The 144179-nt window shown below is 34.8% G+C and overlaps 10 protein-coding genes across 19 annotated transcripts in view; 6 read left to right on the forward strand and 4 right to left on the reverse strand.

Annotated features, from left to right (window-relative positions):
- Positions 1-4647: 4647 nt before the first annotated feature.
- On the forward strand, positions 4648-6517 carry LOC128190128 (transcription factor HES-1-B-like). Its single transcript, XM_052862041.1, has 3 exons — positions 4648-4838; positions 4954-5049; positions 5510-6517. Exons 1-3 carry the CDS (start codon positions 4776-4778, stop codon positions 6314-6316), a joined length of 966 nt encoding a protein of 321 aa, XP_052718001.1. The 5' UTR covers positions 4648-4775; the 3' UTR covers positions 6317-6517.
- Positions 6518-16103: 9586 nt separating this feature from the next.
- On the forward strand, positions 16104-18274 carry LOC128190806 (uncharacterized). Its single transcript, XM_052863006.1, has 3 exons — positions 16104-17438; positions 17595-17837; positions 17993-18274. Exons 1-3 carry the CDS (start codon positions 17151-17153, stop codon positions 18254-18256), a joined length of 795 nt encoding a protein of 264 aa, XP_052718966.1. The 5' UTR covers positions 16104-17150; the 3' UTR covers positions 18257-18274.
- Positions 18275-18350: 76 nt separating this feature from the next.
- Positions 18351-23840, reverse strand: LOC128190805 (uncharacterized). Its single transcript, XM_052863005.1, has 12 exons — positions 23411-23840; positions 22668-22871; positions 22428-22520; positions 22189-22281; positions 21656-21926; positions 21039-21321; positions 20655-20891; positions 20365-20441; positions 20119-20223; positions 19700-19917; positions 19182-19346; positions 18351-18880 (listed from the first exon to the last, which is right to left on the reverse strand). The coding sequence occupies exons 1-12, from the start codon at positions 23608-23610 to the stop codon at positions 18589-18591; spliced, it is 2238 nt and encodes a 745-aa protein (XP_052718965.1). The 5' UTR covers positions 23611-23840; the 3' UTR covers positions 18351-18588.
- A 966-nt stretch (positions 23841-24806) lies between these two features.
- LOC128190850 (uncharacterized) lies at positions 24807-26063 on the forward strand. Its single transcript, XM_052863063.1, has 3 exons — positions 24807-25227; positions 25384-25626; positions 25782-26063. Exons 1-3 carry the CDS (start codon positions 24940-24942, stop codon positions 26043-26045), a joined length of 795 nt encoding a protein of 264 aa, XP_052719023.1. The 5' UTR covers positions 24807-24939; the 3' UTR covers positions 26046-26063.
- A 76-nt stretch (positions 26064-26139) lies between these two features.
- Positions 26140-31629, reverse strand: LOC128190849 (uncharacterized). The gene is made up of 12 exons (XM_052863062.1): positions 31200-31629; positions 30457-30660; positions 30217-30309; positions 29978-30070; positions 29445-29715; positions 28828-29110; positions 28444-28680; positions 28154-28230; positions 27908-28012; positions 27489-27706; positions 26971-27135; positions 26140-26669 (listed from the first exon to the last, which is right to left on the reverse strand). The coding sequence occupies exons 1-12, from the start codon at positions 31397-31399 to the stop codon at positions 26378-26380; spliced, it is 2238 nt and encodes a 745-aa protein (XP_052719022.1). The 5' UTR covers positions 31400-31629; the 3' UTR covers positions 26140-26377.
- Positions 31630-46793: 15164 nt separating this feature from the next.
- On the forward strand, positions 46794-51838 carry LOC128190428 (transcription factor HES-2-like). Its single transcript, XM_052862471.1, has 4 exons — positions 46794-47419; positions 48305-48406; positions 50525-50615; positions 50708-51838. Exons 1-4 carry the CDS (start codon positions 47345-47347, stop codon positions 51433-51435), a joined length of 996 nt encoding a protein of 331 aa, XP_052718431.1. The 5' UTR covers positions 46794-47344; the 3' UTR covers positions 51436-51838.
- A 4172-nt stretch (positions 51839-56010) lies between these two features.
- Positions 56011-89337, forward strand: LOC128187028 (CAD protein-like). Of its 5 annotated transcripts, none has more exons than XM_052857095.1 (42): positions 56012-56354; positions 56617-56886; positions 56998-57056; positions 57405-57488; positions 57996-58137; positions 58533-58704; positions 59018-59203; positions 59429-59530; positions 59666-59948; positions 60277-60510; positions 60659-60880; positions 61101-61289; positions 61497-61742; positions 61938-62075; positions 62328-62578; positions 62768-63014; positions 63137-63235; positions 63341-63442; positions 63527-63649; positions 63939-64121; positions 64292-64510; positions 64667-64834; positions 64953-65135; positions 65325-65429; positions 65521-65848; positions 77159-77325; positions 77509-77673; positions 77856-77987; positions 78141-78342; positions 78535-78650; positions 78945-79160; positions 79612-79825; positions 79935-79973; positions 80482-80645; positions 80808-80885; positions 81053-81194; positions 81306-81376; positions 81613-81738; positions 82798-82953; positions 83465-83566; positions 87180-87274; positions 87796-89337. In XM_052857095.1, the coding sequence occupies exons 2-42, from the start codon at positions 56631-56633 to the stop codon at positions 87896-87898; spliced, it is 6609 nt and encodes a 2202-aa protein (XP_052713055.1). In that variant the 5' UTR covers positions 56012-56354; positions 56617-56630; the 3' UTR covers positions 87899-89337. The 5 variants fall into 5 exon arrangements, with proteins under 5 accessions (XP_052713057.1, XP_052713055.1, XP_052713053.1 ...); XM_052857093.1 differs by having other exon boundaries at positions 56012-56350; XM_052857094.1 differs by lacking the exon at positions 79935-79973 and having other exon boundaries at positions 56012-56350.
- Positions 89338-93970: 4633 nt separating this feature from the next.
- Positions 93971-114924, reverse strand: LOC128187608 (monocarboxylate transporter 4-like). Its single transcript, XM_052858018.1, has 13 exons — positions 114759-114924; positions 113453-113643; positions 112380-112523; positions 109950-110306; positions 109714-109855; positions 109373-109629; positions 109201-109237; positions 100321-100508; positions 99727-99870; positions 99265-99624; positions 99041-99182; positions 98232-98488; positions 93971-94146 (listed from the first exon to the last, which is right to left on the reverse strand). The coding sequence occupies exons 1-13, from the start codon at positions 114794-114796 to the stop codon at positions 93971-93973; spliced, it is 2433 nt and encodes an 810-aa protein (XP_052713978.1). The 5' UTR covers positions 114797-114924.
- A 9846-nt stretch (positions 114925-124770) lies between these two features.
- LOC128189527 (uncharacterized) lies at positions 124771-137334 on the reverse strand. 3 transcript variants are annotated; one of them, XM_052861173.1, is made up of 13 exons: positions 136957-137334; positions 135871-136129; positions 135326-135382; positions 134788-134870; positions 134292-134443; positions 133829-133951; positions 133219-133378; positions 132030-132374; positions 131351-131457; positions 129909-130027; positions 129433-129506; positions 129070-129234; positions 124771-128541 (listed from the first exon to the last, which is right to left on the reverse strand). In XM_052861173.1, exons 2-13 carry the CDS (start codon positions 136102-136104, stop codon positions 128364-128366), a joined length of 1797 nt encoding a protein of 598 aa, XP_052717133.1. In that variant the 5' UTR covers positions 136105-136129; positions 136957-137334; the 3' UTR covers positions 124771-128363. The 3 variants fall into 3 exon arrangements, with proteins under 3 accessions (XP_052717133.1, XP_052717132.1, XP_052717134.1); XM_052861172.1 differs by having other exon boundaries at positions 136893-137334; XM_052861174.1 differs by having other exon boundaries at positions 136877-137334.
- A 3744-nt stretch (positions 137335-141078) lies between these two features.
- LOC128187079 (beta-adrenergic receptor kinase 2-like) overlaps positions 141079-144179 on the forward strand; it is a 31812-nt gene continuing 28711 nt past the window's right edge. For all 4 annotated transcript variants that reach the window (XM_052857178.1, XM_052857180.1, XM_052857179.1 and 1 more), the window contains exons 1-3: positions 141079-141426; positions 141585-141661; positions 143776-143849. In XM_052857178.1, coding sequence (XP_052713138.1) covers positions 141314-141426; positions 141585-141661; positions 143776-143849 — 264 coding nt within the window. In that variant the 5' untranslated portion in view covers positions 141079-141313. The remainder of the gene's footprint in view (positions 141427-141584; positions 141662-143775; positions 143850-144179) is intronic.

Here is a 144179-nt window from a genome sequence, read left to right on the forward strand (position 1 = left end):
TGCCACGACAGAGAATCGTTAAATCACAGATGTCATAGACGTTATTAACTTACACAAGCATGCACTTAATTCTTCTGTGTAGTTTAACAGATCGATTTGTATCTGGCATTAATATTTATTAGTCTAAATGGCAGCCAAGCGGAATCCATTAAACTGATGATATGTCGGTGACACGTTGCGGCACGTGCGTGCGATCCATCGCTTTCAATACACACAGTAGATACCGGGGTCGCCCCGTGACTCTAACGGAACGCTTGACAGCGCACATGAACCGTGTCATAAAGATGACACGTTAGAGGCATTCCGATAGAGAGCCCTCTTCCAACAAAGAAGCCCGAGGCTGCCACACTTATTTCAGCACATTCAAACAATAGGAAGATATGGCGTCTATCTATTATTTCATTCTTTAGTGTCTATTTCCGCCACCCTATTGACTGTTTACCTATATTTCGCTACAGGTAATCTACCTGTTTTGGAATGTCTCTCCGCAGGTATCCAGTCACTAGGTACCCCTTCTCGGCCCCCTCACCCACCACCTGCCGCTGACACTGGTGATCCGATCTTAAAAATAGAGTAGTGTGGGAACGCAGCTAGTCCTTACCTCTCAGGTAAACTCAGGTAGAGATCAGGTGGAGCGCGTGCCAGGCGTCACGGAACAGGAACTTCAATGAAATAGACAACTATTTGGCATGTGACAACAGTCAACTCTAAATCATAAAATGCAAATATTGACAGATTTAAATGCATCGGAATCTGGAAGGAATCAACTGTAGCGGGGACTGATTTAATTAGACAAACACTGAAGAGTTGACACTAGCGTCCGTTACTTCAGCCAGTTGACACATTCTTAAAAGACAATTATTTTCTTTACAAAGATATTAACTCGAGTCGTTATTCATTTTTCAAAGATTTTGGTTGTTGGTTTTTTTTTGACATTTGAAAGGTGACAAGTCATAAATTTCATATGGTAGCCTTTTGACTTAAACCAAAGTGGTTCTCAAAGACTGCAATAAATGGTAAAATAGAAAATACATTCTTGAATCTAGATAAAAGAGAATTTTGAAAAATTCACCTTATATTGTATATTAAAAACTTATTATAAACTGTTCAATCAAACGGGAATGTCTCCATGAATTTCGTGATTTTTACATGAATTTTGTAACTTATCTATCGTATTTTAATGAAAACGCATTTATTTTTGTTGTTATTTTATCCAATTTCTATACATGTATATTAAATCAAATTATATTTATTCTGAACTAAATCTTTTGTCGGGTGATCCATTTTTATGTTTGTGATAATTGTAGTAATATAAAACAAAAAAAAACGTTTTTTTTTCGTTCAAACTCTGAATACTCATTATCAGTAGCATAACATTAGAATACATCCAACGAAAGAGTAAAATATGATTTTCATATAACATTTTGTCTTGATTTAATATGCTGTGAAATAAGTTTAAATTGGATTTCAGTTAAATGAAGTTTTAGAAATTGTTTCATTTGGAATAGTCAAGCAATTAATTTTTCTTATTTTCATAATTGTTTTGTAATTTAAAGTCTTATCGAGATTATTTCTTTCGTACATTAAGTCCATTTGTCTACAGCGAGTATTTAGTATTTGAAATTACTTATAGCATTGCACATCGTTTTGCTACATTATGCGAAATAAAAATATCTGAAAAAGTAACCTCGTGGATAATATAAAAATGTGATCAAAGTAATTAATTACATAAATGTATGTGTTACAAATCTTAATTCTTATATTCTGAAATTGTCTATTGGCTAATGATACTGTTTTAAAAATTTACAGTCATATCAATATAACCTACCTTTTTTAAACTTTGTTAATGATAGAGTTGGAGATAATTAATCAGAGAAAAACATTTAATTTACGTACATATTGGACCTCAGAGAAGTTATTCGAAGTGGTTTTAAAAGAGGAATTCCCCTTTCTTAATACTAAGAAAAATTTGCATTCACCATTTCCAAGTAATTTCAGCATTTAAAATTTCGTCAAACTCGCCTTGCATTAGAATACTATTTTTCCTTTCAATTTTAACATTGTGTAAGTAATTGGATAATTATCTGGCACTGATTTATTTCATAACTCCTACAGTCGGCCAATAACACATGTAATAATGATATTAATAATAATTCGTAAAAGAGAGAGAAAGTGAAATCTTATTTCCTGTTGTAAAATAATGTAACTACGACATAAACTGAATTGCTTTTTTTTTACCGTACAGAAACACAATGTCACAAATTTACTTACAAGACATCTGCATGCACCTGAAACTATATCTTATGCATATACATGCATGTACTAAGCTTACTTAATATACGCTTCATTATCCTGTTTACTTTTATCATGTACATTTTGTACACTGCTATGTGCACACGCATTCTAATACAAGATTGTGATGTTTTTAAAATAATTCTAATTTTAACAATCTTCACCCACAAAGATGTATTCTCTTATTCGTCTTCAATCGAATTCAAATAATGTCCACAGAAAAATGTACAACATTATAACCCCCTACCCCCATTTGCCCTCCCAAAGCTAATTTATTATTGAGCATACATGTTCTTGATAAATAAGATAAATTTGTTTCATCTCAAAGTTACAAAAATTTGTAAAAATAAAATTGTGAAGATACGTGTTTATGTGCACTTATTATATGCAAGAAAATATTGTTCATTTAAATATTTGCCATTCTTAAATAATTTTGTTTCAATTTTGGAAGGTATGGGCGGGAGGAGTGTACCGTCTTCATATTTTTCTATCACAATCTTTTACCTGCAGCTACAATATGTACCTTTTAAAATCATTTTAATTATCATTTGAGGAGTATACTTTGTTTTTGTTTTTTTAAATGTAAGAAATAAAAAGATTTATGGTTTAACTTTGCATAATAATTTTTAATTCGAAGAAAAGTATTTCTTTTAAAAACCAGTAAACTGGGACAAAGAAAGCTACCACTGTCAAAGGACTCTAGTTTGATGCGTATTTAGCAGAACTCTGTTAATGAAGCCGATACGTGTTAAAGTACCCGAGACTGCGCCGGCACATTGTGGGGACCAACTTTCCCACCACTCTAACCATGGGTAAAATATACCAAACGTATTATTTTACCCCAAAAAATGAAGCAGGCATCACGAAGCGTGACCCTCTAAGTGTTATTTTCTTTACCGCAAGGTGGCCGCTTAGAAAGGATGAAAAGGGAGAATTCGTGAGAAAGTGTGGTAGAAACCGCTGACTCGAAAAATATGCCCATTTATCTGATTTTCACCGTGAGAAACCCCCGTGTCAATCCAGATCTCCCAATTTATTAAGAAAATGAAATAGGAAGATTGGGGACGATTGGTGATTATGAAACTTGACCTTGGGGTTAGCATTGGTTTTTAATTCATCTCTTAATTTGAATAAATCTTTCCAATATCGATGGAAGAAAAACTACCAAAACAAGGAAAAGCTTTGAGGCTTTGACACCGTACATGAAAGATTTGACCGCTGTCCGTATGTCCGTAATATAAGCCTACAGGTGCGCGTCCGAAGGATTACGAGATCACCGATGTCGGTGAGCATAAACTTCGGACCTGTGATAATTATTTTCTGCTAATCCAGGCCCTAATCTCCCAGAGTAAACACCATAAACTTGTTTCTAATTGAGGGACACCCGTCAGACCGTGCCGTCCCATGCCTGTTGCGGATTTCGGACGCGGTCGACACTAATCTTGTTTGATAGCAGTTTGATTAAATATGTAAATTCATCACAGACTGCACCAACGGAATGTAAATATGGGCTCAACAAAAAAGAGGAAATGAATTCACACGTGCAGATTTAATCGATTGATTTTAATTTGCATTGAATCATCGAATAATTTGCGAAGCAACTATCTTGAATTATTCATTGCTAGTCATCTCCGATATTGGTCGGTTCTTTCTTTTTAAAGAATTGACGAAAATCGCATCTCATTACCAACTGATGTTTGTTGACAATTACCTACAACTTTTTTCACCTTTACTTTCAATTTCCTGTCTCAGAAATCAGTTCAATCTGAACGTGCTTTTGAAGGTGCAGGTAATTCGGGGGATGATTTGTATAATTTGTATGCAAATTGTTCCTAAATGTTTGTTTTCATTATTTGATTGTGCCTGACAAGATATCGAACCAGGAGCAGCTGGCCTTCCACTTATGGAGCGATAGTTTTTAAAAAGTTTAAATTCTAATCACATACTTTTTCTATTGACTTGAGGCATTTTCCCACGACTTGATAACAATGGTTTAAATTCCTATGCTCGCAAGACAGTCCCAAACTGATAAGGGAGTCGCGAGACGGGCTTTAAAACGTCTTCCGTTTATCGTGGATCATGTTTGCATAGTTGCTCAAGCGTTCCAAACTCTCAGAAGAGGCGGAGTTTTCCCACACTTTGAAATTTATTCGAGGTAATCGTCACGGCACGTGGCTGGCTGTCCCGCACAAACGAAACAACTTTGATTGACATAACGATACACCTTGAACGGCAACCACCTGCAACCAATAAAATTCCGATAGGCACGAGACCGTAACCTTTGACCTAGCCGCGACGCGTTCTGATTGGTCAGGTGTAATGGATTTTTCACCGTGGGAAAGGTCCGATACATTCCGCCAGAGATGACACCAGACACATGCCCCGAAGTATAAAAAGCTTGTGTCAACCGCAATTCCGATACACTTTTAAATCAGAGCCACAGAGAGAACAGTACATTAGAACTCAGATAGAAAATAGCATCCATGATGTCTGTTGATACGCTGGATAACGTGATGTCCAAGGAACACAAAACTTCGTTAAGAAAGGTAAAGAGAGCTTTAATTTGTTTTAAACACTTGCTATTGAAAAGTTTTGTCTTTAAAGATGTCATAATTGATTTATGTTGCAATCGTACTTACGTATAAAATGTTGATTTTACAGAGCAATAAGCCCATCATGGAAAAGAGGAGAAGAGCAAGAATCAATAATTGTTTAACTCAGCTGAAATCATTGGTCTTGGAGTCAATGCGAAAAGACGTAAGTTGAATTCTAGAATCTAAATGTTAATCGTTACGAAGCAGAAATTTAAGCGGCAAATCATAATTAGTCAGCTTAATTTCTGTTATCAGATGCATCGATGACAATACCCTTTAGTCGATACAATGAAATATTTGGCTTATCATTATAAATTTGAACGAACCGCCTCTGTTTATCGTACATTGTTTATATATCCCACCCTTGTATTGATACCAGCCCATACACGAGCCCATCTCATTGTAACGCTAATTGTGTCTTTGTTTGAACATCTTATCTCATCTAAACCTGTCAATATCTTGTCATTTGTAACCTGTAGTCGATACTTAGCATGCGTCCGCATTGTATTTTCTATGGATCATACACATACTTCTTTCTTGTGCTTGTCGTCGAGTTAAAATATGCCAGTCACGTTGAATGATAAAGCAAAGTACTTAATCAAGTTTTTATTTGTGTTTTACAGAGTTCTCAGTACTCAAAGTTGGAGAAAGCTGACATATTGGAGATGACTGTGAAACATCTTCGCAATCTCCAGAGGAACCAACTAGCATCAGCAATGGCATCAGATCCTACAGTTGTCACAAAGTTCCGAGCCGGATTCCACGAGTGTGCTAATGAAGTTATTCGTTACCTAGGAACCGTGCAGAACGTCGGGTCCGATGTGAAGTCACGTCTCGTGTCCCATCTCTCCACGTGTCTCCAGACACAGAACAACACAGCGTCCACAGAAAACATGCACACGCCATGTCAACCCCAGCAACAGGTGCCCGTGACGTCACCACAACAACAAGTTAACATTTTACAGCCACTCAGTGTTCATATTCCGCACAACGCCAATGTCGCCTCCCGTCCCCAGTCTTCCGAGTTCGCATTCAGTCGCCAGACCTCGCCACAGTCTTTGTCCCAGTCCCCCCAGTTACTGAACATTGCTACCCCCGTGTCCTCAGACTCTAACAGTAACTCTCCTATCAAATCCACTCCGATATCGGGACAATTTCAAATCATTCCCAGCAATCTATACAATGGTCCGGTGGCTGTGTATGTGGGGCAGATTAACCAGAGACAGTGTATGACCACCCCAGACTCCATGCCAGTGTTCACGTTACAAGTTCCCGCCAATAACACCTCCCCGTCTTACCAATGCAGGTCCCCTCAAGAATTCCCTCAGCAACAGAAATCCAAACCATTAGCTCAGCAACTTAGAAGTGCCTTTGTTGAATGTAAGCAAGGCGTTCCCGAGTCTCCTGAGAGTCTCTGGAGACCCTGGTGATACCCTAATGCTGACCAAATTTTTCTCAGGACTTATAGACATACGCACTTTGTGATAGAACACGCATGCTTCCAGAATATTGTTTTGTACCATTTGATGGTGACTTAAATCAGTGCTAATCATGTTTTTATGATGTTGTTATTGATTCGATTTTTACTTGAATCTTTTTATATGACCATTAAAATTTGTTATGAATATAAATCATGTTTTAGTTGTCTTTATTTATGAATCCTAGAACGTGTGGGTCAAAGGGGGATAACTTCTTTTAACTATGTGTACGATCACGATGGCATGGGTATAAAATTATGTTGAGTGATATTAAAGAATTTGAGGGGAAAGGTGAAAATCAATATACAACACAACTATAGAAGAGAAAGGGTTTTTGATAAATCTGGTTAATCCCTTCGTTAAATTTGGGTGAAATGAGGTTAATCTTGGCACGTCCTCAGGTGTGTTTAATCGCCGACCAACAACCGAGGGGAGCTGTAAATTTGATACAAAATCTTCGATCGGGAGATTTACGACTGATACCCGTACAAGTTGTCCCGTATCAAATAACATCCTTATCAGGCGCGCCCCCCGTCGACAATTGGACTCGCGGGCCTGCGGCCCAAAGATTATCCCCCGGTCTTTGTTTAATATAAACAGTTTATTTATGCTAGAGACATTAACGTGTGCTTTGGATAATTTACGAATTTTGGAAGGAAGAATAAATACTGAAAACAATGGGAAGCATCGAAGCTTGCTAGTAACTAATAGCCTGATCAAATAGGGGAGGTAACCAATACCTTGATCAAATATGGAGGGCACTTGCTGCGCTGGCTAATATTTGGTCAATGAAAGTGTGATTTCTTAACTCAACAACGCCAGTGGAAGTTCAAACTATCAAATTCCATTAAATTATTTATTTTGAATCGCCTACAAACATAGGAACAAACACGTCGAAGAACTGTATCAGAGGGTAAAGGTACTTGATCTGTCCGTATCCCGTACCCGAACCAATTAAGGGTAATGGATTAGAAATCAAGAGTGTTTTAGGGTGCAACGTTATCGTCCGCGCAGTCAGAACGCTCGTTGGACAGGAACAGAGGAGTAAAGTGTCCGTTAAATTGCTGACTACAGGGAAAAGATGAGCAAACACTGAAACATAACCAATGAACTTAATTGTGCGACAACCTAACTTCATAAAAAGGTTCAAAGCAATTATCAGGGTACATAATAAGTTGAAAAATTGTTAAATTAAGCAATTTCAAGTTGCGTGTGGGAAAAACCCATTACGGGTTTAATGTACGATTATTTATTTCTTTTTTGCACTGATATTTTCTATGCTGGTTTTGATTTGTAGTCGTTATTTCGTGTTCAACAATAAAAGGGAAATGATTTATCTTTTATTGTAATATTCAGGGGGTTAAGATGGCAACGTAATGATCTCGCGAGATTTCATCGAATCGTTTGAAAAACGATCTTCAGGGAGCGCACTGGTTCGGCTTAATTAAAACATGAAGATTTACGGATTCTCCTTGCATGTTCACCACCCTAGGGCCCGCTTCTTGTTTCAAGCTTAAAATTTCTTTTAAATGAAAAGTAAACATACACTTGTTACAGTTAAAAAGCAATGAGTGTTTTTAAGAGGGGCTGCAAAGAAAGGCGAAAGAACACGGAAAAAGAAAACAATTTCAAAGACCGAGCTCTAACCCGGTGATTGTCCTAAACCTTTGACAATATGCTTTTTAAAAAAACATTGTAATTTCCACGTGCAGCGCACCTGTGAAGTAGCTTGGCACGGGGGTTTTCATGAAAAGAAAACGCGGACCTGAAGAGTTACTTTCATCTACTTATGACCGGATGTATTTGATGCCGTGGTATTGTGGTCCGGGCTATACGAGGTCTTATAGCCACCAATAAGAACATGATTTGGCACACTTTAGACAGAAGATGAACACGTGCAGCGATTCCCGGGGGATATTGTAAATCCATGACCGCGCTTGTCGGTCCATGTACTGCACGCCAGATAGATCTGATAAAGATTATGCACTGCACTTTGCTTGAACAATGGTCGGCCTTCGGCGAGGATTAGTAACTTATGGGAAGATTATTGTGACTAGAAGCTGGAACCATACGGTTTTTGTAGAGTAAACACAGCGTCCCCCGACGGCCGGATTAGACGTTGAATTGCTGTCTAGTATCTCTTGGATAATCGGATCATACTATCCCCGGGTCTCCATATTGTCATCAAGGAGCGTCTTGGTATTCGTGACATCAAGATGAATCTTGCTTAACAATCGACAAAATCACTGTCATGATATGAACTAAAGATAGAAATATTCAAGCACGCCATTAAGGGCATTTAAGGTCTTGATATAAGTAATGCTTGTGTGTTATAATCCCTCTGGAAAATAAACTTACACCTTAAAAATATTATTATTTGCACCAAATCAATGTCACAACTGTTTTCCTAATATTTTTTGGAATTTGAATTTTTATATTCAAGCGCAGTGTAAAAAAAAACTGCATTTACTTTACATGTACATCACATTTGTACACTTTCATTTTATTCACTTATATTTGAATGCATAATTCTAATATCTGGATCACAGAAACTTTTCTTTTTTTCTTTTTTTTTGTTGTTGGTATAAACAGGTGTTTGATCTATTCAAATACAGTTTACGCTGGGCAAATAATTTCATTTACTGTGATGCAATAGTTGTATTACGAGAGTATTTGATTGTTAGATAAAGAAACAACTTCATATCTCAGATAACGGTATCTGATAAAATGTTGTCGCATTCCTTTGAGGAGTTATGTAAATCTGTCGGCACATCTCAAAGTCCAACAGGGTAATTAGCAGGTCGATATCGATTAAGTACAGCGGGTTCCCTTTAGAAACAAAGGTGACATCTTTTTGTTTGAAGTCTTAATCTCTTTAACGCTCGGCGTGCGTCTCGCGCCGATACTTAGGTCCGTTATTGCCTCAAGGGATTCCTCTCGCCACCTTCATTTGTCAATTTTGGCAACTAGTGACCATTTTCTGTGAACCGTTAAATAGCGTTCTCTTGAAAGTGTGAAGATGAGGAAAGTGTTGGTCCGATCTTCAAAGACTTTCCGAAGAAGGCTACAAAGACCTGGTCACACTTCACGATGTGCTAATGTGAAATGAAAGAGCGCGAGGTCGTCCGAAAAGAAAATAACACATAATCGCTAATAATGAAAAATCAGCCAGGTTTAATCAGAGGACGAGGACATAGGAAGACATTGATGGCGCGTTTACTACCCGCTGTAAAACTGGCTTTGTGTCGAGAGTCGTTTGTTACTTATGAATAAAATGTGGCATTTAGGTATCAAGATGTAGAAAAAGATGTAATTATCACAGGAAAAACTAGTTCTTTTATTCCCCAGTCTTAATGCATCTTGACAACGAAAAGATTAAAGTAGGGGCGCTAAATCCCATTGAAGTCCGGAATAAAGGGGTGGGTACCCTAATTACAGGGCGCAGGGCTACCTTGTTGTCAAAATATGAATTTTGCCGTCTTAATTACCTTTCGAAAAGACTTTCGGATGTTTCGAATTATGAGGGTTGTCTTTTATTGCAACAAAATTATTCCAAAAGATTTGAGAGTATTGTCATTCCGTTTAATTGGAGACTAGCCATATGTTTCTTGATCTAGCTTGTCGCTTAGTTAGAGGGGAGCCATTTTGGAGTTCTATAATTGAATTATAATTACAATCATTGTCAACATAGAATAATTGAGTGGGTATCAAAAGTCTACATACTTTGGAGGGGGAGTTCGGCCCCCAAGAATTCACTGTTGATCTCGAGGGCTCACTCAGACAATGAACATCCGGGGCCTTTCTGATCATGCTTACGCTCGGCTCCTCTTGGATACAGCTAAATCACTCCTTTGCTCAATTATCCATTCTCATAATGGAAAGTAGTCGAATCTGTACCAAGTCAACCCATGGGACCTCGTCTCTTAATTTACCTTTATTAAATTTTTGGTGTTGGGGAAAATAATACTTTTTAAAAAGAATATTAATTTTCGTGAATACACTGTATGAAAGCGCCTTTTGAATAAAAAATTGTTAAAACAACCACAAAGTATGTGAAAAATGCTTTGAAATTTTTTAAAACTAACTTGTTTAGAATTTTTCATTGTTTACGAGACGTTAATTGTGTTTAATGAATTTATATTTGTTTTAGCGTGTTTTTTCCTCATAAACAGGAAATCAATTTATGCAAAAACATTTATATTTTGATTTGAGAAAACTAAAGGATGTAATATCATTCGATTTCCGTAATTTCGATAGTAACTAGATTAACCTTGTAATCGCAATGTTATTATATTTAAACAAAGTTTTAAATGCTTATTGTATAAAAATAAACTGTAACCGAGCTTTTTACTCAGATAAATAGAATTCCATGTCCATAAACTAGTAAATCACTTAGATATCACCTTTTAAAAACTATTCTTAGTGTTTTTGAGAATATGCATCAGACATCATGATATTATCCTTAATTTATCTTAATTTTGTATCATAAAAGTTCCATGAACTCAGAACCTCACACTCAAAATCAATTCATTTGGTTTATGCAGCTGTTGAATGAATCTTTCGACTGGTACGTATTAAATTTTTGTCTATTTCTGGTTTTGTGGTTGTATTTTTTTTTTTTTGGGGGGGGGGGCAGATTTTCACTGCTCCGAATTAAATAACTAGTATAAAGTTTTTTCATCTACTAAAATTACACACTGTTTAAGTCTCATTTATTATAAAGGTTTAATTACCTTAATAGGATGGGTTGGTTTTGGGTTTTTTAAACAGAAAAATAAAGTGTTAAAGATGCAGTTTCATAATGCTATAAGTCCGAATTTTTAAAGTTGAGTAAAAGAAAGATATTCGATTGCTTGAGAAGTCTGTTGAGATCGTGTGAAGTGTAGTTATGATGTTACGGTACTACAAACTGGAGTGCTAATGAACATAAGACTCAGTGACCGGAAATTGACCAGAGGCCACAGGACGACCCCTGAACAATTACTGGATAAAACATATTTTTCTGCTTCTCGCCAGCAACATGGGTTTCTCTATTATAAACATTGAAATTGGTTGTCCAAAACGTTAGAAAAATGCAATTGGAGCTAATAAGCCAATGATTCTGTTTCGATCGAGTTGACCCAGTGTCAGCTTGGTCAGTGCAGCAACAATGGGCAAATAAGTCCTAATTGCCGACAAAAATCGTAAATTTCAGCGGTTTTGTATTCATACTCCGATAAAAGTTATTTGCGATTGGTTTCCTAAACTTTCTCATCGTTTCAGCGGTCAACCGGTGGCGGCCATACAATATGTCCAAGTTGACCTCTGGCCTTTGGAGCGCGCGACTCTATGGGTGGGAGGTCAAAGATCATATGCACCGTGACAGCTGCTCCGATCTGAGAGAATCACTTTTGACAGGTACGGTCCCGCCACGCCGCGTGGACCCTGGTCACTCTGAAAACTTTTTATTAGGTCTTTTTTCTTTTCTTAATCCGCAATTTTAAGTTTGCTTTTGAAACTACCAGTACAAAAGATTTTGATTTCTGTGAAAAATAATAAAGCAAATATTTATGCTAATGAATCCTCGGAGAATTTATGCAGCATTTGCAATATTTTTGAAAAAGAATATTTTTAAAGATTATTTTTGGAATTACGGTGAAATGTGTTGCAATTTTATTAATTTTTATTGTGACTGATGAAAAGCTTATATTATATCAATACATCATCATCACTAAAAACTATGTATAAGAAGCCCAAGATACTGAATGAAGCTACTATTGAAACTATTTCAAGTTTTTAATTACAAGTATAGACAAGCAACAGTCCTTCCAGATTACGGCATATAAATGATTGAATTTATTTCAATATTCAAATAGCAAAAGTTCTGACGACCAGATAAGTTTGTGATAGTTTAATTTACAAAGTGGATCATCTAAAGATGATAGATTACTTTTTTAAGAAAATGAACAGGGGGCAATAGTTGTGTCTGATGCATCAAATTTCTTGCACACTGCTAGACGAAATTGAAATTAATGTTTAATGGGACGCACAGACAGGCTGTGCTAGTAAAGATATTTGTTTGGTGTTAAATTTCATTTAATTTGTTTTATAACAGTTTTCAACGAAATTAAATCTCGGACAAAAAAATACAAGGTTGCATGTTTGGTTAAGTTATTAATGAATTATATTATTTTGTTTTAATATCAACTGAAAAAATCATAATGTGATAGAAAAATGTGAAGTAATAATCTAAACTGTTACAAGATACAATTGGAAAAATAAAATAAAAAACGATGAAACATGATAAAAATCTCGTGGTGAAAAAAGATATACAAGTATCTTTTTACAAAATATCGCTTTTTGGATTGTTATTACATATATATAAGTATTTGCAACTTATCAAATGACCTACAAACATTGTATGTATTGTTACATATGACTTGGAATTCATATTGCAACATTTGACAAATATGGTATTAATAATTATCATAAAATTTGACATGGTATTTATTATGCAACATTTAATATGGTATTAATATTGTAACATTTAACATGGTATTAATATTGTAACATTTGACTTGGTATTTATATTGCAACATTTGATATGGTATTCATATTGCAACAGTTGACACGGTATTTATATTGGAAATTTTTACATGCTATTTATATTGCAAAATTTGACATGGTATTTATATTGAAAAATTTGACATGGTATTTATATTGCAACAGTTGGCATGGTATTTATTTTGTTACATTTGACATGTTATTCATATTGCAATATTTGACATGGTATTTATATTGTAATATTTGATGTGATATTTTAGTATTTGACATAATATTTATAGTGTTACATTTGACACAATATTTGTATTTCAACATTTGACATAAATAGATAAATAATGAAATATTTGACATGATAACAAATTATTACCTTAGACATGATATTTCTATTGAAACATTACTCGGACATGAATATATATTGCAACATTTACCATGATATTAAAATTGTAACATTTGACTCGGTATTCATATTGCAACAGTTGACATGGTATTTATATTGCAACATTTGACATGGTACTTTTATTGCAATTTTTGAAATGGATTTAATATTGTGACATTGGACATTGTATTAATATTGTAACATTTGACACGATATTTAGATCATTACATTTGACATGGTATTCATATTGTAACATTAGACATGGTATCTCTATTGTAACATTACTCAGACATGAATATATATTGCAACATTTGACATGGTATTCATATTGTAACATTTAACTTGGTATTCATATTACAACAGTTGACACGGTATTTATATTGTAACGTTTAACACTGGATTCATATTGCAACATTTGACATGGTATTAATATCATAACATTTAAAATGGTATATATTATGCAACATTTAACATTGTATTGATATTGTACCATTTGACATGGTATTCATATTGCAACAGTTGACATTGTTAATATTGTAACATTTGACATGGTATTCATATTGTAACATTTAAAATGAAATATATTATGCAACATTTCACATGGTATTAATATTGTAACATTTGACATGGTATTCATATTTCAATATTTGACATGGTATTTATATTGCAACAGTTAAACGGTATTTATATTTCAACATTTGACATGGTATTTACATTGTAACATTTGACACGATATTTATTTTACATTCTACATACGAGTATACGAAGCTTTAGGATTGGGTTTGGAATATACATAAATGGTTATCACATACATTTACTTATCACATACATAAATAGACCATATTAAAACATGATAATAATGGATTCACATTTTTAAAAAAATCTTTTCACAAGCGAGGAAGGAAAAAATAGGGAAAAAACTAGAAAGGAGTGAAATGAAGAGCTAATATTTTACCAAGAAAACATAACCTTTTCCAGAAGAAAAGAGCGGATATTGCAGTTATCAAATCTCTTCAGATGAATGAGAAATATCAAAATTCAAACTCGGAAAATTTTATTTGTCAATATAAAAAGTGAAACGAAAATTGGATTTCAAGAAAAAAAAATTGAAATTGAAGGAAACCCGACACTGTGTGAAATTTCGTGTTGGTTTCTGGACCGTTTTCACAACATAATTGTTATCAAGAAGCTTAATAAACTTGCAAACTGAGCGAGCAGTAGATACAGTCAGTGAGTAACATGACTAATCGTATAATTATAGGGGTGTTTCGTCCCCAATCCGCCGGAGAAAGTATGAGCAAATAACCCAAACGTAACTTGATGGCGATTATTGTGGGTAGCTGGGGGATGTCCTGTCAATATCTTAACCTTTTAACTATCGGGAACAAACAAATTCGCCATTGTCATCCCTGCCAAGCAAAACAAACAAGGAAGACAGTTGCAGGTTTGGTTTAAGCAAACACAATGTAAGACCGTGCCACCGAATTGACACGGGAAGATTTCACTTTCTTTGGAAATCATGTATCAATGCTTCAGCAAACAACGTACAAAAGAAGCAGCCAAACTCCAGGCAGGTCCATGGGAACCAGTTAACGGGAAGACGGAAGGGGCGTGTCTCGGAGATGCAGGCAATAATGGGAATCGGAAGCCAAGACAAGCACTTGTTCCCTGTCAGTTTAATTGCTGACGGATTCGGTGTGTTGTAACTAATTCTAACGACACACAAGATGGTCAATCTGTCTGTTGTGTGTGTCCCGTATTTGTCTGTTTTCCTCGCCGGATATTGAGATCGAATTGTAAACAAGACAGATGACATTTTTACACATTCAGTTTGTTTTCTGTACACAACCATTGACAAAAACACTTTCGTCAACGTGTGATTTTCTCAAGGGTTCATTCTTGATATGATTTTTAAAAAAAAGAGTATAGTGAATCCCTTAATCTTACTAAACAAGTACATTTTTGTCAGGTTTGAAAAGAAAACCATGACAAGATTAAGGTTTAAAAAATTAATATTTTTTTTATATCCAATGGTTTTGTTGCTTTAATATATTTAGGCTTATGACATGTCAAGAGAGAAAGATAATGTGTTTTTGATGGAGACACAAACAGGTGAAGACCTCTTCGTCATTCTGCAATGAGTGTCGTGTAAGATAATGAATTTGTCTTTATTTTATCGTAGGTGGAAATTAATCAAACATCTTTCGTATTTTCAGAGTTTTTGGTAAGCGAAATTTTAGAAGTGCTATGGAGAGAGAGAGAGAGAGAGAGAGAGAGAGAGAGAGAGAGAGAGAGAGAGAGAGAGAGAGAGAGAGAGAGAGAGAGAGATTAATAAAAGTTTTTGGTTTTGTAATTGGTGGTTGTTAATATTTACATGTAAACAATAACATTAATCATCAATGTTATTCTTACGAAGTATATTTTACACGCTTATGACTGGAAAATAAGTAATTCCTGCTGCATTCTGAATAAATTGTAAAAAAAAAAAATAGAAAAAAAAGAACGAGAAAAGCAATAAAAGCGGGAAAAGCTTTACATTTGATGACTAATAAAAACGACCCTAGGAATGTTGCAACTGTTTATCGGCGTAACACCTAGATACTCGGGGTGTGAGGGATCGATTTATCCTTAACAGGGGCATCCCCCCACAATAGACCCAAGGACCATTAACATTCTTGTGTGGTTTGAAAACAAATTCAAAACAATATGTTATTGTGGGGTCTCCCCAGAGATTGTTGACTTTTTGTCTGAGTAGTAGAGATAATTAAATTTTATGGACAGTTAGAAGGTACTTTCTTCTTTGCTTCTTTTAAAGGCATATTGTCTAAGATTTTGATGTACTTTTCATATTGCTGAAAGTTACCATAAAACAAAGATATAACATCAAATACTTAAATAATGCATCACTGTGTCTATAAAAAGTCTCCTAATCATTAATTAATTGATTAAACTCGTCCGAACTCACCGTGTTAATTATGCATCGGAAGTTTTTCCGACGTCTACCGAAGCTGAGTTTTACATACCCGGATGCAGCGTAATGGATGACGAGGTAAGCACATGACAGTAATCTTATGTGATAATAAAATTATTCATACATAGTGGAAGGTGTATTGCAAGCCTATCCCTTCCAGAAAGTATTATTTAATCCATTTCTATTAATAAATTGTAATAGATCAATGACAATTGTTTCCGTTCGATGTTTTGTACATTGAAACATGAATGGGGTACCCAAAGGGGTATTTTTTTTATTCCAGTAAAATTGCAACATAAAACATCATAATAAATTGTGAGCGTTTCATACTTATAATACAAACTAGATTATTATATACGGAAAAAAATGGGTATGAAAAATTGATAAATATGATATTCGATGTGTAGTGTCTCTGTTTCATCAGTTAACATATAGACGTTCTATTTTTATTATCACGGACACCTGTTTTTTTTTATCAACAAGTCGTTCAATATACAGCCAAAGATTGAAATATTCTACCTCTTTTATATAAGTGTGATGGGAAAATCCTTCCCTTTAACACTTTATTTCTAGAGGGGATTGAATTGTTTTGGTTATATTGAGCCACCTTTGCAAGTTTATAATAAAATTTCAGGTGACTGTGTCATGTTAGAATTTACGTAAAATATCTTTAGATTTTACCCCCTGTAAATATGCACATTCCAGTTTATCTGTAAAGCAGAAATGATGGTTCTCTGCTTCAAAATTAGGGGGGGGGGATCAATTAAACATACAACTAAACACTGTAATAACCAACCAAAAATGTAAAATGAAAAAAAAATCAATCAGAAAAATCGATCTATCAGATACAAGTTAACACCCGTCTTACTTTTTTTTTATATATAACAAAGACAAACATGTATTGGTGGTTATTTCAGGACTCTAGAAGCTCAATGTATCCACATGATACCGGTAGTTCTGACAGCAGCGAGCCAGCTGATCCTGACCAGACAATTAGAAGAGGTAGAGGTAGAGGTAGAGGTAGGGGCCGGGGTCGTGACACCCTCAGGGGTGTAAGAGGGAGGGGCAGAGGACCAAGGAGAGCTTCAAGAGGAAGAGGTCAACCACGCAGGGGAGCTGCTGATGGACCCAACAGGGCTCAGGTAGCAGCAGCTACTTTAGAGGAGAGAAATCGTCAGTTGCAGGTATAAATATTAATATTTTAAATAAGTTATCCTGACATATGTATTAAAAGAAAATTCATGGATATAAGAATATTGTTTTTCAACAATTTGTGACCGAATATGTTCCATTCTGGAAAAAATGTGCTGACATGCAAAAATTGTTTTTAATCATTTCAGGATAGAATTTCTCGTCTATCGGATTGTGACCTGAGGGGACTTGTTGTCGATATCGCATCACAACACCCTGAATTCGTGTTCGACGTTTTGGACAGGGACGACGGACAGCATGGCGGACATCATCCTCCACCAGATGGTCCTACCCCGGCCTGGTGTACCTGCACATATTGCCGGGAAATGCCAACGGAAGCAGAGAGACGATGTTGTGGCAGAACTAGACCAAACTGCTACTCAAGACTGCCTGTATGTAACCAAGTTAACAAATCAGATTCACTTTGATTAAGTTTCAGTATTATACCTTCATTTAATCACTTTTAAACTAACGAGTAGTTATATAATTTAGATAACAAAATAGCTCAAGGGATATGTCATATGAATTCATATTCCTATTTCTGCAGGACTTCTACTTGATTGTCCTGGACGAGGCAGTTCTTGCAGTGGCAAGAAGGCTGAGGGAGGAGTTGCTCGTCATGCCCCCTGATGAAGACCTTAATAGAGCAAACAGATTTGCGGCCTACAGGCAGTTCATAGTCTGGCAACATGGCAGACTTGGGGCAGGGATTAGACGTGTGATACCCAGCTGTTGTGTTTGGCGCATCCGGGACAAGTATCCCAATCCATTTGGACAATATAAAGGTTTCGTTGGGGGGAGGTTCAATTGAAATTAAATTACATTTGCAGGAAAAGTGTTTGTTCTGTTTTTAATCAGATCAAAGTAGTGTAATATAAAATCTCAGATATCAATAAAAAAAACATGATTTATTTATTTAAATTGATGACTAATGACATACAATTATCAAAGAGAAAAACCTGTAACAATTCTCTGATTACAGCATCATCCATATGCAAGTGAAGCAAACCACTATGTCTAGCTCCCTGTAATAAAATATATGATAAATATCACAGAGATAAATATCACAGAACATGGCAATATGGAAATCTCTAGGCATTACCCAGCCCTATCAATGGCATAATATTGTCACAAATGAAAGCTTTACTGCCCCTCCGCTGTCCAGTACTCAATTGTTTTATTTAGATTTTCGAATCTAGAAATTTGAGAAGCCACAATGTCTCTCGTTGATGGTGGTGGAACTGGTGCCAAATGGGCAGATATCCGCCGTGGATCGTCTGCCTCCAATTCCATGGGTCTGTTCATTCCAATGTCATCCTCTATCCTGCTGGTGATGATATGCCGAATTAGGTCTTGAACATAACTGTAATTTTTCTCCACTTTTACAGGGTGGACAGACCATCTAGATGTTTTTTTGTTGTAACTTCTTTGCCACCTACATATAACCATAAATGAATAAATTATGCTTGGATAAAACTGCAATACAAAACATTCATTTTGAATATGGTCTGGTTTTACAAAGTAAATGCCAAGAAATAAAAAAAAAATGAGATGTTATTCAAATGGCTTATATATTTTCATCATTTTTTCCATCCAGGCCAGTTGCTGTATTGGGCAAAAACTATCTGATTTATTCAAAACTGGTTGGCTGTAAATATTTTAAGGGATAGTGTGATTGTTTTTCTGTCCAGTATTTTTGGATATATTATGCATTATATTTGACGAACATTACAAACCTCAGAGAACCATCTTTGTTCTTCATCACCTCTCGCTCTGCATGAGAATTATGGTCAAGGGCAGCCAACCTGTTTCTTGCCCTATATACTGGAGGGCTGTAAGAGTGTCTCTTGGAGGAATACACCAGAATTAGATTTTGAAAATTTTCCAGTTCTGACGTGCTCCTACAATGAATGAAAAGTCAATATGATTGTGAAAGAGATTGTTTTTTTTTTAAATTGCTATGCAGAGTTGGATATTTGATAATGCTGAAGGTTGTATGGATAGCATTAAAAGTTGGTCTTGTTTGAAAGATGTCAAGGGTTACAATAGTACATTCTTTATTTTATAAATATGTTAAAACATGAAATGTGCAGTACATTGTAGAGACCCAATAAATACTATGCATTTTTCTTTCATATATATAATAAAAAACGTCAAATTATGCACCAAAAGATCATTAAAATTAATATAGATAGTCGAAATTATTTATTCCAAGCTAATGGGGAAAATTTTATCCTTCAATAAGTTTACATACCGGCAGTTAAGGTAGTATGGAATGTTTTTCACAAGCCGTTTATCCATTACGATTTGTCTAAGTGCATTATGGGCTGCTGATCCTTTCTTAAGGTACTCCTTTGTCTGACTACCATCTTCTAAAGGGCCGTGTTGGCAAGTGCTTACCGTAGAGTTTGCAAATGGTACAAACCACTCATGTTCATTTACAATATGATGGAGCATACCATACCAAACATCCTTAAATACAATTAAAAGAATAATTATATAAGTCATTGTAAAAATAATCAACAAAAGATAATTTTTGAATATGACAAAATTACCCTATACATTACAATATTTAGATTTTCTTTGCAGGGACTCAAAAGCAAAACTAATAATAGATACTGGTACTGAGGTAATATACGAAATATTCTGAACTTTAGGTGAATTAAAACTTACAAGAAACTCTTCACAAGTGGTAGAAACTTCTGCACTGTGCCAATAATGATTTACTACATCCTTGACCCATCCACTCAATTCTTTGTTTCCTTTTTCTTGACTGATCTACATGTCATGTTCAATAAATGTAGGTAATCACAGACTAGTCTCAAACAACAGGTAAAGTCATGGTTTTCATTACACGCATATATACATTTAACTTAATAGTATTAATGTCTATATTTAACTTAGTAGTAATGTCTATACCTTTGTGAGTTTCTTTCCCAAATTCTTTGTCCCGTGCCAGACATCAAAAGAATGCTTTATATCCGGGAAATCCTTTCCTAATAATCAACATAAAGTATATGTATAACATATGAGATTGATAAAACAAGAATCAAGAGCATAGAAAGGAATTAGACACACTTATACAGAAAATAAATTTCCATGAGATATAAAATTACACAAAATATGATTTGTAAAAACACTTAAACAAGTTTATTACATTTTTAGCTTAATAGCTAATGAATTTTATGATCATATCACTATGTACATACTCATTACTGAAGCGATTTGGACATGTGCATCAGTCACCACCTCTACAACTTTGATGCCTTTGTCTTTAAAAAACTGCATCCCTCGCAGGAAGCAAGCTTTCTCCAGGTTGGTGCTTTTCCGGTCAGTACTTCGTTTGTCCATTGTTGTGATGCATAGAATTTTCTTGGATGTATACTCCATGAAGGTGTATGAACAGTATTGTGCACAGTGTCCTGGGCTATCCATACGCCCATCACCTAAAAATGAGTGTATGGCTATGCAGAATAAAATATCTCAAGTTAAATGAAACATGTATACCATTTCATGAATTCCATACTTCACTCTTCTTTTTAAATTAATTTTTTTGTATTCAATTTAAATTGGCTATATTATTTAGTATTTACCTAAAACTATTATATCTGTATTTTGAAATTCTCTAAGAGTACTTTCTTGTTTCTGAATCCAAAATCTGTCAATTGATGGAACAAGGTAGGTTTTTTGAATTCTGTGAAATGATGAGGAGCTAAGAATTGGAAGTTTTAAGAACTTTGCCAGTGTTGAAATTTTCTGGAAATTGTTGCCCGACAATAGGATGGCTGATGCAAAAACAAGGTCTCCAGCATGCATTCTTCTGTTGAGAATTGACTGCGAACACCACCTATTCGCAACATGACCTAATTTGCAGACCTACAATAAAAAAATATGTATCAGTAATCTGGATTGAGATTTCAACAAAACAGGCTTTATAAATTCATAAATATTGAAAGAAAAGCTTTTAAACTGCATGGTTTTTACAAAATCTTTCAATAAAAAAAAAAATCAATAAAAATATCCAACAATTCACTTTAAAACACTGTGATTTTTTCAAAAGTTCATCTTTTCATATGATATACAAAAAATGTGGAAATCATATAAAAATTCTTTAGTTGGTAAATCATGAGTTTGTATGTCACCATGTCTTTTGAACTGACTTTGAGACCTTTATTCTCCCTCATTAAAACATGTTCTGAATGGTTCTTACCCATTTAAGATATGTTGCTGAACCAATATTATCCACACAAATGCTGACAGCTTCATTACAAATTTTGCAGATAGTACTAATCTGTGTGTTGGCCAAATCCAACAAGGGCTGTTGGTATACAAGAAGAGGGCGGTCAGTAATTAAAGTTTCTACGTCCTCAATACTGTTTACTCTCTTGTAGTCTGTTTCTGCAGCATCAGCAGGGTCATCATCACATGTGTCAGACTCATCATCCGAGTACTCTATAGGAAGCTGGTCTGCATTACTTGGTCTGTAAAATTAAATACATATATATTTACAATGAAACAGCTATACAATCCACAATTGCAATTAGAGCATAGACTGTTGAAAGACTAGTGACACAAATTTCAATGAACAGAAGGTGTTTCAAAGGAAGATATGATATACATCCTCCATAACAGAATTCTACATCAGCTTTGATAGAGTTTATAAATTGATTTATGGATGCAGCAATTCTTTAGATTAAATACTTAAAACAATTCTAACAGTTTTTAGCTAGATATAGCTGTTACCTGAGTGTTAAGTTGAAATTTGGCTGAAATTCCTCATCAGAATCAGACGAATCATCGTCCAGCAAGCACATTTCATCCTCGTCAATTGTAAGACTGTTATGAACAAACAAAACTCATTAATTTTCATAAATAAAACTATGGTAACCACTGTAAGACACAAATCATAATAACATTCAATTTTTATTCTGCTAATCTTTTGTAAGCTTTATGCAATAATATGATCACAAAACACAACTTACTCGAAAGGATTAATAAAGGAAGTTGACTTCTCAATTTCATACGCTTTTTTCGCACTACTACAAAACTCTTCAATACCCGACATGTCTGACTCTCTGTAAATACAATAAAGTTAGCTCATTAAGAGAGGGTCCCACTGATGGCTGTCATAGGAAACTATACTTGATACAGTAAATCAGTAATGCTTATAAAAAATAAGGAAGGCAATATTCTCACAACATGTAAAATTAATCGCAAACTACCTATGATATTCTCCAGCCGATGATATGTCTGACACATCACATGTGGTGTGGAAACGAGAATGTATATGTGATGGTCCAGGTGTTGAAGTTACAGCTGTATCCTTTGAAACTACATTAACTGTTCTTTCTAATTCTTCTGTTTCAGATTTTTGGGAGTTTGGTTGATAATCACTGACTGCATCAACTATATTATTTGCATGATAACTACAAAAGAATGTTACAAAGCTAATAAACAGAAATCATTAACAAAAATGATATTTAAGCAATGTAGAGCTGCGCAGGGGGCGTTAAAATTTCCAAATCAAAACTCTACTGAATGTGCAAGTAGTTGTAAACACACAATCGCACAAACTATGCAATACACACCTGCACACAATGTATGTACAGAGGCTTTTTTCATTAGAGACTTTAATCCTTTTGACAACTATGAACTAGTATTTATTTATTTCTAATCCATATATGTTTTATTTTTTACTTCCTATATTAAAATCAAACTAATATTTGAGTTGCAAACATGGGTTTATATATTTTGATTTTGATTTCCCCTTCGGAGGCCTCTTATATCTGAGTGCATATCGTAAATGTCTAACAATACTTTTCTTGTATTTTTGCTTCTTTTTTATCGGCTATATTCTCGAAAAAATAACTTATGATTGGTTTCTATCTATGTATCACTTCTACAAAAATAATTGTTTGAATAAAAGACAAACAAACGTTAACTAAAACACGTGTGTGAGACTCACTTGTTCAGCAAAACATTGGCTACTTCGGCATGCGTATCCACATTCAATATGGCCTTCAATTCATTCCAGCGTTCAAACTGATTACCAATATATACTCTGCTTTTGTTCCATTTAGATGCTACTGTGGCTCTATTTCTTTTTCTCGCAGAATCGGTTAAACATCTCTTTCTTCCTCGGTTAGATTTGCTGTTTTCCGACATGTTTGTTTTAATTTACCGCGTTGAGCATGCGCGAAAAGCTTTCCGAAAGAGTTCAAACTTGGGGTCATATGAATAGAGGCGGGATCAAATCGAATTTTTGTCATCCTGCACAAGAATTCAAGAAAATGTCATTTCGCTTGTTTAGTCTACATATAACAGTAAAAATTGATATTTACGAGAGAGAAATCCTTTTAATAATATCATAATCTTAGCATATCACGACATTCAAAGCAATATAAAATAATACGTATTTTCATAGATATTATGCCTTTAAAGGCATATTGTCTAAGATTTTGATGTACTTTTCATATTGCTGAAAGTTACCATAAAACAAAGATATAACATCAAATACTTAAATAATGCATCACTGTGTCTATAAAAAGTCTCCTAATCATTAATTAATTGATTAAACTCGTCCGAACTCACCGTGTTAATTATGCATCGGAAGTTTTTCCGACGTCTACCGAAGCTGAGTTTTACATACCCGGATGCAGCGTAATGGATGACGAGGTAAGCACATGACAGTAATCTTATGTGATAATAAAATTATTCATACATAGTGGAAGGTGTATTGCAAGCCTATCCCTTCCAGAAAGTATTATTTAATCCATTTCTATTAATAAATTGTAATAGATCAATGACAATTGTTTCCGTTCGATGTTTTGTACATTGAAACATGAATGGGGTACCCAAAGGGGTATTTTTTTTATTCCAGTAAAATTGCAACATAAAACATCATAATAAATTGTGAGCGTTTCATACTTATAATACAAACTAGATTATTATATACGGAAAAAAATGGGTATGAAAAATTGATAAATATGATATTCGATGTGTAGTGTCTCTGTTTCATCAGTTAACATATAGACGTTCTATTTTTATTATCACGGACACCTGTTTTTTTTTATCAACAAGTCGTTCAATATACAGCCAAAGATTGAAATATTCTACCTCTTTTATATAAGTGTGATGGGAAAATCCTTCCCTTTAACACTTTATTTCTAGAGGGGATTGAATTGTTTTGGTTATATTGAGCCACCTTTGCAAGTTTATAATAAAATTTCAGGTGACTGTGTCATGTTAGAATTTACGTAAAATATCTTTAGATTTTACCCCCTGTAAATATGCACATTCCAGTTTATCTGTAAAGCAGAAATGATGGTTCTCTGCTTCAAAATTAGGGGGGGGGGGATCAATTAAACATACAACTAAACACTGTAATAACCAACCAAAAATGTAAAATGAAAAAAAAATCAATCAGAAAAATCGATCTATCAGATACAAGTTAACACCCGTCTTACTTTTTTTTTATATATAACAAAGACAAACATGTATTGGTGGTTATTTCAGGACTCTAGAAGCTCAATGTATCCACATGATACCGGTAGTTCTGACAGCAGCGAGCCAGCTGATCCTGACCAGACAATTAGAAGAGGTAGAGGTAGAGGTAGAGGTAGGGGCCGGGGTCGTGACACCCTCAGGGGTGTAAGAGGGAGGGGCAGAGGACCAAGGAGAGCTTCAAGAGGAAGAGGTCAACCACGCAGGGGAGCTGCTGATGGACCCAACAGGGCTCAGGTAGCAGCAGCTACTTTAGAGGAGAGAAATCGTCAGTTGCAGGTATAAATATTAATATTTTAAATAAGTTATCCTGACATATGTATTAAAAGAAAATTCATGGATATAAGAATATTGTTTTTCAACAATTTGTGACCGAATATGTTCCATTCTGGAAAAAATGTGCTGACATGCAAAAATTGTTTTTAATCATTTCAGGATAGAATTTCTCGTCTATCGGATTGTGACCTGAGGGGACTTGTTGTCGATATCGCATCACAACACCCTGAATTCGTGTTCGACGTTTTGGACAGGGACGACGGACAGCATGGCGGACATCATCCTCCACCAGATGGTCCTACCCCGGCCTGGTGTACCTGCACATATTGCCGGGAAATGCCAACGGAAGCAGAGAGACGATGTTGTGGCAGAACTAGACCAAACTGCTACTCAAGACTGCCTGTATGTAACCAAGTTAACAAATCAGATTCACTTTGATTAAGTTTCAGTATTATACCTTCATTTAATCACTTTTAAACTAACGAGTAGTTATATAATTTAGATAACAAAATAGCTCAAGGGATATGTCATATGAATTCATATTCCTATTTCTGCAGGACTTCTACTTGATTGTCCTGGACGAGGCAGTTCTTGCAGTGGCAAGAAGGCTGAGGGAGGAGTTGCTCGTCATGCCCCCTGATGAAGACCTTAATAGAGCAAACAGATTTGCGGCCTACAGGCAGTTCATAGTCTGGCAACATGGCAGACTTGGGGCAGGGATTAGACGTGTGATACCCAGCTGTTGTGTTTGGCGCATCCGGGACAAGTATCCCAATCCATTTGGACAATATAAAGGTTTCGTTGGGGGGAGGTTCAATTGAAATTAAATTACATTTGCAGGAAAAGTGTTTGTTCTGTTTTTAATCAGATCAAAGTAGTGTAATATAAAATCTCAGATATCAATAAAAAAAACATGATTTATTTATTTAAATTGATGACTAATGACATACAATTATCAAAGAGAAAAACCTGTAACAATTCTCTGATTACAGCATCATCCATATGCAAGTGAAGCAAACCACTATGTCTAGCTCCCTGTAATAAAATATATGATAAATATCACAGAGATAAATATCACAGAACATGGCAATATGGAAATCTCTAGGCATTACCCAGCCCTATCAATGGCATAATATTGTCACAAATGAAAGCTTTACTGCCCCTCCGCTGTCCAGTACTCAATTGTTTTATTTAGATTTTCGAATCTAGAAATTTGAGAAGCCACAATGTCTCTCGTTGATGGTGGTGGAACTGGTGCCAAATGGGCAGATATCCGCCGTGGATCGTCTGCCTCCAATTCCATGGGTCTGTTCATTCCAATGTCATCCTCTATCCTGCTGGTGATGATATGCCGAATTAGGTCTTGAACATAACTGTAATTTTTCTCCACTTTTACAGGGTGGACAGACCATCTAGATGTTTTTTTGTTGTAACTTCTTTGCCACCTACATATAACCATAAATGAATAAATTATGCTTGGATAAAACTGCAATACAAAACATTCATTTTGAATATGGTCTGGTTTTACAAAGTAAATGCCAAGAAATAAAAAAAAAATGAGATGTTATTCAAATGGCTTATATATTTTCATCATTTTTTCCATCCAGGCCAGTTGCTGTATTGGGCAAAAACTATCTGATTTATTCAAAACTGGTTGGCTGTAAATATTTTAAGGGATAGTGTGATTGTTTTTCTGTCCAGTATTTTTGGATATATTATGCATTATATTTGACGAACATTACAAACCTCAGAGAACCATCTTTGTTCTTCATCACCTCTCGCTCTGCATGAGAATTATGGTCAAGGGCAGCCAACCTGTTTCTTGCCCTATATACTGGAGGGCTGTAAGAGTGTCTCTTGGAGGAATACACCAGAATTAGATTTTGAAAATTTTCCAGTTCTGACGTGCTCCTACAATGAATGAAAAGTCAATATGATTGTGAAAGAGATTGTTTTTTTTTTAAATTGCTATGCAGAGTTGGATATTTGATAATGCTGAAGGTTGTATGGATAGCATTAAAAGTTGGTCTTGTTTGAAAGATGTCAAGGGTTACAATAGTACATTCTTTATTTTATAAATATGTTAAAACATGAAATGTGCAGTACATTGTAGAGACCCAATAAATACTATGCATTTTTCTTTCATATATATAATAAAAAACGTCAAATTATGCACCAAAAGATCATTAAAATTAATATAGATAGTCGAAATTATTTATTCCAAGCTAATGGGGAAAATTTTATCCTTCAATAAGTTTACATACCGGCAGTTAAGGTAGTATGGAATGTTTTTCACAAGCCGTTTATCCATTACGATTTGTCTAAGTGCATTATGGGCTGCTGATCCTTTCTTAAGGTACTCCTTTGTCTGACTACCATCTTCTAAAGGGCCGTGTTGGCAAGTGCTTACCGTAGAGTTTGCAAATGGTACAAACCACTCATGTTCATTTACAATATGATGGAGCATACCATACCAAACATCCTTAAATACAATTAAAAGAATAATTATATAAGTCATTGTAAAAATAATCAACAAAAGATAATTTTTGAATATGACAAAATTACCCTATACATTACAATATTTAGATTTTCTTTGCAGGGACTCAAAAGCAAAACTAATAATAGATACTGGTACTGAGGTAATATACGAAATATTCTGAACTTTAGGTGAATTAAAACTTACAAGAAACTCTTCACAAGTGGTAGAAACTTCTGCACTGTGCCAATAATGATTTACTACATCCTTGACCCATCCACTCAATTCTTTGTTTCCTTTTTCTTGACTGATCTACATGTCATGTTCAATAAATGTAGGTAATCACAGACTAGTCTCAAACAACAGGTAAAGTCATGGTTTTCATTACACGCATATATACATTTAACTTAATAGTATTAATGTCTATATTTAACTTAGTAGTAATGTCTATACCTTTGTGAGTTTCTTTCCCAAATTCTTTGTCCCGTGCCAGACATCAAAAGAATGCTTTATATCCGGGAAATCCTTTCCTAATAATCAACATAAAGTATATGTATAACATATGAGATTGATAAAACAAGAATCAAGAGCATAGAAAGGAATTAGACACACTTATACAGAAAATAAATTTCCATGAGATATAAAATTACACAAAATATGATTTGTAAAAACACTTAAACAAGTTTATTACATTTTTAGCTTAATAGCTAATGAATTTTATGATCATATCACTATGTACATACTCATTACTGAAGCGATTTGGACATGTGCATCAGTCACCACCTCTACAACTTTGATGCCTTTGTCTTTAAAAAACTGCATCCCTCGCAGGAAGCAAGCTTTCTCCAGGTTGGTGCTTTTCCGGTCAGTACTTCGTTTGTCCATTGTTGTGATGCATAGAATTTTCTTGGATGTATACTCCATGAAGGTGTATGAACAGTATTGTGCACAGTGTCCTGGGCTATCCATACGCCCATCACCTAAAAATGAGTGTATGGCTATGCAGAATAAAATATCTCAAGTTAAATGAAACATGTATACCATTTCATGAATTCCATACTTCACTCTTCTTTTTAAATTAATTTTTTTGTATTCAATTTAAATTGGCTATATTATTTAGTATTTACCTAAAACTATTATATCTGTATTTTGAAATTCTCTAAGAGTACTTTCTTGTTTCTGAATCCAAAATCTGTCAATTGATGGAACAAGGTAGGTTTTTTGAATTCTGTGAAATGATGAGGAGCTAAGAATTGGAAGTTTTAAGAACTTTGCCAGTGTTGAAATTTTCTGGAAATTGTTGCCCGACAATAGGATGGCTGATGCAAAAACAAGGTCTCCAGCATGCATTCTTCTGTTGAGAATTGACTGCGAACACCACCTATTCGCAACATGACCTAATTTGCAGACCTACAATAAAAAAATATGTATCAGTAATCTGGATTGAGATTTCAACAAAACAGGCTTTATAAATTCATAAATATTGAAAGAAAAGCTTTTAAACTGCATGGTTTTTACAAAATCTTTCAATAAAAAAAAAAATCAATAAAAATATCCAACAATTCACTTTAAAACACTGTGATTTTTTCAAAAGTTCATCTTTTCATATGATATACAAAAAATGTGGAAATCATATAAAAATTCTTTAGTTGGTAAATCATGAGTTTGTATGTCACCATGTCTTTTGAACTGACTTTGAGACCTTTATTCTCCCTCATTAAAACATGTTCTGAATGGTTCTTACCCATTTAAGATATGTTGCTGAACCAATATTATCCACACAAATGCTGACAGCTTCATTACAAATTTTGCAGATAGTACTAATCTGTGTGTTGGCCAAATCCAACAAGGGCTGTTGGTATACAAGAAGAGGGCGGTCAGTAATTAAAGTTTCTACGTCCTCAATACTGTTTACTCTCTTGTAGTCTGTTTCTGCAGCATCAGCAGGGTCATCATCACATGTGTCAGACTCATCATCCGAGTACTCTATAGGAAGCTGGTCTGCATTACTTGGTCTGTAAAATTAAATACATATATATTTACAATGAAACAGCTATACAATCCACAATTGCAATTAGAGCATAGACTGTTGAAAGACTAGTGACACAAATTTCAATGAACAGAAGGTGTTTCAAAGGAAGATATGATATACATCCTCCATAACAGAATTCTACATCAGCTTTGATAGAGTTTATAAATTGATTTATGGATGCAGCAATTCTTTAGATTAAATACTTAAAACAATTCTAACAGTTTTTAGCTAGATATAGCTGTTACCTGAGTGTTAAGTTGAAATTTGGCTGAAATTCCTCATCAGAATCAGACGAATCATCGTCCAGCAAGCACATTTCATCCTCGTCAATTGTAAGACTGTTATGAACAAACAAAACTCATTAATTTTCATAAATAAAACTATGGTAACCACTGTAAGACACAAATCATAATAACATTCAATTTTTATTCTGCTAATCTTTTGTAAGCTTTATGCAATAATATGATCACAAAACACAACTTACTCGAAAGGATTAATAAAGGAAGTTGACTTCTCAATTTCATACGCTTTTTTCGCACTACTACAAAACTCTTCAATACCCGACATGTCTGACTCTCTGTAAATACAATAAAGTTAGCTCATTAAGAGAGGGTCCCACTGATGGCTGTCATAGGAAACTATACTTGATACAGTAAATCAGTAATGCTTATAAAAAATAAGGAAGGCAATATTCTCACAACATGTAAAATTAATCGCAAACTACCTATGATATTCTCCAGCCGATGATATGTCTGACACATCACATGTGGTGTGGAAACGAGAATGTATATGTGATGGTCCAGGTGTTGAAGTTACAGCTGTATCCTTTGAAACTACATTAACTGTTCTTTCTAATTCTTCTGTTTCAGATTTTTGGGAGTTTGGTTGATAATCACTGACTGCATCAACTATATTATTTGCATGATAACTACAAAAGAATGTTACAAAGCTAATAAACAGAAATCATTAACAAAAATGATATTTAAGCAATGTAGAGCTGCGCAGGGGGCGTTAAAATTTCCAAATCAAAACTCTACTGAATGTGCAAGTAGTTGTAAACACACAATCGCACAAACTATGCAATACACACCTGCACACAATGTATGTACAGAGGCTTTTTTCATTAGAGACTTTAATCCTTTTGACAACTATGAACTAGTATTTATTTATTTCTAATCCATATATGTTTTATTTTTTACTTCCTATATTAAAATCAAACTAATATTTGAGTTGCAAACATGGGTTTATATATTTTGATTTTGATTTCCCCTTCGGAGGCCTCTTATATCTGAGTGCATATCGTAAATGTCTAACAATACTTTTCTTGTATTTTTGCTTCTTTTTTATCGGCTATATTCTCGAAAAAATAACTTATGATTGGTTTCTATCTATGTATCACTTCTACAAAAATAATTGTTTGAATAAAAGACAAACAAACGTTAACTAAAACACGTGTGTGAGACTCACTTGTTCAGCAAAACATTGGCTACTTCGGCATGCGTATCCACATTCAATATGGCCTTCAATTCATTCCAGCGTTCAAACTGATTACCAATATATACTCTGCTTTTGTTCCATTTAGATGCTACTGTGGCTCTATTTCTTTTTCTCGCAGAATCGGTTAAACATCTCTTTCTTCCTCGGTTAGATTTGCTGTTTTCCGACATGTTTGTTTTAATTTACCGCGTTGAGCATGCGCGAAAAGCTTTCCGAAAGAGTTCAAACTTGGGGTCATATGAATAGAGGCGGGATCAAATCGAATTTTTGTCATCCTGCACAAGAATTCAAGAAAATGTCATTTCGCTTGTTTAGTCTACATATAACAGTAAAAATTGATATTTACGAGAGAGAAATCCTTTTAATAATATCATAATCTTAGCATATCACGACATTCAAAGCAATATAAAATAATACGTATTTTCATAGATATTATGCCTTTAAACAGAGAGTAAAAGGTTGGTAAACTAAGAGACAGCGAGATTTAGCGCAAAAATTATCTGGATAACTTGAAATTGAATTTCAAAGGTGAACTGCAATGGTGGAGTGAATGCAACATTTGTCTAGTTAAGGAGACAGTTATATCTGTGTTGTCCTACCAATAACTCTGATTAAAGGGTATACGATTTGGAAACCAGTCACCGAAAATTGATATAATGCATGCATGTAGCAGATTTTTCATTGAAACTAAATGTTTGAAATAAAGAATTTTTAGAAATCAAGAAACGCAAACAAATCATGCATTTGGTTAAACTTTGAAACCTTTTACCCACATCTCACAACTCATTCAAAATTTATTAGAGTCAAGCTTGTATTCAAGCAGTCATTTCTGAGCAAGACGCTTAGAGTATATTCCACAAATATAGTAAAAAAGATAAAAGGCTACAGTATGTATACTTTCCAAGAACTGGAATCAGAGAAGTATTTACACCCAAAAAGTCTTGATTATAGTCCTGATGATGCTTCATGTGAGAATACTAAATTTTCAACCTTAATAAATGACATTCAATCGTAAATCATGAATGAAACATATCATAAGATAATATTATACAAGAAAAAGCTCGATGCAAACATTTGCACGTATTTCAATATACTTGGTTCTTATATGGTTCTTTACATGCCATGCATTAATTTAGAAACAATTATTTCGTTCGTATTCACCTCTCCTCATGTGCAATATTATTTTTATTGACTACATGTAGATTGGTCTGGCTTTACATAATCTTTAGAACCCGTTTGCAGGGTGAAATTTAATCCTACTTTAAACTACCATTGCCGGTAAGCACATGGTCCTTAATTTTTTCAACGTGTTAACCTTGTAATGTGTTTAGATTTTACATCACTTCATTAAATTCAAAATTACGATAGAACACGCAGATTTCGCATCTATCGTTCCGTTATACCCGGTACTAATTATGAAGGACATTGATATCAAGTAATTTCACATTTTTTTTATATTTCATCTAGGTGTAAACTTTCGGGGAGAATTTATTAGAAAAAAACACCTTTCTGGGTTTCGTTTAATAGGAATTCTGACGACGGAATAAAACATTATCGAATGGATTATATCTCGTTACTTCTAACTAACTTTCCCGTTTTGGCGCGCGTCCTTTGAGCGCCATTGTTCTGGGGGAGGGTCAGACCAGGTCTTCTACTCAGCCAAGTCCTCTTTTCATTTTTGTGATTTTTATTTCATTTTTCTTATTTTTCTTTGTCCAATATTACAAAGTATCTCTCCAAGGTGTAAACATATTGTAAATATGAGGCAAAAAGTCGCCGAGGTGGGCAGGCAGAACAATAAGTCTGGGTTTCTTCTACTGCGGAGGCCATATGATTGTGTATATTGTGTTGCACAGCCGGGTCTTCCATTGTATGCGAAGAGTCTGGGTGGGCAGGGAGTGAAAATCGTTCGTCCCCCTTCAGGGGTGCGCGAGAGTAAAGAACAAGCGTCTCATCCCCGAACCCGAATTGGATACAGAAAGCCGACCAAAACAATGGAAAACTGCAGCGCTCTTCTTTGGGTCGAGAGGTTTGAACCTTAACTAATAGGAAGGGGAATATTCTCCGTACAGTTCAAGATTTCATGGAGATTAAGGCCATGACACGACGCTTTTTGAGCTAGACATAAATTTTATGAAGTGCTGTTGTATCAGCATAAAATAGGTTCATAAAAATCTTCAATATGCTTCTCCCTACTGCAAAATATCTATGTCATTTACAGAGCAGCATTCGCAACCGTCTAAAAAGTTTCCAAAAATTCCTGATAAGACATTTGATATATTGTCCTTAGATTTTATAAGATATCTACCTTTATGTTGTATTTAATTATCTGTAAGTAAAGCAATGATTTCCACACAAATACTATAGTACACTATCTCTACACTATACTCTATCATTTCTTCAGAGTTCTTAGATTTTCTATGGAAATGATATGTTTTTACATGGAAAGACATCTTTTTACAAAATTCGGAAGCGATTTTGCTAGTAGAATTCTAAAATCTAAAGGAAATTTTAAATTTACCATAGGAAAACAACTGATACAAAATAAATTATCTGAGAAATAAATTCATCCGGTAGGTAAAATTACTGCATGGCGTTTTGAAAAAAAACGTTTGAAAAATCCTACAGGAACTACAAATATCATTACATGACATGTATGGTATTCTATATATTGCATTTGGAACTTATTTGATGTTCTAACTCTAATTCTGAATATTTCAACTGACAAGTGGGATAATATAACGAGGCAATGGTCTATGCCGTAACATATGTGGATTTTTTGGACAATGTTGCTTAGAAGGATGTAAAAATGTCCAGTCATTGCCCAGCAATATGACAAAAATGTAATGTAAAAAAAAATATGTTTAAGTCACCTAAGGTCAACAATTAGTAGTCTCACAATATGCATTTAATGAACCAAAATAATTTAAGTGTCACGTGCATGTACCCTAACGTGGACCCCGTGGCACGCATATGCATACGTATATATGATCATCGTACAACGTGAAAAATAACTGAGTAAAACGTTTATTAATTTTTTTTAAAACAAATCAAACCAAGTGTTTCTATTAAATGGGCGCTTTTGGATAAATCATTTATCTTTTAAGTAACCAGTGAAACAAGTATATTTCGACATAACAATCTTTTTCTACAAAACTAAACAAATCACACTGAGGCTTTTTAAACTTTTTAACAAGGTTTAAAATCTGATTTGTAGCATTTCGCTGAGTATAGAAGCGTACTTTGACACAGCACTTAACAGTTTTAACCCAAAAAATAAAAAAGCCGAGGGTCATACGCCGGATTGCGACAGCTATCTCCTGTCGCGTGCATTCAAGGGGGTGGAGCTGCCTGGAGGGGGAAAAGTCTCGCCTGATCTCGTGTAGACGCGAGACTTCTCTTCATTGTCCGGTACAAAGGTCAAGTTTCTCTTGAAGCTGGATCGCCCCTCTTCGGTCTTCTTCGAGCTCTGTGATATATGATACGGTTATAATATTTACGACTTTTAATTTGAAATGCACCATTCGTCATCTTTTGTACCGGGTGATGAAAAAATTGTCAATTTCCGTGGGATTATAAATATTTAACTATCATTTGCATGCCGCGAACAATAAACGTAGCACTCGGTGGAACATTTATCAAACCAGAAATCTTTTCTTATGACTTCGAACTCTCCTTTTGTCCGAGACGACCGTAATATTGGCTAATCCTGACCGAGCAGCCTTAAAACATTCTCTCTAATGACAATTAAAATGACCATTCTTCAAGTTATCCTTAGAAAACTCTCATTCATCATCTATTATTACAATTTTTTAATAATTTTTTCTTTGCTGGTAATGTTGTCGTAAACTTCTAACCTTTCCCAAAATCTTCTATTCTTTACAGATTTTCAAAGAGAAAAAAAAGAAATAAGGAAGATTTATTGTGAACACCCATGCCCATTCAGTGATATGCATTGACAATACAGTCAAAAGATGTGTTGTTCTCGGCCTTCTGTTCATCATTTGGGGTTCGCTAATTGCCATGAATTCAAGGCTGTTTTTAAACTGCTTGATAAATTGTTCCTTTCTTAGCGATGCATCTTCCCATGCAAGGATATTTCAACTCAAATAGAAATTAAACGATCACATATTGGTTCTCAACATTGAACATAGCTCAACATTTGGGCAATTTGAAACTACGGTCACAAACGCGAGAACTCCCATTCACCGCGGGACTACCGAAAACAAAGGGAGATTACTCTACAGGAGAACCATTCTAGAGATGCGGTAGAAATCCCTTCTCTTGATAGTGGTGGTTATCCCAGCATGAGGCCTCGTTTTGAGTTTTGATTATCTTAAATTAAAGTCTTAGGAAAAGGTATTTGCAAATTCAAACGACATTTGTAAATAAAAAGGACACAAAATGAATGTTTAATTGAATTGAAATGGATACAGGTGAAATCGTAAATGATAATAATTAAGAAGTGTTGATGGAGTGATTCTCATGGGTAGTTAACATTTGGCTCAGCGCATTCCAGGCTGGACACTGCTCTCCTTATGTCACTGCGCAAGCGTGCTAATCAATGTACAATGTATGCATATGTATTTTTTTTCAAGACCCGAATCAGCAAACAGAATTAATTTAATGCTACGTAATTTTAATATCAGTCATGAGATGGATTCACAATGAAATGTTAGTCTGAGTAAAGTAAAACCTTCAATCGAATGAACAACTAAATACTGCGTCATGAAATTAACAAGCAACAGTAATACCTAACATTTCTTGGAGTTACACGACAGTACACGATTCGTTTTAGCTTTAATGAGTAAAGCTCATTGAATCTTATAGGAAATGCTTCTCTCGAAATAATTCAAATCTCGTTTAAGCTTTAGATTAATGCTCATTTGCTAGAAAATTACATGTACAATCATGTACTAAACATGTCAGAAGATACATTGAGTTGAAGGAAGAAATAACGTGGACTTGGTTTTGTTCCTTTTTTAATTAAGGTTGATTTTAGTACACGTGAAATAACAATTTGCAAAGTTGAACATTTTTCAATTCTTATAAATTATTAGATGTCGTCTCATACTTCGTTCATAGCATCAGTTCAAAAACATTCGCTGCTTTGTGCGTCTGACCGCACAATAAAGCTTTGGTGCTTACTTTGGAAATAAAACTGCCCAATGGTTTTAGGTTTCTTAAGTTGATGGAGTTTAATGAATTTAAAAAGATGAATCTGCATGCGTCTACCCAACTTAAAGACCACGTGACCCGTCGCGAGGCCGCTTCAGTCGTTGGTGAGTGTGGGGCATCAGATCCGGTTACAAACAGGTGCGCGGGTATCTTTGGAATTTTTACCACCAAAAATGCAAGCTTCTGAAAACAAACTAATTGCAAGTTTTTCTTCACACGTTCCTGAAATACTTTTCCTCACTTAACAAGCTACTGAATATACCCGAGGTAAACTATGTATACAAATATATATATATATATATATATGTGTGTGTTGTTTTTTTGTTTTTGTTTTGGTTATCCGTTAGTATTAAATTAACTTTTTTTCTCTTAGTTTTGCAGCTTAAAAAATGTTTTTTTTATCTGGAATATTTCTAAATATGCAGTTTATTGTTATTTTGCAAGTAACGAGATATGATACTAAACTTTAGGCATCAAGGTTGCGGCTTGTGGGAGCAAGTCGGTGATTTGAATTCTTATGTGACCTAATGGTCGAACTAATTGATATATGCAATCCATCCACACACAAAGTAATCACGTGGTTAAGCGTGCGTTTTGACGTTTTTCCAGTGATAATTCAGTCAAATGACGTAGGTAGGTGTCATTATCACGTAGCGTCACAATACCGGCATTCATTTGACACAAGAAGATCTATCCGTCCTTGTAGCTTTAACTTCTTTATAGATCTTCAAGAATTAGTATTGCCCAATCAATAGGAACAGCGTTTTACACGAATGAGTGTTTAAATATTGAATATGTGAAAGACATAAACGATGATTTACTCTCTTTTGGGGTTCTTAAAAAGCTGATAAATAAGTGGTCCGTCATCTTTGCTTCGGACGACAAACCATCTCCAAAAAATAGACTTAGGGGAAAAAAAATGCCAGTACAGTAAACAGAATTCTTAACATGATTTCTCATTACTGACTGTCTGTCTTTCTCTTCCCCTTAAATATGATTCATTTCTCCTATTCAGAATTTTTGTGTCATGTTTATAAAACATTAGCTATGTGTGTCTTTAATAGAAAGCAGAAAATTGTAAAGCGTTGATAAAACTAATAAAAACTTTAAAAAAAACAAAAACTGATTTTCAGCTAAAGTCCACTCTGTACACTCTCTCTCTCTCTCTCTCTCTCTCTCTCTCTCTCTCTCTCTCCAGCCCCCCCCCCCCCCCCCAAGTTGATCTTATCCACAGATTACGCCAATGTCTCTCAGCAAGTAAGCATTAACGACCCCCTTGGACCTTTTACCTGGCATTAACCCATAAAATCCATCACTGACCATTTTTACAGCGCAGGTGGACAGGGACACCGTACTTGTTATATCTAGCACGTGATTGCAATCGCCTCCATGTCAATTTGTTTTCCTGGTCCAGATAGGTATCTTCGTCGTCCAGAATGTTATACGATACTTGTGCTATTATCTATACAATTTGTTGGGTAGAATTTCAAATGATTCCGTGCAAGCATGGACTGAATAAATTTGACTTCATTTGCCTTATCTGAAGACCCCTAAAAGACCTTAATTTGCAAAAATTAGATTGTTTCGTTGATCTCCATGAGTTATCTTCCCCAGGATTTTTAATATTAGCATTGATATTTTAGTTTTATGCAGATAAATGCCCGTCTTTTTCCCTCGCTGTCATTTGTCCAAAAAGAGTTAAAGCCAAGTGAATAAATTGTTCATTATTTTGAGGTACGTCCGTGTCCAAAAGCAGTCAAAGAAATGGTGAGCGCCACAGAGATTTATTGTACTCTGTCATTTGGAGTGCATTTGTGGAAACCCGAAAAAAAATCTTACACCCACTACATTCTATAAAAAGATTATTTTTAAAAAGAATTTGAAAGAACAACTCTATTGTTAGCTACGCTTGATTATAATCTTAAAAAGAAGGATTTAAAAAGAACATCTCTTTTGTTAGTAATATTTGATTATATTTAAACGGATTTAAAATAACAACTCCATTGCTGTATTGTTAGTTACGTTTGCTCTTTGATAACGCACGAGCATACAGTGTCCCCATAGAGTCCAATAGACAATTGACGTCAAAGCTTATCTCTCGTTCAAAAGTCAAATGTTTCTTTTAAAATAAGCATGCTAGGTCAAACATATTGCAATTGGTGGCAACAGAGGGTTGTTAAATTGCACGACATTTCTGATATGGAACACTGTATTCATGTTTTCGGGTATCTGCACGTGCTGTGCAATTATCAATGAGTCAAGGGTGTTTCCGAAATACTCATCGCGTGAATTCTTCCTCGGTTTCGTCACCACGGCCCACAGAGTTCGGAGGAGTGGGAAGGCTATGAAGGTGACAATTGTTGCTCGTTAATGACGGATTATTTCACCCAGCCTACCTCTATATACCTGCACGTGTAGAAGCATGCTGAGGAATTGTAGCAGCATATTTCATTGAGGAAGCGGGGGATGGGATGGTCGTAACCCCTCGGCCAAACCTTTAACTCCCGTCTGATGCATTAATTCTAGTGTAGAATTGTCGCCTCGGGCTTTGATCTTGGTCGTTAAATTACTGTCAGCAATCTGTTTAGTTGTAATTTGAATATTTAATATATTTTGATAGAAAAAGGGGGAGTGTACCAATGAAGAACCTTTAGAAAATAAAGTTTTATAAAATGATAAATGACGAGTGATTGTAAGATTGCGATCTCTTAAGTTTGATTCTCCGGCCTGCGATAAAAATGAGCATTATTCCTTAAATACTAATGACAATATCTTTCTGTATCGTATTGGCCATCAGCAGGTCGATTTCGGGGGATTTTTACGATTTCGTTGATGGATTTGGTTAAGACCTTGGAACGCACTGTCATTGCTCAGTGGAGCCAATGCAGCTCGTGAGGGGAGAGTCTACAGGGCGTCACCCCATACAGTCAGCTCAAAAGATGTCGCAAATTCAAAAGAATTCTAAAACTAACACAATACAGAAGAGCACGCCCGATGCGCATATTTGCAACAGAAACTGACCAAACATAAAAATAAAGGAAATTGCCAACTGCATAAAATATTGCTTCAATGTATAAAAAATATTGCTTCAGTGCTTTTTGCATAAAAACCAAAAGTGGCCAGCTTTGGATGGGATAATGGCGTATTGTTGTGCATTTCATAGGTGACCTGACGTGCCCTAAATAATGTGGATTTTTTACACCGAAAAACCCTCCAAAACTCTATCAGCCTTCACTCTGGAAGTAACTTATAAGCAATGAATTTAAAAGACAAAGTCGGTCAATCGTATTGTGATCTGCCATATTTCTGCAGGTTCAATTCTTACGGTTTTAAAAACGTTTTTCCCTTCTAAAAAAGGGAGGGGACAGCTAGTTTTATTAGTTTTATGTGCTTGTCTTGTGTTTATATAATTGTTTAGGATATCATTATAACCTAATAATACCGAGTTCATAGATATTATCTTTGAAAGTTGTCGGGGTTATTCATATCCATCCGAGTTTTCATTAGTTTTTTCTCTCTTGCTTTTTTAAGTTCTAAGTTTCAAAATTACAGAGTTTCATATTAGTGTCTTATTACCCCTCTTAAACGAGAGACAAAACAGTTCAGACATTGATTCTGTCAAATAGGTATATCATTTTACTCTTAAACGGCTCGAGAAACCCTAACCCTCTAATTTGAAAACAGATAGGTCTTTTAAGATAAACGGTTTATAAGATCCGTTTTTCACATTTGTTCGCCAAATGAACCTTATGTCCCAGGTTTCTGTCAAAAATTCCTCATATCTAATAAAAAGATGAAAGAGTCTCTCTCTCTCTCTCTCTCTCTCTCTCTCTCTCTCTCTCTCTCTCTCTCGTCCTTCTATACATTATGCTAACAGTACAAAAAGTAACTTGAATAATGATTTTGAAATAAAAATATAGAACTTATGTAATATTTAATAATATATAATTTTGACTTGTGCACTCAAGTTTCTAAAAAAAATTTCAATAACAAAGATATTTCCTACATTCAAAATTTACTTATAATTAAAAACACGTAAGTCAACGCTACAATGATAACAGGTTTTTTTAAAAAGAAATTCTTTATTTGAATATGCAATTTATATTTTATATCTTATAACTGACCTAGAAAAAAGTCTGATTTGTCTAATATCACGCTGTTTGGTTTTTTCCCTTTTTCATCAATGCAGAGCTAAATTCTCAATACTATAATGATGCCCTATTTGGTAGAATTGGTTCGTCTAAACCCACGTGCATTATTGGAGTGAGACAGATCACCACAGTGGTTAAACAGATAACACTGATAGCATCGTCCTATTCTCATCTGATATCCATTAATACATAAAAAGTTTCCAAGTTCAATTTCTTTGCCTTCTTGTAAACATTTAAACAAGCGATGAAAAAGATTATCGCGCCATTACAGCGCGGTCGAGCCGCCGGATGGTTTTCTTTCAGCGTTAGCAGATGGATGAAGGTCGGGCTCGGCGTACGCATTGTCTAACGAACAATGGCGAACATCTCGTCCCCCTTCTCACTATCGCATCGCCCTTCTTTCCCACGAATCTACACAAAGACTGAATTCAACAAGATATAATTGTCAAATCTGTGACTTAAAACAACATGTTGCTCAAATCTACAAGTGGGCTTTCTTATGTCACAATGGAATCTTCTGTAGAGGCATGAACTGATGAATGGCTAGACCCGAGGTCCGCCGATTGGTCTCGCGTTAGCCCATCCATTACTATTTTCTTTTCTTTTACTCGAGGCGTAAATTTCTTCATTAGTGGTGTTGATTTCTTCTTTTGAATCCACGTAAAACATTATCCCCTTTATATTCAATGTCAGTCTCCTTGACTTACTAACTTTTCAAAATTACCGAAAACCATAGAAAATCATATCATCAAAATGGGATGGGATATCATGAATGGTCTCGAATTTTTCCTTCAATGCAATAATAAAATCCAGTTAACTTGCTTTTGATGCACGGCCATCTCAGTTTGCAAAAGATGTGCACAGTAATAAAGTAATAATTTTAGATATGTATTAAAGGAGAAACAAAATGCGATGCTAATGGGTTTTTTTTTAACAAGTTGATCATGAAAACGCAAAAAAAAAAATCTTTGGAAAGGAAATCTTATGGGAAGACCAGCCATGTCAAGTGATTGTTGAATTTCTGATTGTAAGACAGAAGTGCCGTACTTGAGAAGTGAACAAGGACATATGGCATGAGGATGACTTTTAGAGCTGATATGTGTATGTGATAAAACTGAACTTAATTTATCATAAGGAGGACTCTTCCTTTTTCATGAAATCATATTGCATTACGTAATGTTTACTTGTCGTTTCTGGCACGTTTCCATTCATTTGCAATATTATTAAATGTATTTGTTTGGTTATAACATTCTTTAGTAATTACAATTCTAAAAATAAAAAAAAAACAATTGGTATTTCCTTCTAAACCCCTTAAGGAAGAATACTACTTATAGATATTTCATGAATTTGAGATTATTTGGGGCCTGCAGCAAATTCCCATACCTCTCAGGTCTTAATTAAAATTTTCAATTCCTATCAATGTGGCTATCAGATCTTTTTTCATGAACAGGACAGGTGGGGAAAGAGGTTGGAATTCCTGCGATTCTGTGGTTTTTGTCAGGAGCCCGAGCCCGATGTGACGTGAGATGGACAGCGAGTAATGGCGCATTGTGTGGTAGGCTTTGATCCCGAGGACTATTGTTGATTCCTCAGAGTATCAGAGTGGAAACCCGGATTTAAATCCATTATCTTTAATAGAGACCACAAATTGAAAACGTCTCCATTTCTTTGGTCAAGTATTGTCTCAGGAGAAGTAACTCTGCCAAGAGAACACTCTATACAAGGTCTGGGGTATCTAATTCGATACTAGGAATTTTATTTTTAAGTTTAAGAGGGCTGTATGGTTGTGGGCATTTGTAGACTATATAAATCTCCTGGAGAAAGAAGAGCTATGTATAAATATATACTAAAACAATTAAGTTTTAAAGCTAAACTAACATGGGTTTGTTCTTTGATCAGTACTAGTTTATAGCAGTGAGCTAAAGAAATCATATATATTTTTTAAGTTTTAGGGTAGATTAGATAAAAATTTTGTTGACCACTCAACCCCCTTAATGTGTTTTGTTCAAACGTTTTTTCATTGTTTGTTTATAACATGTGGACATGCAAACAACTTCAAAAGGTTTAGAGAATACTGACCTGCGTAAAAACCCTTTTTGGAGTTTTGCTTTACTTCAAAGTTCACATTATATGTATCAAGTCAAAACTTCACAGCATTTTGTTACATCGTTAAAAAAATGACGCTATTGCAACACATTAACAAGCAAGGAATATGGTTGCAGTATAGAGTTACTGGGCTTGCAATTTCAATCTAGGCGAAACAAAACTGCAAATTACGTGAAGAAATGTACGTAAATAAATCTACGTAAACATTCGTCAGAGAGCTTAAGGGACGCTAAGGGACACACTCCAACTCAGACATCACTCTCCGTAAATAAATATTTACTTAGGTCATATATCATCAATTCTCAGATATTTCCACCCGAGCGAGCCCAACTGACAGAATCCACCTGTAAACCACGTTACATTTATCCTGGTCCAAAAGAACAGCTAAACAATATCTGGAACCCCCGGCAAATCAGCATATTCAATTCCAATAATGATGCAACTGTCCAAACCAAAGCCGTATTGAGAATCAGTGCAATGTGAAATTCGACGGAGAGATTCCTCGGTCTCCCTCGGCTAATATTTCCATTTTGTCACATTTCGACAAAGGAAAATAAATTAGGTGTGTTTGGCTGTGTAAAGATTGAAATCCCAGGACGGAGTCGGATCATCCGGTATTCATTAGGCCTAATGAGGGGAACTGAGGCTTGGGCTGTCCCGGGGAGAAGCAGTAAGCAATAAATAGTCCTCTCCCGCTGACTCCGGCCAGAAAAGTCATATTTGGTGGGAAATGTAAATTTGAAAGAAAGTTATTCGATGTAAAATCAATTAAAGTTCGCTTGATTTCAGCAGATACAATATCAAATTCCAAGGTTTTGATAGAAGACGATTCCCAGGGGAGTCGCGTATTGACCGACTGAATTGAGTTTTTGCGTTCAACGAGTGTACCCAAAAAACATGAACCCCGGGTGCCGGGTTCAGGTTCCGTACTCAAAGCTGTGGGTTTGTCTGTTTCCGTATACCCTGCTTCCTCAGATTGACTATGGTTGAACCTTTGTTCGTGATCAGAGAAATTCATCTTATCGGAAATTGTCTGAGTCACAGCGTTTAATTCATTAAAAGATCAGTTTCGTACACGTTTAGTGTGACTAACGTTATAAAGGTGTTCATTTCAACAGAGTGTTTCAAATATACAAAAGGGTGCACAACATCCTTTTCTTAAATAAAAGACAATTGTCTCTCTGGGACGGGTGTGCTAGATGTTATGAATCACCCAAAGTTTTCATAACAACTTTTTACAGGCTTTAATAACAGATGATTATTATTAAAAGTAATTTTGTCAGTCTCTGGTTTAAAAGGGCAGTTAAAATGATATCTGTGACGAATTATTCAGCGAAAGCTTTTAAGTCCACGATTAGTCCATCAGGGTCCGACGACTGACCATCCAGAGCGGCGCCAGATCGTTACCAAGGAAGTCTCGCGCCGCGCACGGCTAACGTCTGCAAGTCGTTTTGTTGAAAACGCGGACTTCAGATTGAATCAAAGTCTAATGAATTTTATGGAGATGTGCATTAAATTTATGAAGTTTAATCGTTAAAAGATGAATCTTCAAAATCCGGGGTTACATTTCGTGTTTTTCTTAAATGTTGCCTTTATTACTAGGGGGAATCTACAGACAAATTATTACTAATATCTGATTGAAGTCGGCGTTAGCGTCGATTTTTATTCAGGAATTAGGGTATAAACTCGTCCTCACTATAATTTCACACGATGCCAGAGAAGATATGGACATGAGTGAAATGGAGAAAAATAATAAACACCTTGTCGAAAGAATAATTCCTAGGAAGAAATCAAATCCCTGACTCCCGTACACAACAGAAAATAATCCCCTCCAATAAGTTCCTATTGTCAGGGATGGGATGGTAGCGTAAAAACTTGATATATATGTCTCCAGATATATACACATTATGCACATGTGCTTACATTAAACGATGCCTCGACCTATTACATTTGTGTATCCCAAAAAGAAATCTCTCCTCGCCCCACTTTAGGTCTCCTATACACATTCTACATTCTGTTAATTTAACAGTTGGCGCTATAAGGCACGTTTCTTTTGCCTTTGTGAGTTGATTTATTTCTCATCTGTGATACAGCGTAGTTTTGATAAATATATTTTGTTAGTTTGGAAATGCGTGTTTTGTATACTTAGTTATTTTAATATTATGTGTAGTTGTTCTTGGTACTTGGTGCTCCTGTTGTTCAGGGCAATGTAATGTTGTTACTGTATATTTTATTACTGTGTTACGTAAGAGTATTGCATCTGGTCTCTTTTTGTTGCGTTTGACGTTGTTTGTAGTTGCTGCTGCAACCCCTTTTCTCTGTGGTTGGTTTCACGGTGATATTCCAACGTCTCCGGTTTAAATGGTGTTGCTTCGTTTTGTATGCTAGAGCTAGAGCTTCAGGTACTGTATGTTGAAACCTAATTTTGTTATAGCTCTTTATTGTTGTCACTGTTGTCGGAAATACCATTACTTTAGTTTTAGTTGGGGTATATCTCAACCTGGTAAATGTTGTTAATATATTTCTGTTGTTGTTGGGTCTGGTCTCTTTAGTACACATTATCATGTGGTACCGGTAGTTGTTGGCACGAGATATATAAGTCACTGCTTATAGTAGGTACTGTTCTTGTATCTTTACATGGAAATAACCGTTGCCTTGGTGTTGACATTGGGATGGCGCAACACCAGACAGAAATTTGATGTTGCTGTTGTTTTAATCAGTGATGTAGGATGCTGGCTGGTTTGAATGTTGCGACGAGTCAGTGTGTCTTGCTCCCGTTTGGTAAACTGCTTTCAAGTTGTTCTGTGTCCATATTTTGGCTGTTGTTTCTTGTGTTGTGCTCAACATTGGGTTATAAACATTTATGACTCCATAAGTTGGTATATTTTACTGCTTTACAATCGAAATGTCAAAGTGTCGATAAGTAAAAGACACTTGTATTGAACACTGTGTTTACATAAATTCGAATGCCAATTGAAATATAATGAAAGAAATACATCTAAGATTTTAGAATTATGATTTATTTAAACATTTACTAGTACTCATTTTCCTTCATAAAGATATATTTTAATACAGGCTTTGCTTTTTTAAAACTTCAGTAAATATTGTTAGATATTAAATAAAAATAATAAAGGAATATATGTGTTCAATATCCCATATGTTTACCAAAATCACTTGAAACGGAATTACGCCATAGATATACGACAGTTACAGATATTGATCATATTTCCCTCTACGAATTCCAATTGGTATTTGAAATCCCTGTGCAAATTTTTTTTAGATGTCTATTAAATGTATCTGCTTTGGAGGTTTTTTCTCTTTCAACCGTCATTCATGTTAATTAAAAATGTTCACTATGTATGGCGGAATCAAGTACTTGGTTTTACTTCACACGTTTTTCTTGAACTTCACAATAATTTTAGAAAACCCTATATTCATTCTTCCTTATTTATAATTGGTCTCTACACAGAGGTTCTCCACTGTTTTGGTGGTACCGCCGATAGGTGTCGTGTATCGATCTATCCGTATCGGTGACAGGCCCAAGGCGTTCGCGGATCAGGCCTGGCATTGACAGCCATGTATACCCCGTTATCTCATTAGAACAGGTAGTAGGGGGACAATCAATATACCTGGACCTATATATCTACCTGTCCCGCTATTTAGCGGTCCTGAGAACCGCGGGGTAACTACTATAACGGGTCTTATCTGTCGCTAGATAGGTAGCTTATGTAAGGCCCGTTACCATGCCGTGAAAACCTCAAGGGACATCGATTGAGAACTTGATATGGAAGAAATGCTTTATTTTCCTTGTCCACGTCTATTAATAAAGTAAAAAAAAAATAATCTTGCACAAGAAATACAACCCCGGCGCAAGAGAAACAGGAAACTTGGTTTGGGCTGGATGGTAAAAGCTTTATGTGCGATATCGACCAGGAAAGAAATACACTTCTTACCAGGAATGCCAACACTTAGAAAAAAGAACTCTTTCCTTTTTCCATTTGGGCGTATTCAAAAAAGGCCATTGTTTGTTTTCATCCGGCTATGATTCGTTAAATTCACACGTGTGCATGCTTTAACATACTCTTTAAATTACCCCTTTAATCTCTCAGAAAAACAAGGTCTGATGTTGAGATTTTTAAAATCTTTCATCCAGATTTTTGCGGTGATAATCTTTTCTATTATAGGTCTATCGAGATACCGTAGGTACACAATATACGACAAAGAGCTAATTGTTCCCTAATAAAAACACACGGCTCTGATGAAAATCTAGGACCCACTTTGTTTTCTATTTCATATACGTAAGTGAAAAAGAAAAGCTATACATTGCTTTGTATAGCCCGGGGATAATGTAAGTATACATAAAAGTTTTGTAATTTCGCTCGGCGTGAAGATGGGACCAGACTTGTTCAAGCGCGGACCCGTCATTGGCTGCAGTACACATTCATGAGGTCACTCGGAGCGCCGACCTGTTGGTTCTAGGTAGGCTGCGCTGATTTATGGCTAATCTTACAAATTCGCGTGCCAGACAGCTAATCAGAGAGGCCTTCGCGTGACGAGCTTAGTTGTCGGTGGGACCAACTCGTGTCAGTGCTAGGAAACATATCACACCAAACAGACATGGATGTATAGGAGTATTAGCAATTAACGATTAATTCTTAATTATAAACTGATCACCTGATCATGGCACCCACAGAGTCCAAAGATGAAGTGAAAAAAGAAGCCGTCCACAGTTCGACGGGGTCACCGAAGAGAAGGGTAAGTGATTTTGATATTTATATGTATGGGGAGTCATACGTTAACTCGTCTGCTTATTTACTGCGCTGTTTTCACCTGTGTTACGTTCATTTCATTTGACAGGCTAAATTACTGTTTTGTTTACATCTATAAATTTACCGTATTATGTCAACAGCGTTGTATTAATGAAAATTAAATTAGTCTAAGAGTGGTAAAATCCTTAGTAATCACCCGCCCCTCCTCTTAAAATTTCTTTTTCTCTTTCATTTTTGTTTTTTTTAATTCTTTTTTTTTTTTTTTTTTTTGCTTCTAAATATACATCTTAGAAGAAACTAATTCAAATTAAAAGATAAACGATCGGAACATCCATTACTGATACTAATCTCTCTGTGTCGTAACATTCATCTGCCTTGCTCGGTTCATTTGATTCATTCGCTTTCTGTGATTTACTGTAATAACAGTGGTCAGCGCGGCGCGGGTACCCCAAAATGTGATGACGTCATAGCACGAGACCGGCGTGAGCACCCAAAACCTTTTCATGAAACTTACTTTGAGGCGGAAACAATAACATTCCTGAGTATTAGTCGCCATATAAGTTTGGCATGGCGTTTCTAATCCGGGGCGATCGTCCTCTAATCCTCGGGTTAAGATCAATGGATAATATTACAGATTAGGATTACGACTGGAGATTCGTGACATGGAGAGTAAACGTAATTTGACGTTAATCAATTCTCGTTGCCTGCGGAGCCACCGTTAAAAATTACATCTAATCCTCAAAATGACAGAATCCCCCTAAATGATGGTCTTATTTGACAGTATCCTCCATATCAATGATATGCTAGTGCCTGGTGATTAAGATATTTCCAAGGTTTTCTAAGTACATGTTAAAATTACTTATTCTTTCAGGTAAACAAACCAATGATAGAGAGAAGACGGAGAGAAAGAATAAACGAATGCTTGAACCAGCTCCAGACTCTGATATCCCAGTTGGACAAGGATAAACCTAAGGTAGATACGGACCCCCCTCTAACGGCCTCTTACCTGTTGATATGAGATGGCGGGGTGATACGGATAATGACGTGAATGCTTGCTAATTGATGATGCTAGCGGACTAGCTACTCCGGGCGATAAATTGTTCATTCTTTATCTATTTTCTTCCCACACCAAAGGTAACGGGCCCATAACTACAAAGATATGAATTTCTCTTTAGGTATATATGAATTTCTCTTCATGCAGGTATTTGCTATAAAATAGCTTTGTTTTTTATAACACCTTTTTGCCCGCATAAATCATGCATAAACGGACATAAATCTCTGTACATGGTTCTATTAATGTCCATTGTTGCACGTGCATTTTACTGATCCGTAAAAAAAACTCATTCTGAAGAGAAAACGTTCATGGCCGTCAGAGAAGAAAAGAATATAATGCACATTTATGTACGTGTAGAGGGGTATAATTGCATGTTACTGTGAACAAAATAGTAATTTTCTATCAAAAATGGGCGATTTATTTTTTAAGGAATGGTGTAAATTGTGTTTTCGTGTCACAAAACTGCTTTCAGATATGTCGATATGTCTTGGCTTGTTTCCACAGGCCTCACCGGGGAAAAAAGAAAAAAAACGAAACTAAGTGGCTTGTACCCGATAAATTATCTATAGCTCTGTTCCGCGGGGTTTACACAAGCCCTGATTGCGGGTCGCACATCTGCAATAAGACTTGTCAGAGCACGAAACAGATTTCATTTAAGCTAAGTAAGAAAGATATATTTGGCTATTTAAATTCAACTTGATAAAAGTAAACATCTTTTCGTGGTCTCGTCAAAGAGAAGTGAGCGAGACGAGACATGTGACAAAACTGTCGTCCACAATCAGATGTATTATCATGTCTCCTCTATAAACACGGCGAACTGCAGAACCATTGAGAAATCTATTTGTTTCTATGGTTAAAAGTCGATCTTAAGCTCTAGCTACGCCGTTTTAAAGTGGTAGTCAATTGAAGTAGAAAAAAAAAATCAATTTTTGATCTTAATTAAAATGCAGTAAAAAATGTTAAACGCAGAAAATTGAAAACCTCTCTGGTTTCTTTGATTCGATGCAGACGAATCTCAAAGTAACGCACTTTAACACGCAGAACTGTAAACTACTGGAATATCTGTTTATTTAACTCCGGAATAAATCAGTTCGAGTTTGATTTTTTTTTCAATTGACTTTGTCCTTTCTTTGAAAACTTGAGTCCATAAAAACGCGATCATATCATCGTGCTGTCGATGCCATCTCAGTACTTTTTTAAGGTGTGACGAATTCTTTTAAATCAAAGAAATGCTATTCTTGAAGTTGAGATAAAAATATAACTTTTTGTAAAACATTGCTTTTAAGAAAAAAGCGCTTTCGTATTACATAAAGGAAATTTCCCAAGAGAAAGAAATCATTTTATCTCAGAGAAAAATACGAATACCCCCCCCCCCTCGTTCCGTTTAAAAAGTTCGATTAATAACTTTAATCGCGTGCAATGAGTCTTAATAATTGGATTTGTTGGAAATTAAGCTTTCATTTTATGCAAATTTCAAGCGTTATGGTAGCTTTGCCCCTATTTTACCCCAGCGTCCAAGCTTTATTGACATTTAATTCTTCAAATTAAAAACTTACCGAAGTGAGGAAAGCGAAGATTTTTCAAATTTCACCTGTACAAGAGAAATCTATGGGATTTGATGAAATTCATTTTCCTGAGAAATTCCTGATAATGAATTACATTCACACACATAATCGTGCACCGAAATCGGCCTTATACGTACAATGTTGGAATTAAATTGTTTTGATGTGCTAAAACCATGCAGAAGGAAAGCTACTGGATTGGAATCGGAGCACAAAACTCCAAAATGTTGAAAAGATTTAATTTTTGAACATGTGTTTGTTAAATTAAAATCAATAAAATGTTTTTTTCCGGGTGGTTTTTCTACTTAAAATTCGGCATACCAGAGACTTAATTAATACCTGAGTATTCCTAAATGACGGAAAAACTTTAGGGAAAAGTTGTTGATATTTGCATGAGGTGAAATTATGAAAAATATATCTAAAAACTGAAGTGAAATATAACATCTGTAATGCTCAACTTTATTTTAAATTTCAGATTGGAAAGTCAAACAAGTTGGAAAAAGCCGACATTTTGGAAATGACTGTTGACTTTGTCAAGCGATCCCATCCCACTACATCAAAAGAAGGTACACACAAGAAGTCCTCCTATCTCTGAGAGAATTCTTTTAATTCTTTGACAACAGCTCATAATGCAAATATGATTTTCATTTCATTTCAGAAGTTGAAAATCGTGAAGGTGTAGTGGATAGCGTGCAGTATAAAGCCGGGTATGACAAATGCCGTAACGAGATCCAAAACTTTCTGCAATCTTCGGAAAACGTGCCCGATGAAGTCCGATCAGCGTTGATAAGACATCTTCAAGTCAACCCTTCTAACAAATCGTCCGAACCCGCTGAAGACAAGTCGCCTGCAGTGGACCAGAATCCTAAAAGTGTCGCTTCTGTGTCTTACGCCAATATTCTTCCGCGTGTGTCAAGTGCTTCGATTGTCAGTGTCGCATCATCGCCTTCCTGCCAGACGACAACCCAGCTTCCTGGAAACAGAAATGTTTACATCTGCAATCCGAGCGCTCCAACGTACGTGTTAGTCCCAACAGCTACATTATGTCAACCCGTACCAATAAACTCTCAGATGACAAGGACCAGCGATTCACCATTGAACTTGGTGAAGACTTCTAGAACCGGAAGTGAAATGGTCTCCAGCAGCACCGCTCAGACTTCAACGATGCAGCTTGGATCTGTTGTCAATGGAAACCAATTCGTTGTGATACCGCAAGGACAGATTTCAAGTGTACCAAATTTCATGGCATCTTCTATGGGTGGACAGTCAAATCTTATCCCCGCGAATTCGGTCCAAAACATCCAGGGCAACTTCCTGTGCATGCCCAACTTCCAGATGTCGCTTTCGTCGCCTCAGTCTGACCAGGACGTGTGGCGACCATGGTAAACAGGGTTATTTTCCTGTCGCGGTTTTAAATACTAGTAACGTATATTTTCTACACAATGCACTTAAACAACCCATATATATTATTTCAAGATGAAGACCATAAGAAAAGTTTATTATTTTGTGGGACCGTAGCATTTGTTGATTGGGCTGTGTTCAGTGCGTTAAGACATTGCATATATAAATTTATTTTTCTATAAAGAGGGTGATATTGAAGAGCTTCCTATTCATTAGTTGTCTTCCTAGATGCAGATTTGTGATACAGCGTACAATGTACATTCCATTACATATTTTACATATAAATCTGTTATTATACGATTGTTATGATGTTATACAACGACAACATCTGTTTATGTAATCAAAGGTGCTGATTATTAAAATGATGATTTTTTTTCTAATTAAACTAGTCTTGGTTGTTTAATTTTTATATTTAGTTACATGTATGTATAAATGTTACATCGAAAGTTCAAATTGAATTTTTCTCATGTACATATTAGCATACTAAATTTGACATTTAATATTGCATTAGGATTTGTCGAAATGGAGTCCCTTTCTCAAAATATGCATTTGAAATAAAATATTTATTTTTCATAAAAAGAACACTTTTGTGGCACGACAATTATGTAAAGTTGAATCTGAACACAACAAAATTGATAAAAGGAAGGAGGTCCGATGTAAAATGATAACCCCCGTGTTTGATAATCACGATGTTTGCCATTGTTGAGGTAGATCCAGAGGTGAGCCGGGGTTTAAGTCTGAATAATAATTTTATGATGAATTTAATGCCTCGGTGCTGATGGAGATGGTATCTGTGGAATTCTGTCACATCTTAAGGTCTTCATTTACAGCGAGTGCCGTGATTACTAACACGGGGCGTCGCATTGCTCGACAAAACGCAATAATGTCGCGAGAATTGATCGTTATCTCCACCGGAAGATGAGGTTTTTCGGTAGAACATTAAACTTTTTCCAGATCTAACAAAGATAGGCAACACAAATAGTGTCGGTGAAAAAAATAAGTTAGAAATATTTTCATATAAAGGGTGACACGATATTAACCGAGTCAGATAACGAATGTAAATGCCCACGTGCGCAAACTTTCAATTTTCTCTCGTGTAATGGCGACCGCCGTAATCCCATTTAATCCGAGACAAAATTCATTATACATGAAAAGTTGTTATTCGGTTTGTAAGGAAATGTTAAATTGATTTAATGAAATCCAAATAACTCGGAGACGTAACAAAGGTGTCGGGACGCTTGACGGACAGGATTTTGATACAACATTAAATAAACGCACCGGCAACCTTTGTAAATTGTCCGGAATTGTTGGGCAGCAAGGTGCGTGAAATTACCTCCATTACACCTGTAACTCCCTTGTCGGTGCTGAAGCCATCAAACTGGTCGTAACTAAATATTTTGTCAAAATGTCCACACCTTTACTGCCTTGATGTTTGCCCGTTACGAGAATTTGATGTATTTACATATACATCCATTGTTGGTGAAAGAAAGGGTTTGTTCGCGTGAAATGGAACCAGTTTGTGGCGAACCTTACCATGCACGCAGGGTATTTAGTTCGGATGTCAGCTTGGGTGATCTCCACTGATATTTGTTTCGATCGCTTTCATTTTGCACTTTTATTATTTTACAAAGTTTATGAAGGACTCAAAACAATTCAACGTGTCATTTATTTTAAAAAGTCTTATTAACAAATTCCGTTTAATAAGACGTATTGGCCAGTTTTGAAAAAGATGTATTATTACACTGTACATGTTTCAAAAATGAGTTGAATATAAACAGAGAAGTCCTGACTTCAGGAGGTTGGCCATGATTTGTGGTTCGCGAGGAAATCGAGACCCCTCACCGATAGCGAGGGCATCCGACGTTTAGTCTGGTGTTTTCTTCACGGCTTCGCAGACAGTCCAGAGAAATTTGTACTGGGACTACCTTACTTAAACCATGTTTATGTGTAGCTGCAGAACTGTAGCTCTCCGGGAAAAAAATATTGACAGACCGGTCCGTCAATATTTTTTTTCCTAGAGAGCTACAGTTCTGCAGCTAGTTTATGCGTTGTTTTTCTCCTCTGGTTCTTTTTTTTAACTCTATATAAGTTGGAAGTGACGGTTCGGAATCGTCACAAACTAGATCCTTTCCACTCTGAGTTTCGGGGCCACCAATCTGTTGGTGTCAATTTTTTTAATAGAATAAAAATTTGCAGAACTATAGTGACCGTGTCCGGACCAATTAATTAATAAAGAATCAGAACGCAACTACATGGTAGAATATTACTGAAAAAACCTTCTCTATATAGGTATATCTTAACCAGGTGTTTTAAATGTGTTCTTGCTTCTCTCTCTTTTTTTGGGGGGGGGGGGGGGACACATGAAGGATATATGATTTAAAAAATAATAAATATCCAGAATAAAATCACAAATTGATCCTATTAACCGCAAACGTTTTCACCATTCCTGGCTCTTCAGGCAGTTATAACTGTTAATAGGATCAATTTGTGATTTTATTCTGGATATTTATTATTTTTAAATCATTTAAAACTGTGCCGATTTATTTTTTGTTATATAAAGGGGCAATGTCTTCATATTGTATTTGTAATGATTGAGTTGTTCATACGTGTATAAATCGGGGGATGGGGGAATATTCATTCGTATTGTTCGTGAAACTTTTCAAACATTTTACATAATCAGACAAGTGAATTTTGACACACCTTTTGTGACTTTTGGGTTCAATAAACGAGGATTAATTTCGTGAGTTCCTCCCTGTCGCGGGTTAATTGCGGGGTGGCACGACCAGAATCCACACTTTGTTTAAACTTCGTGACAAAGTGTGTAGCATAAAATTGTCTTAGTTTTCTTTACTTTTTTTATTTATAACCAAGTACGTGATGTTATAAAAAGTATCAAGCCATAATATTTTCACATTTTATTTTCAATTATAAGAGAACGTGAGATAGTTCGTTGACACTTTTGAGGAAAGAAAGAGAACTCTTTTGCTGGAAGGGGGGTGGTGGTGGCTTTCATAAATGTTACAGTGTAATAGAATTTCATTACTTAAATACGGAAGCGTATTCAAAAGGCCGCAGCAGTATTTTTTATTAATTTGATATAACAGATTATTAATTTGTTATAACAAATTACTAATCTGCCATAACAAATTAATAAAAAAAAATTACTGCTTTGGTCCTAATACACTTCCATACTTAAAGAAGGATACTAAAACAAGCAGTCGGAAAAAAATATCATGAAATCGATCGAGTAACAGCTCATCACGGTGATATAGTTATTTTAAAATATATGGAATAAATACATGAGATGATATGGTAGGAGTGGGATGCATTGATTATTGTATCCGGTGTGTAATGTTCAATAATGTCCCCTAACAGCGCGAATCTACAGGGAGAGGGGTCGAGGAATTTATGAAATGCAATTAGTAAATTTACCGAAAAAGGCATCGGGACACCCCTACCCCCCCCCCCCCCCCCCACCCACGGCAAACACAATTATCCCCCTTAGAAAAAACTGAATCCCTGCATATCTAATTCTATCCTCCCGTACATGTTTTATGTTATATATCATATTAATTACTTAATATATAATTTCATGTTTTTTTTAAATATTTTCTTCATATGTATTATACTTGAATCCCTTGCCACACTTTACACTGTACATGCACTTTAAAGTTCCTATTCCATGGTAAGCTACTGCTTTATGTAGAGAACGAATGAATAAGAATTCTATATAAGCATTAAATTAGACAGAATAAAGTAATAAAATACTTTATAACTTTTCTCCTTTTTATTAATGATTAAGTTTTCTCAAGGGAAAAAAATTATTAGTGTATAGAGAGTTCTTAAAAAATACTTCATGATCAAATACCCGGTAACCAAATTTTAAGAAGAAAGTGTGACTGTGTGAATAAATTCGTAAGGAAGTGTGCACGTGTTTTAAATCTTGGAGTGGGATTAAGGACCTTCAAGGGGATCCATCTCACGGTCGCGCGACTGATTATAGTTGCTCGTGCCCATCAGATGAATTTTCCATACCCTCTCTGGTTTTTCCAGTAAATTTCAATTGCACTTCCCTTTCCGCCTACAGAGACTTGTGAAATCTCATATTTTGAGAGTAAAAAATGTGGCATTTTATTCAAATTAAAAATATTACATGCAGATATCGACCCGGATCTGGACAGCGCCGGACGTGTAAATCGCACAGTCATTACTACATGTACATGTACAAAAAATCTTTTTAAATTGTACTTTCAAATAATTTCCTGAAATTCAAACTTTCTGTACTTAGACTCCGGTATGATGTATTATAAAATCAGACGAATCATTTTCATGAATAAATTTTAAATTTTTCTAAATTATTCTAAGCATTCAAACTGATCAAAGCGGTTTGCAAAAGAATGTTATTTCACTATTTATTAATATATTTTTTATTCAGCCTTTAATTTTCATGTGAAAAATAATTTTCACGTTTTGTGTAGGCCAACATACATGTATAAGTTTTCGTTGTTCTTCACCAATCGCTATGTCATGTCACTGTCACGTGACCCACCTGCGAGTTATCGTCCTTACTATATAACACACGTGCATGTAGAATAGAAATGGCGGTCAACATGAGAGTCGAATGAGTGAAGAAACGTTTGCTATTATACCACGTTCACATATTAGTTCGTCACAGTTGTTGTTTGTAACGCTGTTATTGGTGTTTAACAAAGTGCACTGACTGCCATGGGTCGCTGACGATAGTTTATTCGACTTTCAATTGGAAAACTGAGCGACCACGCTGCCGCTGTTTGCTAAGCTTTAAACATGGAAGCCACCAATGGTTGGTTGGAGTTGGAAGATGGGACGCGGTTTCCCGGTTTCATTTTCGGGGCCAAGACGAGCGTTCCTGGAGAAGTAGGTAGGTATGTGAACGCGACCAAAATGCATGGCCATGCACTTATGTTAACATTGAAAATTGCGCATTTAAATTCAGACCACGCGGATTCTATTTTCCTTTTCATTGGCTAACGACTATAATTTATAAATGTCTATAAACTCTAATTGTTAATAAGTTATGAAAAAGTAAAAGAAAGTAAATAAATAATTTCAACTTTTTCCGTAATTAATTATAAATGTTGAGTACTTGTGTACCTACACAGCTGTATATTTGCATTCGCATTGCAGTTTTTCAGACTGGAATGGTGGGATATCCTGAGTCGTTGACTGATCCTTCCTACAGTAAGCAGATACTTATCCTGACCTATCCCTTGATTGGGAACTATGGGATACCTGCAGAGGAGAAAGATGAGTTCGGGCTCACTGAATGGTTCGAGTCTGCTAAAATCCATGTTGCCGGGCTTATTGTAGGGGATGTGACGGAAAAATATAGTCACTGGTCCGCAGTAAAATCACTTTCTAAATGGCTCAGCGAATTCAACGTCCCTGGACTGTATGGTAAAGTCATGTCAGTGTCGGTGTTCAAAATTAAAAAAAAACTCATAATCAAAGTTGCTGATTTTAAAACAAAGGATATTTGAATACAAGAGGTTTTTTTTTCAATATCAGGTTTAGATACGAGGTCTCTGACCAAGAAAATACGTGAGAAGGGAACAATGCTTGGGAAGGTGAGCTTGGAACACGCAGTACAAAGACTTTCCTAATCCTATATCATTTCTTTTTATATAAAGGACCAACACTGTAAACCAACTTTTATTCACATGCCAGAAAATTTTTCGTGCAGTTAGCAGGAGCCTCTTCGTCGCAAATAATGCAAACCAGCCCTTGTTGAATGTTTGTTATAACACGGCCATACAGGTTTGGTCATGAACATTAGTCATTGCGAACCAGTTTATCGGCAGTTGACCGTGAAATAAAGTCGCTGCGAATAAAAGTTTGTTTACAGTATGTAATGAAGTTGGTTTTAATCATTTGACAAACGACTAAGATTTCAGACTTTTATTTTTTTGTTTCAGATTGTTGTGGAAGGAATGAAAAGTTCCGATGTCCCACTGATAGATCCAAACAAGATTAACCTAGTGTCTGAAGTCTCCCTAAAGGTAACAGATGAACAAACTGAAGTCTCTTATATTAATGGGTTTTATAGATTTCATCGATCATTCATGATTCTCAGAGTTTAGACCTGCAGCTGCCCGGAGAAACCACAAACAAGCTTCGTCTGTATTGGCACTGTCTAATTGCAGGTGAAAACTATACACCTGTGATAGAAAGTGTCAAAATAGAAGGAGAGTAATGTGCAACAGGAGGCTTTTTGAGACCATCAAGCAGTTTTTGTTGTGGTACCAATGAAAATTAGGGGAAAAGTGTTTTTGTTTGTATTTTACTTTCTAAATAAGTACTGTTACAATATACTGAAAAAAATTTATCATTCATTCCATTGGAAAGAAATAGGTTGACAAAAGTCATGGAGAGAATAAATTAAACAATCGAAACTCCCAAGTAGATTTGTAAAAACTACCCCAGAGGAACCGAAGGAGGAAACTATGTATCATAGTTTAGAAATTGGTTCTTTAGATGTTCTTTAACCTGGTTCTCTTCCGTCACAGGAACCAGTTGTGTACAATCCTAAGGGAGAACTAACCATTCTAGCCGTGGACTGTGGAATCAAGTACAACCAAATCAGGTGTCTGTGTCAGAGGGGGGCAAAGGTCAAGGTCGTGCCATGGGACTACAAGATCTCTAGTGATGGTAAACATCATGTTTGATACTATATGAGTGATTATACAAAGTTTAATGCAAACAATCTTTCTCAAATGAAAAGGCCTTAAAAGCAACTTAATAAGCATTGTAAAGACTTTTCCTTTACGTGATAATGTGCAATTTTGAAGTGTAAAATGACAATCTAGTTTGTTTAGCATGGATAAACCCCAGAACAGTAAAACAAGTTAGTTTGATGTGTTTATGTAACCTTTTAAAATATAAAAAAAAAAAAATAAAGGATGTGAAGTTTTTTTTTTTTTAAAATGTAGACCAGAAAAATTTTGGTAGAGACCAAGCAATTGAGACTAGAGGCCAATTTTTAGAATATACCTGTTAACAGATGTTTTATGCTATGATGAAAACATTGTGTTGTTTGTGTACAGAGTATGATGGGTTGTTCATCAGTAATGGCCCAGGAGACCCCCAGATGTGTAAGGCAACCATCGAAAGCTTGAGGAGAGTGGTCAAGGAAGAGAAATACAAGCCCATATTTGGTATCTGTCTGGGTCACCAACTCCTGTCCTTGGCCATTGGGGCCAAAACATTTAAAATGAGGTGGGTGTACTTAGTGGGAATGATCAAGGGTAGTCATGATATTTGATGATACATGATAATTGATGTGAGCATTAGAAATTTGAATCGAAGCCAAAGGTAAAAACTAGTAATAAACTGGGCAAAAATAGCTGTAAGATGAAGAAAGGGAACTGGGTATTTCAGTAAAAAAAAACAAAAAACAAAAATCCTAGAGCAAATGTAAAACAGTGAAAAAGGAACATTATTTTTCATTGAAGAGAACTAGTTGAAACAACTTGCTGAACTAAACAATCTCTTGTATGCATGTCTAAAATTTTACACCCGTTTCTTGTAGGTATGGAAATAGGGGACATAACTTGCCATGTACCTACGACGACACGATACGCTGCTACATTACGACACAAAACCACGGATTTGCAGTGGATGGAGGTACTCTTCCAGAAGGTTGGAGTAGTCTGTTCATCAATGCCAACGACAAGACCAATGAAGGCATTGTACATGACACAAAGCCATTCTTTAGGTACATATATACAGTGTATATCCTGCAGTGCTGATATGGACACTATCCTATTTTATTGAAGCTATATTTGTTCAGAGTAATTTAAAGTCCTTCCCAGGGATGGGGTCGATTACTTTCAAAAGTAATCGATTACAGGCCAATTACTCCTTCCTTTTGATTTTGATATATTGAGGTTTTTTTCTTAATCACCCAGAATAGCTTTTGAATCAAAATCTTTTTTTTTAGTACGCAGTTTCATCCAGAACACATGGGAGGGCCGAGGGATCTGGAGTGCCTGTTTGATGTTTTCCTAAATCAAGTTATTCTGCATAAAAGAGGACAGAACAGGTAATGTCAATTTTATTTACAAAATGTTTGAAAGTTTTATTAAGTGCAGCCTATGCCATACACATGTAATATAAGCTCAAGTTGTTATTTTAGGAGATTAATTATTACTAAGATTTTGTGCTGTAAACTTTTTAGTCCCACAGTGAAAGAGAAGCTGTATATGACTTTACAGACTCCTGTTCATGTACCCCCTGTGTCATCTGACCGCCCCAGGAAAGTCCTGATCCTGGGCTCCGGAGGCCTGTCTATCGGTCAAGCGGGAGAGTTTGACTACTCTGGCTCCCAGGCAGTGAAAGCCCTGAAGGAAGAGGGGATACAGACCATCCTGATTAACCCTAATATTGCCACTGTTCAGACGTCAAAGGGACTGGCCGACAAGGTGTACTTCCTGCCCATAACAACAGAGTACGTCACTCAGGTAGGTGATGATGATGATGTCCTTTATTTATGCAATTAGCACACAAAACAAGTTCACAATGTGGTTCTGAAAGTGTTTTCATTGGCAACAAATTATGTACAGAAACGAATAGAGTTTATAGAAATAAACATATAGTACACTTGATTTGGGCTATATGCAGAATGTATTTACATACTATGTGCAGAAACACTTAATAGATAATGTATGCAGTAATGGTTTGCTTCAGTCTGGCAATAGATGATTGTGAAGATATTGTTTTCATTCTGTGTACAGTTGTAAATACAACTTGTTTATTACTTGTGTAATAAATATGTTATGTTTGCTGCAGGTGATTAAGAATGAGCGTCCGGACGGAGTGCTGTTGACATTTGGGGGACAGACGGCGTTGAACTGTGGGGTGCAACTCACAAAGACTGGGGTACTAGAGAAGTATGCGGTCAAGGTGTTGGGGACCCAGGTAGCCTCCATCGAATGGACCGAAGACCGAGAGGTGTTTGCCAACAAAATGGCGGAAATTGGAGAATCTGTGGCTCCAAGTGAAGCCGCCTACACAGTGGAACAGGTCAGATGTCCCTTATTGTACAGATCTGTATCAATATAGTTAGACTCTGTCTATTTTTATAAACATTTAAATTCACGTTATGTTCATTTACTTCAAAGTCAACAAAAAGAAGAATTTATGTAGACATGTTTGATTATTTGTGTTTTAGGTTGTACAAGCAGCTGAGCGACTAGGATACCCAGTCTTGGTCAGAGCAGCGTTTGCTTTAGGGGGACTAGGATCTGGGTTTGCAGACAACAAAGAACAGCTACTTACATTGGCATCAGCAGCTTTTGCTCACACAAGCCAGGTGTTAGTGGATAAATCTCTGAAGGGCTGGAAGGAGGTGGAATATGAAGTGGTCAGGGATGCCTTTGACAACTGCATTACAGTAAGAGGCCAGATAATAGTGTTTCAAGATTTTTTTGTTGCTAGAGAATTATCAATCTTGTCAATAAAAACAAGAATATCACTTCCATTGTATTTACAAATTCCATTTGTGTAGTACTCATAATCTGGATATATGCACATGTCAGATAATGGAAGGTTAATGAAAAATATTTGTTGTTTTCTCAGAATTGTTTTTTAAAGTCTACATTGTTTTCCTCAAGGTATGTAACATGGAGAATGTGGACCCACTAGGTATCCACACAGGTGAGTCCATAGTGGTGGCTCCCAGTCAGACGCTGACCAACATCGAGTACAACATGCTGCGGACCACCGCCATCAAGGTCATCAGACACCTGGGGGTTGTCGGGGAATGCAACATACAGTACGCTCTCAATCCAGAGTCAAAGGAGGTAAGCACGGGTTTGGGAGTGCATGGATTTATCAAGGCTGTATCTTATAATTGGTGATCAGTACCTTTCCCCTCTTGAATATTTTCTTTAAAAGGGAAGTTGAATAAAATTGCGTGATAAATCATTCTGAATACCATGGAAAGTAAAGAAAGTTTTACTGCTTACTCTACTTTCTGTAATTTGTTTTGATTTACTGTTTGTTTTCAGTACTTCATCATTGAAGTGAATGCCCGTCTGTCTAGGAGCTCTGCCCTGGCTAGTAAAGCCACGGGTTATCCCCTTGCTTATGTGGCAGCCAAACTGTCCCTGGGAATCCCCTTGCCAGTTCTGAGGAACTCTGTCACAAATTCTGAGGAAAACTCCACGACGGCTTGTTTTGAACCAAGTTTGGACTACTGCGTGGTTAAGGTTCCTCGATGGGATCTCAAGAAGTTCTCCAGAGTGTCCACAAAGGTGAACTTATAAAAAAAAATGTAGAAATTAGAAAATGTTATCATTCACTGTCTACACATTTTATATACTTGTATTTCGGGCTCATTTACACATTTTAATAAATCTCTGGTCCTGTAGCCAAAAAAAATAAGAGAACAGTAAGATTGATTTAGTGATGTAAGTGTTATAACGAACAGTTTGATTGTGATGTAACAGATTGGCAGCTCCATGAAGAGTGTGGGAGAAGTAATGGCCATTGGTCGCAGGTTTGAGGAAGCCGTACAGAAGGCCCTGCGGATGATGGATCCGAGTGCAATGGGTTTTGATCCTTACTTTACAAAAGTATCTGAGGGGGTAAGTTTGGTTCTTTACCACTTGGCACTTCTTGCATCAGGTACTGGATCGTGTTCAGTTTCCTTTCCGAACCTGGTCAATTTCTAATACAACTACATCAAATAAATTTATAAAATAGCTGTTAATTTGAAACTCAGAAATGCAGACTTAAGAATATTTGTAGATATATGTTTGATTATACTGATATAAAGCAAAATTAAATATCAAGGTTTTAGAAAATGATTATTAACAAAAAATGTTTTCAATAAACAGGAATTACGGGAGCCTACGGATGAGAGGATCTTTGTGCTGGCAGGGGCTCTGAAGCAGGGCTACAGTGTGGACAAACTGTATGAGCTCACCAAGATAGACAGGTGGTTCCTCCACAAGTTCAAGAACATCACTGACTGTATGTCAGGACTGGAGTGGTACAGAGATAAGATGGGCAGCATTCCCAGGGCAGTGCTGCTGGAGGCCAAGAAACTGGGATTTTGTGATGAACAAATTGCCAAGTCTGTTGAAAGGTACGTACTTTCGTTGTTTAACAGTTTAAAATTGTTCTGATGTGAAGACTGGATAACAAGATTTTGAGAATCTGACGGTGACTATTTGGGAAATTTTTGTCTAGAAGAAATACTTAAGGAAATGCGAAGATACACTGACCACACAATAATTGATACTGATAATCATATTTATCAATATCTATATTACAGCACAGAGTTAATGGTACGCAAGAAGCGAAGTGAATTAAAGATTTGTCCATGTGTGAAGCAGATTGACACCGTAGCAGCCGAATGGCCAGCTCAGACTAATTACCTGTACCTGACGTACAACGGATCAGAGAATGACGTCTCCTTCCCAGGGGGCTACATCATGGTGATAGGGTCGGGAGTGTACAGAATCGGGAGCAGTGTGGAGTTTGATTGGTGTGCTGTCAACTGTATCAGAAGTCTGAGAGAGGTAACACTTGTCATATTCCTAATTTCTCATAGATGTAGGAATTTTTGGCTTGCCTGCATGTTTTTCTTGATTGGTTGATCTCTCCAGATATCTGTGTAGTAACTAATTACTTGTCTTCACAGATGGGGTACAAGACCATAATGGTGAACTACAACCCAGAGACTGTGAGTACGGACTACGACATGTGTGACAGGCTCTACTTCGACGAGATCTCCTTTGAGGTGAGAAAATCTATACACACCATACATGTTCATTGGTCTTCATGGTGTGAGCAGTTATAATTCCCAGTTATTGATCAATTACAGTATTTTCTGTATTGTTTTTAGACAGTAATGGACATTTACAACTTAGAGAATCCAGAGGGCATCATATTGTCTGTAGGGGGACAGCTTCCCAACAACATTGCCATGCCTCTACACAGACAGCAGGTAAGGACTCGGTCTTGGAAACCTCAGATTCAGTAAACTCATCTTTACCACGCAAATATCTGAATTCATTTTGTCTTTATTTAGGCTCGTATATTGGGAACATCACCAGAATGCATTGATAATGCAGAGAATCGCTTCAAATTTTCCCGTATGTTGGATAACATGGGAATCCATCAGCCTATGTGGAGAGAACTGTCTACTGTGCAGGTAAGATATCAGTAATTAAAACTGAAAGTAGACTAGTTGTGCACAACTACATTTGTATATTGAACAACGCAAGGAGAACCCATTAGATTTTTGAACTAGCATTCAGAATTGCAAGAAATTAATGTTTTTGTTTTCAGATCAAATGCTTCCTCATTGATTAAATATATTACCATATTGAAAAGGATATTACCTAAATATTTCATTTCTCTTTTGAAAATTGAGTTATTCTCTATTGCGAATCTTGCAATTAAAATGATTTTTTTCCCCCCAATTCTATATCTGTTTACAGGCCGCTAAGGACTTCTGCAAGGAGGTGGGCTATCCCTGCTTGGTCCGTCCATCCTACGTTCTAAGCGGGGCGGCCATGAATGTGGCCCACTCTGACAAAGATCTGGAAGATTACTTGGGCCAGGCCAGCGCTGTGTCCAAGGAACACCCTGTCGTCATCTCAAAATTCATCCTGGAGGCCAAGGTCTGTGGACAACACGCCTTGTTTTTTTCACAATGTTAACAGAATATATTATATACCTTGAAAGGATGTACAGCTTGGTTTATGTATGTGTATAGATCTGGTCTTTTTTTTTAAAAGATAGTGCTTACATTAAACTAGACTTCCTGACTACAGTAGACTTGTCTTTACAGGAGATAGATGTGGATGCGGTGGCGGCCGATGGAGAGGTGATCTGTATGGCAGTGTCAGAACATGTGGAGAACGCTGGGGTTCACTCAGGGGATGCCACCCTAGTGACCCCACCCCAGGACCTGAATGAAGAAACCTTGGCCAAGATCAGGGTCATCTGCTGCGCTATTGGTCGGGCTCTAGAAGTGACTGGTCCATTCAATCTGCAGCTCATTGCCAAGGTAACAGTCTTTTGGGTTCTTTGTGGCCTATTTATGGAGACAGGGATGAATACTCCTGTTGAACATATGCTGCATATGAATTTACTTAAAACAGAATTTGATTTGTAAGTGCATTGTCATTGCTATAGAGATCACATTTTCATGTACTATTTATAGGACAACCAGCTGAAGGTCATAGAGTGCAATGTCAGAGTCTCCAGATCTCTGCCGTTTGTCTCCAAGACTTTAGACCACGACTTCATTGCCACGGCAACCAGAGTGATAATGGGAGAAGTGGTAGAGCCAATCAATGTGTTGTATGGCTGTGGACGAGTTGGGGTCAAGGTCAGCCTCTATTTGAAATTGATTGATTATATAGATAATACAAATGATAAATATATGGATAATTTATTCAAAGTTCATTTTTTCCCATTTACAAAAATTCACTCTTTATTCACTTCAGGTTCCTGTATTCTCCTTCTCACGGCTACAAGGAGCGGATGTGTTGCTCGGTGTGGAGATGGCTAGTACAGGAGAAGTGGCTTGCTTTGGGGAGAACAGATATGAAGCGTACCTAAAGGCCATTATCAGTACAGGGTTCAAGATTCCTAAGAAAAACATTCTCCTCTCCATTGGAAGCTTCAAGGTAAGGTTCAACTGGCCTATTGTATAGGCAGTTAACGTACAACTGGTCTACTCCATTAGCAGGTATTTGGCTGCTTCATACAATATTCAAGCTTAAATTTTTCTTTATCAAATGTTTTGATAATGTTATCAATGATGCTAAAAGAATAGGTACATGCTGTACAGATTTGATATCATTTTTTGATTGCAGGATAAAAAGGAGTTACTGCCCTCCGTCAAAAGTCTACAGACCATGGGATACAGCTTGTATGCCAGCATGGGAACAGCTGATTTCTACAATGAGCATGGACTGAAGGTAAAGTACAACTGATGTGTAACATGCAACGATCAGTTTTAACTCCTCAAAACAAATATCTTAAGCTACAACATGTACATCTCTCCTTAAGGTCAATCCTGTAGACTGGCCCTACGAGGATACAGGGGACCACAAGAATGGTGGGGAACAAGCGACGATTGCCGACTACCTGTCAGACAACATGTTTGACTTGGTCATCAACCTGCCCCTGAGGAACTCTGGGTCCTACCGGGCATCCTCCTTTGTCACCCAGGGATACAAGACTCGCAGAATGGCAGTGGACTACTCGGTGCCCCTAATCACTGACATCAAATGTTCCAAGTTACTGATTGAGTCGATCAGGCGCCTGAATGGAATGGCTCCTCCCCTTAAAACGCACATTGACTGTATATCGTCCAGCAGGGTCATGAGACTGCCAGGTATGTGTAATTCTTTTACAGGAAGATAGACTTCAAATTGCTTAATTTTAATGTGTGCTACTTTGATCTTGTTTCCTTTGCAAGAGAATTTTGAATAAACATTGGTTAATTTTGATGTGTGCTACTTTGAGCGAATAAACATTGGTTAATTTTTGTCCCCCGCCGCAACGCGGAGCGGGGACATAGAAATGCCGGGCGGGCGTCCATGTGTCCGTCCGTCACACTTTTTTGTAAGCGCTCTCATGCCTACAAATTTTGACGGATTTTAATTTAATTTATACCAAATGTTTATACCACTGTTTCTTTGGTCAAGTTCGAAAATCAGCATTGGTCGATACTTTTTGTTGGAGTTATGGGACTTTGACTACAATAATGACTCTGTTTTATCCAAAAATTGATCTTGTAAGCGCTCTCATGCCTACAAATTTTGACGGATTTTCATTAAATTTTTACCAAATGTTTATACCACTAATACTTTGGTCAACTTCGAAAATCAGAATTGGTCGATACTTTTTGTTGGAGTTATGGGACTTCGACCACAATAATGACTCCGTTTTATCCCAAAGTTCACCTTGTAAGCGCTCTCATGCCTACAAATTTTGACGGATTTACATGAAATTTTTACCAAATGTTTATACCACTAATACCTTGGTCAAGTTCCTAAATCAGCCTTGGTCAATACTAGTATACTGCTTGACCGGCGGGGGACCCAGGAATTCTATTCTTGTTATTTTTGGTACTTTGATGTAATTATGTCTCCCCTTTCAAAGGGGAGACATATTGTTTTTGTCGACTTTCTTATTAAGGTCTTCCGTTTCCAACGGAAGACCTTATTGTTATTGCTTTGTTTCTTTTTCCCTATTATTAAGGTCTTCCGTCTTCAGCGGAAGACCTTACTGTTTTTCTACGGGTTCTCATTCTTCTATATTATTATTATTTTTCTCCTTGGTAGACACCCTTAATTTCTCAGCCGTTTCTCAATCGATTTTAATGATTTTTACAGGGATAATGTCTTTGGTCAATGTCTCCTTGCATCCCACTTCCTGTCTGAAAATTCACTTCCGCTTCTGAATTATCTCCCTTTTTCCTGTATTTTGGAGCATGATGTTGTCCACGCATCTCCTCAGGAACCGTTATAGTTAGAGACTTGAAATTTATATGCAAGACAGAGTGGTTATGGTAGATATGCTTGCTTGTTTTAGATTTGTCGAGAAGCCATTTTCCTTGAAGCTCGCCTGGACCCGAATATTGGGATAAAAAAATGTTGTAATTTTTTGTGGTTTTCTTTAATTATCTAATTTCTGAAAAATATTTTGTTAAGACATGTAATGTAAAAATAGTTTCTATTTACAAGACCTTTCTTTTAAAATCAAGAAAAAGGGGCTGGCCCCTCAAATAAGGGTACCAAACGGCTTTAAAGTCTTTAATCTGTAGCCCTTTACTAAACAATATTTTGTTAAATGTTATATAAGCAAATAAGTTTATCTCACAGTTATGTATCCAGGCAATGTAATGATTTTTCCATGTGTTACGTAATTAAGGGTTTTTAGGGGCCAAAAGTCCAAAATTCTGATCACCCATATCTCAGAAAGGAAAAATATTTTGAAATGCAGTACAGAAGAAAAGTTGTTCAAAATGATGTTTTAAACAATATGCAACCTTCAAAATTTCGTTAAACGGCCCCTACATGGATATAAGGGATCGGCCCCTAAAACCTTCTTTCTCATATATCTCAAGAACGGTAACACATTTCTAAATACTTGTTGAACAAAATGTGTTTAGAATTAAGTGACCTTTTATTTGATACCAAGAAAAAGGGACTGGCCCCTTAAATTAGGGAACCAAAGGGCTCTAAAGTCTTTTATCTATAGCCCTTTACTGAGGGATATTTTGTTAAATGTTATATAAGCAAATATGTTTATCTCACAGTTATGTATCTAAGTGATGTAATGATTTTATCATGTGTTACGTAATTTGGGGTTTTTAGGGGCCAAAAGTCCAAAATTCTGATCACCCATATCTCAGAAAGGAAAAATATTTTGATATGCAGTACAGAAGAAAAGTTGTTCAAAATGATGTTTTTAACAATATGCAACCTTCAAAATTTCGTTAAACGGCCCCTACATGGATATAAGGGATCGGCCCCTAAAACCTTCTTTCTCATATATCTCAAGAACGGTAACAAATTTCTAAACATTTGTTGACAAAATGTGTTCAGAATGAAATGGTCTTCCATTTGATTTCAAGAAAAAGGGACTGACCCCTTAAATTAGGGGATCAAAGGGCTCTAAAGCGTTAGCGTTTTACTAAGAGCTATTTTGTGAAAGGTTATTTAAGCCGAATTAGGTATAATACATTTATATATTCTAACAATATAATGATTTTCTCTTGCGTTACCTAATAAGGGTTTTTTAGGAGCCAGAGGTAAACAAGTTTAATCTTTTCTATCTTAATTTGAAGAAATGCAAGTATTTCAAAACACAATATAAGAGAAGTTATAAAATGTGATACAAAAAAGCATTAGTTCTCCACTCTTTTTTCCATATCATGTGTTTTGGTCGAAAATCAAGGTCGATGATGTCATATTTTCTTCTAAAAATCGGACGGAAGACCTCCTCGTTGCTCGCAACGAGATCGTGTCTAGTTATTCTTGTTTTTTTTTTCTTACGCATTTTTGTGCAGGCGATTTCTCGCAGATGGCTTAATCGATTTTCATGAAACTTTTAGATCCGATAGATATTTATTTGAACTAAATACATATTTTTTAATTTTGATGACGTCACTTCCGTTATTGAGATAATGACGTTTTAGCGATTTTTAGAGGGTCGGCTTGTCCAGGGAACTCCTCCTAAACGGTAAAAGATATTGAGTTCGAACTTTCAGGGATTGTAGACAAGAGATTATAGATGTGCTATTTGGCATTCATATTTGTCATGCTCAAACGGCGTTAAAGCTCGCCTGGTCCCACAAATTGAGACTAAAAAAACGTCGTAATTTGTCATGGTTTTCTTAGTTTATCTCTTTTCTGAAAAATATTTTGTTAACACATGTAATGCAAAAAACGTTTATATTTACAAGACCTTTCATTTGATATCAAGAAAAAGGGACTGGCCCCTCAAATTAGGGGACCAAAGGGCTCTAAAGTCTTTCCTCTTTAGCCCTTTACTGAGGGATATTTTGTGAACAATTATAGAAGCAAATATGTTCATTTTACAGTTATGTATCCAAGCGATGTAATGATTTTATCATGTGTTACGTAATTAGGGGTTTTTAGGGGCCAAAAGTCCAGAATTTTGATCACATTTATCTCCGAAAGGAAAAATATTTTGAAATGCAGTATAGAAGAAAAGATGCTCAGAATGATGTATTAAATCATAAGCAATTTTCAAAATTTCGTTTAACGGCACCTATAAGGAGTTAAGGGATCGGCCCCTAAAATGTTCTTTCCCTTATATCTCAAGAACGGTAACGAATTTCTAAACAGTTGTTGAACAAAATGGGTTTGGATTTTAATGACCTTTCATTTGATAACAAGAAAAAGGGGCTGGCCCCTCAAATTAGGGGACGAAAGGGCTCTTAAGTCTTTCATCTGTAGCCCTTTACTGAGGGATATTTTGTGAACGGTTATAGAAGCAAATATGTTTATCGTACAGTTATGTATCCAAGCAATATACTGATTTTATCATGTGTTACATAATAAGGGGTTTTTATGGGCCAAAATGATAGAATTTTGATCACCAATATCTCCGAAAGGAAAAATATTTTGAAATGCAGTAAAGAAGAAAAGATGCTCTGACTGATGTACTAAATAATATGCAATTTTCAAAATTTCGTTTAACGGCCCCTATAAGGAGTTAAGGAATCAGCCCCTTAAATGTTCTTTCCCATATTTCTCAAGAACGGTAACGAATTTCTTAACAGTTGTTGAACCAAATGTGTTGAGATTAAAATGACCTTTTATTTGATATAAAAAACGGGGCTGGCCCCTAAAATTAGGGAACTAAAGGGCTCTTAAAATTTTCATCTGTAGCTCTTTACTGAGGGAAGTTTAATGAAAGGCTATAGCAGCAAATATGTTTATCTTACAGTTATGTATCCAAGTAATGTTATGATTTATTCATGTGTTATGGAATAAGGATTTTTTAGGGGTCAAGAGTCTATAAACTATGACCACCTATATCTAAAAAAGGAAAATTTTTGAAATGCAGTGTAGAAGAAAAGATGCTCAAAATGATGTACTTTACAAAATGCAACCTTCAAAATTTGGTTCAGCGGCTCCAATAAGGAGGTCAGGGACTGGCCCCTAAAACTTTTTTTTCTCAGATATCTCAAGAACGGTGACGAATTTAATTTCTAAACACTTGTTGAACAAAGCTCTTACCCCTGAAACAAAATAGTATCTGGCCCTGAGAATGTAGACCCCGTTTTTCTATTCTAAATCATGTTTAGCTGTTAAATAGCAAAATCAAGATCGAACATATATCTCAAATTATAAAATCAGACGGAAGACCTCCTCGTTGCTCGCAACGAGATCGTGTCTAGTTCTTATTAAGGTCTTCCGTTTCCAACGGAAGACCTTCTTGTTATTGCTTTGTTTCTGTTTCCCTTATTATTATTCTTTTTTTTTCTTACGCATTTTTGTGCACGCGAGTTCTCGGGAACGGCTTGACTGATTTTAATGAAACTTTCAGAACTAACACATATCGATCTGAACCTTATTGGAAATTTTTTATATTGATGACGTCATTTCCGTTTTAAAGATATTGACGTTTTTACGATATTTAGAGGGTTGGCTTGTCCGGTGATTTTCTCCTAAACGAAAACAGATATTTGATTCAAATTTTCAGGGTTTGTAGAGCTATGATTGTGGATATGACAGAAGCATTTTCATTGTTCTGTGACAAAAAACACCGAAGCTCGCCTGAGCCTAAAAATTGAGATAAAAAGCGTCATGATTTTTTTGTGGTTTTCTTTGGATATCTTTTTTCTCAAAAGTATTTTGTTAAGACTTGTAGAACAAAAAAACTTTTAAAAGTCAAGAGCTTCCATTTGACATCATGGAAAAGGGGCTGGCCCTTTAAATTAAGGGCCGAAAGGGCTCTAAAGTATTCTAATAATATCTTTTTACTGTGAAATATTTTGTAATACTTTATAGAAGCAATTATGTTCATCGTAATGTTATGTACCTATACATGACAATTGTTTATTCCTTTGTAACATAATTAGGGATTTTAAGGGGCCAGCAGTCCGAAATTTTGATCTTATATATCTGAAAATGGAGAGAAATTTTGAAAAGCAATGTTGAACAAAAGATGCTCCAAATAATGTCGTTAACAATTTGCAACCATAATTTGTTTGTTATCCGGTCCCTAACAGGAGTTATAGGGTCGGCCCCTAAAACGATCTCTTCCAGATATCTCGAGAATGGTATATAATTTCTACATACTTGTTGAAAAAAATGTGTTTGAAATGACAAGAGCTTCCTTTTCACACCAAGAAAAAGGGGCTGGCCCTTCAAATTAGGGGCCGATAGAGTTCTAAAGTCTTTTAATCATAACTTTTAATTGTGAAATATTTTGTAATACATTACAGAAGCAATTACCGTATTTTTCCGACGATTAGTCGGTATTTTTTTCCTCTGAAGCAGAGCACCCGACTTATCGTCTTGTTCGACTTGTCGTAGGCTCGATGTCAGAAATTTTTTAAAAATAGCATTAAAAATCTTAGTTTTAATCATCTTGAGTTGGCTGTGTGATTGAAAATTACGTTGTTGAATTCACTGTTCATCTTTAATAAATATCATTTTCACTCATCTGTCAACACTTAAATACATAATAATAACAACAGTTATTAAAAAATGTTACATTGTCCTTAATCAATTAAAAGTTTTACCGTTCCGTTTTTATAAACACATCGTCACATGGTTCTATGTATCACTAGTAGGAAGATAACATTGCGCAGTAAAATTGAAACCAAGTTTGAATGGAAGAAAATATTGCAGTAGGTCCGGGGGATGTTTTTTTAAATTTAATTATTTTATTTGTAAAGAGTTGTTAGTGGAAAGTATAAATCAGAAATATTTAATGGTCAAATTCAATCTTAAAATACGTAATCGGCAATTATCATCTCTATTGTTTATACGGTAAGCTGATCCCGGTTGTGCTAATATAATCTTGCTAAGGCTGACATCTATACGGCAATTTCACTCCCTGTGTATATAAAGAGTACCTTTATAAGAGTGATTATAGTTCATTAATTATTGTCCAATTCTTTGATTATTGTTAGATAATTTTTTTTAGGAAACGTATGTATGTCGTATATCGTCATTATCAAGTCGTACAAATGATCGATCTATTTCTAACAGTGTCTATGTAAAACAATAGCGTGTAACTGCATTACTGGATACAAAGTAAACAAGTTTTATTAAATCATAGTAATTGCTAAGCTTTCTTCACTTGAGATCCCCCTTTGAAGTTCGACACGAGACAGGTGCATGCCTATGACACCGGAAATTGTTAAACAAACATTGACCACGCGCCGAGTCAACAGGTGGCTGGTTACGTAATGGCGAATACACTGGCGATAGTCAGAGTGGATACTTATTTTAATGCTTGGGAATAAAATATTTCTGACAAAGTAAGTTTAGTTTTGCATAACCTGCGATATCGGGAATTGTTTAAAATGCAAGCGACTTTGTAGAAATTGCCGGTATTTGAAAATTTGATGCATAAGTATAAAGCGTAATTGTTTAAATGTTAATCATTAATAATATAAGTAGCAATATCGGTGACATCGTGGCATCATACACTGATAATGTTACTGCAGTTATATAGGCCATTTTGAAGTGATAAGATCGACGTATGGTCTGAGATCGACGTATCATAGGATTTTGTTAACATTTTGGCTAAAAATGGGCAATTCGACGAGTCGTCCGCATCGACGAGTCGTCGGGAAAATACGGTAAGTTAATCGAAATGTTATGTACTTATACATGATTTTTTTTTTACTCCTATGTTCCTTAATTAGGGATTTTAAGGAACCAGAAGTCCGACATTTTAATCTTCAAAATCTTAAAATAAAAAAAATTTGAAAAGCAGTATTCAACAATATGTAAACATAACTTTATTTGTTAACCACTTCCTTAAAGGAGTTATAAAGGTTGGCCCCTAATATGATCTTCTCCAGATATCTCTTGAACGGTACATACTTTCTAAACACTTGTTGAACAAAATGTGTGTAAAATAAGAAGATCTTTCTTTTCACATCAAGAAAAGGGGCTGGCCCTTTAAATTAAGGGCCGAAAGGGCTCTAAAGTATTCTAATAATATATTTTTACTGTGAAATATTTTGTAATACTTTATAGAAGCAATTATGTTCATCGTAATGTTATGTACCTATACATGACAATTGTTTATTCCTTTGTAACATAATTAGGGATTTTAAGGGGCCAGAAGTCCAAAATTTTGATCTTCAAAATCTCAAAATAAAAAAAAAGCAGTATACAACAATATGTAACCATAACTTAAGTCCGAACTTATTATCAATGTCCCAAAATAAAAAAAAATCAATTTTAAGAAGCAATATTGAACAAAACACGCTAAAAAAAATGAGGTTAACAATCTGCAACCAAAACTTGTTTGTTATCCATTCCCACGATCTCTTCCAGATAAATCAAGAACGGTAACAAAATTCTAAACTTTATACATAAAATGTATTGAATTCAAAAGACCTCTTATTTGATATGAAATAAAATGGGATTGGTCCCTCAAATTAATGTTCCAATGGGGTGTATAATCCTTCATCCATCGCTCTTTTAGATCACATCTGCATTTCTTGATATGTTTCGTTGATGAAGATGAAAGGCAAGGTCATTTCCTCTTCTAAAAATCTGACGGAAGACCTCCTCGTTGCTCGCAACGAGATCGTGTCTAGTTCTTCTTCTTCTTCTTCTTCATCCAAATTTGTCCAGGCCGTAACTTAAATACCCTTTGACATTAAGACTTCAAACTTCGAACATAGGTAGATGGTATTGAGAAGGAGTGCACGCCACCAAAAGTTTTGACCTTGACCTATTTTGTTCTTCAAGGTCAAGCTTTTTATAAAAAATATTGTTCGCACCATAACACAAGACTCCTTTAACATACAGACTTTTAACTTGTATCATAGATAGATGGTATATAACCTAGTAGAACCTTATCAAAATTTTTGACCTTGACCTAGAATTTTTATTTCAAGGTCATATTAGAAAAAACTTCATTGTTCAACTCCTGAATATACTTTGACAGAAGGACTTCAAACTTTAAACAAAGAACACTAATAATACACTTAGGTGTACTATTGAATAATATTTGATCTTGACCTTGTTTTACTCAAGGTCAAATTAAGAAAAAAATAATAAAATTTTGTCTGGATCATAACTTTAATACCCTTTGACATTAAAGGGTACCTGCAGCCCAGCCGATGTGAAACATATGTTAAAGAGTTTATTTACCAAAATTTAATGCAAAAAACCGCATCGAAATCGGTGCAAAAATAACGGAGTTACGCCTCTTCAAAGTGGCTATTTTTACCTGCTTTGGGAAATCTAATCAAGAGAAAACAGAATTAGGCGATAACGAGGCTTCAGCGGAAGTGACGTCACGAGGTCAACAGGATGGAAATTTCCTTTCAAAGCTATACAAATTAAATTCGATTTTTCAGCCAAAATGATTGATAAAGGTCTGATGTTTTGACTTATCTTGTTATTTTAAGTATTGTAGATCTAGAAATTTGTATCCGTTATTATTCTATTACAATCAGATTTCTTTTAAAAGGATTTTAAAATTTGTTATTCTCGTCGCCTGTTTACCGATGAATACGATATCTTAAAACGCTTACATAGGCAAATTCATGTTCATTACTCATTTTTTGATTACATAATATCCTTTCACACACAAGTGATCCGAGACAATGACACAGGTAAACAGGTAAACTAACGAAGCCACTGCTCCAGACACACGTGTATCTGGGGTATGTATACACAAGGTACACGAGTCTGGTGAACGAAGAGAGGGTTTCACACCTCTAGGCGGGTAAATTGATTTGTGTATAATTAGCTACTCAATTGTTAAAAGATAAAACAGAGAAATAAATTAGACTGTGTAAAATCAAGCATTCGTCAGCTAAAACGTGTATATATAGTGCGTCCATCAGTGATCAAAGAATCATGCATGATACTATTAAATAGTAAAACTAATGTTCGAAGTAAATGCCTTTATTGTTACTTATCTAATCACTTAATAATGACTAAATTTATAATTCAGCAATTGAAACCTTTTTTATGTGAACAAGTTATTATTTCGGAAGTAATTACGTTGTTCTTTATAATTTCTTATTTAATAAAGTACAACGTTCTTTCGAGCGCTATGGTCAGCAATTAAACGCTTTATAACTCCGTAATACTGACAACGAATCATTATGAAATCTGAATAAACTGGAACATTTTGACAAAGGATGTAAATAAATGTAAAATTAAATTCCATTATCGTATTTTAAAAAGAATACGAGACAGACTTAATGGTGCAGCCATCTTGGACTTTCGCCTTGATCCGTTTATAATCCCGTGTTTGTTTGTTAAAGAATGCATACTATTTTGATTGTTATTGGTCCGATATCAATATTATTGAATAATCGGGCGACATCATTTGTAATTTTATGCCTTATACGAGGAATAGACCCCGAGTTACCTTTTACGAAATATCATTATGTATTATCAATATTTTTAATCAGTTAATAATGTCACTGAGAAATCATTCGAAAGAATGACAATATTAACAAAATATGTTTCTTATAACAATAATGCTTTGATTAATTGTCATTTTGCTACATATGGTGTGCATTTATATGTAAAATGTGTTACACATTTGACGAAACTCATGAAGCAAACAATTGTCCGAATTCGGCATTTTTGTTCGATAAAATACGGGTTAAACTCAACCAACAGTATAATTAGTCATCCAGGGTTGTTAAGGAAATAAAACAACAGAAAAAAATGTTCATATATCGATAAAACAATGCAAGAAAACGAACAGTTTTCATACGATATTCCTGTTTCTCATACAGCGGCGTTGACCCCGTGACGTCACAGTTCATCTCGCGCCAAATCGGCTTGATTCAAAACTCGTTCAGGTGTGAAATCGGGTTTTCCCCAAATATCTCGAAAACTACTTATGCGATCGCTGTAAAATTTTCAGGATGATGTTTTTACACATAGATCTCCATTATATCAAAAATTGACCGGCACTGCAGGTACCCTTTAAGACTTCAAACTTGGAACATAGGTCGATGGTATTGGGAAGGAGTGCACACCACCAAAATTTTTGACCTTGACTTATTTTGCTCTTCAAGGTCAAGCTTTTAATTAAAAATATTGTCAGGACCATAACACCAGACTCCTTTAACATACAGACTTTTAACTTGTATCATATATAGATGGTATATAACCTAGTTGAACCATACCAACATTTTTGACCTTGACCTAGAATTTTTATTTCAAGGTCATATTAGAAAAAACTTCATTGTTCAACTCCTGAATATACTTTGACAGAAGGACTTCAAACTTTAAACAAAGAACAATAATAATACACTTAGGTTTACTATTGAAAAATATATTTGACCTTGACCTTGTTTTACTCAAGGTCAAATTAAGAAAAAAATAATAAAATTTTGTCTGGATCATAACTTTAATACCCTTTGACATTAAGACTTCAAACTTGGAACATAGGTAGATGGTAATGAGAAGGAGTGCACCTCACCAAAAGTTTTGATCTTGACCTATTTTGTTTTTAAAGGTCAGGCTTTTCACAAAAAATATTGTCCGGACCATAACACAAGACTCCTTTAACATACAGACTTTTACCTTGTATCATGGATAGATGGTATATAATCTAGTTGAACCTTATCAAAATTTTTGACCTTGACCTAAGCATTTTATTTCAAGGACAAATTAGAAAAAACTTCATTGTTCAATTCTGAATATACTTTGACAGAAGGACTTCAAACTTTAAACAAAGAACAATAATAATACACTTAGGTGTACTTTTGATTTATATATGACATTCACCATGTTTTACTCAAGGTCAAATTAAGAAAAAGATAATAAAAATTTGTCTGGGTCTGGGTAACATATAGTTGACATCATTCTTTTTCAATTGTTAAATTTGCCCCATATAACAATCCTTGGGGAGAAGGGGAGACATGTGTTTTTTTTGTAAAAAAACAATACCCACTAGTTTTTTTTTGGCATGAGTGTTTTATATTATTTCTTTACAGGTTTGATTGATGTGCATGTCCATGTTAGAGAGCCGGGAGCCACCCACAAAGAAGACTGGTCAAGTGCCACCTCGGCGGCCCTGGCTGGTGGTATCACCATGATCCTGGCCATGCCCAACACCAACCCCCCAACAGTGGACGAGGCAGCCCTCACTCTGACCCAAAAGGCAAGGAAATTATTGGCCAATTTCTCTTCTTCTGTCTCATATTATTTTATAAATCATTTAGGCATAAAAATTGTGAAGCGAAATCTGATATTCTTGAAGGAGATCTTACAAGACTTGCCTCAAATTGCATCAAATTGTACAAGCAAGATCTGAAATTCATGTAGGAGATATTTTGTGTTTTAGTTGGCCAGACTTGGAGCTCGCTGTGACTATGGGATATTCCTTGGAGCCAGCAGTGATAACTATACCACACTACCACTTATCTCGCCCAAAGCTTGTGCCCTGAAGATGTACCTAAATGAGACCTTCACAACTCTAAAGCTGAATGACTTATCAGTCTGGATGAAGGTAATAAAAAACACAGTTTTCATCGTTAAAACATTTGTCCAGTAATATACAAAGTATTTTGAGAATATAAAGAGTAAGATATTTGATTTTCTAATAAATCTATAATGCCCCTTTCAGTTGATGGACTATTGAATGTGTTGTTTTTTGCATATGCTTAATTTGAACTCTCTTGTAATGTACAGCACTTTGAGCATTGGCCAAAACACCTGCCAATTTGTGCCCACGCAGAGGGAACACACACGGCCGCGGTGATCTTGCTGTCAGAACTGTACAAAAGGTCCGTACACATCTGTCACGTGGCAAGGAAAGAGGAGGTGGGTTATCCTACGATATACTAGTGAAAACCTCTTAAACATTTAATGATGAAAGTTAATTAATGACAGATTAATTACCACAACATGTGTTGAGTATGTACAGGAATGTTACCTGTAAATTAGAAATGTTCATATCCCTATTTTGTGTTTCAGATATTGGTCATAAAAGCAGCCAAGGAGAGAGGGTTAGCTGTAACCTGTGAAGTGGCCCCTCACCACCTGTTCTTGACCTCTGACGACCTTGATAGGATAGGTCAGAGTAGAGGTCAGGTCAGGCCGTGCCTGGTAACAACTGAGGATCAAGATACTCTGTGGGAGAACATTGACATCATTGACTGCTTTGCCACAGATCATGGTAAAATCTCAAGTCAAAATCTATTTATTAATATGAATAATGCTCAACACCATACAGATACCGCAGTCCCTCTTTATAGAGGAATTGTATGGTTGCAAATACAGATCTTTGATAGATTCCTGGGGACAATTTTATTGTTAAAGTTTCTAATGTTGTCCAGTATAATTATTCTGATTGAATGGATTGTTTCAGCTCCCCATGCAGTGGAGGAGAAGAACAGCGCTAAGCCCCCGCCAGGCTTCCCTGGGCTGGAGACCATGCTGCCCCTGCTACTGACAGCTGTCCATGATGGGAGACTGACCATAGAGGTTATTGTCAAGGACAAATGTCATGAAAAAATTTTCATAGGTTTTGGAAACTATTAAATTCAAGCCATTTTGTGGAGATTTGATTTTAGGAATTCTTTTATGTGAATAATAAATAAGAATAATTTTTCTTAATTTGTGGGTGAAGGGTACTCATGATATAAACGAAAATTGAGCATTAATGAGCAACCAAGAATATAAATGATAACATAGTTCATGATAATTTTAGTAGGTATTTAAGTACAGAACAGTGTTTTGGTTTTCCTGTTGAGCTTATCTATCCACTGTTTTGAACAGGACTTGGTTGCCAAGCTTCATACAAATCCAAAAAAGATCTTCAGTCTGCCGGATCAGCCGGATACGTACATTGAGGTGGATCTAGAACACCATTGGACCATACCTGATCACATGACCTACTCCAAATCAAAATGGACTCCCTTTGCAGGCATGAAGGTGGTCGGTAAAGTCATGAGGACTGTTCTGCGGGGAGAGGTGGCCTACATTGAAAATGAGGTGTGAATGTGATATGCGACTGTGCTGCAATTGATTCCTTTTTATGCATGTTTTTAACAACCTTGGCTGTCCCAGATTCTACCATTACAATTGAAATTTGACAAAAATATTGAAATGTAAAACCTGCTGTTTGTCATTTGTCTTGTATTTTTGACTGAGTGCCAACATGGTGATGACAAAATATTGAAGTGTATAAGAAATCCTTTCTAGCATTGGAATGATGATATTTTCACAGACCTGTCCTGAAATAAAACAGTGATGAGATGAGTGTTTCTGACCAATGCAGATATTAGATCATGGTAGACATGCACGATCTGAAATGTATTGTATTTGCTAAATGATGAATAAATTAGGCAAATTTACTTTTCATTTCAAATATCAGTACAGGTTTCATTTCATTACTCTTATATGGGTGATCTGTGTTTCTTGAATTAGATTCCTTGTATTCTAGATTTTGGTTCCTAAAGGATTTGGGTCGGATATCAAAAGCTATGTCTTGCAAACTGCTGCCCCACTTGGATCAGGGGACCAACTGCATGTTCAGATCCCCCCGATCTCCTTCACTGGCTCCTCCCAACCCTCGTCTGAACCCTCCAGCCCCCGCAAACTGATCCACACCCACCTGTCTGACCGCTCGCGCCCCCGTTTGGTGGATCAGAGTTACGGTAAGTGTTTTACGCAGCCCTACTATACACGGCTCTGAGTTGTTTGAGTGAGGTAGTTATCCTGTGTGTTTTTTTTCACATCATCTCTTTTTTCTTTTTTTTCAAACAGCATTACATGATTTTCCTGAGACTACTAAACCAGAACCTGGTACTATGATCTATATGTAGTTGTAAATTGTGCATATCGATATCTGTGTAGTGGTCAGATGCATGGCTTATTTACTGTTATTTCTTTTCTTGCACAATTTGGAGTACCATTACAAAGCAAAATATTAGATTTCTTTACTTGTAGTGTGGAAGGTCCAAAATTTTCTTTATTTGTATAGAAAAACTTACGATTACTTTCCGTATTATTTTAAGGTCAAGGAATTTTTATTTGGTTATTATTTATGAATATAATAAATACTGTATATAGACAGAAACTAACTCAAGTGGCTGTAATGCATCTGTATTAAATCACTTGGTGAGCAGGAGAGGGTTACTAATCTTGGGATAAGAACTAGCTTCTTCATGCTGAACCAGTAGACATTGCTAGACATACAGGAAAGAACAATAATTGCTGTATCTGCTTGACTAACACTCAGTATTTTGGCGTAAATGTGGCATTTTTTTTTTCAAGATCTAAACAAGAATTGCTAAACTAAGAATCCTTGCAGAATACCGGGAGCGTGACTTATCAGCGGGTGATTATGGACGACGGGACCCAGCCTTCCTTCCCCCTGTCCCTCATGGAATTCCGCAGCCCCCAGGGATGCCGTATTACACCCAGGGAGTCACAGGACATCACATTTTGTCTGTGAAAAGTTTCACTAAGGACCAGGTAAACTTAAGTACTCTCATGAGATTAATCAGGTTAATTAAGTGTGAAAATTAAAATGAAAAAGGAAGATGAAATAAACAACAAAATGCAAAGTACCCTGTACATAATTGTACCATGACTACAAGTAAACACAGACTGATAGCATTTTGTATTTTTGAACAGCTACATTCCCTGTTTAACCTGGCCCACCAGTTCAGAGTAGCTGTGCTGAGAGACCGCCCCCTGGACTACATCCTCAAGGTAACGGAATTACCTGTCGGCATTATAGCTACTAGTTACCTGTCATCATTTATGTAATTTATAATAGTTTACAATTCCTTATACTTTGCTTTAAGAGAAATACTTTGGTCTGTGTGAATCTTGTTACACATCCTCTCTTTATTTACCAAGCTTATGTCTGTCTGTAGGGTAAGGTCATGGCCTCCATGTTCTTTGAGGTCAGCACAAGAACGAGCTGTTCATTCTCCGCGGCCATGCAGAGACTGGGGGGTAGTGTAGTCACCCTGGAGTCTTCAATGTCGTCCCTCCAGAAAGGAGAGTCGCTCCATGGTCAGTACTGCCGTTAAGGCTTAAAATCTCTTATTTTTTGCATTATTGTAGAAGGAATTTTTGTCAATATTGCATTACCTGTATGTAAGATGAGATGTTGCTGTATTTCAGACTCTGTGATGATGATGGCCGGGTATTCAGACGTGATTGTGATGCGGCACCCCACCCCTGGTGTCATGACGGTAAAAACATAGTGGCTCTTCATAATGATAACGCTGATTGCCATTAAGGTTGTTTACTCATGAAAACTGATTATAGATAAATTACTTTGATTGTGAAATGTTTGAGGTAATGATAAACAAAAATTTGCAAGGTTGTTCACTTGTAAAGTAGGCTGTAAATCTCTGTAGGATACCCTACAGTTTTTTTATAGAGGTAGGTGATAGCTGATAGTCATCAAGGTAGTTATCTTATACAGGAGGCTGTTAAGATGTGTAGGAAGCCCGTGATCAACGCCGGGGATGGAGTGGGGGAACACCCCACACAGGCTCTGCTGGACGTGTTCACCATACGGGAGGAAATCGGAACCGTCAACGGCCTCACGGTGAGTACCTGTAGACAGGCGAGGGGTTAGAGCTTGATAGCTAGGCTGCGTAGATCTTATATTTACTACTGCAATTTTACATGTATTAAAGGCTATAACGTATGTCCTTTTATAATATGATGAATGTTGCAATGTGTTTCAATGTTGTTTGTCATTTGTCTTGATGCTTTGACTGTAAATAAATGAATTGGAATGTATTGAAGCTCCAGCATTGGAATGATGATATTTTCACAGACCTGTCCTGAAATAAAACAGTGGTGAGATGAGTGTTTCTGACCAATGCTACACTAAAATCATTGTTGATGACATGCATGCACTGAGATATATTGCTTAGATAAGGAAAGCCTGCTTTTAGCTTGAATGAGTAATAGATTTCTTTTCATTGCTTAGCCTTGCTTTATTTTGCCAATTGAAACTGTTGAATCAATGCTCATTAAAATTATTTTTAAAAAATTTAAATTTTGCCTGTTATTAATAAAAAATCTATTTAACACAGTAATTTCTTTTCTCTATAAACTGTAATAAAATAAAAGTCATTATGTATGAAATGCCCGAGACAACCTGAATGATGTCAGTTGAATTGACGATTACTGTGTACATGTATTATACTGAATTAGCATGTACACTGATCACCACCACTACAATTACTTTGAACTCATTATATTTAGTATGCACAATATTTCGTGGAAAATATTTTTTCAATAAGTTAGTGTGAATTTAATTTAGCCAATTTCTGAAAGTACTTATTTTTGTACAAGTATAGGTATTAACAATTTACTTCATTTTGAGAAAGCTGCTTTTGGCAGAAAACGCTGAAGAAAATACACAAACAAATGTAATACATTCACATTATGTGTACAGCAAATGTAGGCTGCTGGTTTTGATTTTGTGCTGAAATGATGACACCACAGACCTGTCCTGAAAGTAAAAACATCTGTAGAAGGAATAATTTTCTGACCAGCATTGAGATCAAAACGAGCAGATCTCCCATTTAACAGTACATGTACATTTAATTAAAATATCATCACATCTTTCTATAAATGTACAATGTACTTGTAGATTACTATGGTTGGTGATCTGAAAAATGGCCGGACAGTTCACTCACTGGCGCGACTGTTGACGCAGTACAGAGTCAATCTGTGTTACGTGTCACCAGAATCTCTGAAAATGCCAGAGGATGTAAAACGAGATGTCACAGCCAAAGGAGTATCCCAGGTAAATAAAATATAGCCGGATAGAAAAGGAGGGGGGGGGGATTACCTGTTTAATGTTCACAAATCCTGAATCTTTGATGTATCTTAGATCAGGGCTGTGTAGTATAAAAGAACTTAATACCAAATTAATAAATGCTAATTAATCACAAACTAATCAATGTTTTATTCTAATGGCTGTAAAATATGTTTATGAAAATCAAAATAATTCTATATATTAAATGGTTTTATTTTAGTTTTATTCAATAAATACCATTCCATGAGACTAAACATATTTACGACTTTGTCCTAAATTCTTTAGTATGACGCAGTGTGAACATTTCTATCTATAATAGGTAAAGTTTTGGTGTAGATGTATTAAGTTGAGTGATGATAATTTTCACAGACCTGTACTGAAATATAACTGTGGAAGTGAATTACTGACAACCTATTATCTGATTTCACAACATCAAGTGCCACTATAGCCTGATAAACAATGACAAGTTTGACTAATCCATGGAATTTTGATTGTGCAGGCAGAGTTCACTTCTCTAGAGGACGTCTTATCCGACACTGATGTTTTGTACATGACTCGTATACAAAAGGAGAGATTCGTCAGTGAGGAGGAGTACAAAAAGGTGAGAGGTCAAAGGTTATGAGAGTTCGGGAAAGTAAAAAAAAGCATTTGCTGCGATGCAGAGAAGCCCTTGATTTTAGCAGTAATGATTACTAAATTTTGTGCTTGAATGATCCATGTGAGAACACAAGCAATGCTTTGAATGAACTGCTAACTTCTCAAACTAAACTGCATGTTACCTGATTGAGTACAGGTAATTCCTCCCTGTATTAATTGATTTGATTGAGGTCCACAAGTACTATCTGTTTTGTGGTGTTCTTTTGTGGCACTCTGATGACTTGGCTGCATACAGTACGCCTTGCTGAAAGTTGTTTGCCTGACAGTATAGGTCTGGATATGATTTGTGTCTATCTACAATTTTTTTTTTCTTCAAAATTGTAAATTAATGATTATTTTATAGTTCAAGGTCATTCTGCAAGGTCAATGTCACATTGATCTTTTATTTATTGTAAGAATGAACCTTTTATGTTTTTTTCTTGGTGATTTAAATACTGTTAAAGAACTAACATAGACTGAGCAGTTCAGATTTTGTGGATTTTTTTTAATTAAAAAGATGAAACAGCAATGCAGGCAACTCGGTGCCATTTATGGTTATCTGCATAAGTATATACCAATATTATGATGACTTGCTATGCATATATAAAACAGTAAATAATGCTAAACAAACTACTGGTAACCTATTGGGGGGGGGGGGGGGGCAAAATACCTCTCCAATATCAGTGAGAGAAATTGGACAGAAATTGGATCCAGTGTTCACAGTTTTTAAAATGAACAAGGTCTGAGGTGATTAACTTTGATTGCTTTAATTAAAGCAAAGTTAGCAGTGATGATTACACATATATATATGTGCTTGAATGTCAGTGAGAGAACACAAGCAATGCTTTGAATGAACTGCTACGTTGAATTTTGCCACTAAATCTACATGTATAGAGTGAGTCCATGGTCGTCCATGAAACCAGAGACATTCTGTGAACAGCATGCACTCTGCAAAAGGCTGATTGATTTATTGTCCAGTTTGTCTGTGCTTGTATATTTTTGAATGGTCTCCTAGTTTCCTTTGAAATTTGTGTATAATCCATGTTTTCTTCAGCAATTTAACCTTTCTCATTGAAAAAAAAAACATTAGAACAGTGGTTTAATTATTAATTGTATTTGGCATCAAATTTTATAGATTTTATAAAATACAGTACTGTCAGTTTTGAAATAAGTTTTATTGGACTATTCAATACCAATACACATATGGTTATAAATCATCTCACAAGGTCTATTTTAATAATTAATTTGAATAGATATACTATATATATTGTAATTCAGAGTACAAACCAACAACAAGGAAAAAGGGTTTTGTTTGAATTTTACAGATTGTATAAACAGTAATGATTACACCATTTTCTGTGCTTGAACATCAGTGAGAGAACACAAGCAATGCTTTGAATGAACTGATTTATACTAATTCTGTTAATTTGATTTAAAATAAAATGAGAGATTACGCAATTTTGTATTATTTCATGGTAATTTTAAGGTGGAATGATACTACGAGAAGAGATGTCTTTGCTAGCCTGCAAACATTCCAATTTTGTTAAGTTAAACATGATAGTTTGATTGCATATTTGAAAATTTGAGTTAATTTTGTTTTTTCACAAACAGTATCTAGGATTAAGACTTAACTTGCATTAGTTTTAAACACAAGAAACCAAAATTTAATAACAAAGGTAATGAGAGATTTTATAAATGTGATTAATATCAAGTTATTATGAATTCATTCAATAACTGGAATTGTTATGAATTTGTTTTTTATGGTTTGAATTCTTGAAATGATGATTCTCAGAACTGGAGTCTCTGAAATTTTCTGTAGAAAGTTCTGATCTGAGTCAAGGATTTTTCATATCTAGGATAAAAATAAATATGGGTTTTAAGAAAATTGTAATATTTATGAAAACAAACAATTAATTTGTAGTAAGGTTATATATATTGATTAAAAATCTTCTTCCCTCTTATTTTCTCTTCTTTTTTTTTTAATTATTTATAAGGGTAAAGTATATATCAGTTGAATAGATTTTTTTACAAAGAGAGGAGGGGTAACTATAGAATTATTATTTCAATGATGAGAATAATGATTTGAGAGTCAAAATTATAGAAATAATGGTTAAAGGAACTAGTCGGAATAGATAAATGAAGTGCCAGTGCTACAAAGGTGTAGGTTAATTTCTCTTTCTTTCTACATGAATAACCGGATAGTTTTAATCAAGAAAATGGGTCACCGTTGAAATGATGATTCTCAGAACTGGAGTCTCTGAAATTCTCTGTAGAAAGTTCTGATCTGAGTCTAGGAGATGCATTTTACATTAATAAAGGTTACAATTTTAAAGCAAAGAGATAGAATTTTTTCTTTAACTTTTAATAGTTAATAGTTGATGATTTTAAGAAATATTTCTAAAATTTTAAGGTACCTGGTAGATCTCTCTCAAAGGAAGTTTATTGACCATCAAACCTTCATATTATATAAGGTTTTAACATTTGTAATACCTGCGACCAATACTTTTAAATACTGTATTGGTAAAATAAAATTGGAAGTTATATAAACATACTTTGCAGAGGTTTATACATTTAAATTTCTTGCGAACATACCAGTGTTGGACATTTTGGCTTCATAAAGACAAGGATACCAGTTAAATTTTGTGTCGATGCAAAGTGAACTAATGCTTTTAATTTATGAAATTTGTAGACCTTGGAAATGCTTTTAATTTATGAAATTTGTAGACCTTGGAAATGATGATTCTCAGAACTGGAGTCTCTGAAATTCTCTGTAGAAAGTTCTGATCTGATTCAGGAATATTAATTCGATGATAATGTGTCATATTAGAAAATGTTGATTCAATTCTAAACCTCTTGGCATTTTTGTCAGAGAGACCCAAATAGCAGTTTTATTACTGTGTGTTTTCAGTGAAGTATCTTCAAACAAAAATGTTTCAGGAGATTATTAAAAACCACAAAATAAATCAGAAAGACTTGCGTATTTGAATGTAAAAATATTTTGGCTTGCTTTTTGCTAGTTTGTCAATTTTGTCTGTCCGAATTGGTTCTGTAATTGAGAGGTATTAAAATCATTGCCAATTTTCGAAAGGGTGTATCTTTTAAAAAATTGTTTGGCCTCTTGTTATAAATAATAATTATTCATAAAATAAGGCGTTTGGATTCAGGACAAAATATGAAGTTTAAATGATTACAAAAGGAGTCCTTTCTGAAATTAAGTCTTGGAATTTTAGTTGTTATTTTTTTTATTTTATTTTTATTTATTTTTTTATTTATTTTTGTAAACAAAAACTGGAAAAGGAACTCTCTTTCTTCAGCATTGGTATGCATGCTAAAAATTCCAATAAATCAGATGTGTTTTGAGTTGTTGACCTTGAAATGATGATTCTCAGAACTGGAGTCTCTGAAATTCTCTGTAGAAAGTTCTGATCTGAGTCAAGGAGATGCGCTTTAGCTTATTACTACTGATTAACTTTAGACAACAACATGTTGTATCAGCACCTTATTAAGTAAGTTTTAAGAATCTGGCACAAAATATTGTATTCTGGTATCTATAATCCATTGTGTGTTTTCTCTTTAAGGTGTGTGGTCAGTATGTCATTGTACCTGAGACAATGAGGAAGGCCAAGAAGAAGATGGTTGTGATGCATCCGCTACCCCGGGTCAACGAAATTCAGTAAGTACCATGTCTAGTTCTTATCCAATGCATTGACCAAGTAGATATAATGAAGCTGAACACTACTCATAAAGAGGTACCAGTACATGGGTATATAATCCCTTTGATTTTGTTACACCTGATTGCACACCTGAACCTCATGGCAGACGTGAAATATTCCTTGTGTTGTCTGACATTTTGTACTTTTGTTTGTTGTTTTATGTGCATTTTCTGTTTACATTTAATGCATTGACCTGTATATTTGTTGGCATTTGTCCTGGTATGAAATTTGATGATTTTATTGCGGGTAACTGAGTAAAATGGTGATATGAGATGAGACCTCTACAGCAAAATACTATGAACTTGTAAGGAGTCTTTGGCCTATATAGGGGTTGGTGGGATAGCGGCATGGAGAGAGAACTATGGGGACAATGCCTTTTATGAGTAGTGTTCAGCTTTTATTTGTAAAAGATTATTTCATCAACGTAGAAGATCTTGACCAAAAATATAGTTGACTGATGTTCATCTTTGCTCTATTTCAGCCCTGAGTTAGACTCGGATCCTCGCGCGGCGTACTTCAGACAGGCAGAGAACGGGATGTATGTCAGAATGGCGTTACTGGCCCTGGTCCTGGGAAAGTGCTGATCAAGCTGTTCACTGGGCATTACTTGCTTCAGTTGTAAACTTGAGTTTACTAATCAGAAACTAATCACCACAAAACTAACTTTTTTTTGTATAAAATTTACATTTATTGTGGAGTCATTTCAATTCGTGGGGTTCAATTTTTGTGGATTGTGAATTGTTTGCTCAATCACAGGAATGTAATTTCGTGGATGTGTCGGTTACTGTTAAATAACAAAGATAACTCTTTCTAAAATTATTTTCATTGATGATTTAAAATTGTAGGGGAGGCTTACCCACAAATACCACGATAATTGAGCCACCACGAATTCTAAGGATTCCACAGTATTTTGTTCTAAACTTGTTATTGCCTCAGCTATAGACTGGCATTACTTGCTTTAGTTCAACCTGAGCTTACTCACTTAAGTCACACAACTGGAGATCTTTAGTTGAAAAGTGGCCATTACTTGCTTTATTAAGTCATTTTTTGTGTTCATCATATTGAAATATGATTAAATATTTTGACCAAAGTGTAATACACTGCTTTGTGATTCAGGAAAATGTCGTAAGAGACAGAAGTTGTGCTCTTGAACAAATGTCTTATTTTTGTGAAGACACTTGATCATTATAAGTGCTAGGTAGCAAGTGCTAATAATTACCATTTACAAGTCTATATAGAAATAATATGTATTGAATCATTATAATTTTGGATGGTTGTTTTTGTTATATTTACTGTATCTTGTATGTTGATAGCACAATAATAATTTTGTAGTACATTGATGTTCTCTTTGTTTTAACGAGGTGTATTCTATTCCAGTCTATTCTACTGCCAATACGTTGTTCATACAATCCTATTGTTCATATACTCGTATATGTGTTCACCAACATGAGATTCATGTCCATTTAATCATATTGTTTATCCACACCCTTAGCTGTGAATCATTGTTTTAATCTTACTGCCTATGCGTATAAGCCTGGAAGTCATGTACCCAATAAATTATTTCCATCTAATTCCACTGCCTTTATATATTCACATGAATTCCAATTTTTGTTTTCGCCAGCATTTCTGTATATGAACAAATGTGTGTAAATTCTGCAAATATAGATGTTTATTGTTGAGTGAAAAGAATATTATACAATGTATGTTCAGTTTTTCTCAGGCTGTCCTATTATTGAGGATGATTGACTTTATATTAAATGCCAGACAGATAGAAATAAAAAAACCAAAAAAAAAACTTTTTGTACAGGGCTGTCTGCCATTCTTAAAATGTGGGATCATTACTGATCTCTCGGTTGTAAACTGTAGTTTATCAAGTGGGAAGCATAAACAATTATGGTAGTTAAAGAATCTCAAGATTTATTTTTGTTTTCAAAACTTATTTACACTTTATAGAGCTTTGTACAAACACTTTGTTTGCTGCCAAGAATTTTGCTTTATGAATAAAATTCTATTTTGTTGCCTACTTTTGTGTTAATTATTCCATGTGTGAAGTATATGATCAGGATTTTCATTAATAACATGCGTAAAGTGTCCTGCTCAGTGTACCCGTAACCAGTTTGTCTGACAAGTGATGCCCAGATCATATTTTCTCTTTCCTTGTCCTTTTCCTTTTTACCTAGACTTTATGCCAAGACTGGCTGTAAGTAATAGGTGTGAAATGACTGAATCGGGTTCGTAGGTCAAGGTCATAGCCAAGAGCATAATCTTGTCTGGACGCTATGTGGTCTTTACTGCCTTTGTATACTTCAACAAGAGTGCTTTTTTACAGGGTTTTGTTAATTTAATTATACCCCCGCAAACGAAGTTTAGGGGGGTATATTGGTTTCACCCTGTCCGTCTGTCTGTAGACGCAACTTTGTCCCCCCTATAGAATTTTTTATTACTGCATGGAACAGTTTGAAAATTTGTACATATGTTGAACACCATCTGAAGATGTGCACCTGCAATTTTTTTTAAGATCAGACAAGATTTAATGATTTTATGACAGTTTTCATTTTCCTTATTCTATATATTGTACACTAATGTTGAAAAGTAAGGGAGGTAATCCTTACAGATTTTATTAATTAATAGAAAACACTCTAAAATATATTTATATAAATACATCCAGATGGAGTTTTTTGTCTTTATGTCTTAATTAATAAAAAAAATTTATTTTTTATAAGTATTCTATCAACTGACAATGCAAAGTTTTTGTTTGTCAATGATAAATTCTTAGGAGCTAATAAGAACATCTGAAACAAGTGTGGCTGAATTCATTTGTCCCAAGGGAGCCATTATCTGAGCCATGGTTCAGATGGAGCATGTGTTTAGGGGAAATTGATAATCTGTAAAGTGGGTGATGGTTTTGGGGCTATTTTAAAACTGTTTCATGTAAACCAAAAGGTCTATCATTATAAGGAAATAAATAATATAATTATTAATAAAGAAGTTAAACTATTTCTAGAGGTTGTTTAAATTTATTTGTCAAGTAAATTGATGAAGTGACCCTATTGGGCATTAATTTAAATGAAACTTAAAATTACTGTTTTGGCAATTTTAAAATTGTTTGTAATATTAAATTTTCTTTTTTACATATTTTTACATGGTATGGTAATTATGGTAATGTTTTGGGAGTTTATTAAATTTAACAAGTTCATCAAAGAAAATCATAGTCCTATGGGATCAATTTTCTGATATGGAGTTCCATTGTGCCATAGGAGAAAGTGAGGAAAATTTGAAACAACTAATTGCATCTGTCAAGACTCTTATTAGAAAGATATTGAAAGTTTTATCAACAGAAGAGCATTGCTTGGCTACCGGTATTTCTATTCACTGCAAAGGGAGGGGTTATTGTCATTTTGTTGGTTTTTCTTTAAATCAATTAAATTAAAAAAATATATCATCAAATACATACATTTGTAAATGTATTACTGTTATAGATATGTATTTACAGTGAAATTCTGACAATTTTGATTTTAATTTTTCTTTGTTAACTAATTTTTTTTTTTTTGACAATTCTAGAAATTTTTTTTTGTATGTGTTCCAAACCTTTATTATTCAATTCAATTATTTGTCCCGTTTGAAATTAGCTTAGCGGGGGTATTAGTCCCATTAGGACAGTTCTAGTTTGAATTGAATTCCATTGATAATTTATAGACATGCATTTCCTTTCGTAATTTTGCGAATATGCTAAATTTAAAAAAAAAACTAAGAAAGACTGAATTCGAATAAATAATTTTAATTAAATATATATAACAGTAACAAGTGCAAAGAATATAAGATGAAACATTTCAATGTAGATAACGTATCTATATCGTATACTATACAACTTAACACCTCTCCTTATTTTCTATAAAAATCACGGGGTTCATTTAAACAACAAAATGTGTTTAAACATGCACACATAAAGGGTGTTATTAATAATATAATTTTCCTACAAATTGTACATTTCTAACTGAAAGATTTCCCCATTATTTTTCTATGCTGAATCTAGCAACCCTCCATAATCCGGTTTTCGGTTCGAGATGTCAATTTGAAGATTTTAAAACCTATACCTTAGTTACAACACGCTACAAAAGATATTAGCATTTATTGATTACCAATTTGAACTACCGGTACCTGTTTTTTTGTAACGCTTTGCACCAATTTTGGTTGTAGTAACTAATACATTTTTTTTGTATTAAATTTATTTTCAAAAAAGAAAAAAAATCATTTTCACAACCGTCCTTATTTCAGTTTTTTACTAAAAATTAACTTATCTCCCTAAAAAGACGTTGACCCTTTAGTCCCTTTACTTTCACGGATGATTTGTGTCATATTTCGTTAATTTGAATTGTCCACTTGGTTCTAAGGGGAAAAAAGGTAAAAAAAAAAAATAAAAAATGAATATTGACGGCAGACCATTGGGAAACAGGATATAGCTCATAATTTAAAACTAATGTTGACTAAATAAATAGAGTTATATATACAAAAACAAGAAGCACAAAGGCCACATCGCTCACCTGAGCAACAATAGCCATAATACAATCAGTTTTATGGAGTCTTTCTAGTATACAAAAAATCAAAACAGTGTAGTAGAATAGGTTTTTGTATAAAAGGGTTTCGATTTTTTTCTCTCCAGATATTCTTAACAGGGTGATTTTTAGTCAAATCACATATTGAGCATTGCAATTCTCTAGAAGATCTTGAAAATCAACAGAATTTCAAAATGCTTGTATATAAGTAATACTATATATTATATCATTTGTAAAGTTTGACCCCCGCCTACATCCAGGGATCATGATTTGAAAAAGAATTACCATACACTATCTGGGATGCTTCCACATAAGTAACTGCATTCCTGGTCAATTGGTTGCTGAGAAGATTTTTAAAGATATTTCTCCATATATTCTTACGTAAAAATTGGACCTCCTATTGTGCCCCTCTCCTACTCCCAGGGATAATGATTTGAAGAAAGAAAAAACCCTTGAATCTAAACTACCTTGAGATGCTTCCACACAAGTTCCAGCTTTTCTAGCCAAATGGTTTTTGAGAAGAAGATTTTTGAAAAATACCAACAAAGGGTGACTGCGTTTTTAAAAATTGCGACTAAAATTTTTAAATGTAGGATTGCCAATGTCGACGTCTTAACTGCAACTTTATGTAATTACATTGATATAAAGTTCATATTACAAAGTACGAAGTCGTTTTCATAGATAGGGGTCATTACACTTTCTTGATCCTCCATAGAGTAATGAGGACTCCTACTTTTTACAGATTTAATATTTAGTCAGCGTAATTTTGTCTTGATTTGTTCTTCATTTAATGGTAATTGTATATTTATGCGTATAAATTGATGTCAAAAGCAGATCAATAGACAAACATGCGTTCATCGTTAAACAAAGGGGAAAAACAGTTTCTTCTCATGCTCGCGTTCTTTGTTGTAAACGGTATATATTCCTGTTTAATAATATAATTCACGTGATTTCTAACACCAGTTAATTTTGTCACCCCTGCGAATGTGTTCGAAATGTTTTCCTTATCGTTGCTAAGTATGCAATAAATCCAGAGGTGCTGGAATGAAAGTTCACGAGACTTCCCCGAGATTTGTTCAGTTCCTGTTAAATTTTGAGCGGAAGTATAAGTGTACTGATAATATTCCCAAAATACGTAAGTACTGGTCGTTTTTCGTATCACATCCTAGTTTGATTTATGTTAAAACATGAAAATCTTTTAAAATGTTTTTCCGATTTCATCGTCTAGCGGTTATCTTAATCAAACAAGGATATTCAGAACATAGTTATCGTTCGTATTCAACCACTCAACACGTGGTTGAAAATATAAACATTGGTTTGCGTAAGAAAATCATAGTCAAAATTTTCAGTAGTGACCGAAAAAGATCCAAAATTCGGCTTATGTGCAGTCACCTTTTTTAATAATTCCTAATTTCACACTTTTCAATAATTCCTAATCATCTCCATTTACATTCTACTGTGTTTTTCAATGCCTCTAAATGCAACAAGTAGTCAAAGGTCAAATTGACGAGTTTTATTATGACGTCACAAACGTTGAACGCTGTAAACTGCAACGTCACAAGCGAAAATCAAAGTTCACGCTTGTGGCTTTAACTTACCCTTAGGATAAGATAGGAATTTTAAGGTATGAATCACATTTGCAGACAAGGCAAGAAGTTAAAAAATTTAAAATATAAGCATTAAATCATGATTTTTTTAAGTATACACTCTCATAACTGCAGCGGTGTGTGCATACAAATTTTCATAACGCGCTAACGCGCGTTACTCAATTTGTATGCACACACCGCTGCAGTTATGAGAGTGTATACTTAAAAAATCATGATTCAATGCTATATTGAACCCCTTCACCTAATGAAGATGCTTTGTTCAAAGTTTGGTTGAAATTGGCCAAGTGGTTCTGAAGAAGAAGAAGAAAATGTAAAAAGTTTACAGACAGACGGACGGACTGACGCCGAACAAAAAGTGCTCACGTGAGCTAAAAACGACACATGAAATAATGATTACGACAAAGGGTGTGGTACCATGAAAACGAGGTCATCAACAGTGACGTATATGAGATGACGTTATATGTACTTGTATTCATATCATTTAGACGCTAACGTGTTAAGGTTTAGTAATCACAGATATTTCTATGGTCTTGTCCAGTGGTGAATCGCCATCCTTGTGTCTCGCTTTATCCACAGCGTAGAGTAGAATGCTCCCAAACCCACAAACCATTGACGCAAGAGATGATACGTAGAACACGTAATCATATTTGCCTGTGACGTCACAAATATATCCTACAAAAGAATATACTAAGATAAAGTTAACGTTCAAGTTGACGATTTTTTTTGACGTGGCGGGGATTGTAAATACTTGGCACAAGCGTTTTTTATCGCAAATCTTACACGGGTGTATTCGCTGCGAGTGATAAACTGATGCGTTGAGTGACGACACTATCGGGATTGCGAGTTGCAGTTATATAAACAAGCATTTTCATTGGCCGTTTTAGTACCCGCCCACCCATACCTGCTGACGTGGTATTTGTGTCGTTTCTGCAATAATTGACTAAGAGTTCTCACAATAATCGCATCTTCTTTTTTGGTGTAAACAATTGTCAAAAACACGCTGTTAAAACAGGTTCAATCCCCAATTCATTTTTAAATATAATACATACTTCATCGAAAAATTCAAATCCTTTTAGCTGTTAAACGCATCAATTTAAGATGAAGCTATATTTATTTTGTTGTAGCTTATTCCAAAGAATTCACAACAGATACTGACAATAAATATTACATAGCCTATGTTGCATTTTGTTGAAATTTGACTGATTAATATGACACACTTAGAACTACAAGTGTGCATGTGTTTTCAAACATACCAAAAAATTGAATTTTACGGCATGTAAACGTGTTCAATTTTGGACTGATCTGTGATCAACATTATTTTGTAACTCACTTAGTCTGTATAAATATTCATTTTATTTTATGTTTTTCGATATTCATCACACAATATTTACTTCTGATGTTGACACTGACACGCTAATCGACCTCGGATTGTATAATTCACGTGCAGATCGAGTCGCCATTTTACAGTTTTCAATGTATATAAACAAACCACACGTCTTCATTTTGCGGAGCTGTTGACGATGTTTCAAAGATTTCAGTACATATTTATTGTAAATAAAACAGTGAAGACATATGCTGTAAAACGTCTAATGGATTTCACGGCGTGTCCACCCGTGGATCTACATTTTGCAACAAGTTTTTTATGAGGAAAAACAGTTCAACTCATGCGATTTTCCATAAACAGTATATGGTTCATTATGAACGCTAACGTAAAATTTATTTCTTCGCTAAACAGTTTCTGGCGATTTTTTTTCACAATGAACTGAATGACATTATTCGTAAGCGAAGTACAATCTTATTCTGTGACTGATAATCTATATGCGCCGATCCCTGCTTTTAGGGAACTTTTTCTTTTTCTCTTCATTAATATTTTACACATGTACGTGAACATCTCCCCGTTTGTTATCAAATAACTCTGTACGTAAATTTTAACTTGCTAGTACAACTTTATGAGATGTTTTCTTTCTCCGACATATCTTTCCACGTGTTAGCATCATGTTCTCAACATGCATTTGATAAATGGGCGGGTCTATATAAATGCACCAATCAGAATCTTTATTTCAAATCACAATTGAAATACACACCGATTAGAAAGTGTCATCACTCAACGCAATGCTACATCGGTCGTAGCGAATACTTTCATGTAAGATTTGCGATAATAGATAGCGGATAAAAAGCACAACTACGTAGTTTATTGTTTCTTTATTTAGACCTAACTGAAAAATATCTTTTATAATTCTTGTGTTTTCAATACTCTCTTTATTAAAAAAAAACATAGCATGTTATAAGTCCACCGGGATATGAACTTGGTTGGTCACAAATCCTGTGAACGGCTAATTATCATTTTCCCCATTGAATATTTTGCAATGTATGTAAAATAAATAGTTCCCATATTTTGTTTAATAGACCTGTATCCATACATTTAAAAGAAATAAATAGCAAATAAAAACGTTCATCGGTATATAATTTAATTCTGGTCGTAACGCGCTTTCTGATTGGCTTAAAAATAATTAATATCGTATAAAGCTGCCTACGTCATAGTAAGACTAACGTCAAAAACGTATCAATACGCCTGACGCTATTTTTGAATTTTGTACAATTTTACGTCATTTTAAAGGTCAAATGACCGTTTTTATCTAAAACGAGGAATAAAAAAAATAAATTATAAGCAATGAATTCAATATTTATTAGTTTTATTTAAGGAATGAATATAATTTCTACCTATGTTAAACAATATAACATAACTTGGGGCAGTTTACGCTTTATAAACCGCGAAGCAGTTTATAAAAAAGCGTAAACTGTTCCAAGTTATGTTATACTCGTATAACATAAGTAGAAATTAAATTTATTCCTTATAATTTAATTTTCTACTATTTAAATTATATAATAAGGCCCATTAATTAGTTAAAATATGTTAATTTGTACAAAATTTAAACCTAACGTCAAGCGGATTAATACGTTTCGCACGCGCGTCGTATTGTGACGTAGGCAAGTTATGTTATACGATATATATGAATTTGTTTAGCCAATCAAATGAGGCGTTACATTCAGAATTAAATGATTGAGAAATGAACTCAATGTCTACCCAAGTAATACAAGTATAACCTGAGTTGGGGCAGTTTACGCTTTATAATCCGCGAAGCGGATTATAAAAAAGCGTAAATTGCTCAAACCCAGGTTATACGAGCATCACTTGGGTAGACATTGAGTTTATTCCTTAGATTTAATTTTCTGTAACTTACTGAACAAATTGAGAGCGGTTACTTAAAAAATTTATATTAATCTGTTCAAAATTCAAACGTAACGTCAAGCGGATTAGTACGTTTTTGACGTTGGTGCATTGTGAGGTGCAAATCAGGTTATCCAAATTAACTTAATTTTTCTATCCAATCAAATGCCGCGTTACAACCAGAATTAAATTATTACGATAGTTTGAAACAGTTTACGCTCTTTTATAAAGCGCTTCGCTTCGCGGTTTATAAAGCGTAAACTGTCCCAAACCATTTTATATCGTATAAAACAAATAAATCCTCAAATGAACTTGGTTGGTCACGTGATCAATCCTGGGAAGCCTGAAGGGCTTCTAAGAAGATTTGATTACCTACCAACTGAGTTCATATCCCGGTGAACTTTTTAACATTGCTGTTAATTGCTTGTATTTACATTTGTAAAAGTCAAATTGTTAATATTTTTTTTAATTACCGTGAATTTATGTTTACAATAATCTAAGCGGCAAGCGATAAAAAGGTTCTATGATCATTTGACGTCATGAAAAAGTTCATACAGAACTGAACGTTTTCGCTATTCTATTTGTTCATATAAGGCAGCATATTTGCAAATACATGTATAAATATTTTCTTTTAAATCTGAACTTTTTCAGATTAACGTCAACTTACTTAACGAGGCCGGGTCTAATTTGTTCTGCCCTAGATTTTTGGATGAAACTTTTTACATGAATTTCTACCGATATAATTATTATTTTAAGATTAAAAAATAAGACATTTACCACACCGTTTGTTTAGGGGGTCATTTCAAAGTTTGTTAATCTTTAACATAGGACCCTATGGTATTTTGCTTGAAATGTATCTATTTTGCATATTTTTTACATTTTTTCAAAACTTCTGCCCTAGAGATTTCTTTTTCTGTTCTACATATTAAAGTTATTGCTAAAGGGCATCAAATGGTCAAATAAAAGAAACCTTTTACCTCCTGTTTTTGTATGCCCAATTCCCCAGATTCGTCAGATAATGGCTATTTTTTATTTGACAAGGCGAAAAAGGTGATCTATATAGTATTATTAAAACATTCAGACATATTTAAGTAATAAAAAAATATATAACATCACATATTAAGGGTCATTAATATAAAATACATGGTTACTGTCTTGAAATGTATGAATTAACTTTAAGCTATATTTAGGCGGGTTAAGAAAACGTGACAGAGGGCTAGGCTTGCTGAACCCTCTTCACGTTTTCGACCCGAGCCCAAATATAGCTTATACTTCGAGACATTTATGTTTATTCCACAATATAACATTATTTTTACGCATCAAACGAGATATTTTCAACAATTTTCGCTGAATATCTGCAGTTGAAACTATCACGCCATGGCGTCAACCAAGCAAAAAGATGACGTCACAATACAAATGAAACGCTGCGCGAAAGCGTGCGTACTCGTTCTGTACTCGGCCTCGTTAAATCATACAAGAAAAAGACACTGCGGTAATAGTGTACGAGTTTTCAAGTCCTTATACTTACCACAGATGTAACCCCCTACTACGGCGAATCCTCCATACAGAGTGAACACGGTGGCGATTCCTGTGGGGTAGAGATTCCAGGGTAGCGTCTGGTATGTTATTGGGCTCATCTGGGAGATGAACAGGCCAAACTGTAGACCGAACACCACCGAGGCTACCACCAGGACGGGGTACACAGACACAAAGAAGGGGAAGGCCGCGTGACCCAAGGCAACCACCACAAACATGTAACTCCAGTGGTATATTATCTTTGTTCGGCTAAATTTAAGAAAACGGGTTAAAAACGGTTAAAGGGGGACCTACGGTCATCGTATACATATGTGGACCAAAATGTAAACGTTTTTTTAAACTGACTTGTTTATGCCAAAAACTGACCAAAACTGCTGTCAAAAGATCGAAGATTGATCGAAGATTTTTGAAATATGTGTCTGGATTTCAGTTTTTCATTAGAGATTCCTTATCACTGCAATGGAGTGTACTTATTATTAAGTACATTATAATTAAAATACTTTCAAAGGTTAAGAATTTTAAACTTTTACAACATTTAACTAAAAATTACGTTTTAAAAATTTTTGGAAAGGTAAAAGTTTAAAAATCTTCAGCGGGATTCGAACTCATGAGTTACAGATTGAGGTGAACCCTCTAACCCACAGCGCTACCCTGTTAGGTGACAATTTTGGGAAAGAAACTAGATGTAAACAATTAAATTAATTGTTTATTTCGAAAAACAGTAAGGCACAACATGGAAGTGTCCCATTCAAACTTAAACAGTTGGATACTGATATAAAGGTATGGCCATATCATGCTTACCGAAAAAAAGGATCAAGCAATCCCGCGAGAACTCGCCCAACCAAACTGGCAACTCCTATGAGGGTCAGCAAGAGAGCGGCGTCATCTTTAGTGTAGCCTTTGCTGAGCAAGTAGTCGGGGAGAAACCAGGGCTCAACGTAACCTAAGACGAAAAATTTCAACTGTAGTGTATGCTCATTATATTATTACATGTACATTTTTCTGTTGTTATCGGAGATTCTCACCAAACATTCCGTAGAGTACCATTTGCATCGAAATAACGACGAAGCCCCCGTATTTGAAGACTGCCGTTTGATCGCTGCACTGGAACTTCTTTGATTCATTCCGCTTCTCGTCTGCTGGGGGAAAGTTCAGCTTAACCACCACCCCAAGAGGAACAAGATGAAAGAAAAATCCAGAGAACATCAAGAAAGCCCCCCTCCAACCAAAATGGCCGATCAGGAGATTGGTTATATATGGGGTCACTATCATTGCCAGACCTCCACCCATCGTTATAAAGCTCATGAACTTTGACGCGGTTGATGCAGGGAACGCATGTCCGATGTTGGTAAAACTCAACAGTAAAGAGAACACAAAGGCGCTACCTATGTTTAGAATAAAAAAGACACTTTTTATAGTATTTACTATTGGGGATGAACCAAATAATAGATTATTTATTGTTATGGGGGAGGGGGGGGGTGTCCTACCTGCACCGACTCCAATCAAAAGAACAACTGTGATCAAATTTTCAGCGAAAGCAGCAGCGCCGAAACAAAGGCATCCGACTATAGAGCCCACCATCATGCACGGAAACTCCCCCGCCCACCGGATCACCACTCCACCAAACGCACCTGTAAAATTCAAACAAAATTTATTTATTTCTTATTAGATTTTAAGATGTTTTCTGAGACTGATGGAAATAAAACTTAAGACAAAATCAGCGGCAATTTTTCAGAAATTCTTATTGTGAACATATAATTTACAACTGAATGGTAAAAAAAGAATGGTTTAGATATGGTTTAAACGCTTCTGTTATTTATATTTTTGTGGTAAAGCTGCATGTTTAGAGGCCCAGATTGAAAAAAAACGTGACATGCATTGCCGTCCTGTAAAAAGGGTTTGCTGTATAATCCATAGCATAGAAATCTTTCTTCTGGTACCATTTATTGATTTGTCTAAATTTTATTTATCACAGAGGTTACTTTTACACTTATCATAAAAGCAGGAAAACAAATTAAAAAAAAAACCAAAAAAAAAACCCAACAACAACTCGTATTGCTTTTAAAATTGAAGGGCCTGACCTCCTCCGAAAGAAATTCCCCGGAACAGAGATTGCATCAGGGCCGCCTCGGAGGCACTCGATTGGAATTCTCTCATGATTTCTACGTAGATAATCCCTAGTAGTGAAGACGGCATGATTATGATGAAGATGATCAGAGTGGAACACACAAACACCACATATGGTTTGTAGGATCGGTCGTAGTGATCCCTGTGGAAATAAATAAAACTGAAATAACACATAAACGGCAATGAAATAACATCAATTAAACCTTTAAAATGAAGGAAACAAACGATCTTAAATTGGTTCAACATAGTGTTTTATCATATCGAAGGTGTGTAAAGGCCGGCAAAATATGCTAATATTAAAAAATGGCGGTAAATAGGTCAAAATGACAGACGGTCGGATTTCATAGTCTCTTCAATCGAAAAAATAAATTTAAAAATCGATAAAATAAATACCGACACAACATCATAAATCAGCAATCATTTTAATTATTTTTTTTATAAGTTATGTCATGTCTGAAAAAAAATGTATTGGTTGTCACGAAAATGGCGTTAATTTTGTCAAAATGGCAATTCAATTTGGCGGATAAAGAAAATCTCTCATAAAATCTCTAAAAAGGGAAAAACCATTTTAACAAGGGAACCATTTTAACAAGGCCTTGAACTTTCAGTAGGATGTAACTATCTATATTTCTGGCGTCAAAAACAAGTTAAAAATGACGCTGGTTTCAAGCGAAATATTCACCGATTGCGTAGTCCAGACAAATCTTGTTGATTTCAAAGAGCCATGACTGAGTGGCCAGCAACGAAATAGACAGGTCATATTACCGATAGAAAAAAAATCAACCCAGCTTTTTATTGAAAAAGTGCAAAGTTTTTTCTGCTTTGTCTTATTAAGCTACAGTATATATTCTGGAATCATCATTAGTCGTAGGAAACCAATGTTCATGGCTTTCGTGGGTAGCTCCAACGAATTTTTATCCTTACGAACATATTATAGACAAGCATTTTTAAAAATATTTATCAAAATCATCCCGATTACACTACCAACGAAATTACGTCCCTACAAACCAGGAAAACATTGGCTACCCACGATCATTGACCCCCCCCCCCCCCAAAAAAAAAAAAAAATCATCCCAGACTTTATATTATATTTACAATCTTTTTTGGAATGACGAGTTAATGATTCGGAATTTGCAAAGGTCTATACTCTGAGGTTTTTTACCCATTGGTACACTGCGATTGATATACCTGTATTTTAGATGTTTCCTTTCGTTTTTAAGACAAAATAAGGCTTGATTTGTGTATCTTAGAGACCTTTAGCTAAATGGCCCGAAGATGTGCTACCTGTATTTATCGTATCATGTGGGCACTCTTAGTTCTGAATATACAGCCCCCGCCCACCACGAAAGATAATCTTGAAACTTAATTTTACGGGGGGGGGGGGGGGGTTGAAACAAATATGTGGTGATTGGTAACAACAGATGGTGAACATTGATTTCGGAGAACTTTAAATTAGGTTAACGTTTTTTTTTATCTGAAACACATCTGATAAATCGGTTCATAAAACCCATAGGCATTAAACCAAATTTCTTTTACGTTGTGTCTAATATGGATCAATTTAATCATATTTAACCCATAGGTAGGCGACATTCATACGTATTGTATAAGAATGTAGTTGTCGAACGTATCCTTGTTTGCATACTAATGCTTGAGTTGATACAAAAGTAGTGTCACTTTTGCGATAAAATTATAAACATGAAGACAGTATTATATTTAAAACGCCAATGGAATTCAAGTTAGATCTAAAAAAAAAAAAAAAGGTTAAAGTTGTTAACAACTTATTCAGTCGCAGGATGCAAAATACCTTCCGATGTTAAAGCGGTGACTGATTTCAGTGCATGTGACCACACAGCAATGTAGACACATAAAAAAACCATGAAAATCCTGGAAAATGAGGAGGCGGGAGGGACCCTTTTTGCACTAGAAATGGGCATCCCGTTCAGAACAATAATTTTTTTTTATTTGAACTCAATCGCAAATACGAGTCATTTTTTGACGAATCTATATCAAAATTGGACACTACATATACAGGTATGTAGTTTCCTAGTTCACATGTCATGAAGGTATACAGAAAGTTTCAAACCAATTTTTTTCATTCTCGTGAATGACAAAAAGATATTCATGAATAATGAACACATTAAGCAAAATGTAAACGATACGGTAAATAAGGACAGACTATACTAAAGCAGGGAATATATGAAATAACATTCTGAAAATTATATTTTGTAATCCGTGAGATTTATATCATTTACCAAAATCCGAAAACAATTTTTTTGATAAATCCTTGCTGTTTAAAAAAGTCCTTTACAGAATAAGTGTTCTTAAAAAGCAGTACTTGTCAATAACAAAGTCTATACTTCAACGACCTCCTTATAAACTTAGTTGTTTTGTTTTTGGGGGGTTTTTTTTGTTTTATTTTGTTTTGTTTGTTTGTGTTTATTTATCTATTTATTTATTTTTTTGGTTTTGTTTAATTTTTTTTTTTTTTTGTATGATGAATTATCACAGGTGCTGTCCTTAAGGAAGGAGTCTTTTCATTATCAAACATACTTCTTATAATAAGAAATGCATGAAATTTTGACACAGTCAAACGGATCATATTACTTAATGATTCTATCAGTTTAATTAAATTTGACCTTTTTGTTTTCGGATAAAGGTCAGGTCAAGGTCACTAGCTTTTTCCTCAACGTAAAGAATGATAAAAATAAGTGTAGCTCTTTATAGTTTTTATAGACATTTGTTTAATATTTGAAGATTCAAATCTTCAATGAAATCATAGACCATGAGAGTGTCTATCAGCTTATACTTCTAAATTAAAATATATATTTATACTAAGATTGATATTGCTTAGCCCGCATTTCCTCTAATTTTCTTAAATTTTGAAGAAATTTTGATTATTTTTTTATGCTTCCAATAAAAAAATATTTCTAATTTTTATGTATTATGAAGACTTTATATAAAGATATAAATTGACAGAAAAGCTAATATATTGACCATTTCATAAGAGAGAAAAACTGATTTTAGTGATTTTTTCACAAAAATCAATTTATAGAATGGGCGCTTTAAAAAGCTTATAAAAATGAAATTTGATAGGCAAATCATATTTTAAAAACATATTCTGAAACCCAAGTATCATATCATTAGTTCACATTAGTAAAAAAAAAATCCAACATTATTGTTATTGTTTTTAAAATGCTAAAACAGACTCATTATATATATAATCTGCAGCAATTCTGAATTGCGCAACATGTGATATTTTCCTACGCCAATATTACGCCAAAAATATAGTCCTTGTTCCATTCTAAACATTGATTACATTTTTCTATGCCAAGTTGTATGATAGTAAAAAAGAAAGAAAAATATACTATTTTAATTTCCTTTCATCTTGATTTAATGAACAATTAATCAAATTTACTTTTGACAAGTCGAAAACCAGAAAAGACTCCTTCCTTAAGACAGAAAAAAGACATGCAAGATCAATGTTTGTAACACGATGTGTAGAAAAATATGAAACAAACATTTCATTACATTGTTTTGAACCAAACCCTCCAAAAAATCAAAACAAAACAAAAAACAAAACTAAACGGAATCATTGCTTTGTATTAAGATAATTCAACATCAAAATTACCACAATATCAAAGTTGGAAAAAGATCGTGTTCTTGGTGACTGAAACAAATAATTTTGAAAAAAAACCAGCAAAATTATTTTTCTTATTAAACCATGTCGGAAATACGATGCACCTTGCCAAAGCTTAATAAAATCTTTGTTAATTTTGTTCAGGTATCATTTGAAATAGCTGCATTTCTGTGGCTATCGCTCTGGAGAAAAATCTTATGGACGAATGCTGATCAAACCTCACCATTTTTACATGCAAGTGAAAGAAACTACTCTTCTTCTCTTTACAGACCTGATGATGGTGTTTATAAGAATGTCGAGGGCAAGTAAATTGATATTATCATCAGTGCAATGTCCAAATATTTGTTTTATATTGAATATCGGTACAAACTGTTTCGGAAAATTAAGTTGATAAATCCAAACCTAGAGCACTTTTACTTCTTTCTTTTTTTTGTATGTGAGGAACTGTAACATTACGGCCGGTCAATCCGAATTTTCTCCGTAGAGCTACAGATTTACGACTGACAACCTGAATTTTTTTTTAGTAGGGATACAGATCTGAAGCCACATTTGTATCAGGAATATCCTTTTTAATTTTTTTTCCGCGTTTACAATATTGTCATTGACTAATTTTCAATCAAAATTTAAAAATTATTACATGACAAATTATAATTCTTCACTTCAGGAAGGAGTCTTCTCGTTATCAAACTTTCTTCTTATAATAAGAAATTCATGAATTTTGACACAGTCAAACGGATTATATAACCAAATGATTATATCAGTTTAATCAAATTTGACCTTTTTGCATAAAGGTCAGGTCAAGGTCATTACCTTTTCCTCAACGTAAAGGATAATAAAAATAAGTGAAGCTCTTTGTAGTTCTGTAGACATGTGTTTAAGATTTGAAAATTCTAATCTTTAATGAAATAATAGACTTTCAGAATGTCTGTCAGGTTACACTACAAACCCAAGGATCATATCATTAGTTCACATTAGTAAAAAAATCCAACATTAATGTTATTGTTTTTAAAATGCTAAAACAGGCTCATTAATCTGAAGCAATTCTGAATTGCGAAACATGTGATATTTTCCTACGCCAATATTACGCCAAAAATATAGTCCTTGTTAGATTTTAAACATTGATTACTTTTTCTATGCCAAGTTGTATAATAATGAAAAAGAGCAAAAAATATACTATTTAATATCCTTTCATCTTGATTTAATGAACAATTAATCAAATTTACGTTTGACAAGTCAAAAACCAGAAAATACTCCTTCCTTAAGATTGTAAATCGGCAAAGAACAGTATTAGCAATACCCATACACTTTTTCTATAACGCACCCATAAAATATTTCGCTTGTAAAAATATTGGAAATTTGCGAAAAAACAGTATAATTAATTATATTTGCGAAAGAACAGTATTATTAATTATATCTATCAACATTTTTATGGCTAAATATTTCACATGTAAAGAAATTGAAAAATTGCGAAAAATTGTTATATTTTGTTAAAAATACCAAATCAATATAAATCTTGCAGGGCCTGCCGACTTGTGTTTCTTGCATCTGTTTTCTCAGACTTGGAGACAGCCATCAGCCCAATTAGTGTTCACTCTCTCAAAGAAGAGAGCGAGGGCTCTGATACAATACATATAAAGTCTACGAGTGACCCACTAATTGGGTGAACTCTTACGAAAGGAGAAGTTCAAAATTCAAAATAAGAAGTTTGAGATCTATTGAAAATAAAGTTTCTTCAATTGTGATAGGATGACGGCCTGAATCTGATTTGCATATGAGTTCAAACATCATGTTTTTTAAGGTCAGACGACACGTTCCTCAATTTTAAATAACTTCTTCCAGGAATTTGTTAATGGTTTACTACTACTTTGACAAGCCTTCTTGCAAAAAAATTAGAGTACCTTACCAGACATTTCTGCAAAATACTAGAGTATGCAATTTCCTATATAATCTTCTTGAAAATACACTTGAATTGCTGATATAAAAATAAATACATCTACACCACAGCGAAATCAGAACTATATCTCCGTCGGGGCGGGGATTTGAACTCACGACCTCTAGAACCTCTACGCTTCTGACAGTGAGCGGTCACGGTTCTAACCACTCGACCATCAAGACATATAACCGTATGTAAGTATATTTTGATGATTTCTAAAGTAATTATAAAATTAATATTTTTTATTGAAAACTCTTTATTACGAGGAGATACAAAGAAGATTCTCGAGGAACGTGTCGTCTGACCTTAAATAACTTTTTAACTAGACCTCTTTTATAATCGCATCAAAATTATCTTTATGAGAATCAGAGAAAGTTTATTTGGCAAAGTACATTAGATGATATGAACAAAATTAATTTAACTGATGTGTATATTTCATAAATTTAAAATTCATACCTTTTTGCACTTATTGTGTTGACATAAGTTTTAATTGCATTAATTTTTTTTATTGTTTATGTGTGATGAAAATTATAAACAGGAACACTGTTTAAAATCCTTTGCTTCAAACGTGTTTTTTTGGCCTGGAGCGTCCAGTCAAGTCAACGTGAAATCTTCAAAAGGCTTTATTAAATAATGTAGATTTTATTAATCTGAAACTGGTCTTTTGTGTTAAATATATCCCAGCTTTACTAAGTTGGAAGTTATCAAACCAAAATTTATGATCAAAATAATTACTTATGATTAGGAACTAAGAAACTTATCCATTGTTAAGATAAACAAGTCAGCAGATTTTTCGCTTCCGAGCATCATTAAGATTTAAAGGACATGTTTCGGGGTTCCAACTAAAATTCTAAATTTTACAAAATTTATATGCTTTGGCATTGAAATCGTGTCATTTGCCCAATTTTTATTGTCTTTTTCAATTAAGACTAGACTTTGACCCGTGCGTGCACGGGTTGACATTACATATGATATCGGACATTTAAGAAATAGATACATCGACACACCGTATATTGTTGACATTTGCATAATCAAGCATTAAGCCTACAATAATGCAATTAATTTCACTACACTCTGCTGAGTTGGAATAATCTAACTGTGTCTCAGGAAAGACCTTCACCACAGTTAAAATGCCTACCATATACCCGTAATGTTGCAGAAAAACGATTCTGGAGAAAACTAATAAAGTTGCATTGAAAATAACAGTCAAATTGTTCATAACAAACCATTTTGAAGCTATAAAAGTCTAATTCTTTAATTGCAGAATTCAACACTTTTTTCAAAAACGTTTTTTACACACCATGTTGACATTAGAATTGTCTCCCGTCTTTTCTTTGATGAACAGAAAAAATTTCCAATGAAAATTTACAACGCATTTGTTTTATCGTTTCTGAGTTATCCATGCGAATGTGATATTGTGGAAACATCAAATAAAGAGCCTCCCGTGATTTAACGTGAATGTAATTCGCATGCGCAAGATTGTAAAATCCAAAATATTTAGGTGGTTTCCGGAAATTTTTGATGAGTTTTCGTTAATTATTAATTAGCAAAGCTTGATTGAGAAAAAATAAATACAAATTGGTAATCTTCAAGTACCAATTATGTTTAAAATATATAAAACAAAAGACAGAACTCTTCCGATCTATCGGTATTAAAGCTCAAAAATTCGAGTCTATAATTTTAATATAGTAGTATAGATGGTTTTTAATCATTATTATCCACAATGTTTGGCCAAGAACAAGTCATAGACAATAAAATTTTTAATAATTTACATTTCTAATTAATACATACTTAATTAAACGCATCTAGTTCACACCACCTGTAACATTTTGGCTTATGGATATGTAAATCATATACATGTACGAAATAAAATGCATTTCATTATCTGAAAATAAGGACATGCAAGCGCCACAGTCACGTCAAATGATACAGTATCAACTAATGATATACTGTACTACTGCATTAGTGGTTAGAGTCCTGACCATCAATGAAACATGTTATCATTTACTTACTATCTAGCTGTCCATTAACGATACAAATTAAATTTTTTATCATTAATGGTCCAGGATTCACACCCACTAATGATATAAATAATAAAATAATATTATATGCTTATTTTAAATTAACGAAAGGAAATGCTACAAATCTATTCACAATACCGTGACAAAATTATTCACAATACTGTGATAAAACTATGATCATATAAATTCTAATCGTGATAACAGTACGAATTGATTTTGTGATGTATAGACCAGTACATTTCATCAATGGCTTTTTAATATTTAATCGTGTAATTGCGGAACATCATGAAAACAGAAGAAACAAGGAATCATTCATTGTGAGGTAATCAAATACGATCGAATGTGATCAAATTTATCAAAAAGTCCAAGGATTCAATTGATTTGATCACTTCCGATCGTATTTGATCACCTCATTATACTCAAAGAATGTTTTGTTGTTAAGAAATACGGAAACACTCTTTGAATATGAAATATGGTCGAGGGTGATCAAATCTAATGAAACCCGAAGGGCTCTATCGGATTTGATCACGCCCTATAGTATTTGATTACCTCATAATGTTCAGAAAATGATTCATTATTAATTAAATATTACGATTTTTCGGGTATCGTTTTTGTACAACACCAAATTATCTATACCTAATTACTATAGTAGTATCCGCGTATACCTAAGAATTCATTGTTCTTAAAAGCATGTGCTGTAAAGGTTATACTTTATTAAACCAAAGTAATTGGGAAAGCAAAGTAGAAATCGATGAATATTCCTTAGAATACTACTTTCAGCCAACAGAGAAAAAGACAAAGGGACATGCAAAATGAATGATATTATAATTGTACTATTTCATACACAATTGTATCATTGATGACCGAAATCCGTGTCCACGAATGCAATAAAAATCTTACATTATTCATAATCAATGATGCACTTGTTCTGCGTTTTTTATCTTATATCATTAGTGGATGTCATTTTGGACCATTCCTGATATGATTTTGAAATTGTATCATTAATGGACGACCGAGTAATTCGTTAATTAAAAAAACCTCGTTGATTGCCACTATTCTGTCCACAAATGGACACGTACAATTAGAGGTTACAAAAAGCACCTTGTTTTAGAGATGTGAAATTATGGAAATTGTATTTATATGATCCTTTCTGAAGGTCTTCCTCGTGCATGTTTTGTCTGCGATGAACAATGTAATACACAAACAAGAACAAAATATGGTAGCAAAGGAAGCAACGTAAAACACTCCCTCAAATCCTCCTGTGACGTCACGGATCACTCCTGCAGATGAAAAAAACACAGTTTACAAAAAATATTTTCAAATTCTTCAAATTTAAAATTTACTATTGGATCATTTTTTAATAATCCATTAATTTATATCTGTTGCAGTTTCATAATAATTTAAAAAATGCTGACCGCAGACAAAGCCCCCAAGAACTGTAGATAACCCGTAGACTGTGAACTCCATCGCTATTCCTATGGAGTTTAGCCTCTGGGGTAAGGCCTGGACCACCACCGGAACACTCTGAGACACGATAAGACCAAAAGAGACTCCGTAGATTAAAGAGGACCCACAGAGAACGGGGTAAAACTGGACAAAGGTCGGGAAAACTGCGTGACCCAGAGCTTGAGTCATGAAGATGTAGGTCCAATGGTATAAAATCTTTGTCCGGCTTAAACAGACATCAACATTGATTATCTGTATGTTTCATTCAAAATTAATCATTTAAATTTCAAATTTAAATCGCAATAAATACCTAAAACACGATTCGAAAATTCCCGCGATTAGCCTACCACTGACGTTGGCGAACCCACTAAGTGTAAGCACAAGAGCAGCATCTTGAATTGTGTAGTTGTTTGAAACTAGAAAATCTGGCAAAAACCATATTTCAACAGCTCCTGTTTAAAAAGTTGAACAATATAATGTTCTAGAATTCTTTTTTTTTTTTTTTGAAAATTGCAATCATTATAACTTGAAAGCAAAAAGTGTTACCAAACAATCCAAAAAATAGCATGTTCGTTATATAAGTCAGGTATGATCTGTTCTTTAGGATTTCGACTACATCGGTCCATTTGAAATCCCTGGACTTTTGCAACTCAGATGGTGGAGGTAAATTGACCTGTATTACCATTCCAATCAGAACCAGCTGAAGGAACATTCCGCTCGCCATCATTAGAGTCCCCCTCCAGCCGAAATGAGACAACAAAACCTCCGTAATGTAGGGAGTTACCATGAACCCTATCCCTGCCCCCAACGTCATCGTGGTCAGATATTTAGGTGCGGTTTTGGGTGGAAAGGCCCGACTGATATACACGTAGGAAAGAAGCGTAGGTAACACACAGCCGCATCCTATAATATATATATATATATATATATATATATATATATATATATATATATATATATATATATATATATATATATATATATATATATATATACACACACACACACACACACACACACACACACACACACACATGTTTATGAAAAAAAGAAAAGAAAAAAGCAACACTGTGAAATAGTTTTGTGTTTTGGATATATATAATTATATAATCTTCTATTAAAATCATAGGAATCTCTTCCAAAGAGTGAAGTATCAGTGAGCCGCTACGGGAGTATGATGTACATGTATAATTGGTTCAGTCCGATAGACTGAGTAATCATTCGGTTTTGATGTCAACAGGTAAAACAGAATTATCATTTAATATGAAAAAATAATGGGGACTTTGCAGTTAATCATGTTTGTGCATTCTGAGCATGTTGCATTTTTCTGCAGCTTGCAGACTAATTAATATATGTATGACGATTTAAATGGGAAGGAAATTGAACTTTGAAGAACTATCAACTCAAACTTAACTGCGCACTTTAATTGATGGACAACCCAGTTCATTGAAGTTAATGAATTTCTATTTATCATTTTAAATAATTCATTGCAAAGAATACGGCCAAGAAAGATAGAGAATATTGCGACCCTATTCCAAAACGAGTCATCAATAACTCTTTCAAGTTTGTTCAAGGGACAGTATTGAGAATGCCCAATGGTGAATGGACACCTACATGTACCTCCTATTGTCCGGATGAATAAAGAGGCTAGGTGGTCAATGAATTATCCGTTACATCTACTATAGTACCTTAATTTTCAAAAATGATTTGTTTAGCTATTATTAACTTGATATCTTTGAAATTTGTATGTTTTATTGTATGTTTATGTAAAACACTTCTTCTAAAGAAGAATTACAAAGTATAAAAAAGGCGACGACCATTAAATCACACTTCAAATTTACTTAAAATTAAGCAGTATTTAGAAATGGTTGACAAAAAAATGTTTGTTTGTCAGGGGACCTGTGATATACAATATTACATACTAGTAAACACGTACAAACCTATACCTTTGATAACTGAATCGGAGAAATAACGGAAACCCTGATGTATGACCATTGAATGTTAACGTTGAAAATGCACAAATAAGCAGTTTAAGGTCTAAAAAGATCATTATTATTTTCAAAGTTTCATCAGACTGAACCTTTGAATTATTAAAGGGGCATGGCCACGATTTTTGTCAAAAATTATTTTTTTCGATTTTAATGTTTAAAATGCTTTAGTATGGCATTCTTAATAGGCAGCTTACCACTCTTCGCTATGTAAACAAAGCTTTTGTTTACATTTTGAATGTTGGAGTGAAAATTCCAGTATTAAACCTAAATTGAATGTGTTAAACATTAAGAACTGTTTATATATGCTTAAAATGAATTAGAAGAGAGACACTCAGCTTGAAAAAGATTATTTACTGGTAAATTGAATCTATGTAAACAAAAACAGGACACGAGCCTTGTTTACATGACAAAGAATTGTGAGCCCTGTATCTTGCTTATAACTCAACGATTGACTCTCAAATTTTATTTTTTTCATTAGTAATGCATTCCTAAAGCAGTGTAAATAAAAAAAACCCAGAAAAATAGAATTTGACCAAAATCGTGACCATGCCCCTTTAATATTAGCGTCAAAATATTGAGTGAAATAAAACTCGTTGTTTATTGCGCTGCATTGTAAAGAGGACTAAATTGTCTAAGCCATTTTTAGACTATATAAATCTTTTTAGGAAGAAGAGGTTTATATAAGGATGACGGAATAAATTTAAAATTCAAAGATATAATAATGTGGAATTTTTCTTTACTTAGTTATAGTTTACAGCTAAACAACTTTTAGGTAGATGGCCATCCTGCCTCCTTACCATGAAACATAAATCTAGAGGTGTATCCGATCGACAAATATCTAAAGGTTGTCCAAGGGAATAGGAACTAGACATATATATGGTAAATACAATTGTAGATATTGATGATATCGAGAAGTGACGTTTTTTTCCGAACATGTGACAAGTTTAATTGACAACATCGTAGGAAACAAGGTGACGTCACGAACCTGTACCAACACCAATCAGAACGACAATGGTGACCATGTTTGGAGCGAAGGCTGAGGCTAGGAGGGTGAGGCTTCCCCCGAGAGCTCCCCCAATCATACAGGGAAAATCCCCCACTCGTCGAATCACCATCTCACCAAACACACCTTGAAAGGAAAAGAGAAGATAAGTCAGGTACGTGTATTTAGTCCCTACGTAAAACGCCTAGAGCAAACTTTTGGCAATGCTATAATTCACATCATGGCCTCAGACACTTGTTAAAAAAACAGTTTTCTGAGAAACGTACGTGCTCCTTATCCAAATCAGTATGTTTAAAAAAATTAAATTGCTATTCCTTTTCAAGGCCTTCAAATTACAGCATTAATATTGACAAAAATAACTAAAGTTTGAAAATATCCTTATTTGAATTGGTGATGAATATTTTCTTAACCATTTTACATTAGCCGATCTGTTATATATCCTAAAAATATGTTTGATTTGCTTAAATTAAACTTTAATTTCATGTATTACCGACCTAAATTTAACATGCAAAAAACAAAAACGGCGGAAGTTATTAATTCATGCGTCGTTAATTTCATAACTTAGGAATACAAATTTATTACACTGCTCTAAATATAGCTGGGAAGCGCCTTCGCGAAGGAGTTTGGAAAGTAAGGACGTAAATCAAAAAAGTACCGCTACGCACAAAAACAATCTCCACTAATTCAGTCTCCCTAATATCATAACACAGATTTTAATTGCGTAAGAAAATTTTTGAAATACCATTACCAACCCTGAAGAGTGTGTTGAAATCACAAGCTCATTGCCATTTTTACCAAAAAAAAAACCCAAAACTCTCAGAGTCTTAGGGAAGAAATATTTCTCATCTTTTATGAAATGTGTTAAAAACAGTGTCGTAATTTCATCAATGAAATTTTTCTTTAGCCTTTTGATACATTTTAACTTTACGGATCATTTTTTAAAAAGTTGATCTGACTATTAATTTTTTGTTACCACCCAGCCTCCTAAATTTTTCATTTCTGAACTATTTTTTTTCTTGTAATACTACACGTATAATTATTAGATAAACAAAGACCTCCTCCAAAGGCGATGCCCCTGAACAGTGACAGCATTAAGGCGGCTTGTGAGGCCTCGGCCCGGAACTCTCTAGTCATGTCTACGTAGACGATTCCCAGCATGGCGGACGGCATGGCGACACCAATAAACTGGATCAGCACAGAGCCAGCGAACACCACGTACCGTCGCTTTGTCTTGTAGTACCTCCTCCTGAAAGCAAGCTTTATATCATAATGTAGGCTTACATTTACTTTGTTCTTATATAAGCTTGCATTGAAATACCTCTTGCTGGAATAGGCAGGTTTCATAATATACGCATACATTTACTGCTTTTATTTAAGGAATGAATTCAATATTTATTTGTTTTATAGGATATAAAATGGTTTGGGGCAGTTTACGCTTTATACCGCGAAGCTTCATAATGTAGGCATACATTCACTTTCTTTTATTTAATTTCATACAAATTGAAGCTTTTGATTGGATTAGCCAGTCCAATCAAAACAATTTTTTAAATATTTATTTTTCAAGGTTTAAGATTGTATATAATATGTATTATGTGATCTCTAATGTTAACAGGAAGTAATGATAAAAGTAGTTCCAGCTCATTGTTGTCAAGGGGGCGCGGCCCCATAGGCAACATTCTTTATACAATATAAAACACTGTCATGTGACTGGCTAATCCAATCAAAACCTTCAATTTGTATGAAATTTTATTTATATATTAAGCATGCATTGAAATACCTCTTACTGGAATAGACAAGTTTGATAATGTAGGCATACATTTACTTTGATTTTATATTTGCAAGCATTGAAATAATGTTTAAAGTTTAGAAAACTTACATTGATAACTTAAAGACTACATTGTAAATGCCACATATATAATGCATAACTTTTTTTGCTATATTCACTTCAATTATGACCTCTGTTAAATATGATACAGATCAGGATTTGATGCAAATATAAAAAAGTAAAAGATAAAGGTTCATATTTATATTTGCCTCAAATCCCGATCCTGTTTTTTTTTTGGGTGGGGGGGGGGGGAGGGGGCTGAAATAATTACACGTTAAGAAATTCTAACAAAGCTGAAAACACACAATGCAGTGAAAGCCAACCCTCGTTCGCTGAATTAATGAAATAACTATTATGTTTATTTGGTTTAAATTAGCAAAATCATAGTAGATTTTTTTTTTTAGAATTCATTGTATAAAAGGGACCGGTAACATATGTTTAGGAATAACATCATTTATAACATCAAGGCATTAACAAGAATCTCTATACATCACCGAGCTTGGTTCGTTTATCACGACAATTTAGAAGACACTCACCGTAATATTTCTGAAGCTTGTTCGTTTCCTTTTACCATTTTTAAGAAATAGACTAAATGTTTTTCATATTTAAACACGTTAAGCGCATTTTGAAAGAATCCAATATGCCTGTACAAAAGGTAGCAATAAATAGGACGAACCGTGATTTCGCATAAAGAAAGCCAATTAATAGCTTTCATTGCAACTTTGGCCAATCTGATTAAAATCAGATCTTCGATCCGCTCCTTGTTTGTCGTATTCTCTTTTAAAAGAACAAAATCAGAGTCTGTTTACTGCGTGCACTACAACATTTTCATACTTTTTATCTGTTAAGTAAGTTTCATAAGGAAGAATATACATTAATTATTATAATTTATCGAGCAGCAAGAGTTAATTAAGTTGTATCGTAAAAAAATAAAGAATAATGATCCTTGCGATGGATACCAGAAGGGAAAAGGAAACCCGGTCGACCCAAGAACACCTGGAGAAGGGCCGTGGTAAAAGAAATGAAAGAACACAAAATTTACGTGGGGAGAATTGGAAAAGGTGGCTCAAGACAGAGACAAGTGGAGGAGTTTAGTTCTTGCCCTATGTGCCCCCGGGCATACCAAGGACTAGGTAGGTAGGTTATGATAAAAAAAAAATTGGCGATTTGCATTCCCCATTCAAAAATTGCAACGTCTCTAATGGAAGAAATTTGAGGGGGAATAGTTCTTTAGACGTAAATATGTAAAATCTGGCCCTGATGCCATAAAACTTAGACAAACTTACTTTTGATCTGAGTCTCACTTTCCCACTATATATTCCTTTTGTAAAAGTGAGACTGAGATCAAAAGTGAGCTCTTCTAAGTTTTATGGCCCCGGTGTCTAAGGCTAGATCATTTGTCGTTAAGGGGTTTGCCATGCATTCATGCACTGAAACAATTTTTTATGGATGCCGATGGTAAACTCAACTGCAACCTTGACCTTTCGCTCAAGCTTCAAATTGTGAAAAATGCATGTACTTGCGACCAGAAATTGGTAAGTGTTGAGTTTGATTCACAACTAATATACATACTAGCATATGTGATGCGCGCGCATTCAATTATCTTGTCATGCAACGTTCTGTTTACAGTCGAACTCGGCATTTATAGTTATTATTTATTGAATCCCTGTCATTTGGATCCCGAGGAACAGAATTCTACAAAATTTCAGCTAATTTCCTTTAATTACCCTTTCATCTTGTATTGTTTTGTAGGGGCGTCTTGTCCTCTGTTAGAACAACAGGGCAAGCCTTTCTCCTAGACATATTGCTTACCGAGTTGATGATTTGCCTTATGGTTCCAGAAACTTAAAACAGGCCAAACTTTGCTAACAATGCCCCAGTGAGTTTAAAGATGATTTAATCTATACAACCGAGTTTCTCCTCAAATATTCAAGAGTGAAAACCGCGAAAGCCCCATTGTTGTAACTCAGAAGCATCGGAAACATGAATCCAAAACCTGGTGGAAACAAAATGTTACAAAACTCAATGAACCTTGATATAGATCAAAAAGAGGCCAACAGGCCTTAACGGTCACCTGAGTACCCTAGCCAATACACAGACCTTTTGATGATTCTCATGTATGCATTTAATTAAGCTTCATTCTGGAGTTAAATAAAACATAAATAACCACCACTTTCCTACCTAAAAACTTACAACAACGACATTGTACCATATTTGTTAACTTTCAAGATGGGTTTTATGTTTATATGTTTTCATAAATAAACTAAAGATGGTTGGTATACATATTGGCTCTAGAACAACAACAACCCCCTACCTTCCTAACCCCAGGGGCCAGACAGAAACTCTACCACTCAGGGCATTTATACGAAAACCAAAAGCAACGATAAGTTATTTCGTTACATCAAATCTCATGTTTTACCTGTTCAGTTATCAACAATTTATTCACTGACATCATCTTGCATTCATTTAAAAATAATTGTACACTTCAGTATTTTTGGCTAGCCAATTTTTACTTTACTACCGATAAGTTTATTGTTTATCTAAAAGCTTTAAAAAAACTTCATGGTTGTTTTTGTTTTAAATAATTTTTTTCAACTCTTTATAATAGTTTATCTTCTTGATATAATTATTTTACAATGATTAATTATTGAATATGAACAAGCAAGAGAATAAACGCCATTAACTAGCTAGCCAAAAATATTGTAGTGTTTCATTAAAATTCAGGAGCAAAATAAAATAATTAAAAATTTTAATAGGTATACAGCCCACCTACACCCATTATATGGATACATTTATCACTATATGACTATTTTGGCACCACCATTGAGTCAAAACCCCTTCTAGGAGAACATTGAATTTACAATTGTGGCAGAGGGCTGCCTGGTCCACATAATTAAGATTTCAGTTTTTCTTACAGGTGTGTAGGAATACAAAAGATTTGTGTAGAAGTATTCCCTTACGTTTTAAAGCCATTTAAATACTAGTGTTGTGCCTTTTTTCTAATATTGACAAATATTAAACATTTCGAATGGATTACATTGATTTCAACTAGAGACCTATATGGATATAATTTATGTTTCAGATTATCATGACCATAATTATATCAATAAAAAAACTGCAAATACATGTATATGACCTTTAGAGTTCTGTACTTTCCTAATGTTGTTTGATATCTCGCCAGTCATTTCTCTTTTTCTTTTTCCTACAAAACATTTTAACAAGAATCATGACATATAGGGACAAAAATGTTCAATGTTACTTTCATTTTAACATTACGATATTCTTTAAATTATATATTAGTTTCATCGTCACTAATTGTCTAGCAAAAAAGATATTTTGATATGGATTTCCATTTTCCCGGGGGGGGGGGGGGGGTCCACCTTGAGATGTAATTTTTAGTAGCAGTTACATTTCTATTATGCAGGTTTTAAAGCAAAATGAGATGTATTCTATAGAATTTTTTCATTTATTTTTTTTATTTGTACAGATTAACAAAACAGTAATTTTGCTTCAATCGGGGCACTTTTCAGTCAAAATATGAATTAAAAGTAGTTTATAAACCATATATGCTTCCAATATTTTAGTATAGTTATTTGCAATTTCAATATAAAAAATTTCCGACATGAAATTGCAGCTCACGTTGCTTTAACTATGATACATGACCTTTTCAAAATTAATTAATTTAAATAAAATTATCATTAGAAGTTAAAATTATCATAAAAAGTTTAATTGGCAAATACTGCGCTTTTGATGACACAAAAACATGGTTTGAAATGCAATTGTGTTAAGAAAACTAAACGCAAATCCTTCGCCAAGGACAGTACCCGGCCTACCTGAAAAAGTATATTCAATGAAGCCAAGAAGTGTCTTCCCAGTGTCAAGAATGAAGTAGCTATGAAAGTTTTTGAATATTATACCAAGTTGAATCTGATATGAGTTATGTTTGATATTGTTAATTTTTGCTGCGTCTGCATATGGTTATTTTCATGGGGTCAGCTTACTTTCTCAGACTTGAGAAACTGGTTTAATATTTGCAAAACTAATTTACATATCTTTACTACTTAATGAAATAATGGACTCTGGGTTTTTGGTGTATAACTACCGTTAAAAGAGAAAACCTTGAACTTTAAAGACCTGGGAATCTGGAATAAAATGTGCATAACGAATAGACTGATCTATGCAAATATATACTAATAATGCGCTCGTTTTGTTGTGAATAACTACCGTTGAATCGAAGGAAAATTATTTTTTTAATTGATTATTATTGTAAGTATTTTAGCATTCACAGTTGTAACAGTTCCTATTGTCTCTTACTAAAAATTCGTCAAATTTTGAACTCGTCAATATAACCACGTTTACAGTAATTTTTAGATACCGGTATAGGAAAAAGATAGGTTATCATTTACCTTTTTTTTCAAATTATATGCATCTGTAAGTAACGTGTTTCTCTAACAACAATAAATATAAGGGTTCTTTTTAAGGGATATATAATTTTCCTAAGATACTCTAAGTATTTTGATTGATCCGATTATAAAAAGATTTTCCTCTACTCTTCCCGAGTTTTAATGATTTGCTTCTATTACAATGATTTACCGGAGACTTTACCAGGTATTCTAAAGACTGGGTATACTGTCACTGCAGACTTCCTGGTACTAGGTTCCAATTAATATTGGGAACCAGGTGCCTCAATCTTATGCAGATCTTCTACGTCCTGATTCCCAACTTAATTCCCTAGACACCAATACTGCTGGTGAAACAATTTCTTATTCCCACCCTAGCCTCTACTTTCCTGACTATTGTTTCTCCTTCTGCTCAGGCTTCTCCAATGTGTCGCATTCGAGCTTCTCAGCCAGACTGCCTCAGCTGCCGGCTGAGCTGACTTATATACCCTTGGGCAGTTCATTCTAAGGGGTGTTAGGTTATTCCATTTTATGGGTGCGTTCAATTCGTTTCACTACCCAAACCTCTGATATTGTGCGTCCCGCACACCAATTCTCAACAAATATACTTTTTTTTCAAATTTCTATTTTTAGTTTGTTTTTTTAAATGGTTTATTATTTTCATACAGTAAGAATAAAAGACCACCTGTGAGTAACCAACTGTTACTAAGACTCATCAAAAAATCTCAAAATCACACCGAGTCAATCATTCCATATGTCTTTCTCTAAATGCGCTACTATCTTGCCATCCTTTCAAAATTTCTTAATGACTCGGATTATTTTCCGATGCTTTTTTCCTGGCTTGACTTCTTTTACCACCGTGTCAGTTTGAGTTTCAGCATCAACTCTTTGTGTCTTATCGAAGGTCGCCTCTTGAACATTTGCAACACTATCGCCTGGTCCCGATACATCTTCCCAGTTTTGCACATCTTTGTGTACGGTTGCCGAGATCTTTCTTTTCTTTACTCCTGTTAACACTTGCAAAGTTTTCTTCTCCGCTTCTAGATCCACTTCTTCAAACAGGAGTTCACCAATGTCTTCATGCCAATTCTCTTCAACATCAACCTTCCTTGATAGAGATTTCTCTCCTGGTTGCTCCACTGGCACTTTATATTTACCTTTAATTACTCGACTAGGGTGCAATCTCTTCATATGTCGCATTAGTACGGTCTTCTTGTTGAAAGCCTGATCACAATGATTACATTTGAATTTCCTCTTGAGAGAAATTTGTATGGTTTTACAGAGACAAATACGACAACAACCCACACTCTCATATAGTTGTAGTTTGTGCTCTAATCCATTAATACACACCTTTTTGCCACAAACATCTATAAGGCATGTATTGCTCTGTAAGAAGTCCAAGCCAAGGATCCCATCAACTTTTACATCCGCTACCACAGCCTTACAACATAATTTCTGAGTACCAAGTTCCTCTTCCCTGTACGATCAAAGGTGTACCATCAGCATTCATAATTTCATGTGTAACTGACGCAAGTTCATTTTCACCAGTTTTTACTATTTCAGCATGCAAACTATCTGATAGAATGGTAAGGGTAGCACCGGTGTCTAACAATAAGTTACACTGAACGCCATTTACCATCGCATTTATGAACAAGCCAGATTTTTTGATTTCCTGCTCACCCTTAATTGAAGTTGTACTGGAGACAATCGTACTAGTTTGCAGTTGCGATTCTTTATTTCCCTTCAGACAATTTGAATGTTTTAAGTCTGACTTTTGCCTCTTACATTCATCCTGTCTGTTTTTCAAGAAACAGTCCTTCATCTTATGGCCTTTTCTTCCACAGTAGTGACATTTGAATGGGAAGTTGTGCTCTCTGTTAAAATTGCTGGAAATAGCTGAAACGTGTGCTCTTTTTACTGAAACTACATTAGAAATTCTCTTTTCTAAATCTTTAAGAGAAGTTTGTATTTCGTCTCTCAATTGTCTTAGCTCTTCCCTGGCACTTTGATCTGTTTGAGCATCATCTGCCACTTGGTCATTGCTTGTGTTTCTGGCAAATCCCACATCCCCTCTTGTTTGACGTTCTGCTCTACAAAATGCTTCAATTTCCACTGCAATACGTACTGCATCATTTAAGGATTTTGGTCGGGACTGCTGAATTCGAAGCCGCGTGTCAAAATCAGTGAGTGCATCGACAAACTAATCTTTAGCTATCATCTCGATAACTTCCCTAGGAGCTGTTGGGTATGTGAGATGTGCTAAACGCCGAATGCTTTCACCAAGTTCTGTCAAAGATTCATTTGCTTTTTGCCGTTTTTGTCTCAGCATAGCCCGATAGAGATTAGTCTGGTTAGCTGGCGCAAATCTTGACTCAAGTGCATCACATAACTCTGTATAAGTACTATTTGAACCTGTTATGTTACCAAGAACAGTTTGAGCCCGTCCCCGTAATGATGCTGCTAGGTACAGGCATTTCTGGCGTGAATTCCACGAGTTGATGTCACTGCATGCTTCAAAATGAGCTTTAGTCTATCCAAGACCCAGATCCATCATACGTTGCTGGTTTCATTATCGTTTTTCCGTAAGGATTTTCTTTGGGCATTGTATTTTGATCATTGTCATTCAAAGACATACCAGGGCTACGAAGTTCATGAACTGGGTTTACTTGACCATGTAACAGTGGACGAAGCTATTGACGTTACAGTGCTTCGAGTATTTAAGGAAGAAGTTGGTGTCAAATATATATCTGTAAATACTGGCTGTCTTAATGTTCCAAAACTTGAAAATTTATTATCTTCTTCTTTTGGAAAATCTCGGCCGTCGGTCTGTTTATCTTTGTACAATGTGTAACCGGGCTCTGGAAATCTCATGTGCCCAAGTCTATCTCCTGTATTTCTTGGCGTTCTGTAGTCTATTTCATCAAAACTATTGTCAAAGATCTTTTGCCCGAAACCTACTCCGGAATCTGGTACTAATGAAGACTTGGTATTCTGTGGTGTTGTTTTTAATTTTTCTAACGCTTCTCCGAGTTTTTCCCTTCTGGCATCTATTGCACTGAGGTCAGCTATCAAATCATCTTCTATGTTACTCATTCTGATTTAATTTGTTACCAAGTTTTCTATTTTCAATAAATTACAGAAGGTGTATACTTGGTAAACTTTTTTCGGTAACTTTACTTGATAACGCACGATACCAAGACTCAGACTCAAATTAATACTACTTAATAAACATATATCTGGTAAAATTAGCACAGGACATACTTGGTAAAATAACACTAGGTAAAATAAAAGTACGAATAATTCAAAGAAATGATAGGACTACTGATTCAAATTAATTTAATATTCTATCCCTTAACCAGCTGCCACCAAAATGTAACGTGTTTCTCTAACAACAATAAATATAAGGGTTCTTTTTAAGGGATGTGTAATTTTCCTAAGATACTCTAAGTATTCTGATTGATCCGATTATAAGAAGATTTTCCTCTACTCTTCCCGAGTTTTAATGATTTGCTTCTATTACAATGATTTACCGGAGACTTTACCAGGTATTCTAAAGACTGGGTATACTGTCACCTCAGACTTCCTGGTACTAGGTTACTATTAATATTGGGAACCAGGTGCCTCGATCTTATGCAGATCTTCTACGCCCTGATTCCCAACTTAATTCCTCAGACACCAATACTGCTGGTGAAACAATTTCTAATTCCCACCCTAGCCTCTACTTTCCTGATATTGCCTTCCTTATACTTTTCTCCATCTGCTCAGGCTTCTCCAATGTGTCGCATTCGAGCTTCTCAGCCAGACTGCCTTCGTTGCCGTCTGAGCTGACTTATATACCCTTGGGGCAGTTTATTCAAGGGGTGTTAGGTTATTCCATTTTATGGGTGCGTTCAATTCGTTTCACATCTTTTAATACTTGTACTCATGGGTATATGTTTTGTATATATAATGCAAGATCACTGCATTATTCAATTGATGTTAGCGTTCTAAACACGAATAAGTATCTGTTTTATGATAGACCTAATGAATGAATTCAGAAAAATACAAATACTGTCAAACCAGTTTATGTTTAGAACATAAGCATATATGAATGGCGACCATGCATTAAATTGCTATATTTTTCTTATACCATAATGTAATTGGCAATATTTAGTATGCTTTTTTTTATCAGAACTTCGCCACATTTATACTACAAGAATCTTTTTAAAAGAACTGTTTTTTAACTTTCAGACATTTAACGCTCTTTAATTTTTGTTTCTCGAATTAGTATATCAGTAAGTTAAATTTACACATATTAATTTTTGTTTGTTCTGACTATACTAGATAATAAGGATGTACAAATGTATAAAGTTCCATGGGTACTTAATATAAAAAATGTTAGTCCCATTAAAATAGTTGTCCAACAGCGATTTGCACCTGTCCCATCTTTGCAATAATTTTTTACCTGGTTCCTAATTATGTACCAACATTAAATAGTAGTAAAAAGATGCATCACAGAATGCATCCGATGATGGTTTAACACATTATTAGATTTATTTAACAGATTCAAATTTTTTGTAACAAAATGAAAATTAACTTAATCTGAGGTCGTGATTGTTTTAATTTTATATGCTCACTTCGAGGATTGTACCTGCATCGCCAGTCATTAAAGTGGACAAAAGGTTCAACATTTGCATGAGGAATTAACCGAGAGACTAAATAAGAAGTGAAGGTTTGAAAACCTTTTCCATTATCTTCTTTTTTAAACTGTCAGTTGCAAACTGTTTCCTGACAGTTGCTACTTGTTTACTGTCTGCAGCTAACTGTTCACTGTCAGATGCCAACTGTTAACCGTCAGCTACTAAATGTTTACTGTCATCTGCTAACTGTTTACTGTTACCTACGAACTATTTACTCTCGGCAACCAACTATTTACTGTCAGTTGCTAACTGTTTACTGTCTGCAGCTAACTGTTCACTGTCAGATACCAACTGTTAACTGTCAGCTACTAAATGTTTACTGTCATCTGCTAACTGTTTACTGTTACCTACTAACTATTTACTCTCGCCTACCAACTATTTACAGTCAGCTGCTACTTGTTTACTGTCTGCAGCTAACTGTTCACTGTCAGATGCCAACTGTTAATGTCAGCTACTAAATGTTTACTGTCATCTGCTAACTGTTTACTGTTACCTACTAACTATTTACTCTCGCCTACCAACTATTTACTGTCAGCTGCTACTTGTTTACTGTCTGCAGCTAACTGTTCACTGTCAGATGCCAACTGTTAATGTCAGCTACTAAATGTTTACTGTCAGATGCTAACTGTTTACTGTCAGCAACAAACTATTTACTCTCGGCTACCAACTATTTACTGTCAGCTGCTAACTGTTTACTCTTGGCTGCCAACTGCGTTATGTCAGCTGCTAAGCGCTTCATTCTAACTTCTAGTACACATCATATGCATGTTACTTACTTTTTAACCAAGTGTGTTTTTGCCTCTGCGCATGTGCATGTTAAAAGGCAGTTAAAGCAATAACATAGTTTCCATTCACAAATATCTCAGGGTTTATAATGCGATGTACCTCAGAAACTGCCCAACAACAGCTTGTATGTCCGCTCATTTTTTTGTGTTTTTGCAATCAAGAGATTGAATTGAAATCGAAGTATGTGGCACATATTTGATAAAGATGCAGTTTCTTTATTTAATAGAGCTAGATTCAAGAAAGTTGGTCAAAAACACCCAATATCATGTAAAATCATTTGTAAGCATGTTGCATATCTGTATCGTAATATGAAATTATGCAATTTATAAAAACTTATGTTTGTTCTATGCACTATTTAAAAAAATTAACTTCAGTATGTCAATCAAGAATTCGTTATGGTAGTTGTCCGCGTATACAGTATTTACAGGTATGTCAGAGAACCCTGCATTTGTATATTATTCGAAACCTTGAAAAGATACACATGTACGATGTACTATGTAAATATTTCAACATAATTAACTCTGGGTTTTTTTTTTCCATATTAAAGATTTTAGATTATACATTTAATCTCCAGAATTGCCTGTTCAAGTCGTGTTGTACGTAAAACACATCCATTTGTGCCTTACTCTTGCTACTTATGGTAAAAATGTACATTAACATGTTAAAAGAAAGATAAAAGCTGATTTAAACTAAATAATATTTATTTCAAAATAATCGGTATAACTCTACATTCCAGAATATGTAAACTAGCACTACAGTTACCATTAACAAACAACCTTTCCACATAATTAATTATGTAATTTCGTGTGACCAAAAATATTTCAACAAAATAAAAAAAAAACAAAAAAAAATAACAAGAAAACGTTGACATGGTTAATACACATTGAACCTACCATCAAGGTCATATCTATATCAATCATATCTATGACATACAACTTATACTTCTTGTTGTGGAAAACATTTCTTACTAAATTCCTTCTATTAAAAGTTCTAACAATAAATTCAATTTCAGGTCATAAAAATTCTTTGAGACATTCCACCCATCCAAATTAATTTTCTTAAATATATGTATTTCACTTCTTTTGGAAAATGGTCTAAAATCTAATTCTAGAGAACAAACAGTACAAAATATCAAGCACTAAATAAAAATAAAATAATGAAATAGAAGTTTTATTTCTGTCACAAAAGAAACCATTTGAGTTGACAAATTATTATTTTTTTGCAGTAGCCTTAATCTGGATTCCTTTTTGTGGATTTTCTTACTCATAAAATATCTATTAAAAAATAATGTACATGATTGAATTGATAAGATAATATAAGAGACAGCTGTACATCATGGAAACATGTGTAAAAAGGAGGCTTAGTAAAAATCAATGGGGTATGTTGGGAAAGAAACGACTTCTCATTGAGAACATTCATATTCTGGATATAGAAAGTTGTGTCATCTCCTTGAAAAATAAATACTCAGACTAGACAATATAAATGTATATTTCAGGGGAATTTATTTGTGTTGACATTTTTTTTTACATTGGATTTGTGTTGACAAACAAAGCTTTACTGAAGGTGCATGTACATTTTATTATAATAATATCTCTATAAGAGGTAAAATCAAATTTGAACAAAAAATACTAATCATATTTCATTAGGCCTTTTAGAAAAAAAAAATGTCATGTTGATGATGACATGACCTTGACCTTGATCAAATTACCTGGGTCAGGGTCATAACGTACACTACCATTGTGCCAAATATGAACCTATATTGAAATGTTACTTATATGTACATTATATCTAGCAAATAATGTCATGGTATTGATGCTGTAATTACATTATCATTAATTAAATGTCATGATTTACCCTCAGGTCATGAGTCGTGTATGGACCAAACATGGACAGCTGGCAGTTTTTTTTTTTAAAGATGATATTTGATACTGGACCAAAAGGAAAACTTGGGGTTAAGGAAACAAGGGCAGACAAAGTAGGTTAGATGGATAAAGGCAAGTATTGGTTACAGGTCTGCATGGGCCATTACTGATATTTTTTATGTGACAAGAAAGGAATATATACTAGTGTTATGATATCATATTCAACATGAAAGCACCAGATACTGACTAGGTTAGGATAATAATGATACCGATGATACCATCATAAATAGTACTTCATTAAAAACAGTTGCCATGGGAAAAAACATCAACTACATCAAAAATAAAAAGTCATGATCAACCTTCCAACTAAAATCCATGACAAATATTAACAATATCATTTAAAAAATCACTACAATAAAAGTATGACAAAACATTTTAAATACATGTATATGGATTTTAAAAACATTGTGGCAGATTGTCAGTTTTTTATGTTGATATGCTCTGATTATTGATAAAAGTTCATTTACTTAATATGTAAATTTCAAATAACTGTAAACAAAGTCTTAAAATACACAGCACTGGATGGAACCATTTAAGGCAAAAATATGTCTGATACAAATTTTACTTACTCTACTTTAATAGGTCCTTGACACCTTGGGGAATTTTTTTCTAAAATTAGTTTGTATGTCTGTACTCTTTTAAGACAATAAATTTCTGCAAAATGAATAAAATTTGCAAAAGACGTAAAAAATTAATATTCTGGATCCTATTGATTTTCGTCTACGGTATATTTCGCAATTAATTTAAACTCCCTGTCATATTCTGCTTCTTTATCCTTAGAGCTACACCATAATTTAGACAAATAAATAAAGTCAAACTTCATTATCTCAAACTAGATGGGACTGTTTAAAATCTTCCAAGATATCCTTGTATTGAGATACTGAGGGTTTAATACTTAAAAAATGAGTGTTTGGGACTTACAAATCAATTTTACATATCCATTGTATTCGGGATATCAATGTTTGAGGTATCAAAGTTCAACTTTATGCTGATGTCAATAACTTCCGAGGATAATTGATTCTCTACATTGTAATAAACAGTCATTAAAAGCATACTTCACCAGCATTTAACCAATTGTTGAGGACCTGTGATCGACATTGGATTAAAATACAAAATACCATACATTTTCATTTTTGACTAGCACTTCATTATATGAAAAGAAGTTCATTAACAAATTGGAAAGAAAAACTGGAAATCATTATTACATGTACATGTACTTCTAATTATATGTAGCAACAAATCCAAAAAAAACATTATTTCTCCAATAGGGCAAAGCAATAATTTCCATCCAATTGGGAAAAGATAAAAATTTGTGAATGCTGAATGTCCAAAAAATAATAGAGACATTTGAAAATTCGCAAGATGTGCTTCTCACGTTTTTACGTGGATATTAATTCCTCACAAATAATAAGAAATCTACAGTAGCTATATACAACGATACTGATTTTTTAAAAACCATAAATTATGTTGTATCATTAGATCTTTAAACAATACAGAATGAATATATAAATACTTTTGGTAGTTTTATGAAAAAAAAACAATTTAACAAAAAAATGCACATTTTAAGAATGTTTTACAGTGTATGTTAACCATCAAATTAAAAGATTAAGAAAACAAAAATGGATACCATAGGCATCAAAATAATATAGCACCGCTATCAATATTATATAGTATACTCATGAAGATCCTATAGCATAGCTATCAATATTGAGTAGCTTATGTCTAAATATCAGTTAGCGATACCTATTACTAGTATACAAAACATAGCTATCAATACCAGATCAACCCATGAATCTTTACGCCATGGTTCTGAAATCTTTCTACTGGCAATGTTTAGCAATGTTGTGCATGTTCTGATTAATTTGCAGATTTGTTATAACTATAATTTTAACATGTACAAAAAAAATATATAATCAAAGAAGGTTGTCCTTGTGTCATGCTTCTAAATACAAGCTAAGAATAAATATGTCATGTACAAAAATTTTGTTAAATTTTCATATTTAAAATAAAATATTTATCTGTGTGATACTGTGGAATCATTAAATTTCATGAGAGCCAATTTTCGTGGATGGCATAAATTTCACAGGTTCCTGGGGGCTTAATTTTGTGTATTCTTATATATCTAGAAAAGGAAAAATGACTTTATTACCCTAATTTATCAATTCGTGGAGGATGTTATTTCGTGGATGAAAGGTACCCACGAATTCCACGATAAATTGAGCCACCACGAAATCTAATGATGTCCCAGTAATTGAAATTCACATCTAAGTTTTGACTGGAATTTTCAATTTTACACACAAAGTTTGACATCTTATTGCAGTTTTGATGTACATTGTACTGAGACTGTCAGTCATTCATTTTGGTTCAACTCTCTTTTTGTTAAGAGACTCGGGGATGAATATACTGTACACGCTAGTACCCCACAGAATCAAACCAAACATAAAGAAGGCGATGTTCACATCAAAAGGAGGTCCAAGGCTGCTACTGATGGACCAGGCAAACACACTCCCCCCTATAGTGGGAGCCAGAGTCCTGAAAAATTAAACACAAAGCTGGAACTACAGGGGAAGGGATGTAATCCAGTGAAGAAAAACAAATTCAAAGTGAGCATTGAGATATCCTACTTCCCTCAATTTTGCTCAATTGCTCTTTACATATTGTTGGGTTTTTTTGTTTTTTTTGTTTTGTTTTTTTTGTTTTTTTGTAATTTGAAAATGAAACAATAAAAGCTTATTTTTACAAGATCAAAGTACTGAAAGTACTGATACACACTAAGCATATTTTGGTAAAAAACTGAATATGGAGTGAGTGATCAGGAAACTAATTTTGGTATATATGTAACAGTCATTTAATATGAATCATGCTTACAAAACATCGATCATTTTCTTAGGTACAAATCAACATAACTTCAGAAAATACTAATCAGTTAACTGAAAAGTCATCTAATAGATATGATTAGAGATTATCATCTATTATTATTAACAATACAGTTTAACTAATATATTTTCAAGAGAAGCACTGCCAATAAACTGTACAAAATTTCAACTGTCGCCTCCTTACCTGGCTATAGCTGTGGCTGTCATGGCGATGCCGTTAACAGACCCTGCCATGTGAGCCGGAGACGAATTGTTTATAAACAACGACGTCGCGGTAAATGAACAGCTGGTCATAATCTTCTGGGGAATGATGAGCACCAACAGAAGTGTCCATAATAAGGAGGGGGAACTGGAATTGACAACATTTAAATCATAAAGAAATCAAAATGATTAAGTCAAAGTTTTGGGTCATTGACACCTTTATCCTTCATGCAGTTACTTTAACTCTTTATTACATGTATTTTCCATTGAGATGATTACATTCCTAAGTTAAAATTATTTTGATCTTATCCACGCATTTTATGAATTTTTATACACAGTATCATACCTTGACTGGAGGAGATGTAACATTGGAGTTACAGTCATCATCACTCCATTCAGAAAACCACAGATGATGAATGTCTGAAAAAACAATTTTTTTTCTAGTTTTTCTCAAATATAAATGAAAGTCAAGAGAAAGATTTTCTCTAATAAGGCCACATTAGCCCCACCGTACGCCCTGAACCCCTGACCCAGAGGCCATGAATTTCACATTTATTGGTAAAGGACATGATAACTCTGCATTTTTTGAAAATTTGGCTTTTTTTTGCAACTCCATTAATTTAATAAAAAATATGCTCTTCTCAATTTCAATATTGTCTATTAAAGAAAAGCCATAGATAATTTTTGGGAGATGATCACCTACGTGCATTGCAGCATATGCACAATGAAGGCAATTACGAAATGAATTTTCTCCTCGCCAAATCTTTATTGATTTCCCTGTAACTTAGAGTGATAAACACTCTATGCATGATGCAAGCATACCTTTTTGGTTCCAAAGAGTCTGTTGAGGAATGGATAGATGAAGAGATTTAGAACCAGCATAGGGACAGAGGCAATCCCAAGCACCATGCCTATCTCATCAGACTCGAAGCCCAGTCCATCTAAATGGAAGTGAGCATGATAATCAGGATTTTAAAATCAACACAAACCAAAGCTAAAAATTAAAGTAAACATTAACATGCCATAACTAATGCAACTTTCACGTCACTGTACAAGCACAAATTATATAATAGTGTTGTGTTGTGCATGTACTATGCCTAAATAGTAGTCAGGGTTTGATACATGGTGCACGAGCCGGAGGCGAGTGCACTATGTATCAAACCCTGACTACTATTTAGGCATAGTACATGCACAACACAACACTATTGTTATTATTATGCCGACTGTTAAATATACTGACGTGCTTTGCTATAAGTAGCTCTGACGTTCGAGTGTTGACAAGTCCCTTAAAATAATCACCGGAAAAGCAAGCGTTTGTTGTTGTTTTTCAAATTACGTGTAATCAATTGATTTGATTTTTTATTTAATCAACAAGTTGTTGTACAATAAAAAGTCAACAAAGGTTTATGTTCTTTTCAAGAAATAGAGAGACGTTTGGCCTTACCGAGAAAACTCGAAATGTTTAGCAGACGAAATCTCAGTGAATTTTTTTTCTTGAACATTCTTTATCAAGCGTCATTTAAAAAAGCGTTTTTGTGATTCTCATGTAGAATTTCTTTGAAAAATGTTCAATCAATTTGTTCAAAAGCTTATAGGAAACTTTAACTTTAAAATTACCGTCAATAATGAAGTTTTTTTTGGAAAAATGAATAATTTTAATTGCTTGATGTCAGTCGTATATATCTACGTTTTATATACCTAAATACCGGTGTTCATTATAACGACTAATTTAGCGTAGCGGTAACGCGTTGGGCTTCATGCTGGAATTAATGATTTTAGCGTCGTGAGTTCGAATCCCGCTGTCGGCGCTTGACAGATTATCGTTGAAAATATACGCCGTGCTCTATTTCGGCATAGTATGCTTACGCTATATAATTCCTTTGATACTATGCGTAAATAGATGAGTATTGAATATATAGTGACAAACTGACAGAAGGCATAATAATATATAATAGAAGCAATACTGTATACAAGGAAATATTTGCCCCGTTTTATTCTTGCCTTTTTAATCCTCGTTGTTGATGGGTGAATATAAGACAGGGCGAATTCCATTGTCTCAAATCAATTTTCTTTAAACACATCTCTGTCTGGGCAAATTCGAAATGGGGCAATACATTTGCAAGTCAAGAAGGGAAAAATTAACATGGCACAAAAATAACCCTGTACACAGTAATAAATTTAGGTAGCACTACATGTAAATAAGATTATCTCATACCAAAGATTCTTTATTAAAGTTTTCATGCCAAAATATTATATCTTTATACCATAAAGTGGTTTGGTTGATGCCCAAACTGTAAAAATTTCTTCAAAACCAATGGCAGAGAAAGAGAATATGGTATACAGGAAAATGGCCTTCGTGCAATCTGGCATACTGAATAGAAGAATTGAAAAATAAAGAAATCAAATATATGTACTAAAATTAACAAAAATGTCATGATTACTTAAGAAATTAAATGTAAAAGAATTTTAAATAACTGTGATTAAGTCATTTGCATTTACAATATTGATGTGAAATGTATATACTGGTACATGTACTGTTCACAGTGTCAAGAAAAGCATTTCCAACAAAAAGTGGATAAGTTAAGATGTTGTTTTTGAAATTCAACTGTGAAGATAAGTTTGCACAGCCTGTTGCAATTTGGTTCCTGATTTATCAGGGAATAAACAGACTTTTAGCATTTTATTAATTTTGAATATAAAGAATCATTAGGCCAAAATAAAATTATTGTTTGTTTGGAATTGCCTCCCGCCTCATTGAAATACCCCCGAATAAAATAAAATTTTATTTGCGAAAAATAAAGAAGTTTTTTTATACAGAGATTTTTTTTTTTTTTTACCAATTTTTAATCAGTTAAACTTCAAGTCTGAAAAATAAAAATTCCCCTCCCACCCTCCCTCCTGGGTCTGGATATTTATTATCATCAAATCAATACCTTATCATACCTGAATATTCTAAACAAAGTGGTGTTCTTCATTTTATCTAGAAAGCTCTTCTTCTCTTTCACTTCTACTTCAATGGTCAATTTCTCGTCTGTCAGCATAGCCCCACTTTCAGAGACTGACCTTGGTCTGATGGCGGCCATGTTTGTACCATGTGACTTGTGCAGCTCCTGACAGGACTGGTACAGTTTGACCTCATACACTGCTCTTTCTGTGTGACAGTACAGGTCTTCTGCTGACATGGAGATTTTCCCATTGGGCGAGGTAGTTTTGGCTTGTTGAGATTCTGGAGCCAGTTTCTCTAATTCCTCATTTTGTTCCCCAACCTCAACATCCACTTCTTTTTGTCTAAAATACACGATGCAAAACTTATCAAAATTTCTTTACTCTTTTCACATGTATCTAGCTAGACAACTAGACATCACTGAAATTGAGACACCCTCAAAGGGCCCTGTTTAATTAATTGACAATAGGATGAAAAGAGGTCAAGATGGTTTATGCTTTTACCTTAACATATGACTTTGAAATTTTCCATTTGGCAAAGAACTTTAATTCAAGCTCAAGCAGGCATTCTTTTGGTTTAATCTGAGCAAGATTAAGCTATTGGGGAATAAAATATAGTCTAAAACAGATTTTAATGAAATCTGCTATGACCCTCTCATTTGACCTTGGAAGATCTTCATACTTGGTTAAAAGTCACTGCACATGCTTTATCCAAAACTCTGTTTGTGTGAAGAGGAGAGTATATTTGCTTTGAAAAAAAAATTTGTATGGTCAGATATGACCTTGACAAGGTCACTGCACACCCTTTGACCAAAGGCACTCTGTGGTGATGTATTAGCAGATTGGAACGAGGGGAGAGAATATAGGATTTGGATTTTTCACATAATTCTGCTATGAGCTTATCATTAGATCTAGAAACTTGATACAAGGTCACTGCATACCCTTTACCCAAAGACAGTCAGTGGATGAAGTTTGAGCCAGATTGGGTAAAAGGGAGAGCAGATATGCTCCAGACAAGTGGTCACTAACAGACAGATGGACAGAAGGATGGACTGACAGATTGATCATTGAAGGGAGTGCACTGAACAGGACCCTAATTATGTTTACAAGTGAATACAGACTTCTATTTTTGCTGATAAGAATGATTTTTTAAAGTAAAATCATAAATGAAATTTGGAGAAGTTCTCACTTTCTTTGACTTGTCTCTGGTAAAAGGAAAAAATCCACCACTAAAACCACAAAGCAGGCCCCTCCCACAAGTAGGCTGGGCAAGAGGTAGGGAAACTGATCAAACAACCCTCCCTGGAGAAACACAGAGGGGTGCTTCTTCACAGGTGTGGCCAACAGACCTGCAACAAAAAAAAAACTAAAATAATCTAGTCATTTACGCAATGTCCAGTCAAGTAATAGAGAATTCAATACTAGTAACTATGGTGACATAGTGTATATAATGTTTATATTATGCACTCAATTCAATGGGTCATCCGTTTGGCAACAAATGGCCAAAATATGAAATCGCAAACACAGATTTTTTTATCATAGTTTAATTTAGTTTACATCTGTCAGAGAAATAAAAGCAGGATTATAAAATCCATGTGATGTGCTTCTTGCGATTTTATGCAGAAATTGATTCCTCACATTTAATTACGAATCTACAGTATCAATATTTGAATCACACAGTAAACCTGCAACATATTCCCACACAGATAAAAATTGGTTCAAAGTATTGTCTCTTGTAGTGGTACTCATTGGTTTACAGTCTCAATGTCTCTGGTCCATGGATCAAGTCAGACACCTACCCCCTACAGCCGGTCCAACAATAATCCCAGCTCCCCATGACATCGACAGGATTGACATTCCAATGGCCTGATTTGAGTCATCAGATATCTCGTACAGAATGGTTTTAGCAATGCCAACGGTACCTATCCAAAGACAAAATAATAACATTATGCTCCCTGTCAAGTTATATACAGGTTTTCAATGCTAAACTATCTTCATGCTTCGGTATGCAAGGCATTCATACATTGAAGACATACTTTGAAAAAAATAATGCTTGATTCATTTGTAAAATTTGTTCTTTTGTACAGAAAATTTGTTAGAGCCATGGCGTTACACTAAACATGCATCTAGTTTTATAGTAATCACAAGGAAATGATAAATATAGTTTTCAAAAGTGATATTCCTAAAGTAACATTCTTTAATTAACAAATTTGTGAGCCTATATTGATCACATGTACATGTTTGTGAATATTAAACCCCCACCATTTGCCAATCCAGCCAGAAATCTGGTGACAAGAGCCATAGGTAGATTGACTGTCAGTCCAAATAACAAGCAACACAAGCCATTCCCAAATATGGTCATCAGGATCACCGGTCTCCGCCCCATCCTGTCCGACAGCCAGCCCCAGAAAAAGCTGAAAGCAAACATTGAAATCAGACTTCTGATATTTTGTTTAATTGCATTGCCAAGATTTCTCTGATCACTTATCATATAACACTTATTTTCTTTGGTTGTAGTAAAATGAAAAAAATTTCTGATACATCATAAATGTAAATAATTCTCTCTCTCTCTCTCTCTCTCTTTTAGCCATTCTACATATGAGCTAAGACTTGAAATAGTTTTGTTTATCAAGAAAAAATGTTCATTTAAAGTATTCTTAAATAACGATGTTAGCTATGAAGATAAGATTATGCACAGATTTTTTATGGTTCAAACAATTGATTTCCTGATATAGAGCTGATTAAATCCCCCATTTACCTTCCGACTGATCGGCCAGCAAACACCATGGACGCTACCAACCCCGCATAGTAACCTTTCTCTGTCTCTTGGTAACCAAAAAACTACAGGGGAAAATATGTTTATAAGTAACTCATGTGAGTCTAGTTGTAAACGCAGGATTTAAATAGTAATATTCAGTACCGGTAGTATCATATACAGTATCATATTTGGAGTAAATAATCTTTTTTAACAACTCTTTAACAAAAATGTTTGGAATTCGAGAAGACCTTGAAAGAGGATTGCGAAGCAACAAATTTAAGCTATGTCAGTACATGTATATACATGTATTTGTTTTACTTCCCTGTTATTCAAAATCAATTGAAAGAAATATTTGTTGAAAAAATTATATTTTCAACACCAACTGCAACATAAATGACGTTTGTATTAAACTGAATAATAAACAAAAGTTTATAAATGTTGTAACTTCCTTGGTACAAGTGAATGTACACATATGTTACATTTACTGCTGGTAAATACAAATTGCACTGTAAATTTTGTACTGTAGTTGGCAACTTACCAGAATCATTTCTGGCAAGAATGGGAATAGGAATGTAAGACTGAATGAGCTGGTGAACTGAAAAAAAAAATTGTTTTTCTTTTTTAAGATTTGATTTCAGATTTGTTATGTGCAGCATACAAATACAACACAGGCATGTAGCATCAAGGGTGGCCAGGCCCACAGCAACTAATTTTCTTTGATTTACATATAAAAAATTGAATTATCATGGAGTTGCCCACCCACCCCCCCCCCCCCTGCACTTTTGGATGAGTCCCCCCCCCCCCCCCTCCCACTTTCAAAAACAATGCTACGTGCCTGCAACAGTAAAAAAAATTCACAGTGAACAGGTGTATTATAAATTTATGTTCCACTCTGCAATTTTTAAAAAATGCAGTATTTAATGTATCTGATATAACAAATTACATTTATAACCAATCAAAACCGCTTCACTATATTCATATCATACTGTATTGTCTTAGATGACACAACCAGTAGTTCAAGTTTGAGACGATGTCACTAAGAATACATGTTGCTGAAAATCAAATTAACAAAACATGTCTCACCATTGATATGAAGACCAGACCAATCAGCTTCCAGTCAACGGGCGTGGCATCTTTTGGCGTTATTTTAATTTTGTTTTTTGCTGTCTGCCATATGGAACCTTTCCTTTTTGGATTATCATCTTGATTTTGGTTGACACACATATCTTGATCACTATAATCTGGAGGATCATCAGCAAGAATCTCCTCTGTTTCTTTGGTAGCCTTTTCTTCTGATGTCATGATTCTTGGTCCCATAGAGGCTGTTAGTGTTTAGTCACTCCTGTAATTCATAAGATATTGTGATTACAGTACTTTTTGTTTGACACCTTATGATCCTGCACAAGAAATGGTGGATATGTGGATGAGATTCTACTCAATATATTACTGTAGAATTGATAGACAATGATAATGATGCAATTCCAAGGTTATGATGCAATGCAATACATGTACTAAATATCATCATCTAGATATTAACAATTACAGAACCCCTTTTCTTGAGATTTTTTTACTTCATTTATGCCATCTTTCTATACAGGATTATACCTACTCTTTTAGCATGTAATGTTGTCAGAGACATGTGAACAGTACTTTACTTTCAGAAGTAAAAAAAATATAGGCGATATTTGAATTTCATTATTGCTTAACTCACAAAAGAACTCGCACATACAGTTATGTGAATTGAAGTACATAGATCCATATCAAATAAACTTTAAGCATTAGTATCCCAAGAAATAAATGTGAAAAAAGTAATAATTCGACTTTTACATGTTAAGCTTATTCTTGTGAAAATACACGTAACACAGAAAAATCCCAACAAGTACTGCGAATATTTTTAGCCTTTTAAAGACAACATCGCTGTTTACAGATGAAAATTCTTTTTTTATATTAAAAAATACGGTTACTTTTTAGAATTTACATAACCTATTTCTAAAGGGTCGAAAAGTTAATCTCTTGTTCTAGAAAATGTACTATTTATCAACATGTTCAAGTATTTCACATAAGAAAAACATTTTTTTAAATATGATACCTGTAAAATGATATACCTGAACTAAATTTGCTATGTCCTGTTGACAAATAAATTAAGTGATAATTAAAGGACATCAATACCGTGATACGGCGCATTGTCCTAAAAATCAGCTGGGTTTTGGAAACAGGAAAACATTGGAGGTCACTAAAAATAAAACCCAGGGCATTGATTCCGGATTAATCCTACGTAGTTGTGAACTTTTGATATCGGGACGGTTGTTGTTACATAAGCTGATTACGCTAGAATAGTTTTGTGTATACGGATGTAACTTTATACTGGACTTTTAATAAAAGTTTATGATCAATATAACCACCATGCATGCAGATGAAAGAATTACCCAACAAAAAGTGTTGTCATTCTTGATGAAAAGTGTTATACAAACGTTGAAACAGAGGAGATGACAATACACGAATGTTTTAATGCTCTACAGTTTCTGTATAAATGTTAGACCCTTTGTACTATACCAGGGTGCAGACACAAGCCCCTGTGGTGTAGATTTTTCGCTCAGAACTGATTGAAAAGCAAGTGCATGTCGCCTTAAAACTTGATTTTGCTCAAAGCATCGTGAACTGTACGTACGTACATTTCACACTATAACGTATCTATAAACATTCAGAAATATATCTTAGCACTGTATTTTTAAAAATTCAAAAGTAGCAAAATGCAAAGATGGTACATGTATGTTTATATGCGTGGATATAAAAGAGAAACAGAACCGTGACGGGATTTTAAAATCAATAGTTTCCAGATATTCCTACACAATACTTATTTCTACAGAGAATCTTTTATCCGAAATTAAGGATCACTTATGTGTTAGAGATTACTAGAATTAATATGATAAGTTTTAATATATCACATCTTTGCTAGCCAAGGGGAGCGGCAAAGGACCGAAGCAGGCACGTAGCATCGTTTTTGAAAGTGTGTGTGGGGGGGGGGGGCAGACTCATCCAAAAAATCTTGAATAAGAAACCCCCCCCCCCCCCCGAAAAACACAACTTTTCAAAATCTTAAAAATCCTAATCGGGGGGGGGGGGGGGGGGGGGGGTGGCGTAGTATCTTTAACTTTAATTTCACTCTTCATTTCATTCTTTTACATACTCCCAAAAAAGTAGGGGGGGGGGGGGGAACTCCATGATGATTCAGTTTTTTTATATGTAAATTTAAGAAAATTTGTTGCTGCTAGAAAAAGTTGGGGTAGGGGGGAGCTTCCCCCCCCCCCCATCCCCCTCCCTGATGCTACGTGCCTCCGAAGTCAAGACCCATGGCTAGCGAAGATGAAATTATGATGGAAGTTATCCTGCATGACGAAGACCGATGTATTCATTGTATCCCTTCAGTTACCATGTGGTCCTTAAATACAATTTACATCAGGTAGAGATCTCGCACAGACATCCAGATTTACAACAGTGACAAATCTTATAGATTTTAAATAAGAAGAAAGAAACATATTGATAGTTCTGGAGTACGTCATAAACAACTGTAATTAATTGAGGAAATCTTTGATAGTGTTCATTATATTAAAGCCCTGTCAAATTGAAATTTTAAACGTATCCATTTGAACAATACATGTAATTTAAGAAATACAAAAACAAACGGGATATGGGGTCGTGATGGCGGGGCTCCTATTTAAGGAGATGGTACGGTACCACCCCCCCCTTCACCCCCCCCCCCCCCCGTCATATCTCTTACCTTTCTTCATTAACCCCTGGTCCAACCATTGTGGAGGGAAGGATGTGTCCATTCTGGCTGCAAAAAAATAGAGTGTGTCTTTCCAACAAGATAACACTAATTTCGGATGAATTATGATGTGGTTATCTTTTCCATGGGTACACATTTATTGGACAGAGAATGGAGTGGGTATCTTTTCAATGAGTACACTGATATTGGACAGAGAATCGAAAAGGCATCTTTTTTATGAGAACACTGAATCTGTACAGAGAATGGAGTGGGTATCTTTCCTAACTCTGATATTGGACAGACAATAGAGTGGGAATCTTTGCTTGGACTAATATTGGACAGAGAATGGAGTGGACATCTTTCCAATGAGTACACTGCTATTGGACAGAGAGTTGAGTAAGTATATTTCCAATGAGTACATTGATATTGGACAGAGAATGAAGTGGGTATCTTTCCAATGATAACTCTGATATTGGACAGAGAATGGAGTGGGTATCTTTCCAATGATAACTCTGATATTGGACAGAGAATGGAGTGGGTATCTTTCCAATGATAACTCTGATATTGGACAGAGATTGGAGTTGATATCTTTTCAATGAGTACACTGATATTGGACAGAGAATGAAGTGAGTGTCTTTTCTATAATTACACTGATATTGGATGGAGTGGGTATTCTTCCTTTGAGTATATTGATATTGGAGGGAGTGTGAATCTTTGCTTGGAGTTCATGTACACTGATATTGGACAGAGAATGGAGTGGGTATCCTTCCTTTGAGTACTACTATGACTGATGTCAGCCATGACTGTAGTCTCCCGCGCAGACATGCGTTCCACCGATTGAGTCAGCTGGCGTCTGACAAAGATAATGTTGCCATGTCGTTGTTGGTTGGTTAATCATTGAATTACCCGCCGTTCGTTTATTCTGTTTTTGGAGTCATTGAATCACTTCAGAATCCCAGACAATCAATGCTAGGCAATGCGGGAAGATGATGTGGGTGGTGTTCCTTTTTTCGATTTTTTTGTTAGGAATTCATTCATTCAAATACATGTACTAGTATACTTGGTTTTATTATATTTTCAATTGTAATTAAAAAAAAATTAAGAATGTGATTTTGCCTTTCCCTTTAAAGAGAAGGTAAATGTTACTGCCATGCAATGTGAATGTTCATCGCATCCGATTAAAACTCAAGTGGAAGTAGTCAATGGCTTTTGTCGAAGACAATTTTTCGAAAAATAACCGAAAATCATTTCTATGAATAGTTTAATATTCAATCATTTTTATGCAACGTTTCCACATTCCGTGTACCTTATTACGCCTCAGTGTTTCTATGACGTATCACCCTTTCGTGATAAAACTTAATGCTACATAATATATTGTAAACTGATATGTTTTTTTAAACAGGTGACTGTTTTCACGTCATAGTGCAGAGTCTTGTGAAAAATTGAAAACACGCACCATATTTCGACATTCATCGTATTTGATAGCAATATTTCGATGACACACAATATACCTTGACATTGACATTATAAAGAATTGCAAAAACTAACCCCACCCTCCCTTTTTATTCTTTACGCAGCAAATTAAATTCTTATCAGATGTGGAGAAGGAATCATTTTTATGAAAGTTCTCAAGTTTTAATAAATAACAGCTTTTAGTTAAAGAATATAACATTCAACTGAACAAGTTTATTAAACCCGAGGGAAATCACGTATATATAATATTGTTCTAGTATCGCGTTCGAATTCTGGCCCATGCACGCCCATGAACTTTTCAGATAAGAACAACTTTCTAGATGATTTTATTTAATAAAAGAATCGCACCGTACGTGTTTGTATTTCTAAAATTGTAAAAACTTTTCAAGAAACGGTGTTGTTAAGAACAAATAAAAAAATTAATTCATAATGCAGTTTGATAATCACAATCATTGAATCAATATCATTCGTTTTCTTTTCGATCAGCCTAAAAATACCCTTACGCATAAATTGTACATAATAGTAAATATAATGCCACGGATAGATTAACCCCCATTCCCCCAAACATATCCGTGAAATATGCAGTTACACTTATAATATCGACAAATCCAAATCCTGGAATTTTTTTTTTCAAGGAAAAAATCCTTCTATATGGTCAATGGTCAGAGAGAGAGAGAGAGAGAGAGAGAGAGAGAGAGAGAGAGAGATTTTTATTCATTACCTGATATTATTGAATGAAAGAAAAAGTAGCAAATGAGGGTAAAAATTCTTCATTGCAAATTTTTTTTTTACACAATTTAAAATTTTTGTTTATAACCCCCCCCCCCCCCCCAGAATTTTGTTTTAAAACCCCAAAAGACTAAGGTATAATATATATTGGAAGTACTATATAGACAAATTTTAATAAAATAGCATGCAGACATCAATATATTCTTTATATTTTGTCATTTATAATTTTTCCCTTTGCTGTATAGCCCTATCGATTGTTCTTCACCGCGTTTAGCCAATGATAAGGCTCGTAATATACACATCTCCTCAACCAGTCAGCGCTGCCGAACTAATTAATATTTACATTGCAGAGTATGGACTCATTTGCTATGCACGCTGGAAAGCTCGGGTTCATCGGGTGATTTTGGGAGATATGTGTGATTTGTTTAGACAAAATGACCGTTTATATCCATGGGATGTATACTCTGTGAGTCTGGTGCGTTAAATAAAATCTAGGAAGGCCAAACAAGTCCGTCAAGGCTATTTTGTTTTGGGAAGGTTGAATCGAATTCATACAAAATGGCGGATTTAGAAGCTGTCCTAGCCGATGTCAGCTATTTGATGGCAATGGAGAAAAGTAAATCCACTCCAGCTGCCCGTGCAAGCAAGAAAATTATTTTGCCCGACCCCAGGTATAAATTGTTTGGTGATCTTAGTATGCATAGTTGATATAAGATCCATCCCAATTGATCAGTCTCCGCGAACTCAGACAAAGTGGGTTCCCGAAGGGGGCTCTCGCGATGATAATATTCAATACAGAAATGATTTCAGATGATAATTTATATTTCAGCGTTCGGAGCGTGATGCACAAACATCTCACTAAAATGGGAGAAGTGACATTCGACAAAATCTTTGGACAAAAGCTGGGTGAGTGTGCGGTCATACTGAATAATACGGAAGTGTTCAATTTGTAAGACAAATCACATGGTACGCAAACTGACAGAAGCAGGCAAAACTAATAACACAAAGACCCGGGACCCTAGAGCTGTGCTTCATTTTATATCACTTATTAAAGGATATTTATGCATATATACAGTATATATGTATTTTTTTCAAAAGCTCGTAAACATGCAGACTTGTATAAAGTGGATCGTAACCTAGATCCAACCCCACTTCTCATTTCCCTGGGGATTGTGTCACCAATCTGCATTTGCTTTGTTTAAGCATTGTCAGTGATGCACTTAGTCACACACGACAAAGATTAAAACTGATAAACACTTGCATTTAGAAATGCTAGTAATTGTAATCTCTGCACTCTGCATTGCATATTGATTTTTGTGTGTGTGCAGTCAGCAAAATATAATGGATAATGGGAGGGAATATGCAGAGGCAAATCTAAGTTTATTTGATTGTTCTGCTAATTAAATTCATTTATGTAAGTGATTTTTAGATTTTAATCAAAGAAAAGAGTATTGGTTAACCAAACAAAATCAGGTGGTTTCAAAGAAAATAAAACTTTAACTACATGATATGTATGAAATTCTTAGAAGGAAAGAAAACTATATCAATCAGTGGCTTGTAGAAAGGGAACTTCACATTCTACAGTTTTTAATGCCTGTTACATCAGCCTTTCAACCCCCACCCCTTGTATTTCTGTATTTGCTTGAGAAAGCGGCATTTCCATTCCTATCTATTCCTGGAATCAGTTTAAAGTTTGTGATAGACATAAGATAAATGGCCTACAGGGAGAAACATTGTGTATTTCTAGTTAGTTTTTGTTGTGTGAAGAATCTGTGTAATTTTAAGCAATGGTCAATAACTCAACATCACATTCGCAGATCTCAAGTTGAACCCGTTATTTTGTGGTTGTTGACAGTTCCTTGGTTTGTCAAGTATCATATCAAACACACACAGAAGTATAACAATGCTCAGCAGGGGGAAGGCAAGGTAGTTTTGTAATAAATCAACTTTGTCTCCCTTTTCTTCTTCCTTATGACTTACCAGAGGAAGAAATGACTGTTTTAAATAAGTTCCTAGAAAGCTGGTAACTTTGAATCCGCAGGGGGGAAATTAGCATAGGTGTTGAAAGGAAAATTAGTCTAAAGGGTAATATTACATTTCTATTTATGACAAACACTTGTTTAGAATTATCAGATATATCTAAATTGAACGTTTAAATTTATGAAATATGTTGACACTGAATGCAATGAAAGATTATCCCTATCTGAAAAATAGATTGTTCAGGTGAATGATACAGTGCTAGATAAGGGCTAAGGCTACATAAAATTAAATTTTAGATTCTCATCCCTGCCTGTCCCTCAAAAAGTGGGCCGTCCGATGTTTTTTATTTTATTTTGAAAAAAAAAACCTGTGAAAACAATTTTCTGGGGAAAAAAATCAGCGTGGTATACAAAAAAATTAAAAACACTTTAATGGTTGCTTGACATGTGGATTATTGTTTGATTCCAGTCATGTTTGTTATCATAAGGATACAAATGTCTTCATGTATTAACAGTTAAGTTGAATTAAAATGGAACGAAAAGATCACATTTGTTTGTGTACTCTTATGAGCATTAACAATTAAGTAAAACAGGGCAATTGTTATTTCTAAAACATGAACGGTGAAAAAGATGGGTTTTTTTAAAAATACAAAATAAATTCAGCCCATCCGCTCCATATTTTTCGCAAATCAGGATGAGAATATAACTGCTAATTTATTGGGGCTTAAGATTAAAATTGTATCACATAAGTAGTTTGTTTCTTCCTATTTGTTGCAAAATATGATAGGAAAATTTTCAATTCACATTTATAGTAAATTGGCATATCCACTAATTCAATTAATGTTTACATCAAAATAAAAAAAAATAAAATGGTAGACTTATGATCATCAGGAATTTTTGACAAGTACATGACAGACAGGAAGCACACTATGTTTACACACGTAGCCTTGCCCCTTGGTATGAATTGGTATATACTTGAACCAGTTTTCTCACGTAAAATCTTTAAACAATGATAATTGATTATGTACGTTGATTTTGCAGGGTACTTGCTCTTTAAGGATTTCTGTGAAAATGTCTGTGATGAGCCTGTCCCTCAGCTCAAGTTTTATGAGGAGGTAAGTGTGTTCAATGTAGAATGTTGTGTCCTTGTGTGTGTGTGTGTGTGTGTGTGTTTGTGTGTAAGGGTGGAGGGGGGGGGGTGAGGAGCTGAGGGAGGAGATATTTAGGATGTTCACAGAGATGGATGGGACAGTTTGATATATCAGTATAACATTAAAGTTGAACGTTTCTAAATGCAATCAATGTTTTAGAATGTCAAAAATTTATATATTTTTGGGGGTTATCTTGAAACCCAGTCAGATCATCAGGAAAAAGCTAACACTGTAACTGATGGAAATAGGCTGTTAGTAGAGGTTATAAACAATGGCAATTTACTTTGTACATGT

The sequence above is a fragment of the Crassostrea angulata genome, chromosome 6 (assembly GCF_025612915.1).
Source record: "Crassostrea angulata isolate pt1a10 chromosome 6, ASM2561291v2, whole genome shotgun sequence".
In the NCBI taxonomy this organism is placed as follows: Eukaryota; Metazoa; Mollusca; class Bivalvia; order Ostreida; family Ostreidae; genus Magallana; species Magallana angulata.

Bases quoted from the DNA above. Each gene is read 5' to 3' on its own strand.
- LOC128190128 (XM_052862041.1), top strand. From the start codon at position 4,776: ATGATGTCTGTTGATACGCTGGATAACGTGATGTCCAAGGAACACAAA. The intron at 4,839-4,953 runs GTAAAGAGAGCT...TTGATTTTACAG, and splicing joins ACAAAACTTCGTTAAGAAAG to AGCAATAAGCCCATCATGGA. The intron at 5,050-5,509 runs GTAAGTTGAATT...TGTGTTTTACAG, and splicing joins TGGAGTCAATGCGAAAAGAC to AGTTCTCAGTACTCAAAGTT.
- LOC128190806 (XM_052863006.1), top strand. From the start codon at position 17,151: ATGTATTGGTGGTTATTTCAGGACTCTAGAAGCTCAATGTATCCACAT. The intron at 17,439-17,594 runs GTATAAATATTA...TAATCATTTCAG, and splicing joins AGAGAAATCGTCAGTTGCAG to GATAGAATTTCTCGTCTATC. The intron at 17,838-17,992 runs GTATGTAACCAA...CTATTTCTGCAG, and splicing joins ACTGCTACTCAAGACTGCCT to GACTTCTACTTGATTGTCCT.
- LOC128190805 (XM_052863005.1), bottom strand. From the start codon at position 23,610: ATGTCGGAAAACAGCAAATCTAACCGAGGAAGAAAGAGATGTTTAACC. The intron at 22,282-22,427 runs GTAAGTTGTGTT...TGTTCATAACAG, and splicing joins TCCTTTATTAATCCTTTCGA to TCTTACAATTGACGAGGATG. The intron at 20,892-21,038 runs GTAAATACTAAA...ACTCATTTTTAG, and splicing joins TACAGATATAATAGTTTTAG to GTGATGGGCGTATGGATAGC.
- LOC128190850 (XM_052863063.1), top strand. From the start codon at position 24,940: ATGTATTGGTGGTTATTTCAGGACTCTAGAAGCTCAATGTATCCACAT. The intron at 25,228-25,383 runs GTATAAATATTA...TAATCATTTCAG, and splicing joins AGAGAAATCGTCAGTTGCAG to GATAGAATTTCTCGTCTATC. The intron at 25,627-25,781 runs GTATGTAACCAA...CTATTTCTGCAG, and splicing joins ACTGCTACTCAAGACTGCCT to GACTTCTACTTGATTGTCCT.
- LOC128190849 (XM_052863062.1), bottom strand. From the start codon at position 31,399: ATGTCGGAAAACAGCAAATCTAACCGAGGAAGAAAGAGATGTTTAACC. The intron at 29,716-29,977 runs GTAACAGCTATA...TTAATTTTACAG, and splicing joins AATTTCAACTTAACACTCAG to ACCAAGTAATGCAGACCAGC. The intron at 28,681-28,827 runs GTAAATACTAAA...ACTCATTTTTAG, and splicing joins TACAGATATAATAGTTTTAG to GTGATGGGCGTATGGATAGC.
- LOC128190428 (XM_052862471.1), top strand. From the start codon at position 47,345: ATGGCACCCACAGAGTCCAAAGATGAAGTGAAAAAAGAAGCCGTCCAC. The intron at 47,420-48,304 runs GTAAGTGATTTT...TTATTCTTTCAG, and splicing joins CGGGGTCACCGAAGAGAAGG to GTAAACAAACCAATGATAGA. The intron at 50,616-50,707 runs GTACACACAAGA...ATTTCATTTCAG, and splicing joins TCCCACTACATCAAAAGAAG to AAGTTGAAAATCGTGAAGGT.
- LOC128187028 (XM_052857093.1), top strand. From the start codon at position 56,257: ATGGAAGCCACCAATGGTTGGTTGGAGTTGGAAGATGGGACGCGGTTT. The intron at 56,887-56,997 runs GTAAAGTCATGT...TTTCAATATCAG, and splicing joins CAACGTCCCTGGACTGTATG to GTTTAGATACGAGGTCTCTG. The intron at 81,377-81,612 runs GTAAAAACATAG...TATCTTATACAG, and splicing joins CCACCCCTGGTGTCATGACG to GAGGCTGTTAAGATGTGTAG.
- LOC128187608 (XM_052858018.1), bottom strand. From the start codon at position 114,796: ATGGTAAAAGGAAACGAACAAGCTTCAGAAATATTACG. The intron at 99,625-99,726 runs GTAGGACACCCC...TTCTAAACATAG, and splicing joins TTTGATTGGAGTCGGTGCAG to GTAGCGCCTTTGTGTTCTCT. The intron at 94,147-98,231 runs GTAAGTATAAGG...ATTCTTTTGTAG, and splicing joins AGTAGGGGGTTACATCTGTG to GATATATTTGTGACGTCACA.
- LOC128189527 (XM_052861173.1), bottom strand. From the start codon at position 136,104: ATGGGACCAAGAATCATGACATCAGAAGAAAAGGCTACCAAAGAAACA. The intron at 132,375-133,218 runs GTGAGAACTTCT...CGTGTATTTTAG, and splicing joins CCAGAGACAAGTCAAAGAAA to ACAAAAAGAAGTGGATGTTG. The intron at 128,542-129,069 runs GTAAGGAGGCGA...TTAATTTTTCAG, and splicing joins ACAGCCACAGCTATAGCCAG to GACTCTGGCTCCCACTATAG.